Genomic DNA, 111,364 nt, shown 5'->3' with positions numbered 1-111,364 from the left:
TTAACATTCGGTAAAATTATTATTAACAGTTGTTTGGCAAAATCGTATCTCTAATATCAACGCGAATTTCCAGGTGGTTTCCAATAATTTCCAAATCCTGTCCAAATGGAAATTAATATTTTGGATTAAAATCTGAGATGTGTGTTCCTCTCTCCTACTGCTGTCTTTGCTGCTGCTATTGCTACTCCGCTCCTACTTCCATTTACTTCTTCCTACTACAAATTCCAGACCCAACATCGCATCGAAATGTAAGTCGCATGCTCTTATTTTACCAGTAGTTTCCTCAATTTTTCGAGTACAGTGACCACATACTTATTGCGAATTCTATCGCATATGTAGTTAGGATGTTTTCTTTTCGATGATTTGCGTTACCCGTTTGAATTTAATTATCGAGTAATTAAATTCGCACGCATTCGTCGAAACAAATTGATTTTGAAGAATAATTTGAAACTAATAACCCCATTTTAGCTACGATTGTCAGGTCCTTTATTTTCAGATTCTTTATTTTCAGGTTAATACTATTGTAAGACAAAAATTATTGTGTATATTATCATGTATATTATTATGTATATGTATTGTTAACTGGTCACTGTACTTGCTGCAGTAGTAATAGTAGTAGTAGTAGTAGTATTTGGGCTGGCTTTTCCGCCCCAACGATCAGCGCAGATGGGCACATCCGCGACTTGCAATAGCGTTGCGAAAGAATCTCGCATTGTTTCGCTTCATTTTCAACAGAGATCAAAATTAGCGTAGCGAATAAAACCATTGCGATTATCATTAGCATTGAAATTGATTATTCAAAGTATATCGTCGCGAATGAAATAATCGCGATTTCATTAGGTTCGATATGCAAGAAGCGTTAAAGATAGCGTTGCGAATAAATACGATCGCGTTTTAAGTTAGAAGATTTCGAAGATCATTAAAGTCCATTCGCTTTTGCATCTCTGTTCATTGAATTAACGTCGCGACGACATAATCGCGTTGCAATAGCTTCGTTCGTCTTTCAGAGCCCATGCTGCAGCTGCAACCCTCCGCAGTGCAGGCATTCGCGATTTTCCTTAGAGTTGCGAGACGAAATTAACAACGCGTTGTGTTAGCGTCGCAAGAAATTGCCAATTCTTTGTGTTAGAGTTGCGAAAATTGCCAACGCGTTATGTTAGAGTCGCGAGATAAATGCCGCACTGCGAGTAGCCGTTCCAAGGATCGCTGCATCATTTCTTTGTCACTTTCACTTTGATTTTCTCTCTGGCATACAAAATCAAATTGTAATTCTCATATTCGGAGTCAGACTCCTCACGTGGGGGGTACGTTAGCGTTCTTAACTTAAGTTTGTTAGATTACGATTCTTCCATTTTCTGAAAAATTGCACTTTTGTGCTATTGCCGATTTATATTTTAAGTCGGCTCTCGAAACAAGATTTCGTTCAAAAATTGATGAAATTGGTATTCCTCCGATCGGAGGTCCCTCAGGGGCTCGCTCATGGGTGAGGCCCGTGGGCGAGTACGGAGGGTAGCGTTAGTTTATAAGTCGTTGTTGTAAGAAAGGAAGCCATAGCGAATTCCGACTTCGTTCTGGCTCCCTTTCGGGTCTCTAAAGCAGCAACCTCCTCGCGGTGAGATCCGGGCAATCGGTATCATTATCGACCTAGAAAATGTTGCCAATGGCAATGTTTTTTCAATCGGGGATTATACCGAGCAAATGGCTGCAAACTCTATACTGTAAAATGGTGTGTATTGTAAAAGTGTGGTCCCTCAGGGGCTCGCTTGCAGGAGAGGTCTGCAAGCGAGTACGGGGGGTAGCGTCTCCGAGGTACCCGAGTCGCTAATTTCGCATATGTCCAGTAGTATTGCCTTAGCTTTACTTTTTCGCATCACGTTTTTGACTCTGCCACTGCAGATAGCTGTGGTGGCCTTGCTTGCGCATACTCTTGGGTAAGTCCGGACACATCTCGATGTTCGACGAGTGACCATGCGGCGTGATGATTCGAACGCGGACCCTCCTTCTGGGGAGGCTCTCGCTTTGCATATTCGCTATGTAAGCCGTCCTTAGCTCTCTCTTGGGGGCGGGGCGCAGGGCGAGAAATCCGACCCATTGTGGGATGATCCAACTTTGGATCATCATTCCTCATGTGATCGCGCCGGTCATCGTGATGTGCGAGGCTCCAGACTTGTGCGAGCATTGTACGCGTCGCGTCACCCTCGAGTCAGTGCCTTCTGTCCTGACTCGCACTCGTTTCTCGCTTTGAAGGAATCACTGCCATCTGCACTGATTCATTTTGGTCTCCGTGGATCGGAGACTTCTTCTTTGATCCACTTGGTCCGCAATAGTACTTGACATATGCGAACGTGTGAGTGAGTGTGGGCGTGTGCTAGCTAGCAGGCGAGCGTGTGTGTTAGTTTATAAGTCGTCGTTGTAAGAAAGGGAGCCATAGCGAATTCCGGCTTCGTTCTGGCTCCCTTTCGGGTCTCTAAAGCAGCAACCTCCTCGCGGTGAGACCCGGGCAATCGGTATCATCCTCGGTTCAGGAAATATTGAGAATTGCAATGAATTTCTGGATCGAGGATGATACCGAGCAAATAGCTGCAAACTTTGTATTGTAAAAGTGTGTGAATTTATACTATAAGTCGGGGCTCTGAATAATGTTTCGTTCGATAAGTGTTGAAATTGGTGTTCCTCCGATCGGAGGTCCCTCAGGGGCTCGCTTGCGGGTGGGGCCCGTGGGCGAGTACGGGGGGTAGCGTCCCCGAGGTACCCGAGGCGCTTGTAGGTTGTTAGGGTTCTTAATTTAAGTTTGTTAAATTTTGTTTCATCCATTCTCTCAAAAATTGCACTCGTGTGCGGGTTAGTTTGGCACTCGTGTGCTGGTTAGTGTGGCACTCGTGTGCTGGTTAGCTTGGCACTCGTGTGCTGGTTAGCTTGGCACTCGTGTGCTGGTTAGCTTGGCACTCGTGTGCGGGTTAGCTTGGCACTCGTGTGCTGGTCTTAGGTTTCCTAATTCGACTTGTCACCTATTTTGTATTGATACTAACTAGAATTCATTTATTTCAGGTTTATTACAGATATTATCATCCGTCGTGGGATATTCATCCGCCGAGGGATTATCATCCGTCGAGATATGCGTATTAGTTAATAAGTGCGTGCGTCTTAGTTTAGGATCTATGTGAACTCTTGCCGTACTTTATCGAGTCTAACTTTTAATAATAAAGATTTCTCTTAAGAATCAGTATTATTTACTTCTTTCAAGTTCGTCAAAATTTCTCTTCTTTTCTCCACAATATTTAATCATTCAAAGAAATGTAGTCTCACAATAAATACAAATTTTCATCTTCTTCTGAGAAATTATTACTATCGAGAAACTTCTAGTTATTATAAATGTAAAAAGAAAAAAATGGTACGGCAAGGGGTTAAGTTCCCTCAGGGGCCTTCGACCCACGGGTGCGCCCGTGGGGGGCACGGGGGGTAGCGTCCCCGAGGTACCCGAGCCGCTAATTTCGCATATATCGAGTATTATTGCCTTAGCATTACTTTTTCGTGTCTCGCCTTTGACTCCGCCACAGCAGAAAGCTGTGGTGGCCTTGCTTGCGCAAACTCTTGGGTAAGTCCGGACACATCTCGATGTTCGACGAGTGACCATGCGGCGTGGTGATTCGAACGCGGACCCTCCTGCTGGGGAGGCTCTCGCTTCGCGTATTCGCAATGTAAGACGTCCTTAGCTCTCTTTTGGGGGCGGGGCGCAGGGCGATCCGACTCATTGTAGGATGATCCAACTTTGGATCATTATTCCTCATGTGAAAACGGCGAGCATCGAGATCTGCGAGGCTCCTGATTTGTGCGAGCATTGTACGCGTCGCGTCACCCTCGAGTCAGTGCCTTCTGTACTGACACGCCTTTGTTTCTTAGTTCCGAAGAATCAGAGCCCTCCGCTCTGATTCATTTCGGTCCCCGTGGATCAGAGACTTCTTCTTTGATCCACTTGGTCCGCAATAGTACTTGACATATGCGAACGTGTGAGTGTGGGTGTGTGCTAGCTAGCTGGCGAGCGTGTGTACTAGTTTATAAGTCGTCGTTGTTAGAAAGGGAGCCATAGCGAATTCCGGCTTCGTTCTGACTTCCTTTCGGGTCTCTAAAGCAGCAACCTCCTCGCGGTGAGACCCGGGCAATCGGTATCATCCTCGGTTCAGAAAGTCTTGCGAATTGCAATGAATTTCTGGGTCGAGGATGATACCGAGCAAATAGCTGCAAACTTTATATTGTAAAATAGTGTGTGGATTTATACTTCAAGTTAAGGCTCGAAATAATGTTTCGTTCGTAAATTGTTGAAATTGGTGTTCCTCCGATCGGAGGTCCCTCAGGGGCTCGCTTGCGGGTGGGGCCCGTGGGCGAGTACGGGGGGTAGCGTCCCCGAGGAACCCGAGGCGCTTGTAGGTTGTTAAGATTCTTAATTTAAGTTTGCTGAATTTCGTTTCCTTCATTTTCCTAAAAATTGCACTCGTGTGCGGGTTAGTGTGGCACTCGTGTGCTGGTCAGTGTGGCACTCGTGTGCTGGTTAGCTTGGCACTCGTGTGCTGGACTTAGGTTTTCTATTTCGACTTGAATTCAGACTAACCTTAATTCAATCTTTTCAGGTTTATTACAGATATTATCATCCGCCGTGGGATTTTCATCCGCCGTGGGATTTTCATCCGCCGTGGGATTTTCATCCGCCGTGGGATTTTCATCCGCCGTGGGATTTTCATCCGCCGTGGGATTATCATCCGTCGTGGGATACGTCTTAATTAATAAGTGCGTGCGACTAAGTTATTAAGTGCGTGCGAGTTAGTTAATAAGTGTATGTGAGTTAGTTTAAGATTCTTAACCTCTTGCCATACTGTAACGGGTCCAGCTTTTAATAAAGATTTCTCTTTAGAATGAATATTATTTTGCTCTTACAACTTTATCTAAATTTCTCTTCTTTTCACCACAATATTTAATTGCTCAAGAAGTGTAGTTTCACAGTAAACTCAAATTTTTTTCTCCTTTTGAGAAATAATTACAATCGAGAAATTTCTAGTCATCATAAATTTAAAGAGAATGGTATGGCAAGGGGTTAAGTTCCCTCAGGGGCCTTCGACCCACGGGTGCGCCCGTGGGGGGCACGGGGGGTAGCGTCCCCGAGGTACCTGAGCCGCTAATTTCGCATATATCGAGTATTATTGCCTTAGCATTACTTTTTCGTGTTTCGCCTTTGACTCCGCCACAGCAGAAAGCTGTGGTGGCCTTGCTTGCGCATACTCTTGGGTAAGTCCGGACACATCTCGATGTTCGACGAGTGACCATGCGGCGTGGTGATTCGAACGCGGACCCTCCTGCTGGGGAGGCTCTCGCTTCGCGTATTCGCAATGTAAGACGTCCTTAGCTCTCTTTTGGGGGCGGGGCGCAGGGCGATCCGACTCATTGTAGGATGATCCAACTTTGGATCATTATTCCTCATGTGAAAACGGCGAGCATCGAGATCTGCGAGGCTCCTGATTTGTGCGAGCATTGTACGCGTCGCGTCACCCTCGAGTCAGTGCCTTCTGTACTGACACGCCTTTGTTTCTTAGTTTCGAAGAATCAGAGCCCTCTGCTCTGATTCATTTCGGTCCCCGTGGATCAGAGACTTCTTCTTTGATCCACTTGGTCCGCAATAGTACTTGACATATGCGAACGTGTGAGTGTGGGTGTGTGCTAGCTAGCTGGCGAGCGTGTGTACTAGTTTATAAGTCGTCGTTGTTAGAAAGGGAGCCATAGCGAATTCCGGCTTCGTTCTGACTCCCTTTCGGGTCTCTAAAGCAGCAACCTCCTCGCGGTGAGACCCGGGCAATCGGTATCATCCTCGGTTCAGGAAATATTGAGAATTGCAATGAATTTCTGGATCGAGGATGATACCGAGCAAATAGCTGCAAACTTTGTATTGTAACAAGTATGTATTGTAAAAGTGTGTGAATTTATACTATAAGTCGGGGCACTGAATAATGTTTCGTTCGAAAATTGTTGAAATTGGTATTCCTCCGATTGGAGGTCCCTCAGGGGCTCGCTTGTGGGTGGGGCCCGCAAGTGAGTACGGGGCGTAGCGTCCCCGAGGTACCCGAGGCGCTTGTAGGTTGTTAGGGTTCTTAATTTAAGTTTCTTAGATTTCGTTGCGTCCATTTTCTCAAAAAATGCACCCGTGTGCTGGTTAGTTTGGCACTCGCGTGCTGGTTAGCTTGGCACTCGTGTGCTGGTCTTAGGTTTCCTAATTCGACTGGTCACCTATTTTGTGTTCACCCTAACTAGAATTCATTTATTTCAGGTTCATTACAGATATTATCATTCGTCGTGGGATGCGTCTTAGTTTCCATAATTTTCGCAAAAATTGCACTCGTGTGCGGGTTAGCTTGGCACCCCTGTGCTGGTCTTAGGTTTTCTATTTTGACTTGAATTCAGACTAACTTTAATTCAATCTTTTCAGGTTTATTACAGATATTATCATCCGCCGTGGGATTTTCATCCGCCGTGGGATTTTCATCCGTCGTGGGATTATCATCCGTCGTGGGATACGTCTTAACTAATAAGTGCGTGCGACTTAGTTATTAAGTGCGTGCGAGTTAGTTAATAAGTGTATGTGAGTTAGTTTAAGATTCTTAACCTCTTGCCGTACTGTAACGGGTCCAGCTTTTAATAAAGATTTCTCTTTAGAATGAATATTATTTTGCTCTTACAACTTTATCTAAATTTCTCTTCTTTTCACCACAATATTTAATTGCTCAAGAAGTGTAGTCTCACACTAAACTCAAATTTTTTTCTCCTTCTGAGAAATAATTACAATCGAGAAATTTCTAGTCATCATAAATTTAAAGAGAATGGTATGGCAAGGGGTTAAGTTCCCTCAGGGGCCCCCGACCCACGGGAGCGCCCGTGGGGGGCACGGGGGGTAGCGTCCCCGAGGTACCCGAGTCGCTAATTTCGCATATGTCCAGTAGTATTGCCTTAGCATTACTTTTTTGCGTCTCGTCTTTGACTCCGCCACAGCAGAAAGCTGTGGTGGCCTTGCTTGCGCAAACTCTTGGGTAAGTCCGGACACGTCTCGTTGTTCGACGAGTGACCATGCGGCATGGTGATTCGAACGCGGACCCTCCTGCTGGGGAGGCTCTCGCTTCGCGTATTCGCAATGTAAGACGTCCTTAGCTCTCTTTTGGGGGCGGGGCGCAGGGCGATCCGACTCATTGTGGGATGATCCAACTTTGGATCATCATTCCTCATGTGAAAACGGCGAGCATCGAGATCTGCGAGGCTCCTGATTTGTGCGAGCATTGTACGCGTCGCGTCACCCTCGTGTCAGTGCCTTCTGCCCTGATTCGTCCTTGTTTCTTAGTTTCGAAGAATCAGAGCCTTCTGCACTGATTCATTTTGGTCCCCATGGATCAGAGACTTCTTCTTTGATCCACTTTGGTCCGCAATAGTACTTGACATATGCGAACGAGTGAGTGTGTGGGAGTGTGTGCTAGCTAGCTGGCGAGCGTGTGTGTTAGTTTATAAGTCGTCGTTGTAAGAAAGGGAGCCATAGCGAATTCCGGCTTCGTTCTGACTCCCTTTCGGGTCTCTAAAGCAGCAACCTCCTCGCGGTGAGACCCGGGCAATCGGTATCATCCTCGATTCAAAAAATATTGCTAATTGCAATGAGTTTTGAGTCGAGGATGATACCGAGCTAATAGCTGCAAGCTTTGAATTCTTTTTGATATTGATATTCTCTAATCATAGATGGTGTTATTATACTACGTTCGTTGATAATGAATTTATAGGAATTTAATTGTGTTCCTTATATTCTTCTACAGTAATTCATAACATCGTTGCTTCATCGTTGCAAAAATAAGCATTAATGGGTAATGTGGAAATCTATTCATACGAGCGTCGTACTAATTCCGTAGTTCTACAGAACACGCTTGTGGTTGGCCAAGCTAAAGGGGAGTGAACGCTATAGCGAGAGTCAGGGGGCGTAACCCTCGTGGCATTGATATTGCAGGCAGTCTTGTTTCGAGCCCTGATTTAAGCTGATACGTGATAATATATAAAAGCTCTACCGTTAATATGTCCGCAAATTTGATAGCAATTTCAAATGATGTATAGAGCTGAAGTATTCTGGTCGCGTATATGGATACGGACACACACAACTGCTAATCGTTTCCATGCATCCGAAAAACCAAACTAATGGAGTACTTGCATGTATAGGAAAATTACATGTGATGCCGATGAGTGAATAGACAATCGACATAACCACGATCCAAGCTTGCATCTAGGTTTAGGAATAGGTTAGGTTTATTATATGATAGGGAAATAATTTTTCCCTTTTGCGCTTCCCGTACATGGTTGACAGAACTGCCACTATCACTTGATGTATTTTACGGCTAGACGCTCTTATAAATTTGTACAACATAGTATATACTCTGTACAACATAGTATAAGCTAATATAATTTAGTTTTTGGGGTTTCAATATATTAGAATCTTTCGGGTTTATTGATAATATAATATATGTAATCTAATATATCTAACAATCTAATAATAATCTAGTTTAATAACCTAATATATCTAATTTAATATATGTAATATATTAGAATATTTGGGGTTTTACAATATATTAGAATCTGTATTATAACGCGAGTTTGCACCTACCTCCGATTCCACGTTGACAGTCCTTTTACTTAGGCGCCACCTCATAAGCACCATTATAACTAAACTTGTACAATCTTTTGCTCTATATTATCGATATCATGAATTTTGATGCCAAAATGGTTTGGGTTTACGGAGTGACACTTAATTACCTCTTAAATCAGCATCTTTTTCGATATTTATTGGTACCATTCGACAGACGAAGGTTAGACTTTCATCGACCAAAATCATCCAATGACATAAAACTGCTTGGATTCCATGGCTTCGACACCATCAATTTTTATCTTACTTTCCAAGGCTTATATTACTAAATATCTGCATAATGCTCATGAAGTCTGACATTTGCGGACTTCGAATGATACGGTAAACATCGAAAAAGATGCTGATTTAAGGTTATTTTTAAGTGTCACCCCGTAAATCCATATTTTCGTCTCATTTTGTCGGTAACTGTGTGCTCTACCGTTATCTCCTCGCTAGAGAGTCTAACCCTTAAGATACATAATTTTGATGTTTCTAGGGTCTACTGCTAAATGGCGCCATCATCTGCTCTCTGAGGCAAGTTACGCTATCGAGAAAATTATGACGGATAACATTATTAAGTATGTTTTTGTGATATCGGGAATACCAGTTACGATAAATCGATTTTTATATATTACTAACAGTGTAGTAATATTTTATCTTAACACATGATATAATTTACATGTGACATAATATAATTATTATAAATATAGTGTAATTGAGGTTTCTGCATTATTCTAGATCTGATGTAGGAGAATGTTTCTAATATTGGACAAGTTAAAAATTTCGAATCTGTCGAGAAATATGTAGAATATGTCATTTTGAGTATGTATAGTAAGTATATGTATAGCTCGAATGATAGAGTGATGCACTTTTTTTAATATTATGTAACAATAATCTATTTGAGATATTCATTTATTATTTATTATTATGTAGAGTGGCCCTAAAATGTTTCGCAATCCGGAAATTAGGGATTTCTGAGGTTATTTGAAGTAACTTTTTTCTTAGCGAAAATGAAAAACACTAACCAATAAGAGGCGAGCTCAGCTGGCGCGAGACGGCCCAGCCATCGAGCTGGGACGAAGTCCAATTCCGCTCATTGGCTCAGCTGTCTCGCGCCTACTCGAGCTCGCGTCCTATTGGTCACCGTTTTTTCGTTAATAACTCGTAAACAAAGCCATGGATTGCATTTTCGCAAAGGAAAAAGTTACTTCAAATGACCTCAGAAATCTCCCATTTCCGGATTGCGAGATATTTCTGTGACATCTCCTGTATAATTAATAAAAGTTATCTCAATCTTCCCAGATTTTTCAATTCGCTTCGTAGAGAACAACATATTGTTATGAAGAAACATATCAAATATAAAGTGGACAACCACTTCTAATTTTAATACTTTCTTCGAATGAAATTAAATGATAATAAACATTTTTTGGTGCGTTTTTTAAATATCTTCCCTAAGTTTAACACTTTACTGAGTTTTTTCGTGGATTAATATTTCATTTTTTGTATTTCAAAGCAATTTTTTGGGAGAAGAGAGGCGAGAGTTAACATTTTTAGAGATTTTTCGAACGATTTATTAACAACTTTTGAATGCTTTGGGGGATTAATTGTTTTCCATTAATATCTTCTTGATGCTTGTTTGAGTGAATTCATCGATGTGGAAATTTTTTGTGTGTGGATTAACTTGTTAGAAATTTTTTGTGGGAACCGAACTCAACTACTTGGTGCTTTTACATTGCACTGCAAGTGTTGTTTGGGGAGGATATGCCTTAAAGCGACAGTATGTATACGATAGATACTATGTTTCACCGTATTCATGTTCGAAAGTTTCTCGTTCCGATCGATAGCGAAGGTTCCGATGGCTAGGTCAGTAGAAACGCGTACAATAAAGTATTATACAAGAGCTCAAATGCAACGAGCTGACTCATGCCATCGATTAAGAGGCTTTCATGGATAATAACTTGGAAACGAAATCAAAATCTCTCAATAGCTACCCTTGATTTTCGTCATATAATCTCATGACGAATCACTTTTTAAATTTCTTTCCACCTGTTGCTGAACACCCTGTAGACGCAAGAGCACGGCATCGCTCCGTTGCACAGAAAATCGTATGAAGCCTTTTGATCGATAACACCAGCGCATTAAAAATCACGTTCATCAACAAATTTCTATTATGAATTATTCTGAATGACTAAATCGTTGAGGAACTGTAATAATTTATCTTGCGAGACAATGTTGACAAAGATTTTCTTGGTTATTCATCGTGTAAATTATTGTCAAATGTAACTAATAATAATAATAATAATTGAAATGTAAATTGGTAGCAGTTGCTTATTCGAAATAATATATATTAAATTTATATTAAATTAGTTTTAGTTTCTTTTGTATTTTTATAACTTTTCTTTTAGTTTATATTAGTTTATATTTATTAGTTTATTTATTAGTTTATATTAGTTTATATTATCTGTGGAACACAGTATAGACTTGCTTGGAAAAAGTGTTCCTGTTTCCTTCCTAGGAAACAGTGGATCTACTTAATTTTTGTTAAATGGAAGGGTGTGATAATTTCTTTTACTATTTGACACAGTTGATATTAATTTTAGTCAACATATCGACTAAACGCTTTTTCCCTATTCTGCACGGTTAAAGATTCTGTTGTTATTTTACACGGTTTGTATTAATTAAGAGTAAAAATTATTTTAACGATTTAAATTTTGAGATGCTAATCGTACAGTTGCAATCATTTTTGCAGTATCATATTATTCTAACCGGCGAAATTAAATGTAACATAAAATAATCTTTTTTTGCAATTAAAAATCAATTTGTACAGGAGAATATTTTATAACATTATTTGTGCAGAGTGTATGAGAGTTGAAATATTATTTAATAATACTTACAATTTAAAAAAAAATTATACTTGAAACTAGCATCGTTTGTAATTCTTTAAAGAGATGATTACTATATTTTTTAAATTGTCATAGAGTAATATTGTTTATTAATTTTAAAAAATTACAAGTTTACCCAAATATCCTTCTAAATGGAATTGTATAATATCTTCGAGAAAATGATAAGATCAATCGGTACAGCAATGTCAGATTGACGTATGAGAAAGAAGAAAAATGAAACTTTGATTCCACAGATAAAAAAGTTTTGTTACGTGAAAGTGTCACGAGAGAGATATCCTATCTTACTATATTTAGGTCTCCATAGGTTTCCCAGCAGTGAAACTCGGACAATTGGTATTATTATCGACCAAGTATTGTAAACCGAGGAATACGAAGTCGTCGGCTGTGAACTTGGAATTTTTCGTCTCAGTGAGAACTGTGTTACACGTAGTTCAGTATGAAATAAATATAAGAAATTTTTTCGACGTCATCCAAAATTATAGAAATATATTAAAAGTAAATGAGAACAAAGCAAAAACACAATTAATTTCCTCTGCATTTTTGAAAAATATGTACATGTCGTAAATACTGGACGTAATGTAATCTATTCACAATGTGGGAAGCATCAGACCATGTTAAAAAATAATATGTCCATATTTGTTTCATGCCCAAAAATTAATTCATGCACAGCATACGAACATTGTGATATATAAATATAATAATATCGAATTGCAACACATTCGTTTGGAAATAAATAATGTTACGGTATCGTAAATAAAAGATGAGCGAATTTTCAAATGAGGAGTATATGAGGATTAAATATTATATATTTGCATTATTCGATTAATTGTTGTATAATGTGAAATGTTTTATTTAAACGTCTTCGTTAATTATGTATTATCCTGTATCTAATTAGTTTTATTGGGATAATATTTCGATATAGCAACGTTTTATTAAAATATTAAATAATTGACGACGTTTTTCAAATTCTAGTTCGGATTTAATACATACATATATCTTTAGCTCTATAATTTCCAAGATAGCCTCGAATATGGCAATTTTCAGCGAGTGTTTTCATCCCTTAAACTCGAGCTTTCATTACTATAGAAAAATACGCGTCCTTTAGTTCTTACTGTTTTATAAATCTGTATCCGTGAACTATAAATAAAAGGCGATAATATCATCCCTAACATACCATTGTATACACAAGAAAGAGTTTCCTGCTGAAGCAAACACACATGTACTTCTAAACGTAGACCGCAAGAGAACGACGTACAAAAATTGTCTTGAACGTAATCAAGAATTATTTATTTAATTATCATCTTTAGAACAACATTTACGAACAAGAAACGTAATGCCTAAATGTAAAATTAAATTTGCTCAGATTTGCTCATCCATTTGTTAACAATGAAAACTATACACGAAAGAAAATTATACACTGTTTAATTAACTTAATTTAAAATTATACACTGTTATAATTTAACAACAATATAACTAAGATCCATTAAAGGATTGATTAAGGAGCTAACAAAAAATTAACTGTCAATCACATGTGAACAGAACTCTCAATAATTATATAATAAAACCTAATATATAATAATACTTAATATAATATATATAATACAATATTATATAATATTATAATATAATTATAATAATATCCAAATAGTAATAATACTCAATAAAACACCTAATTCTCTTTCTATGCGAATATTTTTGAAACGAATTCGAACTACAAAAGTTTACAAAACAATTGAACAATCCACAAAACAAAAAACCAACGCAACCATCCAATGTTATTTATTTTTATAATTTCTGTTTTACTAAATATTTCTGTTTTATTAAAAATGTTATTTGAATTACAATCATCGTTTCCCAAAAAAATATACACTATATAATCACGAATAGATATATTTACAGTAATGTTAACGAAACCTCAACGATTTTCATAAGTTTTATTTAAGTACAACGGCTGAGTCTGCCACGGTTAAGTTTATTGTTAGCGGAGTGAATATGCTTCCCAACGACTTAGAATGGTTTGTATTAATTCTCCTTCACGTAACGACGCCGAATGAAAAAAAAACGCAGGACGTGTTTTGTTAGAATGGGTGATACAAGCGAATGAGTATCTTTTTTTCGATGGATGCTTCGCTTTTCGAGAAAATCGCGTTTGCAATTTGATCTCGTGCGCGTGCAATCGCACTACCGTCCAAATGCATTCAATATGGATATCGACGGATTGCCGATGGCTCTTTATTTTTTATTCGCGAATATCTAGATTGCATTGGCGAGTTTTGAGAGGTAATAACAATTTTGGCATTTAATTGATTTTGCTGCGTAAAAATACATAACGGTAGATCAAACTTCTTCGTAGATACAATCACTGATTCAGCCAGTAATATCGAAATTTAATGTACTCGAAAATTGTTATTTGACAATTTCATTCGTACGTGTGTTGACTCGATTTCTCAATCGAGAAATGTTATCGGTTATTTGTTACTTACTTTTGTATGTACATTTTTGTTGATCGTAATAATTTCTCGGCTAATGATGGAAATTGTTGTTGTCATTAATGCTTAATTAAAAAACTAAAAGATCGACTATCAATCGTGTGTATAGATCGTTTAACAACCGTATTAAAAAGGGTCTTAATAATTTTCTAAGTTAATCCTAGAAAAACCGTGACTCGAGCTGATGATTCATTCATTTTTTGTTTTACACATTGTGTTAATTATTCTATGTCTCTGCGATTGTGTTACAGTTTGATTATTAATAAGTAATATGAGGTTATGTATAGAAGGCATTCGGTCAAATTCAAGTGTGCAACGAAAATGAGCGAAAAGTATGCAAGCACCAGTTGTCCGATTTTTCTGTTAACGCTAATCTAGAACCGAATTCTGCACTTTTATTCACAAATAAAAATATTTTAACTATATTATACATTACATAATTATACATATTGTATAATTATATTATATAATAATTATGAAAGTAATACTAATAGAAAGTTTCACTTACCTCCACTGGTATACACATTTTGCACGTCCATTCATTCGTTTCCATAATCGAGAGCTTCCACTATTTATGACGTTAAAATTAGAAGCTCCGCATCGTATTTTAGTGTTCGCGAGGATGGTTCCATCGGTGGGAGAACAGCTGAAAAAAGACCGTTCAAACTGTCCATCTGTATTCATAAATTCGAAACGGTGCGAATGCATGCGCTAAAATTTACGACGAAAATGTTCAGATGTCGTCGTTGAAGTATTCCAATCTAATGCATTTACGGCAAGGAAGTGACTTCGTTCGAGGAGACATCTCATAAAATGTGTGTTGCCGCGCTTGTACCGTTTTTGCATGACAAAACAAGACCTTGTACCGCTTCTTCTACCCGTGTACGAGAAATAAAGGATGCCCGATTGGAAGTTCTACCGTGCGCACTCCTTAGATTCCAGATCTGTCTTCTCCGCGTCTATCACTTACATTTTCTGTGTCACGCTTTCTTGCAGGGAGAGAGAGAAAGAAAGAGAGAGAGAGAGAGAGAGAGAGAGAGAGTAAGAGAGTAAGAGAGAAAGAGAGAGCGAGAGAGAGAGAAAGAGAGAGCGAGAGAGAGAGAGAAAGAGAGAGCGAGAGAGAGAGAGAGAGGGAGAGAGAGAGAGATGCATCGAAAGCGGCGCCGTGCTAAGAGCAGCGGGCGATTTATTTTCCGTAAATCGATAAAATCGAAGATTTCGGTACTACATAACCTAATCCATGGAACTTATATTCAATCGCAAAAAAGTTATTGAAACAAGTGCTAGCGTTAGATCGCGAAATGAAGGAATCACTGCAACACGTTCTGAAGTCGAACGAAGAGATTTATTTAAGACGAATGTTTGCAGGTAGAGGGAGCATAATCGCGAAGGGAAGGAACAGAACGTGCTCGCGAAAGAATGAATTCAGAATACACAATCCTCTTGAATATTTCCCAATTGGTACATACAGGGTGTACCGAAAATCGTGGCGAAAAGGTTATTAGTTGCTATACGCGCAGAGAGGTTAGCTTGGCTGGCATCTGACGCTGATTCCTTCGCTAAATATGGTAAGTGTAAGTATTATTGCGGTTGACAACTTAGGCTATACCTATTATTCTTTAACTTGAATATTTTCTTTTCTCAGAATATTGGATCTCCGAAAGCATAAATTTCGGAAAAGCATTGTTTCGATTACTGCGCGTCAAAGTTGACATAACCTATTCTCTTTAAATGCACACGCACAGCTATAATTCCTGGGATCAAGATATTCTCACTGTAGCACTTTATAAATTAGGTACTCTGCGATCAAACGTGGTCGCACCGGCTCATCGAGAACTGCACTGTATAGGTTAAGGTACGCGGTTCGGTAAAGCACCGCGGTAATGTACACGCGTAGTTTTTACTATGCGCAATTTTACTATGCATAATTTTTTAATTATGCGCCAAATACTGTGTTAGCAAATAATCTTTGAAGATAGACGATAGCAATAGTGTATGCCAATTTTTTTATCAAAGCAACGATTACTTACTTTATAAAATATAAATGCCTTTCACGGCTGCCATTGCGTATATTTTATAAGACTCGACGTTTTCATAAGCTTCCGAGTGTGAAAAGTCAATAAATGACTTAAAACCGCGATTGTTGTTACACTAGTATCGATATTAAACGCATACAAAATTACAAGATTTATTTTTAGAAGATTCCACAGTAAAAAATGTCAGATATTATTACCTCTACAAAATACCGTAGTATTTGGGGCGTCCGCAGTAATACCCACGCTTGAACACACAAAAAACTACGAGATTTATTTTTAGAAGATTCTACAGTAAAAAAAAAGTTAGATTTTATTACCTCCACAAAATACCGTAGTATTTGGGGCGTCCGCAGTAATACCCACGCTTACCCTAGAATGCTCTTACGCTGGAATTCCGCGCAGGAACTTTCGCCGCTGCCTAACGCGAAGTTGTCCGTGTACGAACAGATTCGGAAAGAACTATCGCAGAACCGCTGTTGGATAGAGCGTTAAGTTGCCAAGTGGTAGTCGCGATTTAATGTGCACAAACGCGGTGTACGTATGTATGTCATTGTGCGATTTTCGACGCTGGGTGAAGTAGATCACTCGGTTCCGATCGGCAAAGGCCGAGGACGAGGGGTATAGAGTGTAATCGAGGAGGATTGCGCGGGAGGGTGGGTTTTGGCACAACGGGACGTGTCAGTGCAGTGGGGGAATGCTCTCTCTCTCGAGTGTTCGACTGTCGGGAGCAGCTAGTCAGTGCGTCGTCAGCCTCCGCGTTGTCGCGTCCGATTTTCACCCCTCTCCACTCTCTCTCTAGTCTTCTTCTTGTTTCCTAGCCTTGCCAATTCATTTGGGGGATTTCCGGAGCGCACGGATGTTGCGTCCGAGTCGGTCGAACCTCTCGCCAAGTGAAAACGAGTCGTTTCTACCGCGGCATTCGATTAACGATTCGCTCCGTTCGTTAATTCCACGGCGTACACCGCCGCGGCCAGTGACAGTTAACCAATTCTTTCAGAGGGAAAGGACAAGGACTGATTAGCTACCGCGAAAGGAGGGTGTTTGTGCGCGCCCGTTGATTCATATTGAATCAATGCCGAATTAATATCGCGCGACGCGCCGTTTTTAGCGTTACTTTCTTTTTTCTTTTCTTTTCCTTTTCTTTTTCGTATCGTCGGAGGGCCAGTTGGTTATGAGTCAGTGACGATGAATTTCTTCGTGCGGAGCTGCTGATTTTACTGGCGGTGCACGAGAACCCCGTTCTGTAGATACAGAGGTATGTACTCGGTTTTTCCGGCCGATAATACGTAATTTATGTTTTCGTGCTCGACGGATTCGACGTGCCTCGATCCTTAACGATCTCTGTTGCATAATAACGATGCATTCGCGGATCACAATAATTCGTTGACGAGGTTAGTTTGTGAAACGACGAACACTCGATGAAGTGTTAACGCGCTGGTTTTGTTAATAACAAGAAATCACAGGTGAATACATGATTGAATAGTAAGTTAATTGTTGTACGAACGTTCACCGTAATTCGCGCGTTGTTTAGCAGCGTTTTCAATATTCGGAATAGTTATATAGTCGAAATCGAATTAGTTTAAAACAATGTGAAAAATATTAATTTCGGAATTGCGTGAGAAAATGGAAAAATGAAAAATCGATGAAAACGTTCGAATGAAATATTAACGTGAAGTTTTGGTATTGTTACTACTGGATGCTGATAAAAGTTGAAAATGTAGCTGTATCGTTGTATTGTTGTATTATAGTTTTTGTATAGTTTTATCGCTGAAAAATGGCAAATATTGTAGTATAATATTGGCAAATATTGCAGTATAATTAACGTCAATTATGAAGGCAAACGTGTACTAGGTATAATTTATTCTGAGAGATAAAGTTATTTTCGCACGCGTATACACGGTGATCGCGCGCAATGAAAACAATATTGAATTCGTTTATGCTGTATTAATTTAAAAGCGCGATAAGCTTCGGAAAATCTGTTTCTTGACAACGTTACGAGCTTTTGTATTAACTGCGAATTCTGTGCATAAAAATGCTCTTGCATATTTACAATTAAATATACGAATGAGATATTTTTTAATTGTATCCGGCTCGAACGTGAAGTTATCAAGCTGTAAAGTTAAAAACAACGATGGAATAATCTTCCGAAGGTTTCTTTTTACCACGCACGATGCAGCATTAGCTGCACACAACATAATACGCTGGTCGACGTGTAAACTAAACCGAACACAACCGTAAGTATTTACGACCAGAAACATGGCACAAAAAAAAGAAGAAAAAAGAAAGAACGGAGAGGCTTTCCTCTCAGCCTTATATTAGAGAAATCAATTTTATCCGATATTTGATAAAACACGTAAACGTTTCAGACGATCGAAAAACGAGCGGGGATGTGCGCCGTAAACATAAACGCGACGTATACTTAACTGCTTTCTCAATGGAGAAAGCTATAAACAAAGTTTTTACTTTCCATCGAGCATAAATGCCGTTTATAAATTGAGCACAGTGGAAAAATAAAATTTCGCCTTCACACAAAACGAGCCAGAGGCTGTTTAACATTCGTAAAATTTAAAATTACTAAACGTAAAACTAAATTTGTGGTTATATGTTTGTTAAATTGAATAACACAGAATGGTTTCGGAGGGGTGGTTGGAATTAAGATTGTGGTTATGTTTGTTAAATTAAATAACACAGAACGGCTTAAGAGGGGCGGTTCTGCAAGGCGTGGTTCTGCATGGAAAAATAGGCGAACCAATTAATTAATAATTTTCAGTTGCAGTTCTATTTTCCAGAAAATTCAGTTCGAAATTTGGTCCGGTACGGGTGCACTCGGCTAACTCCTACTTGAACTTGTTAGTACGAATGCCGACGTAGCGTCGAGGAATAAATAACAATTCTGGCATTTAATTGATTCCAACGTTAATGGTTGAATTAATGATATTTCGAACGGAGAAGTTCTTTTTTTATTGTCGCGCATTTTAACGAAATTCGAACATAATATATCGGCAACATGAGAAAAACACTGATGAAACATTTAATATTTATTAACTCTTTGCGCTCCAAGGCAATTTTAACTGTAAATCTAAATTAACTTTTCTGATTTATTGTATGCATACACGATACTCTTTATATGACAAAGTGCAATTCATGCATATGAAATTGAATCTTGTGACTCGTACAACAAGTTAGACTTCTAGCAATTTTTTATATCTAACAATTTGTATATTGGCGTAATTATTGAAGAACTAAAAATAAAATTGTGAACTTAACTTTTTCGTAAATGAAAGTTTAGCCGAAGTACGTTTCCCATATTTTCGTAGAATTTCGAGACATGCCAGCATGTACAGCAAATTTTCCTTAATTGACGCTCAGTTTGGAAACAAAAATGGACAATTTGGAAAGGGAAGGTACGATTATTCAAGCCTTGTGGGTTTTTTATAAAGCCGCTTTTATAGTTGCTGTTTTAATAATAATAATAATAATAATAATATAATGGTAATATAATAATAATACAAGTAATAATAATAATATAAAGCCGTTTTTATAGTTATTTGCAATCGGTAACTATAAAAATGAGCCGCAAGGCTCGAATAATAATAATTCTCGTTAATAATAATAATGTAATAATAATATAATAAAATAGTATACTAATAGTAATATAATAATAATACAAGTAATAATAATAATAATATAAAGCCGTTTTTATAGTTATTTGCAATCGGTAACTATAAAAACGAGCCGCAAGGCTCGAATAATAATAATTCTCGTTAATAATATTAATGTAATAATAATATAATAATAGTATAATAATAGTAATATAATAATAATATAATAATAATACAAGTAATAATAATAATATAAAGCCGTTTTTATAGCTATTTCCCAAATTGTCCATTTTTGTTTCCAAGTTGAGCCCCAATTAGGTAGAATTCACCCGCAAAATTAACTCTCATCATAACTTCTTCACTATCGTCGACTTACAATAAATATAATAGCTAGATTATGAATTTTTATGCATTTGTAGCATGTGCAGATTCTTAAAATTCAAGAAAACGTATAAATGAACAGGGTCTAAAGGTATCCTTATTTTCATCCTGCAACGAGAAAATCTTCAAATTGCCGAAAGAAAATCTTCTCTAATTTTAACTTTCGTAAAATGACGTGTAAAAACAGAAATGTACAGAACGAGACGCAGTCTAACAATTAATCTACGCTTTACACGATTTCTTTGTACTTCCAACAATGTTATACGTTTTCTGCGAAGTACTTTCCCGATAAAAGAAATCCAGCCGTTACGGCCACCCTTTTTCACGACAGATAGAACAAGCTGTCCATCCCAATCCGTGTACTTACATGTCATCAGTCTTGAGCGATTGTAGTAGGGCGAATAGCCATTATGGCCAATAGTGTGCATTAGTTCCTGTCTCTCGAAAAACGGTATAAATGTGCCGAAGACTACTCATAAAAAAACCGTAGACCGTCGCAAAATGGATATCGACAAGCAGCAGAATAAGAATTTTGCGAACAGATCTGTTCGATGTTATTTATATACGATAGAGATACTCTCTTATATTTGATAGTTTATTTTTGTAATCGCCTGATACCGAAACGTACTATTGTCTAAAAATTTCAATTCGAGTTCTAATATAATAATATAATACATAATAATCAATATATACTAATCTAAATTAATCGATAATTAATTATAATTAATCTATATATGATAATCTAATCTAGATAATACGTAATCTAAGTAATTAGTCTAAATAATACAACGGTTGGATAACAGAACGTGCGGATACCGGAATATTGCAAAAATAAATTGTCGGATAAAGGAGTCTCTGCTGTGTATGATTTTGCATTGCATATATCCGCAAGTATCATGAGAAAAGAGAACCGTATTTAACCATTATAATAATATATATATATATGCAATATTCGAGGTACAGCAATTTCTCCCTAATTCGCGCTCAGATTGACGCACAAAAATGGACAGTTTGAGAAGATGAGATACGATTAGTCGACCTTAAAAATCGGAGTACAATAAATGCTCCCTAATTGACGCTCAGCTTGGAAACAAAAATTGACAATTTGGGAAGAGTAGATACGATTATTAGAAGCCTCGCGGCTCATTTTCATAGTTACCGATTGTGAACAATTATAAAAACAAGCTACAAGGTTTCCCAAATTGTCCATTTTCGTTTAAAAGCTAAAGAAAAATTAGGGTGAATTTACTGTATTATCAATTTTACAAAATCTAATACTTGAACCTGCTTTCAAATGTGCTTCTCTGCACAATTAATAACTCTGACTTAACCTTTCTTTTGTTTGTCCTCCATGCCTGATTACAGTAAATTCTCCCTAATTTCCCTTCACAGCATGTAAAAAAAGAATGGACTGATTTTTATAATTTCCGATTGTCAAGAATTATAAAAATGAGCCGCAAGGCTCGAATAATCGTATCTGCTCTTCTCAAATTGTCCATTTTCGTGCGCAATCCGAGCGCGAATTAGGGAGAAATTGCTATACCTGCTTCCATAGATAAAATAATTCGATAAAATTTTGCAAACATTCAATGAGAATAATACTTTCGTGCAACGACGAGTATGAAAGAAATGTAAATAAATGTTCACGTAATACTCGCGACGGACTCGATACTAATTTTCTCGTCCCTAGTTCATGCTCTTACTCGCTGCGAATGAATTCTTATCCGTAATATGCGATGGTTTCGTATCGGTAAACCAGCCGAATCGTTGAAATCCACAAGAGCATATTAATATCCGCCCTATGGGATTTCGGTGGAAAGGGGATGAATGCCCTTTGTATTCCCAAGCCTGCTTAGATAAATAATCTGCCGGAGCAATCACCGCGCACTACGCAATTGTTTGCTGATATTTATCGGTGACAAGACCGTAAACAAGCACCGCGTTTGTTCGAAAGGTTTGTCCGCAGGTTTTCCAAATGCGAAAATAAACGTCGGGTATTGTTTCCAAAAACATAAAGGCGTCGCGCCACTGCCAGGCATGAATTTCAATTTTGCAAGCCAGAAATTACGCGCAAATCTTGTTCTCAGGTACGGTAGAACCTCCATTATCGGTGCTCTCATTATTCGAATATTTTATCGTAATGCGCTATCGGCATTAGCAGTTTTGATATCCGCACAGCGCATTTTAAGCCGCGTGCGCGCATGTAATCGATGTAATGTTTATCTTCTTTCGTATATGTGCGACTGTTATAACAAAACCTTGCCACAACGTGAAACCAAAAATGCTATAAAAACAGAGTTGGTATAGAAATTACAAATAGAAAGCGGACAAGTATTTAACAAAAAATTAACGATGTTACAATAAAGTCTCTATATCTCTAAAGTTACAATAAAGTACTAGTAAAATGACGCGTGGCCTTGTCATTCCAATAAAGATAAAAATTATGAAATATGCATAAATTGAAAACGATGCGAGTAGCATAATCTTAATGCTTTGCGCGCTAAGGATGCTAATAATAGCGTACAGAAACATAAACGTCTCAATTCTTATCTTAATATATTTCTTAATATAAAAATCAGTAACGGAGAAGTGATACAATTGATGAACTAGACAATTTTGTAAGGAGAAAATAACGTAAAAATACACTTTCAGTACTACCTTCGATGCGTAAATAGGTATCATAAATGCGTAGAGATCCGCAGTCTAACGATCAGTTTTGTCCTTGCACGTGTCTTCATCGTTAACGAAGGATTGTTTGATCAAATATATCACGGCGATAGTCTCCGCGAAAGCTCAGAAGTTTAACGAAAAATTGAAAGAACGTCTTAATTTTCGAACAAGCAGCAGCTGCATTGCGAGGTACAGTAAATTCTCCCTAATTGACGCCCAGATTGTGCACAAAAATGGACTATTTGGGAAGAGCAGATACGATTACTCGAGCCTTGCGGCTCGTTTTTATAATTCTTGATAATCGAAAATTATAAAAATCAGTCCATTCTTTTTTACAAGCTGAAGGAAAATTTCGGAGAATTTACAAACAAAAGAGAGTGTAAGTCAGAGTTATTATTGATTGTGCAGAGAAGCACATTTGAAAGTAGGTTCAAGTATTAGATTTTGTAAAATTGATAATACAGTAAATTCTCTCTAACTTTCCTTTAGCTTTTAAACGAAAATGGACAATTTAGGAAACCTTGTAGCTTGTTTTTATAATTGTTCACAATCGGTAACTATGAAAATGAGCCGCGAGGCTTCTAATAATCGTATCTACTCTTCCCAAATTGTCAATTTTTGTTTCCAAGCTGAGTGTCAATTAGGGAGAATTTATTGTAATCCGATTTTTAAGGTTGACTAATCGTATCTCATCTTCTCAAACTGTCCATTTTTGTGCGTCAATCTGAGCGCGAATTAGGGAGAAATTGCTGTACCTCGATTATTGCATATATATATTATTATTATAATGGTTAAATACGGTTCTCTTTTCTCATGATACTTGCGGATATATGCAATGCAAAATCATACACAGCAGAGACTCCTTTATCCGACAATTTATTTTTGCAATATTCCGGTATCCGCACGTTCTGTTATCCAACCGTTGTATTATTTAGACTAATTACTTAGATTACGTATTATCTAGATTATATTATTATTTTACAAGCTGAAGGAAAATTTCGGAGAATTTACAAACAAAAGAGAGTGTAAGTCAGAGTTATTGATTGTGCAGAGAAGCACATTTGAAAGTAGGTTCAAGTATTAGATTTTGTAAAATTGATAATACAGTAAATTCTCTCTAACTTTCCTTTAGCTTTTGAACAAAAATAGACAATTCGGGAAACCTTGCAGCTCGTTTTTATAGTTGTTTACAATCGGTAACTATAAAAATAAGCTGCAAGGCTCGTATAATCGTATCTCCTCTTCCCAAACTGTCCATTTTTGTTCACAATCTGAGCGTCAATTAGGGAGAATTTACTGTAATCACATTGTCCGTTCTCACTATTTGATTGGAAATTGTGTAAAGTTTAGGAACAGGAGAAGTTATCGTCGTATTATCTGAATATTCCGTTATCCGAACGCTCCTATCTCCTTATCATTTCCGATAATAAAGGTTCTATTGTACACCGAAATTGAACACTGTGAACTTTAGTGTACGAGGAGGACGTATTTATGCAAGAGGAACCTTCGACATCGATTGCTGACTCGAGACTGCTGATGAGGTCAATGCCAGATCGACGAAACGAGTGACGATTAAAGTGACTGCCTCCAAACTGTCGCATGGTATCGTCCCATTGTATCAAAATTATCTGAGGGATGTAAAATGAGATGTAAAATGGAATGTAAAATTGCATTAATATTTATTTTTCTTCTGTTTGAAATCTACAATACACGTTCGAAATTTACGCAACGTCAACGATGTGTTTTAGCCAATATGCAAAATTTATTCTTATTTATTTTTATATTATTCTGTTCGTTGCAATTGAGATTCCATGTTTCTTCAATTTCTGAATTTTCGTACGAAAGTTACAATTTATATGACGTCAATTTTTAAATATGAACAATTTCTAAAACGCACCTCTTCGTGTTTGCAAAGGTTACTTATAAGTAGACCGCGTTCTCTCTAAATTTACAACATTTCTAATTTCTTAAGACTCGATATAAAACTATGTTTAAAACAATTTATCCTTGCCGTTCTCCTGGAGTCAATAGACAATGGAGTCATCGCAAATTAGACTCCGCGATTTTTCAGCCCCTTCCGATGGTCCGACAAAACAATGTTTCCTACCAAAGTTAATTAGTATTTGACCGAGAAGAAATTGCAATTGTTTAAATTTAAAAACAAATTGATTTTCGATAAAAAAACAAGATCACCGTTATACTTATATTATTAGGTTATTTTAACTTCATAGTATTGCAAGCGACGTCGAGACGAATTCAACGACTTGCTATGTGATGAGCTTTAAAAGCTTTAATTGAAGGAAAAATTGCCATGGATCGATTGCCACAATATTAGAAATAATTCGGCGATTTATTATTATTTATTCGGTAATTTATTATTATTTCTACTTTCCATACATTGAAAATTAATATTTGTAGAAAAATCTGCAGTCTACTTATATGGACATCAAATTATTCCAATTTGATTAGTTTAGACATTTTGTTTGGGGTGAAACGTGAACATTATTAGGGGAGGGAATAATTATAAATACGGTAAACAATAGATATCGACATATGAAACAACCGGCAGCATTATATGCATAAAATTTGAAAGGTCGCGAACAATATCTTTAACGTTCAACTGTAAAATAACCACAACGATGTACGCGAATCGACTCGAAATATCTTTTCTCTAGCATCTACAAAAGGGATTGTTCCTTTGATATACAATAAAATATACACAGTGTGCTAGAGCATCGATGATTGTCGAAGTTGTAAAATTTTATCGTCGCGTATGAACTGGCTATAGAACTCTACGGCGAATAGCGGCCTGACACAACTCACAGTTTTATTACACTTTTCTGATAGACTCCAATATATAAATCTGATACGAAGAATTTATCAATCACAGGTTTTACGACTTCCGTACCAGAACACACCGAGTTTCTGGGATAACACAACAGTTAAGCCGGATTGGAAATGTGTGTCGGAAAGAAAGTTGTTGTAACTTTTAAAACTAAACGCGATATATGTACTTTTGACGAGTCTATCGGGGACGTAGAGTCCTCGATCAATAATATGACGTATCAGCAAACATTATTGTACATTTTTTGTGTGTGTAAAATATAGAACCATCTCTGACAAAATAAGAGTTTGATCTTGTCAGAAACTATTGTACAATTAAAGTATCTATTATTCACGAAATAAAAATGTGAATAGATCAAATAGACCCAGAAAATGCACCAAAATTATTTATATTAGTTTATCATGCATAACAGATTTTAATTTGTTTTCTTGTCTGATAGTTTACAATTTTATGCAATATTTGGTTAATACTTACGATGAGTAATCGAATGATGTGACTAATTATTGCATAGATATAGAGAGTAGGATGGCATATTGTCAAAGAAAGAGCAAATACAGTAAATTCTATCCAATTTTTCTTGAGCTTGTAAACAGGAATGAACAATTTGGAAAGAGGAGTCACGATTATTCGAGCCTCGCAGCTCAGTTTTATAGTCGCTGATTGTCAACAATTATAAAAACGAGGCGCAAGACTCGAATAATCGTATCTCTTCTTCCCAAATTGTCCATTTTTGTTTACAAGCCGAAAGAAAATTGGGGAAAATTTACTGTAATAATCGGAATACAGTAATGTCTCCCTAACTGACGCTTAGATTATGCAGAAAAATGGACAATTTGGGAACAGCAGATACGATTATTCCGGCTTTGCACCATGTTTTTATAATCGTTGACAATCGATAACTATAAAAACAAGTCGCAAGGCTCCTCTTCCCAAATTGTCCATTTTTGTGGACAATCTGAGCGCCAATTAGGGAGACATTACTATACTCGCGTATTTCGAGAGAATGCTTCAAATATCAAAACGTCCACAACTTTTTCTTTTTTTTAAATTCATTTTTACTTGGAGAAATCGTTTAGTCGGCAATTCAAGGGAATATTTCTTCTTCTAGGATTGACTAATTTTATTTACTGAAAGTGATTTCTTTGATTTTTATCATATATATAGTGTACCGGTCAATAGATCGTCCGATTTATTGTATCGTATACAAATCAAAATATTATAGTCGAATTATTTTTGTGCACCATCTTTTCTAAATTAGTTCCACAAAAGCGTACGCGCCGTTAAAAAAACGAGGCGCAAGCCTCGTATAATAATAATCGTATCTCCTCTTCCAAAATTGTCCAATTTTTTTTGTTTTTCTGTTTTAGCCGAAGGAAAATTCGGGAGAATTCGCTGTATTTTCGAGAATAAGACATTCGCGTCGTTAAACGTACAATATTTCCTACGGCCGTTTGTGCCCTGAATCGACAAAAGTGTTCAGATTCAGCTCACGAATACGTGCTAGAGACGATGACGGGGGACAAAGGCGTTGCTGATACGTGTGCCTGCGACGTGTGTAAATAGTTGCACTCCATTTCGACCTGTACGCGGAGAAAGATGGGACGTCATCTTCGCGTCAAAAAATCATTCTCTTCGTACCCTTTGTGTTTAACTTCGCAAACTTATTCCGGCGTGTACATTCGGAGGCATATATATATATACCGGCGCCGTCGTATCTAGTATCATTTATAAACATACCATCGATCAGTGCAATCTTTTCAAGCGAACTCCACTCAACGCCCTCAGAAAGTGGATGCTTTTCACGACTTTGAGAACGAGAATGCTTTGGTTATTGTTCACAAGTTTTCGTTATTGTTATTATTATTATTATTGTCGTCGTTGTTGCATGAAATTCAAATTAATTAGATGTGTACGATTATTTATAATATTATTATTAATATATGCTATTCATTATTGCTATGATTATGTTGTTAACTCTGTGACAATGTAATACCGGGTACAGTTAATTCTCTTTTTATACTCGGAATTATATTATCACAAAGTTAACAACGTAATCATAACAATAATTAAAAACATATATTAATAATAATATTATAAACAATCGTAGAATCGTACAAAATTATATAAATAATAAATTATACATAATTATAAAAATTATATAAAATTATATATTATATAAAATTATATTGTTACAATTAGGGAGAATTTATTGTATTAAAAAGTGCTATTGTTTTCTTTACGGTTGAATGAACATTTTATCTTGCTCGTGGATGCTGACTGGTTATTGCATGACCCCTTCTCTAATTGGATTTATTGAGACAAAATTTTGTACAAGTATGAAAAAGAAAACGACATTACTTATGACGACCCTTAATAATTTTCTGCCTTACAAGTGGACGCGTTGCTTTCGGTAGAATTTTATAACCGCGATGGCCGTTGCCGAAACAAACGTTGCCAGCGAACACGATAAATTAAAACTTTCAAGAGCAAAGTCAAAATGGACGCGGGCACAAACAACCAAGGGTTAAAAACTCTTTGCTTGTTCGCTGCTATGCCCGCGTATAACTTAGAAACTTCAGCGATTTTACCCATTCAGATATTTTCGTCAAAGTTTTTAATTTAGATGTACCTAACGCAGGTGCGCGAAACGGTATGCAATTCTACTGCACTTTATGTTTCGCCGTGGGAAGCGCGCGCGCGCGAGAGAGAGAGAGAGCAAGAGATTTAGAATAAGCGGGAGAAATACGATTCCAGAGATTATCTGAACCAGTGGTTCTTAATCTTTTTGGAAACGTGGACCACTTTCGGACTATGACTGCGAAAACATCCGCGTTTCCGGCTAACGCGAAACTTCGGAAATAGCTTTCTTCGGGATAGAAATTGAAATTGAAATAATGTTATGGTGCGGGAAATTTAATTTAACAAAAGGTTTCAAGTTTAATCTTTGTTAACTGTATACGAGTATACTCGTCACGAGAAAGAAGTAATTATTATTTATTGTTGATATTAATAGTTTTACGATAACAGAACGTATTCGTTGTGAACATTGCGTAAGGAACATTATAGAGCATTTTTGGACAAGGGCGACATAAAAGAAGTCCACAGCCAAAAGTTTAAAAACTCACTTGTAAAAATCGCTGTAGGGATCGTTAGAAGTAAGATGAAATAATAAACGCAATAAATATATGATAATAATATATAGTAATAATATGTAATAATATATATTATATAATAATAATTTATAATATACGATAATATATAATAATTACATATAATAATATGTAATAATATATATTATATGATAATAATTTATAATATACAATAATATATAATAATTACATATAATAATAATATATAATAATATATATGTATAATACTAATATGTAAGAATAACATTTCTGACAAGTATCGTTATAATTAAATATTTCATTAAAAAATTAGTAGAAACAGTATTTACTGCGTTCAAAGTGCTGTTTCCAATATTTTGTCCAACCCTCATATGTAAAATTGGGCAGATCAGATTAATGGTTCGTTGGTTACTTTCGGACAAAAAAGTTGCTGACCAGTCAGAGCAAAAACGATGATTAAAGCAGCTGAACTAGTTCGGGTGGTTTTATAGGTAATAGATGATCCTGTTATGTGGGTGGTTAGGGTAGGTAAGCCTGGATATAAAGAAAAGGTTGGATGCATGCATACCTCTAGTATCGAAGGAAAATTAGGAAATCTTGGTCATTTCGTTTCAAATTATGTTTAAACAATTGTTCGAGCTACTATTTTTGCCAAATCGATTAATTGTACGAGACAAAACAGACAAAATTGATAAAACAGTACACACACTGTTTTAAAAAATTTTTTAAATTATGTTTCAGTGGTATTAAGCCTGTTTGATAAAGAAATGTATTTTAGACATAAAAAGTTAAGCATCAGCTGAATGCTTCGGTGTCCTATTTTTTTTTTTTAAGTACAGAAAGAGTATAATAAGAAAGAAATAGAATCTACGTGTGTTCGAATTCTTTCGTGCTTCTAAGTTTTCAAAACTACAATTTTAAACTAAAACAATTGGCAAAAATTTTCTTGCGTACATATGCATCAATTACTTACTGCGTTTTAAATTTTTAAAGAATTTTCACATATATTTATCTGGCGAAATTAAAGCGAAACCCGGAAGTCCGATTTTTTTAATAATTCTCGTGATCAAAGTTGGAGATTTACACAGTGTAAAAAATCTCTTGGTAAGTTCGTCGAATGACGGATTAATGGTTCCATTCGGTTGAAGACATTTTTAACCATTAACTCGACGTATGCAAATATCTGCAAATCAATTATTTCAACTTTTCTTTCAACGGTATTTCGCGAGACGTACCTTTGCTCGTGTAATTAAATTTCAGTACAGAAATTGTGCAATTCAGTTTGATTTGCGAGCATGCATCGGACTTTTCTTTTACAAATAGTCTGTCAATGTTATAAATTATAAGTTCGACTCGTACCAGCAATTCAGTCGTCATAAAATAACAAAATAATATTTTCAGGATGTACGTTTTCAACGCTCTGCGATTTTTTACCGAGTAATACAGTAATTTCTCTGTAGTAAAGTCGCGCTAAGACACGATTCTTCAAGCCTCGCGGCTGGTTTTTATAGAAACTCGGGACAGTCGGTAAAAGAAGCAGCGACCAGAATGCCGGTATACATGGTGTCCCGAAAATGTCTCACAATCCGGAAATGGAGGGTTCCTGAGGTCGTTTGAAGTAACTTTTTCCTGTACAAAAATTTTCTCCGAGGCACCGTTTTCGAGTTATTAACGAAAGACAGTGACCAATGAGAAGCGAGCTCGGCTGGCGCGAGCGCGACTGAGCCAACGAGCGGTCGAAGCTCAGTTCCGCTCATTGGCTCGGCCGCCACGCGTCAGCTGGTCTCGCCTCTCATTGGTCACTGTTTTTTGTTAATAACTCATAAACAAAGCCGCGGATTGCATTTTCGCCAAGGAAAAAGTTGCTTCAAATGATCTCAGGTACCCTCTATTCCCATATTACGAGACATATATATATAAGTACATAGTACATAGAATAAAAACGATGACTTAACCCTTTTGTTTCTAATTTTTCGTCACCGACGTAGCAGTAAATTACATAGGCGTAGGACTAGCACAGAGAAATTCACAGTAATCCGAAATTTGGCGTTTCCGAAAGAAATTACTATACTTTATCTAGACTTATTTCTTATTGCATACAAAATTAGAATCACTTACTTCATTTGTTTCTCTTGAAAACAACATCGCAACGCATAACAATTCGAACAAATTCTTTTTTACTATTTTGAAGAAGATGTAACGATGTTACTGTTCAACGAATAAGATTAGGATACACCCGAAACCGCATTATCACTCGATCGTTTGACAACCATGTCAAAACCGAGGCATTGAAATTGTCGAAATTTCTGAGCGAACCGGACAGCCGTCGACGGTTAGTTCATGAAAACACAGAGTATTATGTCACTGTTATAATCGTCCTTGCCGGGCTCACTATAATTGTGGCACCGCTGCGACTATAATATGGAGCTAGTTGGCAATACGTGAAGGATAACAAGGTAGAAGCGAACCGCCGCCATCCAATGATCGTATTGGCACAGTAATGCCCACTGCTCTCTATAATCATGTTATCAATTCAAATTGATGCGGATACGGGGGTAGAATTCTGTATTCAGGGTGCTCGGTAGTTCGTGGCTCAAATTTTCACACGCCACGCCACATACATACGCGGAGAACAAGAGTGCAACGGTAGTTGGAAGCAACGGGTTCGTTCGAGCGAAGATGTGCTCGATGAAACCGAATGTCGCTTGATTCTGTCAAAATTTAACTATATATATGTAAATCGAAAATGAACGAAATCTTTTATCGCGATATCGATTATCGTTAGAAAAAAGATTGATAATTTTACGGTGTCTCCCCTTGGTCGTAATTGTAAATTTCATGGGTTTTTGTTGCCCGTGTAATTTCAATCGTCGTTTTAATTGTTTCGTGAAGTTCGTTGAACTGTTTTCTGTATTTCATATGCGATTTTTTAGGAAATGAACTTCTGGAAAAATATGCCAATATTGACATCTATATTTTTATAAAAATACATAATCATTATTACATTGTTTAACAATTACGCATTATCACATTATTAATACATTATTACATTATTACTACGATTATAATACATTATGAGTTTTTCTAACGAGACTTGAATTATTTTTTGATATATTATTTTTGAGTAATACGATTACACTTTTTAATATTATCACAGAATATCATTATTGTGTACTAAACTGTAAGAATATCTACGAATCATAACTATAACTGTACAGGAAATCAAGCTTGAATAGATACGTAGATTTTTGCATAAAAACGAGAGATAAGAACTGAATAGATATTTAATAATTTTAATAAGTTTAGGTTACTTTATATATTATTAATAATGTTTCAACTCTTTAAGTAATTCACATTTAATTTAATTATGGACTGCGCATTATATTTCGCATGAACATGATCCGCAATAACTGCAAGCAAGATCATTTCAGTTCCACGGTTTACAAATTCGGTGAAACTTCACCCTTTACCTTGAATTTGCAAGGTTTAAAATATTTGCGAAGCAGACTAGACAATCCTTTGTACGGTGCACGCGCTGACACTTGCGAATGCGAGAATCGCAATGCGTGTAGCTGATATATGATGACAAATTTATGTACCGAAAAATGCATTCTCTCAGTAGAGCAGGTATTAATATGCGCTCGTACATTTCTCCTAGTAGACAGGTATAATATTGCGCAACGATTTGTGTCGGACTTTTTAAAAAATGATGCACGACGTTCTGAATCAGAATTTCAATAGGGTAGAAACGGTACGCAGTACTGCATTGTACAGTTATTATCGTGCGAGTTAAACGCAGCGTCCAGTAATAAGGAAATCGTTAATAATACCAATTTACACGAATTAATGCATACAATAATATCAAAACTAATGCAACGTTACGTATTTTACGATTAAAAAATAAAATCCACGACACGGAAAGATGTGTGTTACAGCAAATGTTACAACAGAAAAATTTGCAAAGAAAGAAAATAAATACTTGCTTTTCTATTCACATTTTTTCACGAAGTTGTGATAATTTTCAATATATTGTCAATTTTTCGTTTACAGTAGATAACGTAAACCTTCGATTCTTACTGATTTATTCACTGATTTATTTATTTGCTGATTTACTTATTTTACTGATTTATGCAATAAAAAGCGTTATTACACAATAAATGACTCTTCAAACGTTTATTATGTCCACCAAGTTCAAGAATTTTCAGAAACAGCATTGAAACGGCGCGTACGCTTTTGTAGAACTGATTTAGAAAAGTTGGTGCAAAAATCATTCAATTATAATATTTTTATCATATAATAAAAATCAAAGAAATCACTTTCAGTAAATAAAATTAGCAAATCCTAGGAGAAATGTTCCCTTGAATTGCCGACTAAATGATTTCTCGAAGTAAAAATAAATTAAAAAAAAAAAAGTCGTGAATATTTTGATATTTTAAACATTCTCTCGAAATACGCGAGCAAAGAAATATCACAAGTAAAAATAGCAGATATTCGATTATTACAGTGAATTCTCCCTAATTTTTCTTCAGCTTGTAAACAAAAATGGACAATTTGGGAAGAGCAGATACGATTATTCGAGGCTTGCAATTATTGCAATTATTGTCAATCGGCAACTATAAAAATGAGCCGCGAGGCTCGATTAATCTCTTCTTCCCAAAATGTCCATTTTTGTTTACAAGCTGATGGAAAATTAGGGAGGATTTACTGTATTTCGTTTATCTCTACCATTCCTGACCTGATTTTACGAGCTGTCTTCTTAGGTCCGACGTTCGAACACTTCGCTGAGAAAGAACGTCCTTTTAAAGGATGAGAGGAGGTGCATTTTAAGCCATTATCTCATCGCGCGTTCTACTTTCTCCTGCGGACAAAATTTTTTAGGCGAAAGCAGAAGTAGTTGTAAATTTATAGAAAGAAAAAAACTTGCCTCACCGAGCGGAGCATATTCGGTGCCATTATGACTTAACTTCTACAGTCCGCGGGATGCTTGGGAGTTGTTCCCCTGTTCTGCAAGTTTCTCACGCAGTCGAATCATTCTAATGTAAATCCCTCGCCTTCTTTCGACCTATTTCACTATTTTTATTCAAGTATGAAATCTGACTTTCTATTACATACATACTTCTCCACTTAAATTCTTCTCATTTCTTTCAATAATTCTAATTCGTTTTCCTTTCAATAATTTCGTTCTACGAATGAGGGATTTATTTGATTATTTAAGATAAATTATAAACATGATAAGTATTTTATGGTAAACGTCTGTTATACAGTACATATTCTAAGTGGCAACAATTTTACAGTACTGGGAAAACCATAATTGTACTAATCTAATTTTTGGGAAGACATTTCTCATTTAAAATGTAAGTTAATAGATATATTCTTTAAACAAAAATTCAGTATAACACTGTCATACTACAACTCCGTCGAAAAGTTCTAACTATATTAAAAAAGAAAAACAAGAATTGCAATAATATCGATAATAGCTTCATTTCATTGCCTGAAGAAGTAATTATTTTAATAATAATATTAATATAATAACAATTACATTATATCATTAATTATTATCTATAATTAATCACATTATATCATTAATTATTATATATAATTAATTATATATATTATATTATCAATTATTATATAACTAATTGTGCTATATTATTAGTTATTATATAATTAATTGTGCTATATTATTAATTATTATATAATTAATTGTGCTATATTATTAGTTATTATATATAATTATATTATATTATATTATTAATTATTATGTTATATTATACATAAACAGCGAATTTCAAGCGAGTGAATGAAATGATTAAAATTATAAAATTACAAACCCCAAATATATTATCTACTACCTATCATCCGAAAATCACAGTGTATAAATCACTTATTATTTCAGCATTTCAAAAGCTATCAGACAGAAACACACACACGAACCAGCCTTGAACATAATAACAAATCATTCGTAGCACCGATCATTTCAAAAACCAGAAAATTGACACAGAAATAAAATCGATTATTTACTATATTTACGATTTGAACGGCAAGCGTGCGGGCCCTTGATTTTGCATAAGTGCGCGACAAACGACCTAATTGAACTTTCCGCTCCATTAGCGTGATACATCTCGTGAGGCCGCTGTCGCAGTACTGTAGTTGACTGGTCCGTGGTACCTGAGCCGATCTATCGGAGCCAAGAATTGAGGATAACTTAACCGGAAGTGTGGCCAGTGGACCTCACGATGGGAAAACTATTCCCTAAATGGTAGCACCGGGTAGCTTGGGTAAAGTGGCTGCTGCACGAGTGGGGCTGGCCTAGTCCCCCGTCGTTTTCAAGCACCCGGAGGATGAGGCTATCTGATTCGCTCTGCGCCGCCTCTGCTGCTGATTGATGAGGTTAGACCATCGTGCTGGTTAGTGGTAGGCCCCATATCGCGAGTCAAGGTGCTTACACCTGTCGCGTGAGTTGCGGTTAATCGACTCCGCGCATCGTCAAAGGCGGGTCCTTTGTCGGGAAGACAGAGTTTTCGGGAGACATACCGATTTGCGGGAAACACGCGGGTGCTCGGGAATCTCTGTCGCGTGTTCTCGCCCTCGGAAAGCGCGCGTTTCTAACAATTGCACAATGGCCAACGATTAGGAACGTTAAAGCTCATATTTACCCATTTGCCCCGGGGCACGTGTTCAAAGGCTTTTGTTCCAAACTCCGTGATTTTCTCACTGCGCCCGACCGAACGAATAGTGGTTTCAATTAGTCGCCAGTTTCTGCAGCGATCGCTATGGTGTTAAATAAAATTTCATTTATTTTTCCATTCGCTTTCTATTTGAGTTTTGTTTATCCGCCGTGGCTTTGTAAATATCGAAACGACACTGTTTTGTCAGAAATTTTACGCTCAAACTCCGTGATTTTCTCAATGCACCTGACCAAAGGGATACCGATTTCAATTAGTCGCCAGTTTCTGCAGCGATCGCTGTGGTGTTAAATAAAATTTCATTTATTTTTCCATTCGTTTTCTATTTCAGTTTTGTTTATCCGCGGTGGCTTTGTAGATATCGAAACGTCACTGTTTTGTCAGAAATTTTACGCTCAAACTCCGCGATTTTCTCAATGCACCTGACCAAAGGGATACCGATTTCAATTAGTCGCCAGTTTCTGCAGCGATCGCTGTGGTGTTAAATAAAATTTCATTTATTTTTCCATCCGTTTTCTATTTGAGTTTTGTTTATCCGCGGTGGCTTTGTAGATATCGAAACGTCACTGTTTTGTCAGAAATTTTACGCTCAAACTCCGTGATTTTCTCAATGCACCTGACCAAAGGGATACCGATTTCAATTAGTCGCCAGTTTCTGCAGCGATCGCTGTGGTGTTAAATAAAATTTCATTTATTTTTCCATTCGTTTTCTATTTGAGTTTTGTTTATCCGCGGTGGCTTTGTAAATATCGAAACGACACTGTTTTGTCAGAAATTTTACGCTCAAACTCCGCGATTTTCTCAATGCACCTGACCAAAGGGATACCGATTTCAATTAGTCGCCAGTTTCTGGAGCAATTGCAGTGATGATAAATAAAATTTCATTTATTTTTCCATTCGTTTTCTATTTGAGTTTTGTTTATCCGCGGTGGCTTTGTAAATATCGAAACGTCACTGTTCTGTCAGAAATTTTACGCTCAAACTCCGTGATTTTCTCAATGCACCTGACCAAAGGGATACCGATTTCAATTAGTCGCCAGTTTCTGGAGCAATTGCAGTGATGTTAAATAAAATTTCATTTATTTTTCCATTCGTTTTCTATTTGAGTTTTGTTTATCCGCCGTGGCTTTGTAAATATCGAAACGTCACTGTTTTGTCAGAAATTTTACGCTCTTTTTTTTGTATCGTAGTCCTCATTTCCCGCGTCTGGTTTATAATGGTTTAGTGCTTATAGTATGGGGATTACTATGGGATAATATTGGATTATATTCGTCGCCAATAGCGATGTCAGGATTTTCGAATATTATAATATTTCGCGTTAGGCACGTATTTCGTATTTGGATAATTCATCTCGCGCTGAAATTTTTCGGAAGTTTTTACTGTTTTACATTCCGCTCGCGCCTTATTATCATAAATGCATAAATGCATATGACACGAAAAATGTGACGAGTAATAGCGACTACTGATTATACGGAGCGCCGATAAACGGCACGGAACGAGTCGCGTATTCCATATCGCGCGACAATAGATATTTTGAAACGCGCGTTTATCTTGTTTCAACCTCTTCATAAATCGAATCGTCTTGCGAATATCGTTATCGAAGCTTCCATCCATTCAGGACGTGATACTTTTTCGGAAGTAGCGAGAAACAATTTAAAATGATTCACGGCCGGCTGTGGTTTAAAGACAGTCTTACGTACGCATACGATTTTTGGCGTAACGATAAAACTTTTGAAATAAACAGAGCGGAGTCTGGGTTCGTCGAACTTTGTAAAAATAGGAGACAGTCGGCAATCCGAATGCTCGTTCAGACGCGTTCATCGACGCAGCTTCTTGACACTTGTGTACAATTGTATATACAATTGTATACTGATACAGTAAAATTTCTCCCAAAAATGTTCAGAGGTTGGAATTGAAACCGGCAGATCTGAGAATACTAAGAATACTAAGTCGCGATTCTTCGAGTCTCGCGGCTCGTTTTTATAGAAACTCGGGGTAGTCGGCAAAAAAAGCAGCGGCCAGCATGTCAGTGTACATTAGTATGAATATATAGTAATAAGAATAATAATAAAAAAAAAGAATAATAAAAACGATGACTTAAATTTTTTTGCTACGATACGAAGGCAATTCGGAGGCCACATGCCACGATTCGAAGGCAATTCGGAGACCATGTGCCACGATTCGAAGGCAATTCGGAGACTATGTGCCACGATTCGAAGGCAATTCGGAGGCCACAGGCCATGATTCGAAGGCAATTCGGAGACCATGTGCCACGATTCGAAGGCAATTCGGAGGCCACAGGCCACGATTCGAAGGCAATTCGGAGACTATATGCCACGATTCGAAGGCAATTCGGAGACTATATGCCACGATTCAAAAGCAATTCGGAGACTATATGCCACGATTCGAAGGCAATTCGGAGACCATGTGCCACGATTCGAAGGCAATTCGGAGACTATATGCCACGATTCGAAGGCAATTCGGAGACCATGTGCCACGATTCGAAGGCAATTCGGAGACTATATGCCACGATTCAAAAGCAATTCGGAGGCCACAGGCCACGATTCGAAGGCAATTCGGAGGCCATGAGCCACGATTCAACGGTCACGTACCTAATACCTGCGCGTATCTTATAGCTCCACGGTTTTTCTTACCTGACTCACACCAAAACAGACCATTTTGTATTATCTTTCAGGAATTTCTTAGCAACGATATAGCAATAAATTACATAAGTGTATGACTATCGCAGGGAAATTCGCAGCAACCCGAAATTTGGCATTTCCGGGAGATATTACTGTAATTAGAATCGTTCACGTCGTTATTTAACAATTTTATTAACCGTACTTTTTAAGATACTTCTTGCGAACACGATAGTTACTTATGTATGTAAAATAGACAAAAATAAAATAATTATAACAGAAAAATTACAACTCCAATAGAAGAATTCCAATAGAAAAATTACAACAGAATAATTATTATTTAGCGCAATGATGATCGTGTGATTCAATAGTCGAATTAATTCTCGAACAGATTAATCTAATTATCGTTTAAAATTAGTCTACGGTTCTGTATTAAAACAGACAGAGCCACGAACATCTTGATTCTAATTTGGTATCCTGGAGGCTTTACCTGGAAGCTAACCAGCGGTCGCTGCACTGAAGTGAACGTGGGGTTTTACCGGCTAGGTAAACACCAGCAACGCGGACAAAAACCGTAGACGCATCTGGTCAGAAGTATACAAAAGTCTTTAGACTCTCGGGATGGAACGAAACAAGAATTTTGAAACTATGAATACGAAAGAGAGACTCCAGCACCGTCGCGTCATCTGAGAGTTAGTTCTTTGGATTTAGTTGTCTCAACTTGGAAATCCTGTTCAGAATCAACAATTTCTGTTTCGTTGAATCTCTGTAGCAAGTCTGTTTAAACAGGCCAAATTCTGTTTAAATACAGTAATTATTTCCAACGTTATACGATTTTATAGTTTATCCGAAGCGTTATTTACTACTTGGCATGCTTTGGTATACTAATCTTTCGCTTGTACAACTGTCAATGTTAAATTAATGAAAAATTATGTTATATATAAATATAAATCATAAATTGTTATAAATTATATTATATAAATTATATATAATATAAATTATATTATATAAATTATATATAATATAAATTATATTATATAAATTATATTATATATATGTTAAAAATACAAATGTCAATGAAAGTTAAATTGTTGACTTTAAGTCATCTTTTTAACGCTGTTTGATGTTATTCAGTTTCGTTAAATGCAATCTTCTAATTTCTGAACAGTGTGGAATTGTCTCCCCTCAGCAAATAAATTAAATTCTCCCTAATTGACACTCAGATTGTGAACAAAAATGGAGAATTTGGAAAGAGGAGGTGCGATCATTCGAGCCTTCGTTTTTATAGTCTTCTTCTTCCGAAATTGTCCATTTTGGTTTCCAAGCTGAGGGTCGCTTAGAGAGAATTTATTGCACTCTCTATTGCGCACTTATTTATTGCACTCGATTTTTAAGGTCGAATAATCGTATCGCCTCTTCCCAAATGGTCCATTTTTGTGCGCAATCTGTGTCGCGAATTAGGGAAAAATTATTGCAGCAATAAATGCACCCTGCGCGAGCTAATTGTGGGAGAGCCGAACGGTCCGTAAATTCGTTGATGCTCTTCGACGGGGTTGATTTTCGGTCGCGAGTGCATATGCACCCACGTTTCCTGCGAAGGGAGGGTGGAAACGGTAGTCGAGCGTCAACGACCGAACTCATCCTCTTGGGTCGCTGGGGGAGAAGACCTGCCGCGCCGCGACTTTTCTCCACCCTCAACTTTTCGTACGCGATAAGAAACTGTGAATCGTATTCCTCCGGTGCTATATATCTACCCTTGATTGTGAAGAAAAATTGTCAGCTGCATGGAAGTATATACGAGAGACTGGAAACTCAGGTGCACTTGGTACGAACCTTCCAAGGGGCTGCTAAAAAATTCATCTTATGACGGAACGGTAGAGTAGCGGGCTAAGTAAGTGTATCCTACTTTAACCTTTACCTTAGAGGTTTTGCCACTTCCAAGCGGATACAGCGAAGAGTGGCATAATGAAACTTTCGGTGGAAGTAGTTCTTGGAAAAATGTCCCAGACATACTTCTTTTATCGATCGTTGCTCGTATCGAAGGGCTAAAAACAACCCTTCGAGTCTCGGCCGAGAAACATATTTAGTTCAATATCTCGTCGAAACTGTTGCACGTTTAGAGGAATAGTTTTTACGATAATGTTGTATATTTCGTTTCGAGTATATTTCAGGTAGCTTTATTCTGTTCCCATAAAACATTAAAAAATGACGCTTCTTTTGTAAGGTCTATTTAGTTAATTAATCTCCCTTAAATTAAATTCGAACGTGAAAAGTGCATAAAAATGCAGCTTAATCAAAGTTTTGTATTAGCAGTTGATATTCGCAGATTCACTTCGCGACATAATTATTAAATTAATCGATTCTATAATTACTATAGTATATACTAATTACTAATATATTATATATATATATATATATATATATATATATAATTACTATTCTCTAACTACTATACTATAGTATATAGTACTACTATATGTTATAGTTCTATATAGTACTATTATATACTATAGTATAGTAGTTAGAGAATAGTAATTAGTAGTATGTAGTATATAGTACTACTATGTACTATAGTATTATATAGTACTACTATATACTATAGTACTATATAGTACTACTATATACTATAGTTCTATATATTACTACTATATACTATAGTAGTTAGAGAATAGTAATTATATATATAATATAGTAGTATTATATAGTACTACTATACATATACTATGTACATTATATAGTATATAGTACTACTATACTATAGTACATAGGACTATAGTTATAGTACACTATAATATACTATACTATAGCGCACTATAATTACACAGAAGCGATATAAAAGTGATCAGCTGGCACAACTGAAGAACAAACGCTACCGTTTCGAAAAAGTCTCCGTAGGAGACTATATCTTCGGTTCATCGAGCAAAATATTTGACATATTTTCCGAGTAATGAGGTAACTAACATCGAAAGCGATATAATCACTTTATAATCAGAGAGAGAGAGAGAGAGAGAGAGAGAGAGAGTGAACAAAATAGGGAAATTGCCGAAGAAAGAGACCCCTTCAATTTCTCTGACGCCTTTAAAATGTTTCCAGAAGCATTATCCCAGGGCTGAAAAGAGAATTTCAGAAAAGTGAAATGAAACAAAATGAATGTCCGGAGGCGAGTCGCGGAAGAACGGCCCCCTTTTAATTATAACGAAACCTACGACCGCCAAGATTCGTTCCCGCTCGTTAACTACGTACGTCCTCGTTATTCAACCCTTGCCATCGATTTTTCTTCGTCCGTGTATACTGAGTATCGTAACCGGTTCGGAATTCTCAATTTTCATATCTTCATTCTAAACGATTCAACATCGTAAATTCATCATCGAGATATTTGCAAATCATGTTGTATACCGAGACGAGGTAATCAATTAAAACGTCGGCTATTTATGCGAAGAAGATTTCACGCAGCTTCGTTATTCAATTACGTAGTAATTATAAAACGTGTGTCGTGTTTGAAACAATTCAGAATGATAGAATGTCTGTTGCGTTGTAAAAATACCATCGTATTGTTCGGTTTTTTATTCTCATATGCGGACAAGGATATCCCCTCTATTGTATGAAATTCGTGGTATAAATGTAGCATGGTTGGAAAAATATGCGGTTAAAAATGTACATGATTTCGTTGCTGTGAATTACGTTCCTTGAAATACCTTTCTGAAATTCTTATTTTAACGAAAATTCATTTCAAAAGTAGAATGTGATACGAACATTTTTGTAATTATATGCTACGTTTTACGTTGAATTTACTGCTGCGATCAATGTGGAACACATTCTTCCACGCGGAAATTGTTCGTTACCGTGGTAATTGTTCGTTGGAATTTTCCGTTTCATGCGAAAACGATATGAAATCGTAACTTTTATCTTCACTCTACACCATCCGCCGGAGTGTCCTAAATAATGTGTTACAAGCTGCTTTGTAAGAACTTAATTGTTTTTCCACTAAATTGGGCGAGAAAGCTGATACGTCGCGCAGAAAAGTAAAATGACGGAGAACGTACTATGAAATCGTTGGTTTTTACATAATTTCGAGTGATATACTTTTCTCTGTTTTCTAGTTTTAATTGAGATCCAACAAAATATCCAGCTTGTAGAATTTTAAATAAATTCTTATTTCAACTGAAGTCACGCGAGTAATGTTTCACATGAAATTTATTCTTTTTTGTCAGAACTGCATCGAGATATGGACAAATTTATTCGAATGAACTAAATATTGTCAAGAATTAATTATAATTCTTGATAGAACTATAGTATATAGTAGTACTATATAGTACTAAAGTATATAGTAGTACTATATTATACTACTAATTACTATTCTCTAACTACTATACTATAGTATATAGTAGTATATATAGTATAACTGATAATATAATATAATAGTATAATAACTAATAACTACTATATATAGTACTATACTATATGTATACTATAGTATAGTAGTTAGAGAATAATAATTATATATATATAATATATTAGTAATTAGTATATACTATAGTAATTATAGAATCGATTAATTTAATAATTATGTCGCGAAGTGAATCTGCGAATATCATAATTAATATTACAGTAGCATTCTGATAATTTTTCAGCTTCAGTTTTACGAGCTACATCGCTATGAAATTGTATTATATTCATTTGTTTTCTATTGAAATGTTAATTGATACGTGGCTTCTTTTGGAAGGTTCATGAAAGTATTCTATTTCTTAAATTAAGTAATGCCGCAGTGAAATTTCACACCCGGCCACTTTTTGCAGAGCTGTTACGATAAAATTACATTATGGCTGGTAACGTCTGACGACTGTTGTGCATAACAATTAATTTTTGCAATAAAAATATTCTAAGCACGTAGTACACATGTGTACGCGACCCAAGCAACCCGTAGCAGTTGAACACGTGGCTCAATTAATTCCTTGTAGTAGCAGCAGTTGCACGGCACTTTGCAAACCCGTTAAAATAACTCGATTTACTACTTGCGTTGTAATTCGGCGTTATTTCGTTGCAGGCACAATCCTCGAAATGAGTGCCGTTAAAAGATTGGTCGCTTGAACGCTTTCGCTAACGCAAAAATTATTATCGTAGGCGTACCCGAGCACAAGATTTATATTCAATTTAAAAGCTTCTCGTTTCTAACATTATGAACAATTTTTTCAATATTGAACCAACACTGTAATAATTGTAATAATAAATTTATTTCAATACCCATTTCTACGTTAAAGTTTCGGCGTTGTTACAGATATTCATGCTCGCAGTCCTAAATTTAAATAATACGATATTTATATATATATACAATATGTATTATTTAAATATTTAACTGACATTAAGAAAGCCTAAATTGCATCACAAACGCGCACCGGATACACGAACATCGAATATTAATATCGCGTACAGTATTTTCGTGGAAAACAATTGAAAAATAATTCTATTCCTTTTATTAATTACGTATAATATAAATAATATAATAATATAAATAATGTTAATAACATTTTATACGAGAGGATATAATAGAAACTTGCTATTTGCGATAATCGCGTGTCCGTATATCATATTTTGCATCTGCGAAGATTCAGGAACAATAGCAAACGAAAGCTTGAAACGAAGTTAAACCGTCTTATATATGTTCATTGTTAGATACTTCACCATTTTCCTTTATACCTCTCAGTCAAAATCTTCCTTTCGTTCTGTTTGCACCTTTCACCGTTCACATCGCTGTCGATAAATCATCCGGGATGAACATCCGAAGTGGAAATATATAGAGGAAAGTTGCCAACTATGTACTGGCAACTGGACACCTACTTCGTACCTTCGGAATTAATTCGTGATTATCGATTGTATGTCAATATTCAGTGATAAATGCAGTATCTATAGTGCATTGTTTCTACGATACATTGTTCTACAATATTGCCATGAACTTATCGATCGAATTGAAATACAGTAAATGCTCCCTAATTTTCCTTCGGCCTATAAACGAAAATAGGCAATTTGGGAGGAGGAGACACGATTGTTCAAGCCTCGTTTTTGTAATTGTTTGCAATCGGCGACTATAAAAATGAGCCGTCTGTCCATTTCTCTTTACAAAATTGAAGGAAAATTAGGGAGAATCTACTGTAATCAGTTAGGGAGGGCAGGTAGAAGAGAGTGTAAGTCGGAGTTATTATAATTATGCAGAGAAGCACTCTTAAAAGTAAGTTCAAGTATTAGATTTTGTAAAATTGAAGATATAGGAACGCTCTTTTTTTATTTAAATTAATCACGTATGTATTATTTAGGCCGAAATTCGACTTAAAATTATATCGACTAAGTCATACTGTTTTTTTTCTATTTAACTAAACCGTGTATATTTCATATTATATATTGTCAAGATCATGCTACTATAGTATACTTATTATACTATACTTATTATATTATATAGTACTATACTTATTATCAAGCTACTATATCAAGATCAATAAATTGAAGAGACTGTGCGAAACACGGTTGTAGCATACTATACCGTTTCAACGAATGCCGTAAAAGACTCGAAATAGAGAAACCTAAATTAAAAACACGTTCGGGGCATCGTTAAAATACCTTTGTCCACTTTATCCTCTTTACAGAAGAAGTTAAATTGTTCTTAGTGTGTTATTATCTCGAAATAATACTTTACTAATAATAAGAAAATATAATAATAATATATATACATACAATAATATATAAGTGATAATAACTAATATGTATTAATAACTATATAATAATGCATATAATCTGTGTATAATAACTAATAAAAATATACAAGTAATAAGCCATTGTAAACATATAAACTTCTTTAAAAGAACATAGCAAATAATAATGAGATATTAATAATATATAAGTAATAATAACTAACATATATAATAACTGTATAATAATGTATATAATATGTATACAATAACTAATAATAATATACAAATAATAAGTCATTGTAAACATACAAACTTCTTTAAAAGAACATAGCAAATAATAATAAGATATTAATAGTATATAAATAATAATAACTAACATATATAATAACTGTATAATAATGTATATAATATGTATACAATAACTAATAATAATATACAAATAATAAGTCATTGTAAACATACAAACTTCTTTAAAAGCACATAGCAAATAATAATAAGATATTAATAATATATAAATAATAATAACTAACATATATAACAACTATATAATAATGTATATAATATGTACATAATAACTAATAATAATATACAAGTAGTAACAAAGTAATAACAAATAAATTATACTGTTGCGATATTAGAGCAAGGCATGACGCCATACAAACTTCATTAAAAGAACATAGCAAATTTTCTTTTCGAGTCATAAAATTCGCCGGGTAACACGATCCCGACAACCGTCCGTTAAGCTCCGGGGTTCGCAAATATTTTCACGTCGCAAACAATTTTCCGTTTCAGATATCTCCGGTGAAACATAAGAAGTCGTGCCTTGACGTCATGTGCCACTCAAACCGCCAGCATTATTGTCACAATCGCCAGCCCGATCGTCCGGAAACAGAGAATCCTTGAGCGTTTAGCGAGGCGCGCGCGCGCGCGCGCGTTCCCCGGGAAAAGTGATCACGGAAAAGCGGGATCCCCGTTCTGTGACAATGAAGAGGACCGTGGCGACAGCACCGAATTATGAAAAAGCGAGCCGAGCAAGACCGATGGTATAGCAGGGATGAAAATCTATCGAGGAACACATGTACCAGACCAGCCTCGCACGAGACAGGAGCGTCTCGTCTGGGCTCGGAGATCGAAAGTAATTTTAAATATTAGAAACGACACTCAAAGGGAAAATGGAGCACAAGCAGACGATCATGCTCGCACCTGCGCTGAGCAACAGCAGCTGCTGGCGGAGGGACACGTCCGAGGCCGCTTGGACCGCGCCGGGATTAGGGGAATTGCTGCGAGCCACGTTAATACTTTCGCTGAGCCTCGGCATCCTTTGCGCAAACCTGCTGGTGATCTGCGTCATTAACAGCAGACGATACAGCAAATATATTCATGCACAGGTTAGTCACGTCGTACGCATATTTCTATAAAACATTCATCCGATCGCACGATACCTCGGAAAAATTAATAAACGCACCGCGTATCGTTCGTTGGAAAGTTTCCTCGATTCGACGGACCGTAAAATTCGCTGTTCCCGTTTCTGTGATTTCTTTCAGTTCCACGTGCTCGGAAACGTACTGTCAATTCTGCATTTGTAAAGTTCGATGACGCTGGGACCGTTTGTGGATTCCGAAACCGACGCTGAAACTCGAAACGCGTTTATCAGAGAACGACTTTCGTCGACCTGACGAATACAATATTTCCAAGATTATTTGGAATATATATATATATATATATATATATATATATATATATATATATATATATATATATAATAATATAATATATATTTCAATATATATCCAATATTTCATATTTTTTTTCATATATTTTATATTTCATATACAATATCTCCAAGATTATTTGGAATATATATATTATAATATAATATATATTTCAATATATATCCAATATTTCATATTTTTTTTTCATATATTTTATTTCATATACAATATTTCCAAGATTATTTGGAATATATATATTATAATATAATATATATCTTAATATATTATGGGGACCGAAAAGTAATGTCGTTTCTGCGCATATTTATCTGTTTGAATTTAATGTAAAAAAACGACATAACTTTCCGGTCCCCCTAATATTATAATATAATATATTATATATCTCAAATTATTTGAGATATATATTATATAATATATTAAGCGGATAATATGAAGCGGAAAATTGAAGCTTGTTTTTTTGTTTCGAATAAAAATTAGCTTTCACGAATTCGATCGCGTCTACGGAACGTGAGGAATATCTTTCGCGGTTCACCGACTTCGTACAGGGAAGCTTCTCCTTTACAATGGCCCATAAAAAGTTGATCTACGATTTTTCGTCGCCGTTTTATCGCACTTTGAATGAAAAGTGCGCCGCTGACGTTAGATAAACTCGAGGCACGCTACGACGAGGTTGTAAACGTTTCCCCGCGAACGCAGCGTATGTTTATTCTACTTATTCTGATACGTAGACCGGACGGCCTGAAAAATCTCATGCTCGCTCCTTGTATTCCAATTACGAACCATGAACTGGCGTAGAAAGGCTGCGGTTTAATCCTTGAGTTGGAAAAAGAAAAAGATGTACAGCGATTATTGATTATTCTAAATTATAGAGAATTTGGGAAGAGGAGATGCGATTATTCGAGCCTTGCAAGGTTATTTATATAATTGATATTTTTATATAATTTACGTATTAATTTATTTTAATTTCGCAAATAAAATTGAAATCTAAATCTCGAATCTAAAATTAAGGATCAGTACATATTTTCTTATTTTAGTATTTATAATTTTAATATATATGTGGGGTAGTTTCCTCTCTAAGGAAAATTTTTTTAATAACGAAATTTTTTTAACGGGACACATCGCGATTTCTGTTCCATTCGACCCTCAACAGAATATTGAACAAAGATGATTAATTTATTTTTGAGTACAATTGACCCTAATTGACGCTCGGCTTGGAAACAAAAATGGACAATTTGGGTAGAGGAGGTGAGATTAATTAATTTATAGAAAGCAAGCCTCGAATAATCGTATTTCCTCTTCCCAAATTCTCCATTTTTGTTTCCAAGCTGAGTGTCAATTTGGGAGAATTTACTGTAATTCGATTTTTAAGGTCGAATAATCGTATCTCTTATTTCCCAAATTGTCCATTTTTTATACAATCTGAACGTCAATTAGGGAGAATTTAGTGTACTTGCTAAAAATCAGAACGAAGGAGAAGTTCCATTTGCCAACTAAAAAACATCTTGTAATAAAGGTATAATAAAAATAATATGAAGTCTTTTGATAATACACGCATTCCCTTGTAATTGTAATAAATAAATTGTAATAAATATCATAAGCACATAAATATTCGTAGTCTACTAATCGCATAAATAAATTTTGGTTCAAAGTACAATCTTCTTTCTCACATTTGATCGATTTCACGACGTTTGTTTCAAACTTATAAACGAGTGAAGCGCACGAACAAATTCGAATTTGTGTGTTCGGTTGGCCAGATGTGTGACGATCTATCAATCTAAGTGTGCATGTGGCAGTTCGGTCAGGATCCGTCCAGTGATTGAGGACGAACGCTAGATTTACCATGCAGGACGCATATTTACGGATGTAATCGAAACTATGACCACCCAGCGGCTTTACATAGCGCGCGGAATGATTGATCTAGGTCACGGGTGCCCAATGGGGTCGATGATCCTGTAGGGGTCAGCCGGTGGTCGGTGAACCTTTTAGGATCTTCTCGGGGTTGATAAACTATTGAAGTACAATATCTGATAATGATTACATGGATTTGGACTTATAATAAGCGAAAGTTCTCCAGAGCTTAATATTAATGATCGCTCCATGGTCATTGGCATTTTCTCGCATATTAATATTGGCCAAAGTTATGTCAAGGCTATGTCAAGGTTAGTTATACATTCTCGCATATTTAATATTTGATTTTACGACGCGAAGTAGTAGTCGGCGGCGGAGTTAGTTATTTATCCACGCTCGACTACGGATTCCTGAGATCATTTGAAGTAACTTTTTCCTTAGCGAAAATGCAATCCGCGGCTTCGTTAACGAGTTATTAACGAAAAACAGTGACCAATGAGAAGCGAGGTCAGCTGGCGCGAGGCGGCCGAGCCAATCAGCGGAACTGGGCTTCTTGCGCTCGACCGCTGCAGCGTGCCGCTCTCCGCGTTGCTTCCATTGGCTTACTGGCGCTGCGTCTCGTCCCCCCCCCCACTCGTTGCTTCCAGCGGTGGGGAGCGAAACACTGCGGCGATAGTCAGGAGGCGTAGCCCTCGCGGTTGCAATGTTGCGTTCCAAAGAGTTCCGAAGCGTTCCGAATCCTGGTTTAGATCAAACTGCTCAAGATTAACTCGACGGGCAATAATGGCGGTTATGCGATCGTCAACCGTGGATTTACGAGCTCCAGTAGATTTAGATGAAAAGCTGCGAGCAGCATATGCAGATATAGATTTATACGGATTATTCTGTAAAACTGAACGACGTTTAAAAACCAACCTAACTTATTTAGGAAAACAAAAATTATTTCAATTAACATTTAGAGCAGCTGTTATCGTTTTTACTTACTTACAAAAGGTAGAAGGTTAAAGGATTCACTAAATTGAACAAGTTTACCATATTCGCCTAATAATGAATTTGTTTTAACCAAAATAAATAATAGCTTCGCTTATATGTGGTGGTTTTATATATATAAACGTGTGTTAAAACAGGTGATTATTTTTACAGAGATCTAACATACTCCGAGGATTAAATGCGCCCAACAAATTGTTACCCATTTCGGACGATTTGAGAACTAGCATTTGCAACTTGCGAAAATGCACGCGCGTCAGGTTGTACGATTAAACCTGTCCACTCATGAAAGTCGACGAGGACATATCAAAACTCACCCGACGGGATTTCAAGCACAGACGGTGAATGTCATTTCCAAAACACAATTTTATCCTGAAAAGTGGCCCCCACTCGTACGTCGGGTTTGTCCCGCCTGCAAATATCTACTAACACACGCTCGCGTATAGTGATTAGCTCACAATAGGAACCATCGCAGCCTTCGCATCACGTATTGCTTGTCACGAAATTAGTATTACAAACCGGAACAGTTTAAAACGTTTTACCGCGCATTGTATGCCTAAAATTATGATTAAATTACGTTAAATTTGTATGAAAGCGACGAGTAAGTATGGATACTAAAAATGGAATAAAATTCTGACCTATTGTCATTAACCCTTTGACTACTGTTGGCGCCTATTGGCGTCCGAAACATGTTGGCTTCCCGGTATTGTAGGCGCCTATTGGCGTCCTATTTTTTCATTTATTCGATTTAGCGGTATATAACACATTTATATTATATAACTATGTATCTGGAAGAAATTTAACATTTCGTAAATTTCATTTAAATTTAATAAAACAAATATTAAGAAAATACAGCTTAGATGAAACTAATGGATATAAATTAAAAGGTAAAGAGATAGTAACAACGAACCTTTTCGTTTGACTCAAAAGCATTTTCCGTCTCCATATGAAAGCAATACAGCAATTCGGAAAAGTGCAGGGCGTAAACGTGTAGTGTATGAAAAAGATGATAAGACAAAGGTTACACATTACGAATGCAAAAAATGTAATGTAGGATTATGTGTTCATCCATGTTTTGAAATGTATCGCACGTTATTATATTACTAAATTTGATTATTAAATATTGTAAAAAAAGCTTAATATTAATGTTCACTTCAAGTAATATTGGTTTGATGTAATAGAATTCAGTATTTTGAATATTTTAATATACTTCCTCAGAAATGCGTGTCTAACGAAAAACTTCGCCGTACCCAGTGGTTAATATTTCAACATTCGAATTTTAGGCACGCGATAAACATGAATTTCGAAAAATTTCCAATCGCAGTAATTGCGAAGAAAATGATACGTCGAAGGGTTGATGAGTGCATCTGTCGTAGAATATGTGATTACTATCATCTACCTAACTCAGACCTTCCGTGTTTCCATGCTTTACGATGTTCCAGGTAAAAAAACGTTTAGTCAGATTCAAGGTAGATCTGAACTAATAGCTCAGGGTAACAAGAAGGTCCGGGTTATCACTGGGTTAGATTTGGGTGAGGTCTAGTTCAAATTTGGTTCAGATGGAACTGAAGTCTGCTCTTGGATTTGGATTAGATTTAGATGTATCTTAGATGGAAAAAACGCTGGGACGTTGACAAGAAGGAAAAAGTTATTCGAAATAATCGTTTCGACAATATATTTAACCCTTTGCACTCGAAGCAATTTTAACTGCAAATCTAAATTAACTTTTCTGACTTATAGTATTTCCATTTTATACAACAAAGTGCATTTCATGCATATGAAATTGAGTCTTGTGACTCGTACGACAGATTGACTTTTAACAATCTTTTTATATCAAAGCTTCGATGATATAAATATTATCTTGGAACGTGATGTAACAATTTTAGTGGTGCCTCAGAGTCACCACTCGAGTGCAAAGGGTTAAAGATCATTGAAATCGGCGAAAACTATTTCTTAGATACGTAATGTCTCTCTAATTGACGCTCGGATTGTGCAGAAGAATCGACAATTTGGGAAGAGGAGGTACGATTATTCGAGTCTCGCGTCTCGTTTTTACAGTTGTTGAGAATCGGCAATTATAAAAACAAGTCGCAAGACTCAAATTAATCGTATCTCCTCTTCCCAAATTGTCCATTTTTCTCCACAATCTGAGCGTCAGTTAGGGAGACATTACTGTAATTATATTATTTTCTTCCGTTTGATTCGCCGCATAGTATCATTGAAACTTAAGAGAAACGTATTATTATTATATATTATATTATTATTATTATTATAGTGCGAGCAAAGATAATTAAAATAATTTCTTTCTTAGTACAAAGATTAAGTAGAAAGATTCTGCATAGTATTCGAATTCTGAAATCTAATCTTCAAAGTCAATGTTCAAATTTTTATTTGAATACCTAATCTTACTTTCATTGGAAAAGTAATTTTTAGTTTGAGAACGTGTAAATTGAATGATTTTATTCAGCAATAATATAATGGTCATTGCGCCGTTCTTGATTGGAAATGGTACATGCAGATGATCTGTAATCTGGAAAACACTCCGCAAACGGGGCTCCGAGTCGATTTACAGAACGCGTCGGTGTGGGTAAAGAAAACATCGGCGTGTTAAGCAGGCTTTAGATACAGCAACCTCAGCTATTTGTTCCGTCCGACTAATCCAACCCTGTTCCACTTAAATAGTCATTATGTGCGTTTATTTACAGCTGTTCGCCCAACTTGTTGAACAAGCCGTAGATTATGGTATATCCGAAAATTTATGTGTTACATTCTGGTCGAAAAACGGTGGCAAATAAATTGAACAGATCTGTTAGCGTTTCTAGTGCTTTGAAACGTATTGCTTTCACAAAACTGCGACCATTATTTTTCATTCGCGTACATCGTATATAATACTGCAAATTCTCATTATCACGAATACCTCGATGAAAAATCGCAACAAGTAGTTGGTTATCGAAACGATCAAAATGAATCCCCGTGTTATTATAAAATTCCAATTGCAACCTAAAAATTGCGATCAGAACGATTTTAATGGTCAGAGAGAGAGCCTGGCACTCTCTCTGTGAATATTGGATCGAGTCACCGATAATTTCCATTTCAGTACATCAATTTTATTTATACATAATTTCATGTATTAAATATTGGGCCGGGTTACAAATAATTTCCATTTTAGTCTATTAATATTATTTATACATAATTTCATATGTTATATAAATAATAATTATATTTTAATTATAAATTAAATATATTTTCAATTAGCAAACATTTTCAGCTCAATAATTTTTCGTCTGTCAGATCTGCATAACGACTTCTTAATTCGAATAAAATATTAATCGCTATAAAATATGCAAGCCGCATGTTTCCCACCAGCAAGCGATATTAGCTGTGATTGGCTCGAATTTAAACGTTGCTAGAGTACAATCACACACAAACACACTCAAACAGAGCCATAAAAAAGGCATATCAGGAAATACATATATCTTCTATCTATTCTTGTTCCAAAATATTTACTGAGACTAATGATACCCAAAAGAATATAAGGTGTCTCAATATCACTCGCAATCGGGAAATGAGGGGTTCCTGAGATCATTTGAAGTAACTTTTTCCTTTGCGAAAATGCGATCCGAGGCATCGTTTACGAGTTATTAACAAAAAACACTGACCAATGAGAGGCGAGCTTGGCTAGCGCGTGGCGACCGAGCCAACGAGCGGTCGAACTCCAGTTCTGCTGATTGGCTCGGCCGCCTCGCGCCAACCGAGCTCACCTCTCATTGGTCAGTGTTTTTCGCTAATAACTCGTAAACAAAGCTGCTGTTCGCATTTTCGCTAAGAAAAAAGTTACTTCAAATGATCTCAGGCACCCGGAAGTAACATAATTACAGGCTTCCCTGTCTTTATCTTTAGGAAATCTCTTAAATAAGTATAAACAATAATAAAAACGACCAGAGCTTTCGTCCAACTCCATAAGCATCAAACAGACTTCATAATTTTTTGATACTGAAAAATCTGATATAGATTTTGATTTTTGATTTCGTATCTATAAATTGTGTTATATCTAGATATTTCATTCTATTATGTTACACTTGGTTACGCTATACTTCATTACGAATCCTATTTATATTACGTTCTCGATTATGTGTATTAATTTTATTTATGTCTTATTATATTTTATATTTTGTAAATGTTAAGTACGAATAGCATATGTACATATAAACTAAACATTTTAAATAGTAAAAATTTTTCTTCTCATTTCTACATATTAAACAATTTTTATTGCGATTAAGATCAACACTGAATGAAAGTTTGATGTCTCCCGTTTATGTCGACCCTATAGAAGTTAGCATAAATAGCGTTACTGTTGACTAGGATTTTTTCCTATTTAAATTAAACGAGAATGTCCCATTGTGCGTCCTGTTTGTCCCATTGTTGCCTCCCGTTTGTGCCATTGTGCGTCGCCGCGATTGAGCAATCGGTGGAAATCGCGTTCGCGGATTGAACGCAACGTGCATTATTTATGATAGAATCTACTAATTATGGAGTGGCGGCCGCGGCGACTGCTGTCGCCCATTTGTCTTTTCATCGATGAATTTTCAATTCCACCCTTTCTTTGCTTTCCCACCGCAAACATTTGACGATCGAGCCCGCGTTACCTTCCATCGGCAATGTCCTCGTACTTACCTCGCGTTTCACCAGGATTTTTTCACCGCGTGACTTTCCTCAACTTCCTCCATAATACTTCCCCATTCCCATGTTACCCCACCCCGTCCCACCACCCAAGACTCGTGTGAGCCCCGCAAACTTCGGCGTACGTCTATCGACCAAACCCTTCGCAACCCCGGTACTTTCACTCTTTATGGCTTTACCACTTTCACCGAGGTTCTTTGCACGGGTCCTCCTTTCGTTTTCTTCGTCAGCTATTTCATTTTATTATATTTGCTTCTCGCGCTCTTTCGTACTCTCCAACCCCCGTTCGGGTTTCTTGTCAGTTTAACACGTTCTTCGCTGCTTTACCGGGCGCTGTCCGTTTCACACGCGGCTGCATTATTTACGGTGCACGTCAAAATGATAATACAGTTTGCCTATTTGCATGCGGAGCATTGTATTCGTGCAGACACTTTGTGCACACGTTTCTATAGAGATTGATGCGTGTGTGTGCGTGTGTGCGTACAGAGATTCGTGAACAGTGAAATGATATAAACGTTTTTTCATTTCTTTCGTTTAGAAAAAAGTGATCTTGATTGAAAGATTAGTTTCGACAGCTGAATGTTCGTTCCGACGTTGTCTGTAACACTATTTAAATGTTATAAAAGCTTACGAAATACGTTGTACTATTTATTACAGGAAATTCTCCCGAATTGTCGCTCAGCTTGTACACGAAAATGGATAATTTGGGGAGAGGAGATACGATTGCTCGAGTCTCGCGGCTCGTTTTTATAGTTATCGACAATCGGTAACTAATTAATATTATTAACAATCGAATAGATTCATTAATATTGTTGAAGTGCATTCTTGTTTTCTTAATGTCTTGAAAGTGTAGTCATCTGTCCGGAACAATAATTTCGCAGGACGGTTGTTTAAAGCTTTGATCAATCGCACTCGAAGCTATTTTCATTGCAAAATCAAAATTCTTGTTCCGATCGATAGTGTTTCTGTTTTCTTTAACCCTTTGACTACGAAAGGCGTAAATATACGTGCTCACAAATCTCCTGTTGCACCAATCTATCATTGTGTTAACACTCATCGGGTCCATTTGGACCCAGAGTACGAATATCGTTACTCTTTTATCTAATCTGTGACAATTAACCCTTTGCACTCGAAGCTATTTTAACTGTGAATCTAAAATAATTTTTCCGACTTACAGTATTTTTATTTTATATGACAAAGCGCATTTTAAGCATACGAAACTTAACACTTGTGACTCACACAACAGTGTTCAAGCTCTTAACAATTTTGTAAATCTAAATTTTCTTAATACAAAAATGATCTTAAAACGTGATATAACAAATTAATTTAAATTTGCACATGATTCATCAACGTCTCTAATGAAACCTACGTGTCCGGAAGATATAATTTTTTTCTTTTTTTTTTTAATAAATATGTTGAAGAAATTGTTAAATAAAAGAATAAACATTCCTACGCATGCTCAGTTACAATTTCGCGAGAATGATCCGCCTCGGAGCATTAAATACTGCGTTTATCAAACGAAGCTTGTTATTCATTATCAATATCGAATTTCTGTCTTTATGATTATCTTCGTAATGATATGCGACAGCCGGTCGCATCGACTTATTTGCCTATTTCGCTTCGTTTGCGTCGATGTCTCTATCCGAGAGTACGCAGCAGTCGAAGATTTAATCGAGTCTCTGTAGTAAGTCTGTAATTACTTTTGCGAAGGTTCTGGAAAACATATGCTAATTGTATTCACATATACACGGTTCATATTCAGGAAGTCCGACTCTAAATACGTTTTACAAGACAAATAACATGCCAGCAATGTTATCTAAATGATCAACAGGTTCTCTTCACCTTTATTGCAGCCGAGATATTTGCTGACAAGTCTGGCAAGCAATGACTTGGCGATTGGACTCCTGGTTACTCCTTTCGGTTTCCTGCCAGCTGTTTACGGATGCTGGCCCTACGGTGAAGTTGTCTGCCAAATTCAGGTAACATTTCATACAGTAATAATTTCGTACGCGTTTCCTCCCATGCATTTCATATATTTCCGTTTTGTTATCCCCGTTTCGGAATTAATTTCGATAACTCAGACGTACGATTTCAGAACAATTGTTACCGATGTATTATTTTTGTTATCGAAGTTTGTCAAAATCTCGAAATAAGGTCTGTACAGTTGTACGTAATGCGTTTAGTTTATATATATAAATCGATTACATTTTTATATTGCGTAATTTATAGATTTATTTTGCGAGTATAACTTGTTTGGCTAATATATGTCTATTAATATATATATATATATATATATATATATATATATAATAATATAATATATTATATAATATTATATAGATTAATATATATAATAGTATAATATATTATATAATATTATATACATTAATATTTATAATAGTATAATATATATAATAATATAATATATTATATAATATTATATATATTGGTTATTTGGTTTCAATTTAAATTTCTAGTAAACATCTGTTGTAATTAAAACAACAAATTCTTTGTTGTTTTACCAAATTTATTATCCAAAATTACGTCAATTCAAAATGAATCAAATTGATTCGGTCAGTAATTAATACAGCAAATTCTCCCTAATTATACGATTATACGAGCCTCGCGGCTCGTTTTAATAATTGTTCACAATCGGTGACTATAAAAACGAGCCGCAAGGCTCGAATAATCGCATCTCCTCTTCCCAGATTGTCCATTTCTGTGTACAAGCTGACAGTCAATTAGGGAGAATTTACCGTACATCGTTTAAAATCACTGAATAAAAATCATTCAGTAATTAGTGACTTGACCGAAGCTTGATTTAAAACAAAAAAAAAAAAAGAGTAAATCAATATCGGCAATGCATTGTTTTTCTTACGAAACTTCCAGATATACAGTTACCGCACAAATCAACGTCGCGGTAATACTTTTTCCATCCACTGTACCTGTCTTACACAATATGGTGTGCATGCGACGTTCTCAGCTTCAATACTAGCTGCTATCGGCTGCGGCCAGAACTTTCCAGTAGATCTAATAGTTAATACCGAGAGTTATACGTATTTGGGCGGAAGTGTTGTTGATAACAGGGAATCACTGGGATACGCTAGAGTGCACTGGGGCTGTTCTCGAATTTGTAAATGAGCGATTCTCGCGGGATCGTTCGATCTCCGTTTAAGCCAAACCGACGAGAGCTGTCTCTGCTAATGACAATGTATCTGTTTGTGGGATAACTTGCCACCCACGAACGCACCTATCTACGCTACAAGTGTGGATTGAAAGGGGGCGGGGTGGGGGGTTCCACGGAGAACGAATGGCAAAAGCTTTTATTTCTTTTATTTCTTAAATATCCTTAAATATCCTTAAAATATTCTTAAATATCCTTAAATATCCTTAAATATCCTTCAGATATTTTCATTTAATATTACAGTAATTTTTTTTCTAATTTGTGCTCAGATTGCGCACAAAAATGGACAATTTGGGAAGAGGAGACACGATTATTCGAGCTTTGCTTCTCGTTTTTATGGTTATTAACAATATCTTTTGCTTTCTTCTCCCCTTCTTGATTACAGTAAATTCTCCCTAATTTTCCTTAACAACAATTATAAGACAATTATAATATCAACAATTATAAAAACGAGGCGCAAGACATCAGGCTTGTTCGTCCAATTTTCCCAAATAAAATTTAAATCTAAATCTCACATTAAGGATCAGTGCATACTTTCCTACTTCAGTATTTATAACTTCAATATGTGGCGTAGTTCTCTAAGGAAGATGTTTTTAATATTTCCAAAATTTCTCGTCCACGAAAGAGTTAACAAAACGCACCGCGACTTCTATTCTATTGGACGCTCAACAAAATATTGAAGCAATTAGATTAATTTATTTTCGATTTCTTTATTCTCGATCAATTTATTTTTCCCTAATCGATGCGCAGCTTTTAAACAAAAATGGACAATCTAGGAATAATTAATTTATAGAAACGATTCTAAGAAAAACTTGTCCCCAAATCGTCCATTTTTATTTCCAAGTAGAGCGTCAGTTAAGAAAACTGTACTGCACCGAGAATGAAAGCCGTCTATTCCGTCTACTAATTATTAATTCTGCGTCCTTTTGACGTCTGCGATACGCAAATCCCCTTTTCGCAGAGGTTATTGCCGGTCCGATTCGCCGAGAAAATGGCCGCGGAAAAGGTCCGAGAATTATAAATTATCTCGTACGATGATACAGTAAGTTCGTTTGTGTCGAAAATCCTCGGTTAAAGTCTTTCGCGACTGTCTCAAGGATCGTTTGAAACGAGGTCAGCTCGATCCTGGCCTCTCTAGATTATCAGGGCTTTTTCCTGGCTATACGCCAACGGTTACCATGGCGACCATCTTAAACGTATACTATCCACGAACCTTTCTTAGCTCGCACTTCTTTTTTCGTGGTCGCTATTTCTAATATACGAGCGACACGGATTTATCGAAAATCATGTTGTCGCCTTTGGCGTACCGCATTTGATTTGGGACTACCCACTTCACTCAAGGAAGAGGACGCTCTTTTCTCTCCGACTTCCTGCTTTCTATAGCAGCTCCGACACAGAAAGAAAAACCAGCTACTTTGCGGAGAGAACTCGGGAAAGATATTATAGAGCAACGATTCGATCACTAGATTTACGGAGCACACACAAAAAACAGCTGTTTTATATATTAGTTTGTAAAAGTAACGATAAGATGTTTATTCTGATTTTTAACAAGTGTTATTGTAACATTTGATGTAAGTTAATAAATTGAACAAATAACTCATGTGCAATGTATCTTTCACGATATGAATAATCGTAAATTAAAAAATTAACGAAATCGATTCAGAAACTTTATTTGCATATTTTCAGGATTTCGCGACAGTCATTGTTACATCCATGAAAATGTATTAATTTCCATTCACACATTTTTTTCTATTTATCCCTTTGAGACCAACGTTGAAAATAGCAAATAGCAGATAGCAAATAATGTAAACTGGCTGTTAAAAAATTAGAATTTGAATGGAATGTACATAATTCTAGATCGAACGGATTACAACTCAAGTCATTTTAGGATTAATAATCCCTTGTCGTACAATTGACAGTTATTGTATTCCCATATATTTTTGCTTAATATTAATAAGAGAAATTTTTAATTTTACTTTTTGGTTTGAAAGAAATTAAGAAACCATTGCGTAAACTTTAATTCTACTGTTCCTTGACCTTAAGATTTTGCGCTGATATAGCGGTTATAACTTCTTTGTCGATCATAAATTCCAAAAAAAGTTCAAAGAAAATTAATTTGGTCAAAATATAGGTTGTCCTCAAATTATGGTACTTCCAGGAAACGAGGGATTCCTGAGGCTATTTGAAGCAACTTTTTCCTTAGCGAAAATGCAATCCGCGGCTTTGTTTGCGAGTTATTAGCGAAAAACGGTGACCAATGAGAAGCGAGCTCGGCTGGCGCTACGCGGCCAAGCCAATCAACGGGACTGGGCTTCGCGCGGCATTGGCCGCCGTGCGACAGCTGATCTCGCCTCTCATTGGTCACTGTTTTTCGTCAATAACTCGCAAACGAAGCCGCGGATTGCATTTTCGCTAAGGAAAAAGTTGCTTCAAATGACCTCAGGACACCCTGCAGATCCTAGCAGAACTGTCTGAGAATATAACCAAGCTCCAGAGACTTAGAACAAGACTTTAATGTTCAAAAGAAATTAAACAAGTCATTGTAACGAAAAATTTGGCTGATCGATTTTATTATTATACACAAGAACTTTAGAATGCTAGATTTTTATATCGCGGACATTTCGTGAAATGTTAACTTTTCGCTGAAGAAACGATTATTTAAAAATAACTGCAGTATCATAGAAAGGAAAAATTTTCTCTTGTTTATTTCATGTGCGTATATCGATAATTGTTCATTGGCAGCACCCCTCCTGCAGATATTCTACAGTTCGTTATTCTAAATGTCAATTCCGTATCATTTTTTCGGTTGACTTCATTCGACTGCAAACTGAGAAAGTAATTAAACTTTCGGTATATTCAACTGCGAACGCTTTTCATCAGAAAACAATGTTTTCGTAATTCACGAATTTTCACATCAGTTCGCTTCCCAATTTTCTATGCAAACTCAAGTCTCGGTTGTTTATGGTCGGTAACTATTGGCAGTTTCTTTTCAATAGTTCCAAAAGTTCGAATCCCTTGCCATTCTTCCGAAAGTTTTGACACTTACTTCTGAGCCAGCTTCAACCAATTCATGCTGCTATTTGCTGTGCAAATTATCAAGATAAGACGTTCTCTTGCTAGGTTATTCCTCTTAGAAGTTTCCAGGATGAATTTTATACATTTATTTTCATTTATAAATTATAGTTACCTTTATTTATTTTTTATTTATAGTGACCGTTATTTCTTCAAATAATTAGGAAATGTGCAGCTATTTTCTCTGTTGAACTCTTATCATTAATTATTCCCACGGAAGATTGTTAATTACTATACTGCGGATCTGTGTGCAAAATACGAATTATTTGAATTCTTTTTTATTGTTTTAGCTAACAGCTTTTGTCATAAACACATAAAATCCACAGATTATTAATTAATCGCGGTTTTCTCAACGTTGTTCCATGTGACATTTTATATGATAAATGCTACATTACTATCACATTAGTGTCCATAAAAACGTCCGTAATTATTATAACAATTGCTTTCGCAATCCTCTCATCCGTCGTAGATCCCACTGAAGTTTGACATGCGATCAAAATTAATTTGCAAGTTTGATGAAAAGATTTATGTCGTATATGATATTAAAAATTGAAGGAGTTGAAACGTTTAAAAATTGTTTTGTTTCAGGCACTCCTTAGAGGAGCCTTGACTCAACAAAGTGCCGTTATTCTCGTCTGCATGGCAATTGATCGTTACGTTTGTATGCTGCATCCTCACCATTATCATAAGCACGCATCTAAAAAGGTATGTTACAAAATTCAATTGCGCTTTACGCGCCACATTTTACAGACACGTACACACGCATTACACTTATTTCACGTGTATCTCACGTGCAAGCTGTTACGCATACTAAAACCACTCAACCCAATTTTCATGGGCGTATCTTGTGCCGTTCAGTCATTTTCCATGAATCTTATAGAATAAATCTCTTTACTTCGATCAATTCGAAATAGATTTTTCTGTATATTTTCTTACAAAAATCCGCTTTGGCCAGATTCAAATTCGAATTGATTTGATAAACAATTTCGAAAGACTTTTCGTCTGCGCACCAATTTACAAGCCCCTTTAACCAATTAGCTGTGGCGCCTCCTTTTCAGAGCGCCCGTCTGTGTGTGCCGCGAGAATCAAGCGACGACGAGTATGCTCGTCGAACACAAAGTAAGCGTCGCTGTTAAAATATTGGATCAAAGAGACGGTTTCATTTTATGAAATTAACAATTTTATTACTAATATTTACTTTACATTAATATATACTGCACACATAAACGAAAAACACGTGATATTCTTTTCTAATCTTATTTTTATAACAATGTAAACACCTTCGCGTATATATAGGATCGGCCTTAAAATATTCTAAACATCTTGAAATTTGAGAATATGTTTTTCTTTTCACTAAAATTACAATTTAAATAGCCAGTGGACACTAGTTTTTACGCACGACGAGTATACTCGTCGTGACACAAAATACCGTCACTTTTCTATAACGAGTATACTCGTCAAACACAGCTAACTGGTTAAGGGAACTCCCTATTTTGAAGGGAAATCATAACTTTTTACGCATGACGAGTATACTCGTCGCGACACAAAATACTGCCACTTTTCCATGACGAATATACTCGTCGAACACAGCTAACTGGTTAAGGGAACTCCCTATTTTGAAGGGAAATCATTACTTTTTACGCATGACGAGTATACTCGTCGCGACAAAAAATACTGCCACTTCTCCATGACGAGTATACTCGTCGAACACAGCTAACTGGTTAAGAGAAATCTCTATTTTGAAGGGAAATCATAACTTTTTACGCATGACGAGTATACTCGTCGCGACACAAAATACTGCCACTTCTCCATGACGAGTATACTCGTCGAACACAGCTAACTGGTTAAGAGAAATCTCTATTTTGAAGGGAAATCATTACTTTTTACGCATGACGAGTATACTCGTCGCGACAAAAAATACTGCCACTTCTCCATGACGAGTATACTCGTCGAACACAGCTAACTGGTTAAGAGAAATCTCTATTTTGAAGGGAAATCATAACTTTTTACGCATGACGTGTATACTCGTCGCGACACAAAATACTGCCACTTCTCCATGACGAGTATACTCGTCGAACACAGCTAACTGGTTAAGAGAAATCTCTATTTTGAAGGGAAATCATAACTTTTTACGCATGACGAGTATACTCGTCGCGACACAAAATACTGCCACTTCTCCATGACGAGTATACTCGTCGAACACAGCTAACTGGTTAAGAGAACTCTTTATTTTGAAGAGAGATCGCTATTTTTTACGCACGTCGAGTATACTCGTCGTGACACAAGATACTGTCATTTCTTTATGACGAGTATACTCTTCGAACACAGCTAACTGGTTAAAACCGCTACAAAAACATCACTCAGCAAAGAATAACTCCAATTATGATAGAATTTGTATTTAATGTAATCTCTTATCTGTTGTGACCACTTGATATATTGTTTGTTGTTGTTTCAGTATTCGAAGTTTGGGAAACTGTTTAGAAATAAGACTAAATAACTGATTATTTTTCAGCGGACTAACAAAAAGTCCTCTTATGTCATATGCATTATTAAATTTCTATCCACATGTATCACACAATCTTATCAAAATCGAGCAACGATACGTGGAAAGCGATATCTTTATCATAGGTTGTCAGGCATATCATAAGCGTATGTGTACGATGTACTTGCGAAATATTTGTAACTCCTGATTTCAACGATCCGATACATTACAATGTTCCTACGATTTTTGTTCGCTTTCATTTTAATCGTAAAAGAACTCCATGAATAAATTTTCGTCGAGCAAACACTCTATGCATAAATTACTTGGGTATCGCAAATCATTTTCAGAATATAAGAAGTTCAATCATGGAAAATTATAACGAGCGAGTAACCATTGCCACGCTGTGTTAAATCATGCTAATAACATGTTTCGTGTAAAATATGTTAATCGAAAACTTGTGTTTCTGTATCATATAAATAAAGACGATGTTAGCGATAATTATAAATATCAAAACTAATTCGCATAAACTTTCTGTGAAATCGGAGCGAACGAAATGATATCAAATCACTCTGATTTCGCAATTCCAATTCTTATCAATTTTATGAGGATATTCGAGGTGTCGTCGAAAATAGTAATTTCTTACAACTTCGCTTATGAATTATTACGCGTTACTTTAATTCCTTACATTTCGCTCTTCTTGTGCTGGCTAGAATTTATAAACAAAAATATCAAATGCTACTTTTAATAGTATAGTACAACAGAAACGAACTTTTCTTCGCAATGGTACTTTGATCGCGCGTTTTGGAGAGATTTTCATGAGCAGAATACAAATATGCAACATTTTTTTAAAAACCTCGACGACCGTAATTTTCGAGAAAATCAATTTTGTAAAAGAAATGTCAATTTTCAGCTGTAATTGTATATTTTACATAAATTAACTGCATAAAGTTTATAATATACAGTTTGAACATTTATAGTAGAGCATGGACAAACATAAACAAAACTATTTTTCAATACAGAAAATTCTCCCTAATCGAGGCTCAGATATTCCACAAAAATGGTCAATTTAGGAAGAGAAGATACGATTACTCGAGCCTCGTGATTTGTTTTCATAGTTTCCGATTGTCAACAACCATAAAAACGAAAACCGCAAGGCTCGAATAATCGTATCTCCTCTTCCCAAATTGTTCATTTTTGTGTTCAAGCTGACTGTCAATTAGGGAGAATTTATCGTACATCGTTTAAAATCAGTGAATAAAAATCATCCAGAAATTAGTGACCAAATTGGCCATTTTTGAATTCAATCTGAACGTCAATTAGAGAGAATTCACTGTATTGCGTTATGAGTAAGAAAATACGTTTCAATAAAGTTAAAGTGAAGAATTCACGAATCTAAAACGTTATTCGTAACTTCTACCAACATGATCTGTGAGTCAAATTTTCGTTGTGTCGCTTCACTCAGTGACATTTCCTCCGAAAAGTCTAGTTTTAAATTAAAGCCTTCGACTCCGTTGTTCTACTCGAAACAGTTCGAGAACAGAAATACCATTGTTCGAGTTAAAACTAGAGACTTATTACAGTTAAACATATTAACCCTTTGCACTCGAAGCCATTTTAACTGTAAACCTAAACCAATTTCTCTGACTTATAGGTATTTCCATTTTGTATGACAAAGTGCATTCTATGCATATGAAATTGAGTCTTGTGGTGACTCTCGTAACAACAGTTACACTTTTAACAATGTTTAAAAATCTAAACTTCGTTAACATAAAAATTATCTTGGAACGTGATACAACAATTTTAGTGGTGCTTCGGAGTCACCACTCGAGTGCAAAGGGTTGAACTTATAGTTGAATTTATTGCAGTTGAATTTACTATTTGTTAAACAAGAAGGTATCGTTAAATTCGAAAACTCGCGATCGTTCCGAACCGAACGTACGTTCACAAAATCGATGGAAAATAGACCGGAAAAATGCGACGATAAAACGAATATACTAGCGACTAAACGGCCATTAACATCGCGGAACCGTGCAGCAGGTGAAAACGTACATTTTCTGAGGGTTAATGTGAAATCGAACGCGAGTGTTGCGCAAAAAAGGCAACGTCGATAGCCGCTGCTGGGTCTGTGACCCGATTCGCGGCGATGGGACGCTGAACGTATGCGTCTGTCGGTGACGGTGTGGGTGCGAACAAGCGTTTGGAAGTTCGGCAGGTGGGCCAATTAGACAATTGCGCCCCACCCCCCGTGGCCGTCGCTCGAGTTGTTGGACGACTGTCAGAGTGTGCGAGACGACAGAGAGACACGGGGTAGTTACGAGCGGAAGACGCGAACAGTCGATGGAAAAGCGACGGCCGATTTCGCGATTCGTGGGAGAAAGGACGACAAAGGCGAAAACACGAAGCAGCAATTGAATTAACAATTAACCGCGCTCCCGGAAATTATGGAGATATCGGGTGAACATATTCAAATACGCTAGGTTTCCTTGTAGGTGTGTTGAATTATGCTACCGCGGGTCTCTTCGTTTTTGGCAAGAGGAGACACGATTATTCGAGCCTTTCGGCTCGTTTTTATAGTTATAAATTGTCGACAATTATAAAAGCGAGCCGCAAGGCTCGGACAATCGTATCTCCTCTTCCCAAATTGTCCATTTTTGTGGATAATCTGAGCGTCAGTAAGGGAGACGTTACCGTAAAACGACAGTGGAAAGAAAGAAAGAGTCGGAAACTCTTCTTTCTTGTCGACGCTCGAAACTCCAGCGGATACTCCGCGCGTCCTTTTCTCCCCTTTCTTCGGCTTTTTGTTTTATCAAAATTCTTTTCTTTCCACTTCCGTTTTTTTTCCGTTCGCCGACCGCGCGCGCTCCGAACGGGAACAAATACAGTAATGTCTCCCTAATTGACGCTCGGATTGTCCACGAAGATGGACAATTTGGGAAGCGGAGATACGATTATTCGAGCCTTGTGGCTCGTTAATTTATAGTTATTGACAATCGGTAATTACAAAAAACGAACCACAAGGCTCGAATAATCGTATCTCCTTTTTCCAAATTGTCCATTTTTGTTTGCAAGCTGAAGACAAATTAGGGAGAATTTGCTGTTTTAATATTTTTGAGGTTAAATTGAAATGAGGTTTTGTTTTAATATTAATTCATTATTTAATCTAAGACATTAACATTTCAACCACAAGCCTCGAATAAACGCGTCTCATTTTCCCAAATTGTCTATTTTAGTGCACAATTTGGGCGACAATTAGGGAGGCATTACTGTAATTAGATAGTAATGACGATATGAAATTCGGTATAGTGAAATGTTTGAAAACATTTGGACGGAACTTTTATGTTCCATGGAATATAGGAACATTAACAGAAAGAATAATACAGGAAATTCTCCTAATTTTCGTTTTTATAATTGTTGACAATCGGCGACTATTAAAATAAGCCACGAGGCTCGAATAATCGTATCTCCTTTTTCCAAATTGTTCATTTTTGTTTGCAAGCTGAAGAAAAATTAGGGAGAATTTGCTGTTTTAATATTTTTGAGGTTAAATTGAAATGAGGTTTTGTTTTAATATTAATTCATTATTTAATCTAAGACATTAACATTTCAACCACAAGCCTCGAATAATCGCGTCTCATTTTCCAAAATTGTCTGTTTTAGTGCACGATTTGAGCGACAATTAGGGAGGCATTACTGTAATTAGATAGTAATGACGATACGAAATTCGGTATAGTGAAATGTTTGAAAACATTTGGACGGAACTTTTATGTTCCGTGGAATATAAGACCATTAACAGAAAGAATAATACAGGAAATTCTCCTAATTTTCGTTTTTATAATTGTTGACAATCGGCGACTATTAAAATGAGCCACGAGGCTCGAATAATCGTATCTCCTTTTTCCAAATTGTCCATTTTTGTTTGCAAGCTGAAGGAAAATTAGGGAGAATTTGCTGTTTTAATATTTTTGAGGTTAAATTGAAATGAGGTTTTGTTTTAATATTAATTCATTATTTAATCTAAGACATTAACATTTCGTATTTTTCTTTATTAAGCTTTCAAATCTCAGATTTATTTGCTATACAGTAAATTAAATGTATTTTATCATAAACCTTAAATAGTAATTTAAATCTTATTATTAAATTTTAATATTAAAATTTACTTGTTCCTATGTCATTGCCACTCGGCTCTAGTTTGCGAAATATTCTTAAAAATATTTTCAATGTAACATATCGTTTAATTTATTACACCTGCGATAGGTTTATGAGCATCATTAACCATTGGTTGCAAATTATTTGTTAAATAATCATGGTTCAGAATAAACATAGAAACGTTAAGGTGATCGTTAAAAACTAAGACTGCGAATCAGGATGTTTTCGTAGCTTAAAAACATGTTAAAAAAAATGCTAACGAAGTTCGAAGTTCAATAGAATTTAAGTAGAATTTATTGCATTTTTTATCCATATTTTACTCACAAAAGTTATATATAACCTTGTTACAAAAAATAAAATCCTACTAGACTCTAGAGTTTCTCAAGATCCATTTGTGTAAAAATTAAAAATTACACGAACGTACGCAGTATCAGAAAATTGAGAAAAAAAAATACTATTGTAAAATATTTTCTTTCAACAAAGTTTCGGTCACCGTGTTTTTCTACTTCCCCGATGTTTGGCTCTTCGAGACGGAAAAGCAAAGGTTCCTTGGATGTGAAGTAATTATCGAGCAAATTTTCGATGCCGTGGGGGTAAAAGTTACATAGAGATTCGCAAACTCGTGAAACGGAGCGTAGTAAAATTTTAACGCGAATAGAATGCCCGAGAAGAGAGCAATGCTCGGTCTCTCAATTCTCACAGGCACAGCCGAATGTGGAAACGACTGCGAGCGCTCTGACGTCTATGGACGATTTCCGCAGTTAAGGGACTGATCGGTCTTCCAATTTCTACGTCATGTAAGACGCGGAACCTCGAACGTTCCGAACGGTCATTCAGCTTTCGTCGCCGCGCGATTTAGGAAGGAAACGCGGCAGACGAAGGTTTCTGTTCCGGTGCTAGGGTGCTCCTCTTAAACCATTAAAAATCGGAGGATCGTCGATTACGCGGACCACCGTAATCCTTAGAAATCCTATTTTATCAACAAAATCGAGGTAATATCGTTCACGGAACCAGAACTGTAAAGATCAAATTTATTTTAAAAATTATTCCATTAACTTTTCCACATTATTCGGAGTTTAAGAAAATTTTACTTTCTCGGAGATATGTTATTTGTTCAAATAATTGTTTAAATATATTTCTGGGCAAAATTAACATGTTTCGTGTTGCGTATATTATATTATTATATTATATTATATTATATTATATTGTATTATATTATATTATATTATATTATATTATATTATATTATATTATATTATATTATATTATATTATATTATATTATATTATATTATATTATATTATATTATATTATATTATATTATATTATATTATATTATATTATATTATATTATATTATATTATATTATATTATATTATATTATATTATATTATATTATATTATATTATATTATATTATATTATATTATATTATATTATATTATATTATATTATATTATATTATATTATATTATATTATATTATATTATATTATATTATATTATATTATATTATATTATATTATATTATATTATATTATATTATATTATATTTTATACTATATTTTATTATTATACGTGCTAACACGTTTATTTAATGTGCTAAAAAAATAGTTCATAATAAATTTAGAACTGAAGAATTAATTTCCACCGCAAAAATGGGTCATAATAAGTTTTGTTTCATTGTTATATATACGATAATTAATAATTACATATAATATATCAATAATAATATATCATTACAATATAATATATCAAGTTTTAGTATAATATTAAATGACTATTGTGAAGAGTCGAGTAAAAACAGCTCGAGTACAGTAAATTCTCTCCAATTGTCCTTCACATTGTAAAGAAAAATGGACAATTTGGGAAGCAGAGATGCGATTATTCGAGCCTCGCGGCTCAGTTTTATGGCAACTGTGCACAGAGACAATTATTATGAAAAACAGAAAATTTGTCTCGCGATCTCGTGTTTCGAGAGATTTTTAAATGAGAAAGACCGATCTAATGGCCTATAACTTTGGTACCATTAAAAAAAAAAAAACATTGGAAAAAGGCACATTAAGATCTCAAGAGATTCTCTTTTCTTAGATTAATATTTTGCTCTTCGAATTATATAGTAATTTTCGTTAAAATTAAGAGGTCTGAGTGATCGTTCTGCTTGCTTTCGAATTTGTTCGCAAATGTATAAATCTTTCTCTAACACGTTCATGGAAACTATTAATAGTTTCGGACAGGAACGGCGAATGCTGTCGAAACTTTTCATCATAAAATTAATTCATACCTAGCGGCTGTTCGTTGAAAATGGTTACGGCATCTCGTTTCCGGTCCCGGAAATACATAGTCGTAAGAATCGAAACAACGTTGCGGCGGCGATCCGCGAAAAAGGTTCTCGCCCGTATCGGTTTCGGTTACAATTTTACAACCTGTTATTACACCGGTTACGGTCTATATTGGTTTTGTAGCGGTTTTATGCCAGTTTTATAACCGCGGCCGGCCCTAAAACGATATCCATCGATTTTGCATTCATTTGATACCATCGTTAAATCAAATCGACCGTGCACTCATTTATTAATTTCCCTTTATTAACTTTCTCGTCGCTCGCGTCTATAGTGATTCGATTATGATTCGTATGAATAATTAATTAATTGGCCATTTATTGGAACACGTGACACGCAGCAGCGGTGCGTGCCGAGAAATTTGCAATGCGTTGATATTTACGTCCGCTTTGCATGGTTCCATCGTAACTCTTCTTACGTGCATAATTTAAAAAAAAAAAGAAACAATCCACGTGAAGTTAACTCGAATTAATGGTGATTATTCGGCGGTTATTTGTGCATTTATTACATATTCTGATCTGCGGAATATTTATTATAACGTTCGTAATCATTTGTGTTAGGCATGAATTCTGTAAACGGTGTTTTAATTAATTAGAAATGTTGTTTACAAATGAAGTTGTACTCGTGCAATATCTTTTTCGAGATAATGAAAATACACTGATATAAAGATTTTGATTATAAGATTATAACGATTTTGAAAAAAAAAAAAAATGGAATCACAAGTTCGTCAATTTTACAAATTGTCAGAAAACACAGAATCAAGAGGCTTTTTAATGACTATGCTATACCTGAACGAAGCATAATAATTCCTTTCTATGTAATAATCTCAGATTAAAAAATCCTGAATTATTTATTTTCAATGTTCGTTCATCATCCACCGAAGATTATTTAATACCTTCAAAAAGTCTCAGATTCATAGCCAAGAATTTATTTATAATATCCAGCAGCAAAACTGCGATTTGTATCATAAAACAACAATTCCATTTGAAATTATTATTATATAGGTCAAATGTTAAAACGTTCTATTAGGTTGTCCCAAAAGTTGTTCTTGCATTGCGAATTTTGTATAATATGTGTATATAATGTCGATTTAATAATGTGTATGTAATAACTGAATTTTGCATTGCGTGCGGAAAATAATGTTAAACAATGGTAAGGCGTACAAAGAACGTGATCATTTTGTTTTTATCAATACACAATTATTCGTTAAAGTTTCGCTTACCAAACTGCGCCATTTGTTTGATCAAAGAGCAGCTTTCACAGCAATCAGTTAACAACGAAACGCACTTTTGGGGGAACCTAATCAATTTCAATCACAGAACTGCATATGTACACGCATACACACGCACACGCCGATTTATTGATAAAACAACAGAAGAATGATTGTTTTCTGTGTATGTGACGCAGTATTACATGCGGCAGGGTTGCGTGGCCGTGATGTCAACTACGTGGATAGCGAGCGTGGCGATTTTCGGTGCACTCGTGCTTCCAAGAGGTGGTTATTACTTCAACGGTTCCGGTCTACTCGCCTGCGACCCATTCTTCGCCAGAGCATCCCTTAGGTATTGCCTTAGTCAATTTATTACAGAAGCCTTTAATCGGTTACGGCTTTAAAGGGTTATAGGAACATGGCGTCTACGTATCGTTACTGAATAATAAATACACGTCATGTCTTTACCAGTAATGCAGGATATCCCATAATTATGTTAACACTCGAGAAGAGGTGATTCCTGAGGTCATTCGGAGTAACTTTTTCCTTTACAAAAATTTTCTCCGAGGCATCGTTTACGAGCTATTAACGAAAAAGCACCGACCAATGAGAGACGAGAGCTCGCCTAGCGCTAGGCGGCCGAGCCAATCAGCGCAACTGGGCTTCGGCCGGTCGTTGGCTCGTCCGCCTAGTGCTAGGCGAGCTCGCCACTCATTGGTCACTGTTTTTCGTTAATAACTCGTAAACGAAGCCGCGGATTGCATTTTCGCTAAGGAAAAAGTTACTTCAAATGACCTGAGGAATCTCTCTTTCCGGATGTTAACATAATTACGGGACATCCTGTATAAACTGTTTTGCCTTTGTAGAAGGTAATACAATTTTAAACCATAACTAGTTAACATTTTCGCACAAATCGCTAGCATACTGGAGTCATGATACATCGCAAATGAAAAGTGTATTAGAAAGATGTAAAAAGATGTAAAAGGATGTAAAAAGATGGAGAAGATGTAAAAAGATGTAAAAAGATGTATTAATCTAATTCTAGATGAATAATCCACCGTACTTCATTTACAGCTAGTGTATAAAATAGTAAAATTATGTAAAATTAAATCTTTGCTATAAAATATGATAGAAATATAATGAGTCGTTGATAACAGTTTTCCAAAGATAACATACGGTATATGAGAACCAATAATATCGACACGGTTTGCTAACAAAGTCGGGGGAAACTCGATTCGCAGTTCAGATGGAATAATAACGTGCATTGGAAAATATGCACATTTTAGAAGCGTGGTAGTTCGTACAAAAGTATACTTATGGATCGAATAGAATATCGCATCTTACGTTTTTCCTTCTCCGAGATGAGTGGCCAATTTAAGTTTCACAGAACGTATATTTTTTCCCCAGAAGTTTCTGAAATACCAAACTAAAATCGGTCGTTCTCAAAGTTTTCAGGTGGAACACGTCAAATTCAATAATTGAACGAGAGGAAATTATTTATCGAGTCTGCGAACATTCTCAACAATATATAATTAGAACATTAAAATCAATACCAAAGTGTACACTAAACTATCCTAGGATATTCTATTTTCAGCACGAAACTATTCTAAAGGGGTGATTTTAGTTTAAGTAAATATTTCAGCTACAAATAAATATTTTTAATTTACGAACAGACGTTTAATTTTGTTTAATAAAACTTTGCATTTTCCAGCCAATCAGATGATAGAATAACGTCTTCGAATACAATCAGTTCAAAATTTTAAAGATTCAGGCTTTACGCCTTAAAATAAACTGATGGCTTTCTTTAAAAGTGTTCTTTTAATTCTGTGCTGTAGTGTGTGTAATTATTAAATAATTAAAAGAGTGTTAATAGAATATTAATGAAGAATGTTAATAGAATATATCATTTCCTTCTCACAATTTACTAAAAATAAAATTGCTAAGGATTATTCACAATTTACTGACAATTATCAAGAAAAAAGATATTACAATATTTAATATTTAATATTAAAGATCTAGAAAGAGAGTAATAAACATTCCCTCTTTTAAGGGTTTTTTTCCATTGCAAATCATTTCCTCTCTTAAGGTAAATTCATAAATTTTCTCTTTTAAGAGCAATAAAAATTTCCCTTCTCGAGGAAATAACTTTTCTGAAAAAATATGGTGGATCAAAAATGAAGGTTGAAATGATAGTAAAACATTTCGAATCAACTGCTGAATAAATATTTTTAATCCATCGCGTCTGAAGCGACGCGAATTCTTTTGACGTAACGAAGTAAAATTTCACGATATCATAATGTCTGTGTGCAGCGGTATACTTGAAGTCACTAGTACCTATTAATCAAAGCGATGCAGAGACCTTTGAAGTTCCACGGAAAAGAAATTTGTTTCTTCAGCAATTTTATTTCAAACGAAATGTTTCCACCTTAATGAGAGCGAAGGGAACATTCGTAGTAATACATATAAAAGAGAAATGTCACAATTGAATACAATCGGTGAAATCCGACTATTGACTACATTTTTAACCTTTATATGCTGTTTTATGCAAACGTCTACATTCATAAGTGATCTTATAAAAAGCAGAATAAACGAGCATAACAAGCGAAATAAACAATTCCTTTCGTTTATCACAAGTCCCTAGGATTGTTTTCGTTATACAAATAACAAGAAACGTACGCAGGATAAATTCTCTTTAATGACTGAAAAATATCTCCTTTCACCCTTTATTGAAATTATTTTTATATGAACAATTTTACGAACAAAGGGTTATGCATTAATATTTTCAGCCTCAGAATTATTCAAATAATTTCACCAACGAAGTAATTTAATTTCACATTTTACGTCGAATTAATGGCTGTTTTGCTTGAATCAACAATTTGAAGTAGAAAATTATTTTCAAGTTATTTATTCGAATATAGTATTTGTATGAACTATAACCTTCACGTAACCTTGTCACATGTTATTCGTAAAATAAAAATAATGAAATTATTTATTATTATTTATTTATATTTATTAATTATTTATTATTATTATTTATTTATTATTTTATATTTTAGATAGTTCATTACATGAATCCACTCCTGTTCCTAATAAGCTTTAATAAACGCCGAAGCACTTTTATGTCTCCAATAATCATTGCAAAGTCTGAAATTTGCAATGTAATTCGTATCAATTTTGCTGATAGTACCGGCGTTAATTTCGATCAATTTAAACGGTCTTCCTTTAGTTCACATATATGCTGCCGTCGTAATTACACGAAGATCTGTAGACGGTTTTTTGCTCGTCCGTCTCTTTTTAATAAAAAAAAAAACTACACAATTAAAGTCGCTTTTTTTCACGTTCCCAGGATCCTGGCGTGCTGCTGTTTTTACTTTCCTACGACGATGGTGTTGATGTACTGCTACGGTTCAGCCTTCCATGTTAACAAACTGCGCCTCAAAAGGGTGGTTTGCATTAATACCCCGGAAGTCGTTAGGGGAGGCCACATGGAGAGGGTAAGTTTAGTTCCACTTGAAATTCCAATCAACGAATTGAACATAAGAGCAGCAGTTCACCAAATCACCTTTGCACAATTGCTGAAGCTCATTCCGTCCACCATTAATTGCTTGACGCCGCATGAATTTCTGATATAGCGATCGTTAATTGCTCGAACATTACCGCGGCGAACGAATAATTCAAATGTGCGTAATAACTGAAACTCTTAGCACTCTTAAATTAGAAATTCTCACGTTTCGTTGCGGCGCGTTAACATTCCGGCATTAACCATTTATTTGCTAATTATTTGCGAGGACTAAATCGTGTCAGAAAACTAGAAGTTTTTATCTTTCTTGTACAATTTCTTGTTAAACATTCATATATTTTTAATCATATAAATAAACAAGTTTTATTCAGAGTGGACGATTTCATCTCAGTGTAGGAGATAAATATTTAAAAAATGAAGAACTATAACGACTATAAAAAAATCTCTTTTGCAAAGGACATCACCAACTGATTTATAAAGTAATTTGAAAATATAGAAATTATAACTAATAGTAAAATAGAAATGATAACTAATAGTGAAATAGAAATGATAATTAACAGTAAAATAGAAATCATAACTAACAGTAAAATAGAAATCATAAGAAAAAATAAGAATCCTAATGAAATTTGATTTGTTGGTAGATATCACAATAAAAATGAATAGTCAAAGAACAGAGGTTAGTCTAGTCAAAGGTAATTAGTTGAGGATTTCTTAAGAAATAATGTAATAACGATAGCAATTTTATTCGTAAACTATCAAATTGCCTTAATATAGTGCCTATTAACTTTTCACACAATTCTAATTACTATACGTTTTAGATGAAGCCCCGCCATTAACCCCTACCATTTTCTTCGCAGTTACTGCGATTATAAATTTTTCGATTCCAATAATTTCTTAGAAGGGAAAGAAAATTGATGCTTATCGTGTGCCTAAATTTACTCGAATGCTTAAATATTGATGACCAGAGATTATAAAATTTTATTCCAATTTTAAAAGACAGAATAACATCTATACTCAATAAGAATTAATACTGTTAATATTCATAATATTAATTAATACTATTACTTATTTCCTAGCATCCAATGTGATAAGCATTAGCATAAGCACCTAGCATCCGCGAATTTTGTACATTTCGGCGCCCGTAGATATATAAAATATATGAAACCATGTACAATACGGTTTTATATGTTGTTTCCCCGTGTTTCATTGCTAAATTGCAAATTTTTATAAACCTTTGTACAAACCTTTGTATAAACCTCTGTTCTTGCTTACACGTTATTGCTCTTACCGCCAGTGTTGCCTTTCTCGACGTCGTTTAGGGGAGTTGGGTGACAAGAAAAAAGAAGCCCGAGCTCCACAGATCATCGGGAAATATTCACATCGACAGTAAAAATGTCGCACTTCGGCGTGAACAAACGCCGGGGATCATTTGCAAAATAGGTCGAATAGAAACCGGCGCGGCGACGGACGCTTTAATGCGGTGCACGACGAAAATGTAACCGCTGACGGAACAAACTGCAGCAGCCGTGCCTCGGCGGTCCACGGGATTTCAGACTCAACGGAACAAATTACTAGAGATTTCTCTTCGATTCAATAATCTCGAGTGCCGCATATTGCGCGCTTAAAGAAACACGAAACCGTTGTCGACATTTGTTTTCGCGCACCACTTCTGCCGAGATCGCGGAATTTCAGCCCCCGTTTTGTCGATCGACGTCGACGAACTCCGTCCGATGTGTACATTTCATTCACCTGCCGGCTCCGTTTTCGTATCTTTTTTATCGCGGTGCTTCAAACTCGAATAAAAGTTTCGCTTAAAGCTAATGTACCGGATTCACCGGACGGAAAATAAATACCAGAAACAGCGAGCGTTAAAAGTTATCGGCACGATCGCTAATTATCAAAGCGCGGACTCGATGAATTTTTTCCACCGAAACGAGAACGTGAAACGCAACGCGATGAAAATCTCCCGAGAACGTTCTTTCTTTTTTTCTAACGGAGAAACTTTCTATCGTTCTTATGCGAACGATGAATGAAATTAATCGTTGCGGAAATTCGCGTACATTTTTATTATATTTTTATTACGAACGGTTCTTAATTGGCTGAGAAATGCAATTTCGATTATTCGTGGATTTGGTTTTATTGTTGCATCGACGTACGATGCGATATCTGTCAAGGTTGTTATTATTATTATTATTATCATCAATAACTCTCGTTAATATTCAGCAAAATCAAAACATAATAACCGTTTTAGAAGTGGACTAAACGACTTAGTTCACCAACGTACGATACGATATTTGTGAAGGTTATTCTTATTAAGGAAAAATTATTATTATTATTATTATTATTATTATCAATAACTTCCGTTAATATTCAGACAACATGATAAACTTTTTGGAAGTGAACTAAACGACTTGAATTTTTTTTAGATGATAGAGCGACCAGGCTATAACTAGAGTGATTTGTTTTAATTTTGCTATTGTTTAGAATAACAAAAGAAAATAAAAAGCTCTCGTTTCTCAACTCTTTTTTATCTGAGCCTGCAACGAAAATTTAAAAAAGTGTGTTTTTTGTAGATCTCGGTAAATTATACGTATGCTAAAGATTTCACCGGAATCGGTCGATATTGATACGAGCTGTAAACAATTAAAGATCGCAAAAATCACACTTTTGTCTCGATTATTAACACTTTCGACCAATAAGTGCCGAAATTTGCAGTTTTATAGGCTCGAATAAAAATGTTGAAAAACATAAGTCTTTTATTTTGTTCTGTCGCTCCAAGTAATAGCAAAATTGTGACGCAGTAGTTCAGTCATTGTCTGGTATACTAATTCCTCAATCATTTAAAAAACAAAAATTCAAATCGTTTATTCCGGTTAGTCAAAAAGGCTATCGCGTTTTAAAAATTGTCCGAATATTAAACGGGTGTCACTGTAGTTCGTCCAACATTTTCCAGTTGGATCCCATTTTATACGCTATCGCGCATGATCGCGTGCAGCGTAGCTCATCCAGAATAAAAACGTATCGGCTGAAAGCTCGCCGGCACTAAGAGATATATGAATTGAAAATATTTGTCGAGCGTGAAACCACTGCCAAGGTGTGTCGCGCGAAAAGAACTTCCAACACGCAGACGTTAAAAAATACTCTAGATCGATAGCCATCATGAAGAGTCACGCGTGTTGACCGGACAAATCGAATTAGAAGAAGAATTGTACGTGGAAGAGGACATTTCTCACGGTGGGAACGGCTCTCGTAAAGTAAATTAAATTTACAGAATTTATGGCTCGAAGTTGTTTAATTATAAAAAATCTACCGAGAACGGTAGTAGTAGTAGTAGTCCATTTAAGCGAAAATTATGCGAAGAGGCATTAGTGTCGCGGGTGCTTTAAAATTATTCTGCAATTAGTATTGCGCTAAGTTCGCATGTCGCGCCGCGTTTTACCTGAATTTGGTAGAGCACGTTACAGGTTCGAGCGGAGTACAGGATTCGGATGACGTAGAGATTCTCGGATTGTCATGGCATCGATGGATTACAAATATTAAGTCGTTTGGAAATACCGTAAATTCTCCCGAATTTTCTCTCGTCTCCTCTTTCCAAATTTTCCAGTTTTGTTTACAAGCTGAACTAAAAGTGCTGATTTGAATCTTTAGGGATTTGCACAATAAATGGAACTGTATGTAGAGCACCTTTAAGTCCGAAATATTATAATTATAGGGATAGATTAATTCTTCTATTTTAATATTATTATATTATTCTATTTTAATATTATATTATAACATTTATAATATTATTATAATATTTATTATTTATTATATTATTTAATATTTATATTTATTATTATAATATTTATTCTTTATTATATTACTTAATATTTATATTTATTATTATAATATTTATAATATTATTATATATATTTAATTATGGATAAAAATGGATCTCGACCGTGAAAATTCAAGGATGAAAATTTGAAAATTGTTTTTTTATTTACTTGCATTACCTTAATTATTTACCGAGATCTTACGAAAAACTTATGAAAACGTTTTACAGAAATGTTATGGAATGTCCCAAGAATGTCTCGCAATCCGGAAAGAGGTGATTCCTGAGATGATTCGAAGTAACTTTTTCCTTTACAAAAATTTCCTCCGAGGCATCGTTTACGAGTTATTAACGAAAAAGACAGTGACCAATGAGAGGCGTGCTCGGTTGGCGCGAGGCGGCCGAGCCAACGAGCGCACGGAGCCCACTCGGAGCCTCGCCGCCTCGCGCCAGCCGATCTCGCCTCTCATTGGTCGCTGTTTTTCGTTAATAACTCGTAAACGAAGCGGCGGATCGCATTTTCGCTAAGGAAAAAGTTGCTTCAAATGATCTCAGAAACCGTCTGGCACGAACGCGAAATACAAAGGAATTTGAAATATCGCGGGACAAAATCTTCAATGAAAAATTAACACTGTTTCGCGTGACACTCAATTTGCCAGAAGTCTAATCGATTTCGATCGCTGTGTCACGCCTGAACGAAGTTCAACAATTATTTTCTAAATAATTGTTGCAAAAGAAGTTATTACATTATACTGATTCAAATGATTCGTCGGGATACAATTAAAATAACTTTCGACCACAAAAGGACTATTAGAAAAATGCCGGTAGATAAAGCGTTAACCGACTCGCTAAGGAGTTACTCGAGCTAACGAGAAAAGTGCGTGGGTTGAAAGTTGGGCAGCTTGCCATTAATTACGTTTAATTACATCCCCCTGCCTCGATGGGGATCTGCGTCGGGGAACTACGCGAGATTTCTGGTACTCGCTCGAACATGACTGATCGCGGTTACGGCTAATGCAACAGTAATTCCTAATTTTGGGCAGTCGATGACCCGGTAGCGTAGCGTTTCCTGCGCGCATCATCTTTACCATTGCACTAATTCTAAGCGCCGCTGCCGGCGCGGTAACGTCGGTATGCGGAGCCGATGCTCGCAGGATGATCGGTTTACATGGCACCTGATCCGAATAGATTTTGATTTTGTCGAGGATCGTTGGTTGGGCTCGTGTTTGATCCTTAAGATCGTTCGAGCTTCGGTAAGTTTGCACGTAGTGTGCCGACGAGTTGCCGAAGGACCAGCGTGCACGTGTGCTGCCAAGACGAGGCTGCGTTGCACCTAACGTTGCACCTATCGAGCTGCCAAAATGCTGAGGAAAAAGTTACTTCAAATGATCACAGGAATCCCCAATTTTCGGATTGCATTTTTGGGACACCCTGTAGTATAATGCTTACTCATTATATTATCAAGTTAGAATATTTCACCGATGTCACTTGCTTTACAATTAATTAATTAAATCGTTGAAGTTTGGAAGATTAATTTATTCGACATTTGTGTAATTGTCTTCGAGACGATATGCAAACAAATCGTCGTCGATAGGTTGAAACTTGTTATCTCGTTGCTGTGTTTGAAATTTTCTAAGATCTTACATGTGGTGTTGACATAATTAGGTTTATCTGAGTTCAGGTTTCACAGTATATATATTTATTTATAATCAATTATATTGAACTTTTTCTCCGTAACAGAAATAGGAGAATTGACACATTTAATAAATGTGTGTAATACATTTAATTAAATAGAACATCAAATCAATGATACTTCGATGATGAAAGTAATGAAATGAAGGTAAAAACAATGGAAATAATTAATTTTAACTATACTATTTCGCAAGTGTACATTTTGATCAAATTATATACACCGATCCTATTTATGTCGGCACATACTTGCTGCACTTTTGAATATCATTAGCAAATTCAACATTTTTTATTCTCGTTTCAGTAAGTGGAAAGTAGCAATTATAATTTAACCTTAAAATGTGAATTTTTGACAATTATTTAAAACGTGACGTACGTTTCTTAAAGTAAATTATAAACATTAAAACCGTTTAGTAAAACACCGACGTTAAAAGAGACTGATTTGGTTACAAATTATATTAATTAAGAAAAATTATTAAATTATGAATTATGTGCAACTCGTGAAACGAAATTATTCTGCAAATATCTGTTGCGAGGTCAATGCAGAAAACACGATTTAGCAAAACCGAAGAAATTATAAATTAAAAATAAATATAATCATGATAATATTTTAGATAAAAAAAGTAGGAATAGCAGAATTCATCGGAAGTTCGTGTTTTGAACCAATCTATCGGTTACTCTTAATTCGATTGACGCGTCCATCGTTTGAAGTGCAATAGCCTTTGAAGCTTTCAAGTGACGCTGTTAAACGCTCCAAATTGGAATGTAACATCGATACGAAGCAGGTGTTTTTTTAAATCAATTTTAACCGGATCAACGTTCGAAGCTGAAAATTCGTACAAATTGTCGCACACAGTCGAATACAATTTTTCGATGAAAATTATATTCGATTCGATTAATCTTTTGGAAAGGTGTTTTCTTTATTAAAGATATATCATTAGAATAATCTCAATATTACAAATGTTATGTTAATTAAGTACAGATTAAAAAATATCAATAACCGATATTTTTCAATCGTTTAAGCTTCAGAATCCAGTAAATCAATAAAATCAGAGTTTAAACCGGAAACGGTACAATTTTTCCGAAACAAATGTTTCAACGGTCCTGTCAAAGCTCTGTCGAAATTAACATGACTTTATGGGAAGTTCGATAGACGCTAGAAGTTAGGCCAAACGGTCCCGAGAAGACGCGGCTTTCGACGACTCGTCGACGACGCCGAAAACGTCATTTGGCTCGACGTTTTCACGGCGTTTTCGGGCCACCGTGCGTCGGCCCTATCGACGAGAACTCGCGCCTCTTAATTTAATCGCTTCAAGGATTTCAAACATCTTACGGCGGAAGGCATCGCACATGCGAGAACACAGGCTGAAGGACACTTACGGCCGAGTAGACAACGCCTTCAATCGAGTCAATACTTGCGACTTCGCTGAGTTTAACCGTACAGTCTACCGCGCATGAACAAGGAAGTGCCAGATTTGGTAAAGAATGAGAACACGATAGTCATCATTACGGAATCCCAGAAATTTTGATTAAAAGCGTATATTACTCACAACTATGTAGTTAAGGAGGGAGAACTCGGCCTGCGGTGACCCCGGCAAAAAGAATGGGACCTGCGTTACGAAAAATGTGCATGTAAACCGGACGCGGAAGAAGAATTTCGAGAGAAAAGCTGTGCGTTTGTTCAACATTTTTTTTTTCAGCAATCCCTTCGAACGAGCCACGCTCGCAATCTCCGTTGAACTTTTTAATAAAGGTATTTATCGTTCTTAATGACACCGTCACCGTGCCGATGCGTTTATCATAGTAATCAAGCTATCTGCTCGGTGTAACGAATAATTGGAAACAACATAATCGGTCAAGATGTTATTGTTGTTTATTTCGTCGATAAATCGAAATGATGTATTGAAATGGAAATTATTTGTGACTCGACCTAATATTTATTCAATTGTTGCGCAAATTTATTTCAACGTTCATAACGTTATATTATGTATTATATATATATTATTTTATTTGTATTTTATAATTGCAAAATAATTGCAACGCTTATATATTGTATATTATGTATATTATTTTATTATATATTATTTATTACATATATGTTATATAATATATAATATAATAATAATATATAATATATCAATATTATAATAATAATATATAACATATCAATATTATAATAATAATATATAACATATCAATATAATTTATAATATATAATATAATATAATAATATAATAATAATATATGACATATCAATATTATAATAATAATATATAATATATAAATATAATATATAATATATAATATAATATAATCGTAAGGAATACCATAGAAGGTTCCCATGAAATTTTGCAGGACCGTCTAAACGAGAAAGTAATTCCTTTGGTAGAGGTTACGATTGATCGCGCATTCTTCAATTTATAATTCATTCAATTAGAGTAGCAATTTAACGACAAAGGTTAGCAATTTATGTGAAAATTCTCGTCGAAATGTTAACCACCGATGGAAGGGGGATCATCGAATTGAAGCGAAGGGATATTCCTGTGGTAGGGAAACAAGTTGGAGATTATTCTGTGAGTGTTCGCATCATTGCGATGATAATCTTAAAATCGTTTTAGAGAAGTAAACGGTTGGAAATAAAATGATCAGGTGTTTATTACTAGAGCGCAAATTTTTATAAAACATCCATCTCTTCTGAACCAATTGTAATATACAAAATTGAAACGGAAATATATTCCAATGATTCCAATGAATCATAAATAATGCTTTATAAATAATGCTTTATATACCCGTGATAACAATTAATGTAATTTTTAATTATTTAATTAGTTAATTTTACAATTAATGTAAATTTAATAATCCTTTATATTGTATATCATTAAAAATCTTCATTTTAGAAAATTTGGCTACGATAATATAAACTCGTGATATAATTATAAACTTACAATATAAACTTACAATATAAGCTTACAATATAATTACAATATGGACAAAATTAATAACGAAAGCATAGCATATTTAGCGCCTTAAAAAGAATAAAGTTTTCGTGTTTTATTGTAAGTACAGCGTGGTCGTTGGTGCATTTATCTTTATCACACGTTTGACTGCGAAAAAAAACCAGCTACAACCAAACGCTGCAATAAATCTTTTTGCGCTTTTTCATGTTACGTCGAGTAAGTTCAAATTTTGTTTCCGGAATATAACTTTCCACGCGGCGTCACCTGTCGGAAATATGTTTTTAAAAACTGAAAAATTTAACAAAGCCGCGCATTGCTGAACGCGTTCTCACGCTCATGTTAACGCAATAAACATCCTGTTGTTGCAGATACGTGGTGTTGTTCTCGATGTCATCATTTACGCAGAACTGTATCATCATTGAAAATCATAATTCACCTGCGGATATATTTAGCACGAAGAAATTCGTAAAATATAATACACAATGGAAAAAGATTCACATCGTTGCTAACTTTCTAATTGATGAAAGAAATTCTTTCCCTTTTTTTTTCCTTTCACGCGTCGATGATTTTTACAAAATCCGTGAACCAACAAATCCTATCGCACGTTGCAACGACAGATTTCGTTTGATGAAACGAAAATTGATGTATTGATAATACAATAATACTGATAATATAGTAATATTGATAATATAATATACTAATATAGCATAGAAATATTTTAATCGCGATATTCTACTTGCCGTTTTGATCTTAATTTTTCTACGCAATGCCACAAATACCAGAAAAAAAGAAAACAAGACTTCACGAGAAACACACGCAGCGCGTTGTAATTTATTAACCCTTTGCACTCGAAGCTATTTCAACTGTAAATATAAAATCATTTTTCGCAGTATTTTCTATTTTATACGATCAAATGCATGTTATGCATATGAAATTGATACTTTAAATCTAAACTTCGTTAATACAAAAATTATCTTAAAACGTGATGCAACAAATTTTAACGGTGCCTCTGAGTCGCCGCTCGTGTGCGAAGGGTTAATAAATCATTTGAAGAACAATGGCGGACATGAAAACATAAATGATGACGGAGAGAACGCATTAAATTTTTATTTTCAAATAAATACTCCGCCCGGCGTATTTATACCTCCGCGCTTTTATACGTAACGCAAAGGCTTCCCTTCTGTCAGGCCGGAAATATATCTGTAAACTATGTAAATTACAGACAGGAGGAGGCAATAAATCCCGAAACAGTTGACACGAACAGAAATACGATGGCCGATAGATGAAAAGAAGGTCTTCACGGACAGCACAGTTCCTCGTTACCCATTTTTCTCCGGCGTCCTAGTTCCTCTTCGAGCTGGGAACGGCAAGCCGGACATTGGCCAGCCCCATTTAGGCGAATATTCTCCAGGATAAATGTTATCGTCCGGCCAGATGAATAGTAATCTGCCTTCAAAATTCCTTCTGACCGTGCTGACCGCCGCGCCGCCGTTCGCTGTCGCGGCCACATTATAATACGGCCGCTATAATACCAGGCGGTTTAAATACACCCACGCGATATTCTCTGCGAGCTTAACATACGTCCAATTATGAGAGAACCTAATCCTTTTCCCTCCTTCGCCGTTGATTTCAGTTGATCCTCGTCTAGATTGTTCGCTGCAAAGGCCTTATCACTGTTAATGATCATTCGTATTACAACATAATTAGCGAAATATAAACTAAAACTGTTTTCCGTGACTAGCGTTCGCGCGTTTATGTCGAATAAAATTTCAAAACGCGGCGAATTTTCAAATTTTCGAATTCATTTGCTTCGTTCTGATATGAATGTTAGCTGTGTTATTGACTAATGTCGCTCAGATTCTACGCAAAAATCGACAATTTGGGAAGACGAGATACGATTATTCGAGCCTTGAGGCTCGTTTATGCAGAGTGTCCTAAAATTATGGTACTTCCGAGAAATTAGAGATTCCTGAGATCATTCGAAGCAACTTTTTCCTTTACAAAAATTTTCTCCGAGGCATCGTTAACGAGTTATTAGCGAAAAACACTGACCAATGAGAGGCGAGCGCTCGGCTGGCGCGAAGCGGCCCAGCCAACGAGCGCGCGAAGTCCAGTTCTACTCATTGGTCCGGCCGCCTAGGCGCCAGGCGAGCTCGCCTCTCATTGGTCAGTGTTTTTCGTCAATAACTCGTAAACGATGCCTCGGACAAAATTTTTGTAAAGGAGAAAGTTACTTCTAATCGCCTCAGGAACTCCTCATTCTCCGGAAATACCATAATTTTGGGACTCGAAAAGATGGCGCCACAGCTAACTGGTTAAAATTGTTTTCAATTATATTAATAATGAACCAGAAAAAATATTCTAAGTATATTAATCGTAAATTGAAATTCTCTTAACCGAACCTCGAGTTACCGTCTACTTGTACAGTGCCGAAGAAAATTTCAAAGTCGTCAAAGTATGTAAGATATTATTAAAAAATTGAATAGAAATGTACAGAAAGTTGTCAAAGCATGGCCAAAGCACTGATCGAAGAAGTCTAGCTCTCAGAAACGAGAAATGAACATTTTTTGTCGAGTAAGCTATATTTCCAAGCCTGGAAAAGCATCGCGAATCGGAGATAATATTGCAATATCAAAGGTTCTGAAAAAATGTTAAATTAATTTTTGAATTATTCTACTCGACAACTCGGAGAATGTGATTTTGGGAAAAACCCGTTTCAAGTTTGAAATTAAGTTTCCACGTAGCTACAGCTGAAAAATCAACGTAAAGAGGTAATCTACTGTTCTGGGACCATAAAGCAAGCCCTCCTCTGCTTTGAAATGGCCCTGCTGGGTGCTTTTGCCCATTTTACGAGTCGCGCGAGATTTTTTGGATCTCTCTCTCTCTCTCTCTCTCTCTCTCTCTCTCTCTCTCTCTCTCTTAAGTACTCCCAGCGATCCAGCATACGTTCCCTAGGTTCATTGCCTTATTATTAGATATTACATTTTCAAGTCAATAAATAATAGTTGAATGAGAAAGTAAGTGGTCTTCCGCAATTATTTATTGCTAGACAGTAGATATTTATTCTAATACGAACTTTTGTAGTGCGATACGATGGAATTAGTATCGAAAAACAATTTCTATACTTCTCTAAAAAGTGAATAAAACGTCAAATACGATAATAAGTTAACTCAGGTTTGGCCTGCTTTTGCAATAAAAAATTTCCAATAAAAACTTTTGCAATTGAAGCGATGCTTTTAAGCACAGTATCATTTATAATTATTTGGACTATTTGATACCTTCCGAACGTGAATTGTTACTCCTGAGAAATGACAGCATTTTACTATATCGTATTACTACATCATATTTTACCATATCATATTACAGTACGTGTCAAAAATATAGGATGGCTCGGAATTCGTAATACAACCGACCAGTGGCTGATTCTACGTGAAGAAATAACAAAAAGATTTGGTATAACATTTTTTTACCGGGAGCTTCGTTTTCGAGAAAATCGATTTTAAAGTTTGTTCTTCTATGCGAAGGATATTTTCGACAATATGTACTTGCATTAGTGTACTGTGTTGTAATATTGCAATAGGTAGTGCGATAAGCAATCAAAAATTTATCTATCTAATCTAATCACACAATAAATAATGTTGATAAACACTATCTCGGACGGAGACATTTGCGGTATAGAAAAAAGTTATACTAAATTTTTTTGCTATTTTCTCAAGTAGTGTCACCCTCTGCTCGGTTGTACTGCGAACTCCGGCTCACCCCGTATATCAACCCCTTAAAATTTGAATTCCACTATTCACGCTCATTAATATGTATGTATTTAATCAGCAGCCAGGTGACAATGTAACGTGGTTAATAGTGTTCGATATTTCCATAAAACTGTCCGGCTTGTTTAATTATATGCAAAGGAGCAATAGCAATAAAAATCAGAAACTCATCAGTGTTGTGAAATCGATAAAATCTACGTGTGTATATACACAATAGTACGAATCGCCGTGAAATCTCCGGTTACAAATCGGTGTAATTGTCCGAGGGACGTTGTCCCCAATAAATTTAATTATTGAAATTACTGTTTTATCAGCTATCTACCGAAACTGCATTTCAAATGTATATTTCAGAAGTGTCGATACGAACGAAAATTGTTTTTTCTTTCACGTTATCTTACCCAAGAGATTACGGTAAAAACAAATTGCCTTTTAAAGTGGATTTTCAGACGTGACGATACATAATGGAAAAATTGTTTTCGAGTATCTTTGTACGAGAAATTACAATAACAATACTCTCTCTCTCTCTCTCTCTCTCTCTCTCTCTCTCTCTCTCTCTCTCTCTCTCAAAATGTATAATTTACCGGCAAGTAGCATAAGTAGAATTGCAAAATATATGTAACTAATTGCATTGTAAAACGACGAAAAAATTTGATCGAATCAAAACAATTTGATTACCGTCATGAAATAATAATTATATTAAATAATAATAATTATATAATAATTATATAAATTATTATATTATATTATATTAATTATATAAGTAATTACATAAAAATTATATAATTTATATAATATTTACCTCATAATATTTATCTTTTCGAATCCAAAAACGTTTTTTTATTTATATTTCCTTTTATCGTCAATAATAAGTAAATTGTTTCAATTTGTCGACCCTGAATATAGCACTTTATCGGCAAATTTTTGATACTCCGTCGAAATTCGGGAAAAGATAGTAATTCGGGAAGGATAGTAGAAAACAAATTATTACAACATGTGTCCCATTTGATATCATGCAATGTATGTATTTGGAAATGTTCGAAGAATCTTTCACCAAATTGCGTAGATCAACTTATCATTGTAGCCACTGATACAGTCGTTTCTTTTCCTTTTTTTATAGAGTTATAGAGTTAATACATATATATATATATATATAGAAAGAGAGAGAGAGATATATATAGAGATCTATATACTCTATATATATATAACTAATTAATTATTATTATAATATATTATATATTTATAACTTTTAATTATTAATTATATATTATTAATATATATATTATTAATTAATATAAATATAACTTTATTATATATATAATTATTAATATATATATATAACTTTATAGAGTTATAGAGTTATCATTTAGTTAATAGTTGCCGATTCTTAACAACTATAAAAGCCGCAAGTCTGAACTATATATAATAGCTGTAAGGCTCGAATAATCGTATCTCCTCTTCCCGAATCGTCCATTTTTCTATGAAATCTGAGCGTCGATTAGGAAGAATTTACTGTAATTCGAAATGGCCGCGTTAGCTGTCTCGGTTGGCAGCGAATCGAAATTTATATTTTGTTGTTTCGCAAAATGTTGCAATTGCTGTTGCATCGAAGCGTTATTGAGCCGCTATCGACCTGTTTTCGTATCAGTGTGAAACTGTCGCGTCAGTTTCACAGGATATCCGGCTTTCTTCCGAGCAGTGTCTTCGACGTACATAGATATTCAGGAACAAATACGCAGCCGTCAGTATTGCCCTTTTGGTTTCGAACTTTCACGAGCTTGCGTACGGTACGTGACAGTTTGCATGTGACACCATCGGCGTGCATTCGTAGCTTTTACCGCAGGAAGCTTGCCGTAACAGAACGTAAATTACGCGACTGTTTTTTCGGGGAAAGTCGTGGTCGGCGCAACCTCGGTTAACGATTCAAAGACGAAATGGCTCGAATCCTCAAATGTTTACATCAACGTTATCCCGTACGTCCCAAACCGCCTCCAAAAAAACATCGTTTCGCAAACGCAGAAAAAGGAATTACGTCAAAACGATGGCGTACGATGTGTTTAATATTAAACTTTTGAATAACGTGGAATTTTAATGGCTATTTATTTTAAAGAAACGTAATTATAAAAAAAGTGTGAAGTTTATTATAATGCTTCAACATACGCGAACAAAAATAGTAGCAAAAACGAGATAAACGTGCTTGAATTATAATAATGAAATAATAATAATAATAATAATAAAATAGTCATGAATGACATATTGATTGAAAGGCAAATAATATTTCCAACAAATTTAATTTTGTTACATAATTTATTATTGCAATTCGGGATTGAAATTAATTGCTACGGTACAATGAACAACTGATGGCAAAAAGTGGAAGACTATAGCGATCATTTTTTACCTATCATTCACAACTTCAAGTATCGGAACATATATTATACTATACAAGATGTCCCAAAATTATAGTACTTCCGGGAAATTATTCCTGAGGTCATTCGAAGCAACATTTTCCTTTACAAAAATTTTCTCCGAGGCACCGTTAACGAGTTATCAACGAAAAACAGTGACCAATGAGAGGCGAGATCAGCCGTCGCGCGGCGGCCCGGCCAATGAGCGCACGAAGCCCAGGTCCGCTGATTGGCTCGGCCGCGTAGCGCCAGCCGAGCTCGCCTCTCATTGGTCACTGTTTTTCGTTAATAACTCGCAAACAAAGCCGCGTATCGCATTTTCGCTAAGGAAAAAGTTACTTGAAATGACCCGAGGAACCTCTCAATTCCCAAAACTACCACAATTTTGAGACAACTCGTATAACTTTGGAAAATGTACGGTACTCTGAAATAAACTTAATGCTATAAGGATAATCGTGAAATGAATACCGAAAATACCTTTATGATATCCATAAATGTGCTCCAAAATTTAGTATGCTCGATCGTTGTCGAAACTGCAGCTATTGAACAGATCAATGTCTCGTTTTATCACGTTATACGTTTTGGCACAGTAAAATCCATGAATCCAACAGTCACCGGGGTTATAGCGGAATCTGCATTTGTCAACAGTTATTGGACGCACGTAGCCGTACCAAAAGTCACATAAACACGCTCTGGTAACGTCATAAATTTACATTTCTCTATGTGCACGGTGCATTTTATTTTTAATGCGCGCAATTCATTACCGAGCCTGTGAAGGATGCCGTTCCAGAAGATTCGGGCTTCGCTGTAAAGCACGTTCTTTTTTTTTTCGTAACAAACATACCAATGCATGGTTCAGTGTTTATACGATGTTGCGGAGCTAGTCGAGTATACGTAGTAAAATGTGCGTCCAGGTGACATAATTTTCTGACGGTTATTTGAGACAGGCGAGAGACCAAAATTAAGCGCCGGTTGTGGTGCAACTGACTAATAATGCTAAATACAAAACAAAATTTTTAAACGGTTTTATTATTATTAATTACACTTCATATGATTAGTTATATTAATTTTTAAATTATATTAATATACTAATTAATTATAATCAATGGTATTTTATATCTATTGATTATATCTGTTATTACAATTGTTAATGCAAAATTTGAAGATCTCCGACAAAAGTTTATTCCTTCTCCAGATTTTGTAAAATAACAACTGGAATATAGAAATTTTCGTAAAACTTTGCAGTCTAATAATTTAAATATTTACAAGCTCTGGGATATGGTATATTTATTACGTAAAATTTCTGCGGCTATATAATTTTCACTTTAGCTCAGTATCGGAAATTCTGTATATTTTAGCGTTAGCGCTTTTGAAGAATAAAAACAGACCGCGTTGCCGCGCGGTATACCTCGCTTGCCACGGAACTCTTTTATTTCCTCTAGGAAAAACAAAATCTGCGGTTGTTGTTTTTTTAACAATTCCCTAGAACGAAGCTCGCCCTCTCTCCCTGTTGCACGGTGTGCTTAAAATTTTACCTCAGCTCCGTAGTTTTCAAGATAAAGTGAAAAGTACTTCAGAAAATCCGCGCGCGTTTAAAATATTCATAGTTTTATGCGACGCTACGTTACTTTGTCAAACGAAGACTACGAGATTGTTTTATGCGATAATTTTGTACAACGTTTTATAAAAATGCGTACACGAAATGTGTTTCCTTACGAAGTTATTCCTCGCTGCTGTTCTTACGTCAAAAGACAAATTCGCGCCCGAGGGATCTATCTGGCGCGTTGACGTTATTAACTTTAAAGGCACGCGGAAGTTTCATTTATGTAACTTAAGATTTACTATTGCAGTTCCCGCCGCAGTGTACGCAATGTATACTACGTGTTTGCGGTAACAGTTCCCCTGTATTTAATGGATTTACGAGAACCCGGCATGATTAATTTAGCTTAGACAAGCCGTGTAATTAAGACAATTCGTTCTCGAGGTTTCGCCTGGTGGCGTTAATATAGTCCTTTAATCGAAGAAACACCATATCGCATACAGTAATAACAGGTCTATTTTAATGTTTATGTTTGCTTTACCTTTCATAGTCCAAGCAATTACGCCTTTTCGTGCAGGGTCCTCCAAAAAGCTCAGAACTGTCAACAAGACGTTTTCGAAGCAAGCGTTCGAAAACACAAGTTTTAAGGTGTTAAAATTATACGAACATCGAATATTCATAAGTTCTATCGAATATTCATAGCCATTTGTCCCCGAATAGAGGGATCAAGGTCTCGCGAAGGTAAACATCATGTTTTTAATGTAACGCTTCGTCTTTTATCGTACGGTGTTCAAGCTGTCGAGAAGACCTTTCTCAAACACCTCTCTTCTTTTTTATAAAAATTGCCCGGGTTCTGAGCTTCCACATCTTTATGTAGCGTGTTCCCAGCATTAGCATTATCCAGAGAGTAACCAAATGGAGATTGCACGGTCGACATCAACGCATACTCGCCCCTGCACCCTATTCTGCACCCTCTTACACGTCCGCAAAGTGGTGTAAAGTCTGACGATGCAATATCCACATGGTACGCGTTGAGATTTCAGACCTGTAGTCAAGCTGAACATGCTTTTCGCGTTATTTTGCACAGGAGATCGTCAATGTCGCCGAACAATTTTAACATTACTGTCTGTTCATTTGTTCACTTAAAAAGAAAACGATTTGAATGAATTTAATTTGATTTAATTAATTTTAAAAAAATTAAATTACTGTTTATTCATTTGAGTAATTTAATAACTCGTATATAATAACGTTTGTCTTACCTAAGTTCCGTAAAGTTTCTGAATTTCTACCTTAGAGGTCTTCTATAAACTAATAATATTCCCATGTATTAGATTGTCCCATAAGTTTCTTTCCTTCTTTTGATACGAAATTAATACACGATATTTATTGTTCCAGGTTGATTTATTTTGTTATACAGGAAAGTCCGAAATTATGTTACCTCCAGGAAATGAGGGGTTCCTGAGGTTATTTGAAGTAATTTTTTCCTTTGCGAAAATGCAATCCGAGCATTTGTTTACGAGTTATTAACGAAAAACGGTGACCAATGGGAAGCGAGAGCTCGCCTAGCACTAGGCGTCCGTGCCAACGCGCGGTCGAAGCCTAGTTCCGCTGATTGGCTCGGCCGCCTAGCGCTGGGCGAGCTCTCGCCTCTCATTGGTCAATGTTTTTCGTTAATAACTCGTAAACAACGCCTCGCAGAAAATTTCTGTAAAGGAAAAAGTTACTCCAAATGACCTCAGGAATCCCTCATTTCCCGGAAGTACCATAATTTTGTACCAAAGTCGATTTTCTCGAAAACGGAGCCCCGAATAAAAAAATGTTTTACCAAATTCGTTTCGTCCCTGCTCGATTGTACTACGAATTCCGGCCCAGGCTGTATAATATAATAAAATTATATCAACAAGTCTTTACAGTGACTATCATAATTATCGGCAATAAAGTGATTGCGTGAATGCTTGTCGCGGCCGCGTTGTGAAATTGCTCCGAGCTGGTGTTGGTTACTTTCGCCGCCCACCGGGCTGTTCGTTCTTGAATAGTTTGCGGAGAATTAGCGGCCGCGAAACCTCATGACAAACAATCTCTCGGATTCAGCCGGGGTACGTAATTCTCATTTGCAAGGGACGGAGTTGTCGTAGCGTGTTCCCGTAAACGGCTCGAAATGAGGCGCATTATTGCTCGATCGTCCCCCAACAGTACTGCTCCTTGGGTGCCGTGCCGCAGACGTCGTCCCGTCATTTCCATCAGTAATTTGTCCCCCGCCGAATCGAATATCTATGTCATCTATTCGTTCTCTTAGGATGACGTAAGAACGGCTGAAAAGGGAGCTATCGAATTTCCCCCTTGCTTTCCCGCAGCCTCGAACACCAAAACTCGTGTTCTTTTCACCGCGCTCTCGAGACATTCTCATGGGCAGATCGACGCGATGCACCCGATGAAATTTCATCTAGGGTACATTCACGACTTCATTCGGGTCGGTTTGGTTAGAGTTTCGTTCGATAGACGAACTTCCGTTCACTGCGATTTATAACTGCGAATTCGAGCAGACGTTATTTTCTCGCGTTAACCCTTCGCAGTCGATGCCATTCTAACTTTAAATACAAAATGCTTGTTCTAATCTAAGATATTTGCATTTTATCATTTATCGCGTTATTATTATTTATTGCATTTTATACCGAATTAATATTTTATATTGAAATCGAGGCTTGTCGCTTGTACGACGGTTTCAACAGTTCTGTTTAAGTATCAACAAATTTAATAATATACATATTATTTTTCAACGTGATATAATAATTTTTGGCGGTGACTGAGAGTCACCACTCGACTGTGAAGGGTTAATATATACTAATCACAGTGAGAACGGAAGCAGTTTACTCGGATCAGCTGTTCTTTTGGACAAAAATATATTCGAACAGGTTTACGATCATTTATACTTTGATTTATCAATTTTCCGCAATATACTTCTTGAGGTATTTCTTATAAATAATAATTAATTATGTAATTTATGTAATTTTACTAATAACTTTACATCCTCAATATATTTCTTGAGGTATTTCTTATAAATAATAATTAATTATGTAATTTATGTAATTTTACTAATAACTTTACATCCTCAATATATTTCTTGAGGTATTTCTTATAAATAATAATTAATTATGTAATTTATGTAATTTTACTAATAACTTTACATCCTCAATATGTTTCTTGAGGTATTTCTTATAAATAATAATTAATTATGTAATTTATGTAATTTTACTAATAACTTTACATAATTTATGACATCTGAAAGAGTAAGGAGAGGCATTAATAATTTCGTTACATAGAAAATATAGAACATGGCTTGTAAAATAAACAGCAAATTTCTAATCAATTTTACGCACATTTAATTGTGTAATCCGAGTCTTGACCATATAATAGAGAAAGTAATATCGTCTTTCGCTATTGACGTGCTTTCAATAACTTTGAGTAAACGATGTTCGAAATATTTCTGCTATCCAATACAATGTACTCCGCGTCATATATTGTGGAACACGCTCGGAACACGGTAGAATTTAGTATTATCGATATCGTTCCCTTTCATCAAGTTGTTACATATTAAATTTGTGTTGCTGCAACGCCATGTATTGCTGTTTCATATAATATGTGGGTCATAGGTTCGTGCGGCTTAAATTTCAATAATAATAATAATTGTTTAACGTTAATAATTGTGTAATCGTCTCGCGTGTTATGCGATAGCTTTGATTTACAGCTGTTGTGCGATTTTTTTCTTATTCATTCTGTGCGAGTAACAGGGCGATTAATTTCTGGTTGTCGAGACAACCAGAGTGAACGTCTCCGATATATAAGGCGTCCAAAAATTATGGTACTTCCGGGAAATGAGGGGTTCCTGAGGTTATTTGAAGTAATTTTTTCCTTTACAAAAATTTTCTCCGAGGCTTCGTTTACAAGTTATTAACGAAAAAACAGTGACCAATGAGAAGCGAGCTCGGCTGGCGCTACGCGGCTGAGCCAATCAACGGAACTGGGCTTCGCGCGCTCATTGACCGGGCCGCCGCGCGCCAGCTGATTTTGCTTCTCATTGGTCACTGTTTTTTGCTAATAATTCGTTAACGAAGCCGCGGATTGCATTTTCGCTAAGGAAAAAGTTACTTCAAATGACCTCAGGAAACTCTCATTTCTCGGAAGTACCATAATTTTGGGACACTTTGTATTTTGCTAGAGATACGATTAAATCGTAAATATTCATCCTTGTTAAATCGACGCTTCATAGTTTTCAAAAAATTGATCGCTTTTTTACGAATGATCAATTATTATGATGAATTATTACAACTTTCTGGCATGGCGATGCTCAGCTTCTGCAAATGTGGAAAATGTGAATAGTAGTTCGAGGAAATTTTCGAAGACGGTTTTAAAAGTTTTGGGAAGAGAATAGTGAGTTACGTTATTGATCGAGAAAAACGATGATGCTAAAACGTCGAAGAAGGTGGAGCTGTATAAAAATTTACGACCCCAAGATCCTCGAAATCGTCATGGAGGTCCTCAACTATTCGGCAGGCGTTCGAATTTCTAAAAGGGGTGAAAATGTCTGGCGACTCGATGCGCGTTGATATTTGACAAGTTTTTACAGCTGCATCGTGTCACGCGTCCACTGAAAAATTGCATAAAAAAACAGGGAAATTAGATAGAAGTCATGCTTAAATGTATAATTATCAAACTGCGGATATTTAGACAACTTTTCGTGTTCATACGACATTTTACAAAAATTAGATTTGCAGAGAAATGTTTTTCATCAACTGAAAGATTATTTATTCTCAAAGAAAATAAAGCTGCTATTAGACCTCGTTAATTTAAAAATTTTCGCACTCCTTAAAAATCTGCGCATGCCATAAATCCATAAAATTCAACGGACTAATTATTATCGCAAATTATTATTGAGTAAAAAGAATTGCTTAATCAGAATTTTGTTCAGGGGATGAAAATGTAAGTGGGTCAAAAATGACTCGAGAAATACGATGGAAATAAATACCAATAAAATAAATAGCTGGCAAAAATGTATTATTATTATATGAAGTCCATTATTATTCGTCCATTGTTATTATTTATTAGCAAGATTATTATATTTGTTCGAATTCACTGAGAATGGAACATTTGGTACATGATAATCTAATAATTACGATGGATCATATTTCGCTTAATAAACATTGTGTTTAAGCAAATTTCATTCCAATGTTTCGAATAGGTCACCCTTAACGGGCGTCGGATTATATTCGGCTGAAACTTCGCGTCGTAAATAAATTCTTGAAACGGGCGGACCAAAGAAAAATTGAGGCAGATAGGAGAAGGAAATATATAATTTCAGGACGAAATGGAAGAGAAGGGATTCATCCAAGTAAGCTGATCCGTAATCCTTTCGCTGTCGTCAGATACAAAGCTTTAGGGTTGATGAGCTTAGCGCTTCCTGACTTTCGGGACTATGTTAAGCTCCTTTAAAAAGCGGATCACCTTCGTGTCTTATCTTGTAAATGTAAAAGGCAACTTACTGCATGTACGGAACTGTTAAACACCTCTGCACGTGTTGACTAATTTCAACTGGATGGACGTATTAGGATCACGCGTACCAGTATCATACACTTCTCGTAATTACTATTTCTAATTAATTTTGTCTACCGATTCAGGGACCTTTTCGTCCACGTAATCTAGGAAACTTCAGCACCCGTCGAAACTGTCGCGTTCTTTAATGGTTTTTAATTCGGTAATCTCTCGTTTTATTTGCGAAATATTGAAATATTACGGAAAAGGACATAAACCTTAGCAGTATTTGTACCAGAAAATTACGGGATCTCTAGATTTTTTAATGTAAAGTGTCACACGAAAACTCGGTTACACCTTTTGACACGATATTGTAACATTAATTTTCCAAAGTATCTTCCTAATTTGCTAAACTGAAAACATATGAACAATTGTACTGGTTTCATTTCAATATTATTCACGTGAATTGTTCATAGCAAATAATTGAGCATTTGCATCGAAATATAAGTGGATTATTAATAATAATATTAATAATATAATAATATTGATAATATAATAATACTGATAATACAATAATATTGATAATATAATAATATTAATAATATTAATAATATTGATAATATAATAATACTGATAATACAATAATATTGATAATATAATAATATTAATAATATTAATAATATTGATAATATAATAATACTGATAATATAATAATACTGATAATACAATAATACTGATAATATAATAATATTGATAATATAATGATATTGATAATATAATAATACTGATAATACAATAATATTTATAATATAGTAATATTAATAATATAAGTGAATTACAGCTCGACTAATTTTGTGGTCACACGGACGATTTTCACAGACATTATAATGACACTTTTGCATATTCGAACATTACGGAACGCACACTAAAAACCTTTATAAATGGCTTGAAACGACGACACATAATACATTTGGTAATTATCTACCGACATCAATCAATTTCAATTTTGTTACTATACTATAGATTATATAAAGGAGATAATGTATTCGCATCAACTTGTAATACTATACGGTCCCAGGGAGCCGATACTCAATCAAGGCACGGCGCTAATTATGTACCGACAGTGAGTAAAGTTCCGAGAGCTGCACGAAATCAAGACTGAAAATCCGTGCAAACATCAATGTTCGAAATTGTTCATTCAACGAAATTGTGATTCAGAAACATAAGATCTCTCTGTCGCTTCGTATATTACAATATCAAATAAGATTCTCTACGTTGCTTCGTCTGTTATAACATACTATATACCTCGTTCGTTGCCACTAGCTAAACTATCGTCATTATACATACACTAAAGTATACAGCTGTAGGTATAGGATAGGATAAACATACGATATACCAAAGGGTATTATTTCGGTGCACTTCTGACATCGTGATCTGCTATCAAAACACGAAATCACGTTCATGATTAACAATTCAGATTCCTAACTATTGCAACGATCGTAATTGCCGGATAACTGATGTATTAAAAGAAAATGTAATCGGTGACCACGATTAACTCAATTTAATAATGATGCAGTTCTGTTTTTGATTATGGTTAACTAAAAAAGAAAAAATAGTATTGTATGGTGTAATATGGTAGTTGGAATGATACTGAATACAGTAATTTCTCTCAGAAAAAAATGTTCGGAGGTCGGAATTGAAACCGGCAGATCTGAGAATACTAAGTCGTGATTATTTGGGTCCCGCGGCTCGTTTTTAAAGAAATTCGGGGCAGTCGATAAGAAAGGCAGTGCTCAGCATATCAGTGTACATTAATATGAAGTTATAGAAATGCTAGAATAGAAATGGTGATTTAACTTCTTATTTCTAATTTTTTGCCACGATTCGAAGGCAATTCGGAGGCCGCGTGATACGATTCGAAGGCAATTAGAAGGCAATTCGGAGGCCTCATGTCACGATTTCAAGGCAATTCGGGGGCCACATGTCACGATTTGAAAGCAATTCGGAGGCCATATGTCATGATTTGAAGGCAATTCGGAGGCCACATGCCACGATTTAAAGGCAATTCAGAGATTTGAAGGCAATTGGGAGATTTGAAGGCAATTCGGAGATTTGGGGACAATTCGGAGATTTGAAGGCATTTCGAAAATTTGAAGGCAATTCGGAGATTTGAAGGCAATTCAGAGATTTGAAGGCAATTCGGAGATTTGGGGGCAATTCGGAGATTTGGGGGCAATTCGGAGATTTGAAGGCAATCTAGAGATTTGAAGGAAATTCGGAAACTTGAAAGCAATTCGAAAATTTGAATGCAATTCGAAAATTTGAAGGCAATTCGAAGATTTGAAAGCAATTCGGAGATTTGAAGGCAATTCGGAGATTTGAAGGCAATTCGGAGATTTGAAGGCAATCTAGAGATTTGAAGGAAATTCGGAAATTTGAAAGCAATTCAGAGATTTGAAGCCAATTCGGAGATTTGAAGGCAATCTAGAGATTTGAAGGAAATTCGGAAACTTGAAAGCAATTCGAAAATTTGTATGCAATTCGAAAATTTGAAGGCAATTCGAAGATTTGAAAGCAATTCGGAGATTTGAAGGCAATTCGGAGATTTGAAGGCAATCTAGAGATTTGAAGGAAATTCGAAAATTTGAAGGCAATTCGAAGATTTGAAAGCAATTCGAAGATTTGAAGGCAATTCGAAGATTTGAAAGAAATTCGGAGATTTGAAGGCAATTCAGAGGCCACATGCCACGATTCGAAGACAATTCGGAGGCCACATGACACGATTCGAAGACAATTCGAAGGCGATTCGGAGACATTTCGGAGGCCACGTGCCACAATCCAACGGTCACGTAGCTAGTACCTACCACGTACCTCGTAGCTCCGCGGTTTTTCTTACCTAACACACTCAAACAGACCATTTTGTGTTGTCATCCGGGAATTCGCGTCGCGTCAGCATCACACGCTTGACCGGCTCCGTCGGCCCTTAGCATCGGCGTAGCTATAAATTACATAGGCGTAGAGCTGGCACAGGGAAATTCACATCAACCCGAAATTTAGTATTTCCAGGAGAAATTACTGTAGTTCTTAGAAAATATCTATGATGGATGAGAATGTGTCGCCAAATGTAATCATTAATCACTTTTATTAACGAATTGCAAAAGTAATCATAAAATCGATCACAACTGGAAAATGGTTGGAATTCAACTGCGTGCAATGTATCTCATGTAATTTTGACATGAAATCTTTTATTCGCCCTGGCACCGAGCTCGATTTTCACTTCGTAAAAGTAATATAATCGGCGGAGCGAAAACTCGCGTATCATTAATTCAATCACTATATTCAATGCTAATGAACTGCGATGTTCCAAGCCATTAACCGACGCAGTTACTAGGAAATAAGTTCGTAAAGGCAACTTTCCGAAGCCAAATGAATTTTCTTTTCAATTAACGAATCCGACCTCCATTGCTTGGCTAGACCTTGTTACTGAACACATAATGATGAGGTATATAAGTTTTAAAAGCAGTCGTTAGTAGATTATATTTGTTAATAATACACAAGTCAAATAATTATACTTAAGCAACGTAACATTATACTTAAATCGATTTTCAACAGGAATTTCAAAAGTCCTATAATTCAATTAATATATCTAATGTTCGAATTAGTGAAGGTAAATTAAGTTTATCGTTTACATAATTTATAACAAGTAATTTAAAATAATTTTATGTGCTGCCTACCATTTTATAGTTTTTACGGTTTAGTCGAAATTAGGTTTCTCAAATATTTAGGATGATGGAGAAGAACGTTCCTTAAATTTGCGTTCAACGCGTCAAAGTATATTTTTCTTATAGAAGAATCGCCTAATTAATGGTTATCGAAACGCGAGAATAGTATTTAATAGTGTTACCTGCACTTTGTTCATTGTTCATCGCAATATTATTTAACGCTAGATTTACGGATCCCGTCAAAATGACGGATCGCTAATTTTTTAATTTACGATTTTTCATATATTATATAAATAATATTATATTATATTATGACAAATGTTACAATAACACTTGTGAAAAATCAGAATAAATGTCTCGTTGTTACTTTTATAAACTAATATAAAACAGCTGTTTTTTGTGTGCTCCGTAAATCTAGCGTTAATGCTCGTTTAAGTATTATCGTTCCATTTGATTTTGCAATTATGTATAAATACATACGTGTATCGCATGCACGTTTCAGCTTGTAGATCACGAAAGGCGACTGTCAACTTCTGCCTCAAGGACAATGGCTGCGATGAGTTTAGGATTCATTGTTATGGTCACACCATGGACGATTCAGGAAGTTGTCGCAGCGTGCACCGGAAGCAAACCACCGCCATTCCTCGACTTTCTCGCCACGTGGCTCGCTCTATCCAACAGCTTTTGGAATCCATTTCTATACTGGCTGTTCAACAATCATTTTCGCCGGATTTCTAGAGAAATCCTTTACACTAAAGTAAGTACGGACAGCCGCTTAATCAATTAAACGTATTTAATTGGAAATATCAAATAATAGAGAAAATTCATATGAAATATTTAAAATCTGCAAGCCACAAGTAAATGTTCTATCGAATTACTGTAAATTACACTACAAAATATTATATCAATTGTATATTAATAAAATATCAATATTATATATAATATCAATTAAACGTATTTAATTGGAAATATCAAATAATAGGGAAAATTCATATGAAACATTTAAAATCTGTAAGCCACAAGTAAATGTTCTATTGAATTATTGTAAATTACACTACAAAATATTATATCAATTATATATTAATATTTAATATCAATTATATATTAATATAATATCAATATTATATATAATATCAATTAAACGTATTTAATTGGAAATATCAAATAATAGGGAAAATTCATATGAAATATTTAAAATCTGCAAGCCACAAGTAAATGTTCTATCGAATTACTATAAATTACACTACAAAATATTATATCAATTATATATTAATATTTAATATCAATTATATATTGATATAATATCAATATTATGTATAATATCAATTAAACGTATTTGATTGGAAATATCAAATAATAGGGAAAATTCATATGAAATATTTAAAATCTGCAAGCCACAAGTAAATGTTCTATTGAATTATTGTAAATTACACTACAAAATATTATATCAATTATATATTAATACAATATCAATATTATATACAATATCAATTAAACGTATTTAATTGAAAATATCAAATAATAGAGAAAATTCATATGAAATATTTAAAATCTGCAAGTCACAAGTAAATGTTTTATTGAATTATTGTAAATTGCACTACAAAATATAATTATAATCACCTCCGTTGAATTATTGAAACAGAGAAAGAAAGAAAATATCGGATCGTCTTCTCCGTTCGTTAAAAAGTTGCAGACTTTCGGTCTCCGGAGCCTCAATTTTTCAGGCTGTGTGCCACCGAGAAACCCTGACGTAGATAATAATGAATGTTGTTTGTTAACACAGATCTAGAAAATATTGTTGCGCTGTATCGCAGCATCTCCGTTTGAAAGAACAAAAAAAATGTATGTAATGATAAAGCGATGAAAAAACGTCCACACGCGTACCGCGATTTATTCGAACGTGCACGGTTCCTGCGAAACGACACAGAGCTAATACTTTTTACGGTTTAACGAGCTTCTTTTCCTTTGCGTTTCGCGCCCATTTTCTTGCTATTCACTGATTCAGCATGTCACGATACGTTACGTTGACCCTCGCAGTAACGATCATATATCTTCGTGCTTCGACTTTACAGCCCATGAATTCCGAAAAGCTTGTCGGGGCCCAGTAAATTCTACTCTCCCCGGGAACGTACACGTTTCCACTCACTTGCTGGTGATGTGCCTGCGGGCTGGGAATCATTATTTATTAGAATACTTCATCGAAAACCGATTAGTCTGCTTCCCTACGTGAAATAAACGTTCCGCTCGGTTTATCCAAGTTTTTTCCGACGAGTTCGTCCGAAATTAGCAGGCTTCAAACTTTTCGGCGATGTGAAGTTTTTCTTCGTCAGTCGACAGAGACAGGATCTAAATTGGGTTTTGAAAAATTCTAGTACGTAAGAAAAAGCGAGACTGCGGTAAATATTCTCTCTAATCGACGGTCAATTTGGAAACAAAAATGGACAGTTTGGGATGAGGAGGCTCGAATAATCGTATCTCCTCTTCCCGAATTGTCAATTAGGGAGAATTTACTGTATTCTGTAATTGAATAGAATCTTGGCCCATAAATTATAAAACGAAATGAACATAAAATTCGCAATTCTTGATTCATTTACACTCTATAATTACCAGATTCCGAATTTTGAACAAAATTCTACTGGACAAATTTATATGGAAATTTATATGGAATTGAGGTCAAACGAAATTTTTATTTTTTCTATCAGATCATTCCAAAATCAAGCGGTCGCAGTTTTGGACGCATGTTTTTATAGATCATTCTAAAATTTCTTAGACTTTTAGAACTCCGTGCACGATTCAAAATCTTGTAATTAGTTTCTTGGAAACGTAACTTTTGAAGTTATTTTTGAGCAAAATTTTAAACGTTCATAATTTATTGACAGATATCGACACGATATCACCGACATTACGTGTATAAAAATTGAAAGTTCAATTTAAAAAATACGATATCCTAGATATTTACGTCTTAAGTTACCAGTTTTGTGAAAGAGCGAGTTATTTCTTAAAAAATACAATAAATTCTCCCCAGTTTTTCTTTAGTTTAGAAAAGAAAGATACGATTAATCGAGCCTCGCGGCTCACTTTTACAGTTGCCGATTGTCAACAATTCTAAAAGGGTCAATTCTTCAAGGCTCAAATAATCGTACTTTCTCTTCCTAAATTGTCCATTTTCGTTTACAAGCCGAAGGAAAATTGGGTTAAATTTACTCTAAATATTTCACGAGTGCTAATAATGCTCGACGAATTTTCTGTCTAGCATTAAGTCATAGTTTCTCAAATAAAATACTATGGACATTGTTAAATGATATTCTTCTAAATAAATGCATCTTGCTGTCAAAGAGTTTGAAAATGGAACGTTCTGTCTAGCATAGGTCGTAGTTTCTCAAATAAAATACTATGGACATTGTTAAATTATATTCTTCTAAATAAATGCATCTTGCTGTCAAAGAGTTTGAAAATGGAACGTTCTGTCTAGCATAGGTCATAGTTTCTCAAATAAAATACTATGGACATTGTTAAATGATATTCTTCTAAATAAATGCATCTTGCTGTCAAAGAGTTTGAAAATGGAACGTTCTGTCTAGCATAGGTCATAGTTTCTCAAATAAAATACTATGGACATTGTTAAATGATATTCTTCTAAATAAATGCATCTTGCTGTCAAAGAGTTTGAAAATGGAACGTACGCATGTCCGAGAGAATAGGTTGACAAAATATCCGTGGTCGAAAAGAAATTCTCCAAGAGTGTGACCCTTCGACGTTGAATAATTCATCTCGATATTTTCGATAGCATAAAGGGAATAAGAAAATCTATGAAACTCTATGTTATTCTCAATTTGTACATTTTCGTAGACCGGAAAGAATGGTAGATCATTGAATAGTTCTTGTATCATACGTTTGCGCAGATATTATGTAGACCAAAGCCATTGGGATCGAAACAACACTGTTGCGCAACCAGCACTGGCGGTCTTGACGTTTGCAGCATGGCCGGTGTTGATTTATCAGGTATGTATGTAAACTATCTGGCCGCATCAGGGAAATAAATACGGCATAAAGCGTTTTTGCGTATCATTACTGCAATCCAAATATTGACCATCGTCCAACGTACTATACTATATATATGTATATGAGCGCACAGTTCACTGAAACGCGGCGCAGCACCTCGGATCTACATAACCGATAACAAAACTGCGGATCTTTTTTACATAATCCAATTTTCTATGTATAAACACGTTGAAGAACCGTTTACTTCGGGCTACGTACAGTTACTCGCAAAAGTATTCGGGAACTGGTACAACTTCCATTTCTACGCCTATGTTTAAATATTACAGGGAAATATGTAATCCTTTACGGTATATTAAGGTGGGGTATATAAATTTCGAAATGCAAGAAATTTTCGATGTAATTTATTTCGATTAAACTTTCGTGTAAAATGTTACCGACATAATTGAGAAAGTATTTTGAAAAACGTCGAATTTCTTAATGCATCTGGAGACATTGCAATGGTAAAATTGGAATGCATTTTTGGCCCATTTGCCCGTTAATATCGATGTAATATGAGGAAATTCAATCAGAAATGCATTTAATACTTATTCGGACGCCTTATAAAATTCAGTTGGAAAGTTATAAAAATAAATTTGAAATGCTACTTTCTTTTTTATATTTTAAATAATAATCGAAAGTTTTTTGTATTTTGACACTATTATACTCTATATTATAGAGTATATATTATTATTCTCTATATTATAGAGTATATATTATTATTCTCTATATTATACTCTACTTTAATGCACAGTAAACGATTCTTTCCCATCGATGTACATTCATTTAAATATATATAACGAAGAAGTCAAAGTTATAATAGCACATAATTTTGCACATCACTTTTTCCAGGTTTAGAACGCTGTTCAATGGATCGGTGTTCAATGGCTCGGTGTTCCTCTTCATCATTAACTAATACGCTACCGCTCCCATGGGAAACTGGACACATAGCACATAGCGATGCCACGCCTACGTGAGGTACTTTGAACAATTCATTTCTAACGCGACTTTTGCAACGTTATACATGCATATAATGACGGCCATATATTATATTATATTATATTATATTATACATTATATGTATATATGTATATGGTATTATAATACCATATAATACAATATATAATATAATACCACTTCCGGGAAATTAGAGATTCCTGAGGCTATTCGAAGCAACTTTTTCCTTTACAAAAATGTTCTCCGAGGCATCGTTTACGAGTTATTAACGAAAAAGCACTGACCAATGAGAGGCGAGAGTTCGCCTAGCGCTAGGCGGCCGAGTCAACGAGTGGTCGAAGCCCAGTTCCACTGATTGGCTCGGCCGCCTAACGCTAAGCGAGCTCGCCCCTCATTGGTCATCGTTTTTCGTTAATAACTCGTAAACGAAGCTGCGGATTGCATTTTCGCTAAGGAAAAAGTTCCTTCAAATCACCTCAGGAACCCCTTATTTCCCGAAAATACCATAATTTAGGTATTTGTTATATTTGAGACCGCTTGAAAAACGCGGTACAACTTACATGCGCGATTTATAAACGCCCGTCAATAGATGTTTTAATAATTGTCATTTGGTTAGCAATTAATTGAAATAGTTGAACACCCAAGGGCACTAAATTTGTAATGGGATCCTGAAATGCGATCTACTCGAGCGAGGAATGCCCTGGGCTATTTGTAATGGGAAAGCGGGGCATGAACTTTAAGTTGACTTCTCGTCTTCAGCAAAATTAGGAACGCGACCATAATTGTCTACGAATGTACAAGCCGAGCTTCTGCCCGCTCAGAGTGACTATTGCCTGCTCGCTTCTAACTCTAACATTAATGATGAAACTTTTGCAACTACATCTACGGCGCGCGTAGATCGCCTTGGCTCTCGCTCGGTCTCGTGGCTTTCCGCTTCCGGTTCCGACGAGAGGACACGTGCCTTGCGATCTGATCTGGCAGCTGCTTTTCCGGCCAATGTGACTTCTCTCTCAGAGACTATTATTATTCGTTCACACCCATGATCGTAAAAATCAGATCGATTGTGTTCGATTTTTTTTTATTTTTTAAATATATAATTATATATTAAATATTAATATTATATATATTAAATTATCTAATACTAACTTAATAATATAATATATTTTATAAATTATCTAATACTAACTAAATAATATAATATATATATGTATATATAAATATATTATATTATTTCATAATATATATTATTTTAATCGAAAAGTGGCTCCTTTATTGATGCAATCATAGCTAGGTAGTTAGTATTAGAATGCATTTGAATGCAACGCAGCCTAAGTTTATTCATGTCGCAATTTTAAAAAATAATAATATAATATAATATAATAATAATATAAATAATATATTATAATAATATAATAATAATATAATATAATAATAAAAAATAATAATATATAATAATAATAATAATTTTAGTATCGTTTCACGTGTTCAGTATGTGTTCTGCATCATTTTTAACCTTTAGTACGTGTGAATTCAGAGCAGAGAGTCATCATTTTACTGCTTTTGTTAACAAAAAGTACCGATCCTCGTATTATGCAATTTCGCTAAGACGAATCTCAACCGGTAGACACCTCAGTGATAATCAATAAACAATTTCTTTGATACACGTATCATGTAAAATTACAGCTTGTAAATATAGACATAATGTACCTAATTGTGCATTTCTCAATTGAAGATCATACATCGTCTGAACAAATAAAATATAAATTCTAAGACGTGCCTAAGATATACATTTTCATGTAATTATATCTTGTAAAATGAATATCTTTTTGTATAAATTTGATATACGTACAAAACACGCTCGTAGCTACTTTTCACTTATCGTTTTGCTAATTTCAAATTCGTTTCTCCGAAACGAACTTTGCGTATAAAACGTTTTATCTCGGTAATGATTTGCTGCGTATAAACCAGGAAAATTTAGTTCACCTTTTAGAAGATAATCTAGCTTCGCAGCATTCGCAAATATAAACTGAAACATTAGCAATCTCTAACGCAAGAAGTTTTCTAACGCGACAAGTGCATTTTCGACACCGAATAGGCACGCTTCATGTTTCACGCATAATAGCTAAATTAACTGTACAGTGGCTGCACAGTTCGCACACAAGAGATTGCTACGGGGACCAAAGTAGGGTCCGTAGTTAGCGAACGAGCGAAGAGAAAACGTGCGAGCATGAACGAACGCGAATGAACGGCAACGAGTGCGGATATAAACGCGAACGAATGCATTCGAGCAGACAAAGTTCAATTCACCCTATGTTTGTTCATGTCCCATCCGACAATCCGGTGTTAGTTATCGTACAATCTCGTGTAAATGAAGTACAGTAAATTCTCCCTAATTTCCCTTCAGCTTTTGAACAAAAATGGACAATTTCGGAAGAGAATTATTATTAATAATAAAATTTATCGTACAATCTCGTTGTGTAAATGAAGTACAGTAAATTCTCCCTAATTTCCCTTCAGCTTTTGAACAAAAATGGACAATTTGGGAAGAGAATTGTTATTAATAATAAAATTTATCGTACAATCTCGTTGTGTGAATGAAGTACAGTAAATTCTCCCTAATTTCCCTTCAGCTTTTGAACAAAAATGGACAATTTCGGAAGAGAATTATTATTAATAATAAAATTTATCGTACAATCTCGTTGTGTAAATGAAGTACAGTAAATTCTCCCTAATTTCCCTTCAGCTTTTGAACAAAAATGGACAATTTCGGAAGAGAATTATTATTAATAATAAAATTTATCATACAATCTCGTTGTGTAAATGAAGTACAGTAAATTCTCCCTAATTTCCCTTCAGCTTTTGAACAAAAATGGACAATTTCGGAAGAGAATTATTATTAATAATAAAATTTATCGTACAATCTCGTTGTGTAAATGAAGTACAGTAAATTCTCCCTAATTTCCCTTCAGCTTTTGAACAAAAATGGACAATTTCGGAAGAGAATTATTATTAATAATAAAATTTATCATACAATCTCGTTGTGTAAATGAAGTACAGTAAATTCTCCCTAATTTCCCTTCAGCTTTTGAACAAAAATGGACAATTTCGGAAGAGAATTATTATTAATAATAAAATTTATCGTACAATCTCGTTGTGTAAATGAAGTACAGTAAATTCTCCCTAATTTCCCTTCAGCTTTTGAACAAAAATGGACAATTTCGGAAGAGAATTATTATTAATAATAAAATTTATCGTACAATCTCGTTGTGTAAATGAAGTACAGTAAATTCTCCCTAATTTCCCTTCAGCTTTTGAACAAAAATGGACAATTTGGGAAGAGAATTATTATTAATCGATTATTCGAGCCTTGCGCCTCGTTTTTATAATTGTTGATAAAAGCAATGAAAATCGTGATGCATTTATAGCAGTCTGCATATATTATCCCGAAAAAGATGTCACATAAGTTCAACTTCATTTGTAAACAAACATTTCTAATTAATTGAAACACCGTTTGCAGAATTCACGCTTAACACAAATGATTACGAACGTTATAATAAATGTTCCACTGATCAGAATATATAATAAATGCATAAATATCCGCAGTGTAATCGTTACTAATTCGAGTTAACTTCATGTGGATTGTTTTTTTTTTAATTATGCACGTAAGAAGAGTTGTGATTGCACTATGCAAAGTATAATTGTTGCTATAAAACTGAGCCGCGAGGCTCGAATAATCGTATCTCCTTTTCCCAAATTGTTCATTTTTGTGCGCGATCTGAGCGTCAATTAGGGAGAATTTACTGTACTTTGAAAATCAGTTTCGAAGCGCCAATAGTTAGCAAATTGATGATCTTATTGGTAAATAATCCTAAATCGGAGAGCTTAATTTACACGGTATTTATGTTCATTTAAATATCAGATTTATTATCGAACTAATAATTCTTTTGAAAATTACTATCTAAGCTAATTTCAGATTGGCGGAAGATGTAATACGGATTCGTCGACTAGTTCCTTCGTTTCAATTTCTTTCCTTTTATTTATTAAAGTTTCATACTCGAGTAATTTAAGAAAAGATTATGGCGATCAATCGTGTTCGACTTATACAAAATAAAAGATACAAAGTACAAAATAAAATATACAAAGTACAAAATAAGATATACAAAATACAAAATAAAATATACAAAGTACAAAATAAAATGTACAAAGTACAAAATAAGATATACAAAATACAAAATAAAATATACAAAGTACAAAATAAAATATACAAAGTACAAAATAAGATATACAAAATACAAAATAAAATATACAAAGTACAAAATAAAATATACAAAGTACAAAATAAGATATACAAAATACAAAATAAAATATACAAAGTACAAAATAAAATATACAAAGTACAAAATAAAATATACAAAATACAAAATAAAATATACAAAGTACAAAATAAAATATACAAAGTACAAAATAAGATATACAAAATACAAAATAAAATATACAAAGTACAAAATAAAATATACAAAGTACAAAATAAAATATACAAAATACAAAATAAAATATACAAAGTACAAAATAAAATATACAAAGTACAAAATAAGATATACAAAATACAAAATAAAATATACAAAGTACAAAATAAGATATACAAAATACAAAATAAAATGTACAAAATACAAAATAAAGTAATCGTACTTACATAAACGTTTATTGAAAGTAATAACGTTGTCCCAGTTTTGAGACACCCTTTGCATTAGCGAATACTTTGCGACCTTTTGTATACTACAAGTATTAGAGAACTAGGACGTCACGACGTGCAACAATGGCAATTTGCAAGTTCGTAGTGGGTAGCAGTAAGTACGGTAGCGCCGTATCCGTGGGTAATACGTTCCAGACCCTACCGCTATTTCGTGAAACCACGGATAATAGCCGATGCTATAGTGCGCACTGTAATGGTATTCATGTACCATTTATAAACCAGTTACAGGTAAAGTTGTATTGATAAATTAGGCATAGTGAAATATCACTAACATCGCGCACGTTGCTACCTGGACTGTAGTAGCACTTTATGAATTTGCAATGTGTTATATACATATATTCTAACTTTCTAACATATATTTTAGAATATTTTGATCTTATTCTTACTTTTACAGAATCTTCCAGTCAACTAAATAAATATTCCCCATAGTTGAACTTGCATAAAATTAAATCTGAGAATGGAAATTTGCATAATGGTTGCGCGGCTTAGTAATAATAGCATACCTCAAAATTATACGTCACGATCGCCATAACATGATTCTATACTCTCGATTTAATCGATGTTAAATTAACGCAAAATTGACCACAAGTTCGAACGACTAACATTTCGCGTCAGTCATATCTGGACGACGATACTTTTTTTTACCAAACTTAGTGGATTTAAAGTGTAAAATAAACACCCTTAACACTCGGACGATGGACTCAGGGTCCATTTGGACCAGGATATTCGAATGTCAAGTTTCCGACGACTGATCCTACTGTCTCAAATTGTAGCTATACATTTTTATATATAATATATGTATATAAATATATTATATTTTGTATTTAATAATATATATAATATTATATAATAATATATTATAATATATATGTTATATTATTTATTATAATTATATAATATATATAATAATACATATATGAAATGTGTATAATATTATATAATAATATATTATAATAATATGTTATTATATTATATTATATATATAATATATATAATAATAGTAATATAGTAATATATAATAATATCACATAATAACAAATAATATATATAATATAGTAATATATTAATATAATACATACAATATAATATGTATAATATATATAATAAATATATATAATATATAAAATAATAAATAAATAAATATATATTTATTTATTTATAATTTTTATCATCGTAACAACGTTTTGTTTAAACATCGTCATCCTTTCTGTATAGAACTCGCCTAATATAACAGTCTGCACTATAACAGTCTGTCTCAAAAGTGAAGTTATCGAAGAACTAAGTCGAGATATGATTTTTCAATTACGGCGTGTTCAATCGAATGTTCTTTTTGCAGGTCGGAATGCTGCCACGCAAACAGAGGATTTAAGATCCCCGACGCAAGTTAGTTAGTATAGCGTGGCGGCAGAGTGGCACCCAACGGTTCGTGACGTTCACCAAGTACAATGGTCATCCGAAAATTTTCGAAACAATTCATCTTCCTTGCTGCGCGTGTACCGGCCGCGGTTCGTCGCGGCGGAAGTTGAAGAAACGGCACAAATTCAACGCGATCATCGACTTCGCTCAGAGTGTGCTCATGTGAAGAGCATGCCCGATCTGATTCTAGACCTTGAACATAATTAATATATAATCTCAGGTACTTACATCGTATTAAATATAAGGGAGTTGGGTACGTCAGAGAGAGAGAGAGAGAGAGAGAGAGAGAGAGAGAGAGAGAGCTTCGCCGAATCAAAGCGAGTTCGTCGGTGACCCTTACTACTACCTATAAAAGTGATTACAATTTTATATTATAGGGTATCTCGTCGTTCGATCGAACACGATGAAGCAACCCGTTCCTCCGGATCGGTGGAACCGCGGTTTTTCTCGTCGTATCGAATCGGAGTCAAAGTAACTGCCTTCGGCACTAAATACCAAATGAATAAATAAACCGTAGCTAAACGTGGAGTTCTTTTAGAGTCGACCCTTTTGCATTACATGAAAGTAATGAGGAACTAGAGGACATTTTGTAGATTACTGGATATTAGCGATAGCTATAAACGACGTTAGCCTAAAAGGACGCATCGATGAAACGCACATATTTATTATTTCTCACGGACACACACGTTCATAGTAATCGCACAAATCGCAGGTAACGATAACGTTTAAGGTGTTGTTCTAATTTCGTTGCTATCGGATCGAGATGATACTGTTCTAACGATGCAGAAATTTCTCCCTGATCCGCGCCCTCAGATTGCGCACAAAAATGGACAATTCGGGTG

At 35.3% G+C, this 111,364-nt stretch overlaps 1 protein-coding gene and 1 long non-coding RNA gene across 3 annotated transcripts; both read left to right on the top strand.

Annotated features, from left to right (window-relative positions):
* Window positions 1-15,235: 15,235 nt before the first annotated feature.
* Window positions 15,236-16,216, top strand: LOC143259958 (uncharacterized). Its single transcript, XR_013034010.1, has 2 exons — window positions 15,236-15,646; window positions 15,724-16,216. It is a non-coding gene; the product is annotated as an uncharacterized LOC143259958 (long non-coding RNA).
* Window positions 16,217-16,817: 601 nt separating this feature from the next.
* On the top strand, window positions 16,818-111,044 carry LOC117217545 (trace amine-associated receptor 8c). 2 transcript variants are annotated; one of them, XM_033465222.2, is made up of 10 exons: window positions 16,818-17,369; window positions 45,538-46,133; window positions 55,844-55,969; window positions 60,835-60,951; window positions 70,634-70,773; window positions 73,768-73,915; window positions 99,861-100,115; window positions 103,261-103,360; window positions 104,249-104,374; window positions 110,443-111,044. In XM_033465222.2, the coding sequence occupies exons 2-9, from the start codon at window positions 45,918-45,920 to the stop codon at window positions 104,371-104,373; spliced, it is 1,227 nt and encodes a 408-aa protein (XP_033321113.1). In that variant the 5' UTR covers window positions 16,818-17,369; window positions 45,538-45,917; the 3' UTR covers window position 104,374; window positions 110,443-111,044. The 2 variants fall into 2 exon arrangements, with proteins under 2 accessions (XP_033321113.1, XP_033321111.1); XM_033465220.2 differs by having other exon boundaries at window positions 16,819-17,369; window positions 70,619-70,773.
* Window positions 111,045-111,364: the final 320 nt, after the last annotated feature.

This window comes from Megalopta genalis, chromosome 8, assembly GCF_051020955.1.
Source record: "Megalopta genalis isolate 19385.01 chromosome 8, iyMegGena1_principal, whole genome shotgun sequence".
NCBI lineage: Eukaryota > Metazoa > Arthropoda > Insecta > Hymenoptera > Halictidae > Megalopta > Megalopta genalis.
Note: the sequence above shows the minus strand (reverse complement) of the source record. Positions and strands in the feature narration are given on the sequence as shown.

What these genes read in the sequence shown, in the direction of transcription:
- LOC117217545 (XM_033465220.2), top strand. Translation starts at nt 45,918, where the DNA reads ATGGAGCACAAGCAGACGATCATGCTCGCACCTGCGCTGAGCAACAGC. An exon ending in GCAAATATATTCATGCACAG is followed by an intron (nt 46,134 to 55,843) that starts GTTAGTCACGTC and finishes CCTTTATTGCAG; the next exon opens with CCGAGATATTTGCTGACAAG. An exon ending in GGCCGGTGTTGATTTATCAG is followed by an intron (nt 103,361 to 104,248) that starts GTATGTATGTAA and finishes CACTTTTTCCAG; the next exon opens with GTTTAGAACGCTGTTCAATG.